The following is a 121,896-nucleotide window of genomic DNA, read 5'->3' on the forward strand; positions in this document are numbered from 1 at the left end:
TAACCATCTTTACTTAGTCAAAAATCCCGATACTGAGTCCCCTGGCTCTTGGAATTGCTGGGTAAGAACTATACCGTCTCAGGATTAGAGGAGGTTTCAGTTTATAATATTCCTTAACTATGTCCATCAATTCTTGAAAGGTTCTAGTATTTGGTGCCTCAGGGAACATTAGGTTCCCAACAATAGAAAAAAGCTCCACAGGCTATCAGGAAGATTATTCAATGCAACAATGTTGTTTGCCTAAGAAAACAGAATGTATTCTTTCCACATACTGGGCCCAGTCCTTGACAGCAGGGTCGATTGAGTCAAGGTTGCCAAACAAAGGCATGGTGTAAGAGCTGCTTACCACAACTCAAAGACAACTACTGCGAGGAACGTGCTTTACTCTCATCGTCACTAAAGTAACTCCAGAGAGGACAGCATCCCATTGCCAAGTCTGTCTCTATTTTCACATGAACAGTCTTTGACTTACTGCCTCTTCAGAGTCAGCTATCAGAGTATCAGTATCTCTAACACTCCTCCACTCCCATTTTATCTGTCAGCCAGGGCTCTCTGATTGGACCAGAGGGAATCAGGGAACTCATATTCTCTGAAGTCCAACTGGCTGACCTCATTACAATCACTACTGAAAATAATGATGTATATGGGTGTGTAGTTAATCATAATAATGAACTGTCACTCAGAAAAAGAACGAGTTTCAAATCTGTCCCATCAAGCAGACTTAAATTATATAGTTCTGATTTTTAATGTGCTTCATTGCAATATAGTGTGAAAGGATCGATAAAGTGACATGTTTGGGGGACTTGTTAAGCTGTGTAAAAATCAAATCTAATAGAATTAGACAGGCACAAAGACTGGGGAAATGTGTAGCATATCACTTCTAAATTTTATACTTGTTGGTTACTACAAACTTATGTTCACATTAATGCTAAATTTAACACAGAATTTGAAAGAATGTATGACAAACCAAGTTTTGGAAAATATATAAAACTTAAGCCTTGGATTCACAGAACATTCATGATTTCAGGCTGTTCTAAAATGCATCACACTTTGTCATCTTTGAGTCAAATGGTTTTGGGTTCAAGTCCAGTAGGAGATTTGATCTCAGATTTGAGGTTGACACATCCAGAGGAGCACTGAGGAAGGGCTACATTGTGTTTAGGATAATACATGAAGTCAGGCTCTCTTTTAGGTGGCCAGAAATTGCCTGAATATAATTACCTGAATTTGAAGAAGAAGGGAATTCTACCTGGTGTCCTGCTTAGTATTGATTGACCAATCAACATTAGTGGAGATCATAAAATGTATGCAAACAGCTGAGCGGAGCAGGCACAAAGTGTAGGCGAAGAGGCTGTGACACGGGGCGTGAAATGTGAGTGATGCAGGTGTGAGTAGAAACCTCTCTGTGACACAGGGAGAATCGGAAAAAAAATCTGAATCTGAAAAACTACTGTCAGCAGAACAGTGGAACCTGAGGAAATAAATGTGTTTAATTGATTATATAATCAAGTTAAATGTTTGGGTCCAGGGGATAACATTAAAAGGGACCAAATAGAGTATACTAATATTAATACTGATAGCAAGGCACATTGCCAAAGCTTTTCATCTTGCAGTCATTGTTGTCCTTGACCTTGTCTTATGATTGTCTTGGTGAATGCTGAAGGAAAGGTTATTGTAACGCATCTCTCAATAATAAGGTATTGTTTTAAAATCTAAGGGTATACTCTTCGATTGCAATAGTTTAGCTAAAACTTGCAGTGTTGTTGAACAGAGAGACCTAGGGGATCAGAATATAATTCTTTGGAAGTTGCATCACAAGCAGACAGCACAGGCCTTCGTTGCTCAGACGATTAAGTATAGGAGTTGGGATGTCATATCAAGGTTGTACAGGATTTTAGTGAGGCCACATTTCAAGTACTGTGTACAGTTCTGGTCACCCTGCTATTGGAAGGATATTACTAAATTAGAGAAGGTTCAGAAAAGATTTACCAGGATATTACCAGGACTGAAGGGTTTGAGTTACGGAGAGAGGCTGGGTATGCTGGGATTTTTTTCATTGAAGCTTAGAAAGTTGAGGGGTGATCTTATAGAGGTTTATAAAATCATGAAGGGCATAGATAAGGTGGATAGGGTGGGGGTGTTCAAAACTAAGGGGCATATTTTGAAGGTGAAAGGAGATAGATTTAAAAGAGATATGGGGACAACTTTTTCACACAGAGGATGGTTCATATGTGGAATGAATTGCCAGGGGAAGTGGTAGATGCAGGAATCAGTTACAACATTTAAAAGTCATTTGGATAGATGCATGAATAGGAAAAGTTCAGAAGGATATGGGGCAAATGCAGGCAAGCGGGATTGGTTTAGTTTGGGAAACATGGTTGGCATAGCTGAGTTGGACCAAAGGGTCTGTTCCACACTGTATGACTCTATGACTCTATAATCTGACACTCCTTGTAAGTACTGTTTACACAGCATCTTGTATAAGCAATAGTAGAAGTCTGGTTAGCGAGTGGGCTATGTATGAATGGAGCTTTGACCTTCAATAAGTAGTTGACTGGTCTGTAAAATGGTGGCTAGTTATCAGTGACAAAGGCCTTTTGCCAGTCAACAACTATCTGTTTGGTTTCCAAGTGGCGGAACAGCTTAGGGGTGAGAATACTTAGACTGAAACCATTGGATTTCTGGAGAAGATGTTGTTTATCCTCTGAAGTAAGGAGCATCTTAAGCCTAAAGAAAGGCAGTTTATTTTTCCCTCAGCAGTTGCTGTAAGCTGTGACTCTTAACTAGTAAACCGGAGACCTTATAAGTGTGAACCAGCCACCCTGTATCTTCTGCCAGTAAGAGAAAGCGAATCAATGAACAACACATCCTGACGATCCATGGACCAAAACCATTGACCTACCTTACCAGTCTTTCCCTCCACCCATGACATTCATTTCTTCTTCCTATCTATATGTGTGTGTATGTGTGTGTTTGGGTAGAGGGGGAGTTTATAATCAGGTTACCGTTCTAACCAGTATACTTATAGTTTGACAGTTCATAATTGTTTATCTGTACAAGAATCTATTATTTATAATAAAAAGTCATTCTTGTTCAGTACAAAATCCTGATCAACATTTTTTTGTCAACTTGCAACTAAAAGACAGATAATTTAGGGAATTCTGCATACTTTATAAAACCTTTAACAATTGTGGTGACCCTGGGAATAGCATGGCTAACCCTGTGAGGTGTAACAAAGAGGATATAGGGGAACTGGAAAAAGTGCAGAAAAATTAGTAGAATTGTACCAGGACTATAAGGAAACATTGAAGAGACTGCAGCACCTTTTCTAGAAAAGAGAAAACATTGGGTTGTCCTGATCAATGTATTTATTATTGTAAAAGGGGGTTCTCACGTGAATGTGGAGAAAGTATTTAAAATTCCGTTGTAGACTAGAATTATAGGCCATAAATACTATAAGCTCAAGCAAATTCAGCAGGGGAAATTTATTTGTAAAGAGAGTTTGTAAAATGTGATACTTGTTACCATAAGGAGTTGTTAAGGTGAGTGCCATAAATGCATTTAAAGGGAAGCTAGAAAAACACAAGGGAGAATGGAATCGAAGATTGGACAGTAACATCCCTCCATCCAAAATGATCTTTGTGATATTTAATGCTATAAGCTTGTTCCAGGCTGCAGAAATCCATCTCCTCCATTGAACTCAGAGAATAAACACTGGAGACTGGCCTTCACTGATCTTTGGTATTTTGTGTTAATCATTCTGCGAGAGAAAAGACAAAATGTTTTTGAATGTATTGTGCTGTGTCTGGGTGATGGGTGATGGGTGTGCCTTTGCTGAATAGCTGGAGATGTTTGGAGATAGCAAGATGTAGGTGGCAGGTTAATATAATTGAAGTTAAAAATCATGCAACACCAGGTTACAGTCCAACAGATTTATTTGGAAGTACAGAGGAACCTCAATTATCTGAACAATATGGGCAGGCACTATTTCATTTGGATAATTGATTATTTGGTTAATTGATTCAATGCTTCTCCTCTAGAACTCGGAGTTTTCTGAAGTTTCATTTCTCCTCTCTCTACCTGCCTTGCTCCTTCTCTCTGTCTCAGGGTTTGTTTCTGAGCAGACACACACTCGTGTGTAAGGGATCTGCAGCATTGGTGAAGCCTCCACCCCACTCCCCCAAACCAGTTCAATGGGATTGACACAGCAAGCACTTGCTAAGTCCACTCCCTGTTCAGGGCACTAGGCAGCAGCACACCGTGCATAAGACCCCGCCCCCAAAACTTGTCCGCCCCCCATCCCCACCCCATGTGCATTACCGCCCCCATGCACCCCTACCTCCACCCACAGCAATCTAAACATATAAACAGAAAGCAGACTTCACCACCAGTGTTTCAGTTGGAGGCTTACTGAAGATGTTACCTAGTAAACCTACAACCAGATCGTTTCAGTTGCATGACACTGTGATCTTTTGCTATAAATTCTGTGTCTTACGATCCTTCTCTATAGCTACCTGATTAAGGAGCAGTGCTCCAAAAGCTCGTGCTTCCAAATAAACCTGTTGAACTATAACCTGGTGTTGTGTGATTTTTAACTTTGTCCACCCCAGTCCAGCACCAGCACTTCCACATCATGAATATAATTGAAAGTCATATGTGAGGATGAGTTGGCCTGAATCTTGATTGAACAAGCCTGAATCTTGATTGCCAGGAAGGATTAATGCTTAAGTGATGAGGGCTGAGGTGCATTGAGCTTGGTGATATGTTGGAGAGAGCGTGTGAAAATGCACTCACTGAGCTTGACCATCTGTGTAAGATTGTTGAATTTCTCTCATTTTGCTGCCAAATCCTTGGAATCAGATTGTGTGAGCTCATTTTCCTGGCCACCTGCTCCCATTCCCTTTGGAAGGTAAACTCCCCACAGAAACATCCTCCTGTTCATCTCCATGACTTGAGTCTCCATCATTACACCTCTGAACCATGGTACCTTCTCTCTGCCCCAGCACTCCATTTCCATTGTCATTATTTGCAACATTTACAGTTAACAGCAGCCTCTTTTGATTCAATGCAGCTTCTTTTTCAGAAGAACAGACTGTATTTACGATCAAGACTTACCAATCCCCTTGCCTGTTGAGCAGACTGGCAGCAGGTCATATTGGGCTGGACTGCACACACATATCATGGAAATAGGGAGGGTGCATTCAGTTTACGTGGTGCTGCCTGAACGGGAATTGATCCCACTCCTGTAAACAGGGTAGAATGAACTTCTCCCCATCTTGTATACTTAGTGCTTTTAGGTTGTGGTTTACAAAGGAAAGAGGAGAGAGATCACAAAGGTATTGTTGATACTGAAAAATTATATTGAAATTGGTCTTTTATAAATTCTTATTCACAATATATATTAATGATTTGGATGAAGGAACTAAATGTAATATCTTCAAGTTTGCAGACAACACAAAGCAGGGTGGAATATTTTATTTTTAGTTCACTCGTGGGGTGTGAGCATCACTGCTGGACCAGCATTTGCTTCCTATTCTTAATTTCCCAGAGGACAGTTGACAATATTGTTGTGGGTCTGGAGTCACATGTAGGCCAGACCAGGTAAGGATGGCAGATTTCCTTTCCTAAGGGTTATTAGTGAACCAGATGGGTGCTTTTCCTGGTATTCAGCAATGGCTTCATGGTCATCATTAAACCCTTACTTCCAGATTATTGTCAAATTCAAATTCTACCATCTGCCATGGGGGGATTTGAACCGGGGTCCACATACCATTACCTGGTCCTCTGGATTAATAGACTAGTGATGATACCATTGGTTCCCCACAGAGTGAGCACTGAGGAGAATGCAGAGATGCTTCGGTGTGACTTGGACAAGCTGGCTGGGCAAACCCATGACAGATGGTGTATAATGTGGATAATTGTGAGGTTACCCACTTTGGTACCAAAAACAGGAAGGCACTTTATCAGCTGAATAGTGATAGATTGGGAAAGGGGGAGACAAAATGAGAACTGGGAGTCTCCATATGCCAGTCACTGAAAGTAAGCGTGCAGGTGCAGCTGGTGGTGAAAAAAGCAATTGGTATACTGGCCTTAATAGCAAGAGGCTTCGCATACAGGAGCAGGGATGTCTTGCTGCAATTGTCCAAAGTCTTAGTGCGACCATATCTGGAGTACAATTTTGGTCTCTTTAATTGAGGAAGGATGTTCTGGTTTTAGAAGGAGTTCAACAAAACCTTACCAGACTAATTCTTAGAGTGGCAGACTGATGCATGAAGAGAGATTGGATTAGCTAAAATTATCATCACCAAAGTTTAGAAGAATGAAGGGAAATGTCATAGAAATCTATAAAATTCTAATAGGCCTGGACAGGGTTAACACTGGAAGAACGTTCCTGAAAACTGGGAAGTCCAGAACCAGGGGCCATAGTTTAAGGGGACTAGGTCGGCCATTGATGAAGAGAATTATTTTCACCCAAAGAGTGGTGAGTCTGTAGAATTCTCTGCTGCAAAAAAAAAGCTATTGAGACCAACACATTGAGTGCTTTCGAGAAGAAGTTAAATATATTTCTTGGGGTTAAAGAGTTCAAAGGGTGGAGAAAGTGCGAACAGGGTTCTGAGTTGAATGATCAGCCATGAGTATATTGAATAGCAGAGCAGACTTGAAGGGCTGAATGGTCTACTCCTGTTCCTGATTCATGTGCTTCTGGGAGGGTTTGTATCATCTTTAGCTAGATTGCAATCTAAAATTTTAGACAGCAGAATTGGATAGATTGAAGAGGCAGGCTTGTGTTTTATATTACACTAATATTGATTAACATGGTACACCCATATTGTATAATTTACATCATTACCCAACTGCCAGTCAGTCCAATTTATTGATAAAGAGAAAGAGACTGGTGCAACTTCTAATACGGATCCAGAATAACATCTTTTTCCTTTCTTTTTTTTCTTGTTTTTTACTTATGCTTTGTTTTTTGTCTGTTCATTTTCCATTAAATTGGAATGTTCAAACTTCATTTTAGTTTATTATAGAAGCTGCAAATCTATTACTTACTGACTGTTCCTTCTTTATTTTGTATCTATGCAAATGTCACCTCATTTAGCATTGGTAATTCACTAATTTATTGGATATATATATATATATAGAACAATGCGGAGCTGGGAATAATTACCAGCTTGCAATCCAATCAAAGTATTCAGATGATTTTATAAGAACCCTCACCTTAGTTCCAAAATTAGATCACATCATGTAACACATTTTGTTTTCCCTTTAGTAAAATTGTAGATTTATTTGTAAGCACATAAAAGTAAATGCTGGGGTTTTTTCAGGTCTTATATGCACTTTGTGCATATCCACAGTTTCTGCAGTCAAAATCCTTGCTAAAATTTGGCACTTTACCTAAAAATAATTTTTAGTATCATTTGAGATTGTCTGTAGTAGATTCTCAGAAAAAAATCTATATTCTGTGTCTTTAAGTTATTAGCTTTCGTGTCCGTAAAAAGATTGATGTAATGCTGTAGAAATCTTTCATCTAATCAAGGACTGCTCCAAAAGCATTAATCAAGAATGGTGAACGTAAATGCCTCATCAATGAGCATCACCACACAAGATAATTTCATACGTAATATCTGTGAAACACTTCTCAGGCTAGAGAGAAGTGCATACTGACAGAACTACATCCCTTTTTCCATTAATGCTGTGTCTTATTCAATTGAAATCATTGTTTTTTTCCTCTGAAACATCACAACTAAATGTCAGCCAAAATAAAACTGGACACCACCTCAAGTAACTCACCACCCTCTTCATCACAAAAAGGCCTTTTGTGTAGGTAGCTGAGTAAAGCTGGAACTGCTGGTTGCACGAATTTAGCACTCCAATTCAGATTCCATTGTAAGGGACATTAATATACCAGGGCATATGGTTTCTGCAACTATTATAGTGCCCACCTTGATGTGAGGGAGTTTCTTTTACTGGGTAGTTGTACGAGCTAAAGTGGCTAGATTTGAGATTGGCCAATTTCTTAATAGAAGTTGATTTCTTTTATACAACTGTACTTCATAGAGTTCTGCAATTAATAAAAGTTTAGTTGTACCCAATGTATGAATTAATTGTTTTGACATCTGCATTGTAAACCAGCCAAAGAAAGGCTAAATAATACACAAAAATATCATTAATGTTATTCATGTGCTAATGGAATTCTACTCGATAACATTTTACCTGGATGTATCTTTATTCAGGTATCCGGAATGTGAAATTTTGTTTCTTCCTTTGAACTTTCTGCCTCTTGATCTTCTTTTCTGGGAATTGGTTGGACTGTAGTTAGCAAAACCACACTGTCTGGCATTAACACAAGTTGGAGAAAGTGAGGACTGCAGATGCTGAGATCAGAGCTGAAAAATGTGTTGCTGGAAAATCGCAGCAGGTCAGGCAGCATCCAAGGAGCAGGAGAATTGACGTTTCGGGCATAAGCCCTTCTCCAGAAATGAGGAAGGTGTGCCAAGCAGGCTAAGATAAAAGTTAGGGAGGAGGGACTTGGGGGAGGGACATTGGGAATGCGATAGGTGGAAGGAGGTTAAGGTGAGGGTGATAAGCCAGAGAGGGGATGGGAGCAGAGAGGTCGGGAAGAAGATTGCAGGTCAAGAAGGCGGTGCTGAGTTTGAGGGTTGGGACTGAGAAAAGGTGGGGGGGAGGGGAAATGAGGAAGCTGGAGAAATCTGCATTCATCCCTTGTGGTTGGAGGGTTCCTAGGTGGAAGATGAGGCACTCTTCCTCCAGGCATTGTGTTGCCATGGTCTGGCAATGGAGGAGGCCAAGGACCTGCATGTCCTTGGCTGAGTGGGAGGGGGAATTAAAGTGTTCAGCCACGGGGCGGTTGGGTTGGTTGGTGCGGGTGTCCCAGAGGTGTTCTCTGAAACGTTCCGCAAGTAGAGGAGGCTACATTGGGTGCAGCGGATGCAGTAAATGATGTGTGTGGAGGTGCAGGTGAATTTGTGACGGATATGGAAGGATTCCTGGGGCCTTGGAGGGAAGTGAGAGGGGGAGGTGTGGGCGCAAGTTTTGCATTTCTTGCGGTTGCAGGGGAGTGGAGGATGGGTTGGTGGGGGGTGTGGACCTGACGAGAGATTTGTGGAGGGAGTGGTCTTTCCGGAATGCTGATAGGGGAGGGGAGGGAAATATATCCCTGGTGGTGGGATCTGTCTGGAGGTGGCGGAAATGACAAAGGATGATACGATGTATCTGGAGGTTGGTGGCGTGGTAGGTGAGGACCAGTGGGGTTCTGTCCTGGTGGCGATTGGAGGGGAGGGGTTCAAGGGCGGAGGAGCGGGAAGTGGAGGAGATGTGGTGCAGAGCATCGTCAATCACGTTTGAGGGGAAATTGCGGTCTTTGAAGAAGGAGGCCATCTGGGTTGTTCGGTAGTGGAACTGGTCCTCCTGGGAGCAGATGCGGCGGAGGCAAAGGAATTGGGAATATGGGATGGCGTTTTTACAGGGGGCAGGGTGGGAGGAGCTGTAGTCTAGGTAGCTGTGGGAGTCGGTCGGTTTATAGTAAATGTCCGTGTTGAGTCGGTCGCCCGAGATAAAAATGGAGAGGTCTAGGAAGGGGAGGGAGGAGTCTAAGACAGTCCAGGTAAATTTGAGGTCGGGGTGGAAGGTGTTAGTAAAATGGATGAACTGTTCAACCTCCTCGTGGGAGCATGAAGTAGTGCCGATACAGTCATCGATGTAGCGGAGAAATGGTGGGGGGTGGTGCCAGTGTAGCTGCGGAAGATGGACTGTTCCACATATCCTACGAAGAGGCAGGCATAGCTGGGGCCCATGCGGGTGCCCAAGGCTACTCCTTTGGTTGAGAGGAAGTGGGAGGATTGGAAAGAGAAGTGGTTCAGAATGAGGGTCAGTTCAGTCAGTCGAAGGAGGGTGTCAGTGGAATGGTACTGGTTGGGTCGGCAGGAAAGGAAGAAGCGGAGGGCTTTGAGGCCTTCATGATGGGGGATGGAGGTGTATAGGGACTGGATGTCCATGGTGAAGATAAGGCGTTGGGACCGGGGAAGCAAAAATCATGGAGAAGGTGGAGAGCGTGGGTGGTGTCCCAAACGTAGGTGGGGAGTTCTTGGACTAAGGGGGGCAGGACTGTGTCGAGGTATGCAGAGATGAGTTCGGTGAGGCAGGAGCAGGCTGAGACAATGGGTTGGCTGGGGCAGTCAGGTTTGTGGATTTTGGGCAGGAGGTAGAAACGGGCGGTGCGGGGTTGTGGGACTATGAGGTTGGAGGCGGTGGATGGGATGATACATCGTATCATCCTTCGTCATTTCCGCCACCTCAAAACAGACCCCATCACCAAGGATATATTTCCCTCCCCTCCCCTATCAGCGTTCTGGAAAGACCACTCCCTCCGTGACTCCCTCGTCAGGTCCACACCCCCCCCCCCCACCAACCCAATCTCCACTCCCGGCACCTTCCCCTGCAACTGCAAGAAATGCAAGACTTGCGCCCACAACTTGCCCCCTCACTTCCCTCCAAGGCCCCTAGGGATCCTTCCATATCCGTCACAAATTCACCTGCACCTCCACACATATCATTTACTGCATCCACTGCACCCGATGTGGCCTCCTCTACATTGGGGAGACAGGCCGCCTACTTGCGGAACATTTCAGAGAACACCTCTGGGATACCTGCACCAACCAACCCAACCGCCCCGTGGCTGAACACTTTAACTCCCCCTCCCACTCCGCCAAGGACATGCAGGCCCTTGGCCTCCTCCATCGCCAGACCATGGCAACACGACGGCTGGAGGAAGAGTGCCTCATCTTCCGCCTAGGAACCCTTCAACCAGGAGGGATGAATGCAGATTTCTCCAGCTTCCTCATTTCCCCTCCCCCCACCTTATCTCAGTCCCAACCCTCAAACTCAGCATCGCCTTCTTGACCTGCAATCTTCTTCCCGACCTCTCTGCCTCCACCCCCTCTCCGGCCTATCACCCTCACCTTAACCTCCTTCCACCTATTGCATTCCCAACGTCCCTCCCCCAAGTCCCTCCTCCCTACCTTTTATCTTAGCCTGATGGACACACTTTCCTCATTCCTGAAGAAGGGCTTATGCCCGAAACGTCGATTCTCCTGCTCCTTGGATGCTGCCTGACCTGCTGCGCTTTTCCAGCAACACATTAACACAAGTTCCCAAATAAATCTCTTTCATCTTCTCCATATAAAATTTGCTAAAGTTTCTTCCTGTGTCTAAACACTTCTCTCCCATAAATGACTGGAGTTGAATCAGCTCTGTGTTCGCCTTGGCTCAACAAACTCCATCAGGTCTACCAGCATTGTCTGGCTTGCCATTTCTTGTGTGACTCTAGGACAATACAATCCAGCCTGTGTATTCCCAGCAGAGAATATCACAGTCTCAACTGCTTCAAAACTTGATCTAATCCAATCAGAACACATCCTTCCTCATTCCATCATACTTGTTTCCTGACCAAAACCCAGCTTTTCCTTTGTATCTTTTTCACAACTCACTTCATTTCATTCTCCCAACTCTGAGACTCCCTACTCATTCGTGCCAATTTCCAATAGTCTAGCCCTGTTTTAGGTTTATGTTACTGATCAATGCAGAGGTGAAGATGCAATGCATTTTCTTGCCAGTGTCAATATTAATATACTATCCACATGACCAGCATGATAAATGACCAGTCATTTGTTGGAGTAACATCTCTTTGGTTTCCTTTCCTCCTTACAATCATTGCCATTCATATTTAATTTAAAAACAGTATTTAAGCCTTAACACCCATTCTTCTCATCTTTTAGTTACATCAAAATACTAACTTCAATATTGCAAACAAATATATTCTCATAGAATGCTAAAATATTTCTGCTGCTTTGTTGGAGTACACGAACAAAGATGAAAATAAGGTCATGTATGGTTTAAATCAGATGGTCAAGCAGTGAAAGATGGAACTGGAGACTATCTTTATATATTCACAAACTGTTACGTACACAGACGTGTTACATTTTGTGCACCTTGGGATCTAGCAACCGGTATTTAACCTGTTCATAATGGGAGCTCAAGTGTTAATACTCCCCGTCTGACTATAGTTAAACTCCTGATTAATACACATTTAACAATGTGTATGTTCAAGTTTCAAAAAAAAAACTTTAATTTACTAACTTCTTTAATGTATATAAATTAAAAGTTACATATTAGATGACTACCACTCACTGAGTGAGATTTTCTTTGTACACGCATTCTTATGCTCCACACAATTGAATTTATCATTAAAGTTTAAAAAAAGAACTGAATAAAATTGTGTGTATTCTAGACAAATTTGGAATACCACTTCTTATAAATGATGTATTTATTATTTTAGTGGATATAAATATTAAATATAGAATCATACATATCTTATTTGCATTTAGATTTTCAAGGCAATATCTTTCTTGTCATTTATATCTAATTCAAGTAATCAGTAATTCTGAAATTTAAGTCATGCACTACTGCATTGATCAAGACAAACTTCTGTTTAATCATATAACAGACAAAACGCTTTGCATTTTAATATAAAATAATATCTTATTATCTGTGCAATGGCTCGCTGTGTAAAGAATGAAGAGCATTCTACTATGACACATGTTCCATTTAGTGCAAATTGGCTATAACATGATTGATGAATTGTGGATGTTGTTTGGATAATGCAAACTTTCTGCTGAACTGGTGTAATGATTTTCTATTAATGATCTTCTACGGCGTGATTTTCTATAGCAGTTTTTCATATTGCAGAGGAACATAACTGTCGTATTATGGCAGAACAACCTGTAATGGCACTAAAAGGATTAATGTTGGAAACTGCATTAATCTTTCCTCAATTTTATGATGGAGGCTTCGGTGGGGATAAGCCTGAACATCCCAGGACCTTGTATAAAGCAGACCTCCTCATAATCTTAACAATAATCTTAATTAGACTAATATTACATGTACCTGATTGCTATTATGCAATGAAGTATATCTTGCTTAAACTCAGTGCCTCATTTCATTCAGACTCAAGATGGTTGCAGCAAATCAGCCCAACCTCTACCCACCAGTGGTTGGTATCCCCAAAACTAAATGCTACACAGGATGTCAAAAGTGTGAATTAGAATTCGACTTAGCCACACAGAACAAATTCCAGCAAACACAAGAATTTTCCACTGACATCTTTAAAGCATTTATGACTTTAAGAACTGCTCACATTACCAGTCAGCGGCTGCAGTGACCAGGAAAAGTGAAACAGCTTGCAGAGAAACTAATGCAAAGGAAAATCAGTATTTAATTATAAAAGCATTTTACTTCAGGCTGAACAAGCTGAGGAGGCTAGAAGTAATGAAAGGAGTACTCACAGCTCACAACAAGCACTGCCACCATAGCCAGCAGTTGGTACAAGGCACATCTAAGGAAGGGAAATCTGGAGCCTAGAAATGATTCAAACTGAGGTTGCGGCACTAATAACATTGTGAATTCCAGAATTAAGGTGACAAGGAGGCAATTTATACTCCTAAACAGACAGAATCTAACAGCAGAAGATAGTAAGATTATTGAGGCTCAGATAGGATCCATTCCTTAATGTGGAGTTCTGGTAGGAAGAATTTATTAAGGGCACAGGCACAAGACTTTATTTGGGAAAGTTGTGGAAGAGAATAATTATTGTTGATTACATTCTGGACGATAGGAAAGTGACCATGTCACCATGAAACTGTGGCAAAACCCCCATTTTGACCTAAATAATACAAAAAAAGCCCCGCTCTGCTTCGATATAGAGTTTTTATATTGCAGCACTTAAAGCTTTAAATTCAAGAAAATAATTCTGTTATGCCATACAGTCTAAAAGCCTTTAAAAGAAGGAATTTGAAACAGCATTGCTATAATGCAGAATTAGAAACGGTCCAGGCAAAGAGAATAAAGAAGCATGTGTACAGGGCAAGATGATATCCTTTAAAGCAAAGAGAATAAAACAGTACTGAGATAGATCCAAAGACTCTCAACCCTCTGATCGAAGAAAGCCTCCACCATCTTAAATAGGAGTCCCTATTCAACTCCTAAATTAGGTCATATAGAAATTGAACTTCCTACACTTGGTGCTAAGTCATGCTTCTTACTTGGTTTGAGGTAGCGTTTGACAATATTTGCTGGTTTCCGTTAGGAAAAAGAAATGTCTGTGAAGTTTATTTATTTACTATGTAGATTTATTCTAGTCCTGGACAATTTTCTGAGTTGAGCCTTGAGAGTGCCAATTAACATGATTTATTCAGATATCACAACCGCGCTGGCATCATTAATTAATAGCATAACATTCACAACACTGCTCAAACCTCATGAAAATGTGAATCTGATCAATGATTGACACCTTATGCAGTTCATATTGATCCCAAACAGTACTGATTTTATATGGATCAAGTTAACAGCCACAAGATAATTATCAATAGATTTGTTTGAATGATAGTAACTAGAATAAATGTTTTATTCCTGTCTGTAATTACAGGAATAAACTCAAGTAACAACTTTAGCGTTTTCCTTGAAAAGCCATGAACAATTCATATCTTCAGGGGATTTGAAAATTGTCTAATTTGGGAGAACTAAGTGGATTACAATAATTAATGTCATTTCATTAAGATGTCGAACAATAAAATTCTAATTTAGAGACTTGAAAATGTCAACACTATATCCCAAAATTGCTTGCTTTGAGGCAAACAGTAGGAAATGTGAGTTGGACCAGTTTAGGGTTTTGCAGGAGTTGTTTCTATAATGATAAAACTGGATATATGCATAGGTTTGTAAAGATGCTGAACAATATGGATGAACAGAGAGGCAGAAGTGGAAATATCTATGAAATGACTCATATTTTACTGATTCTTTTTGCAATCAAATAATAATTGTGAGGAGAGATATACTATTTTAAATGAAATCATGTTATTAAAGTACCAATTTAATCTGACAAAATAAAAGTTAAGAAAAGTATATGGGAATAGTCAAGATGGACTCTTAAACACAGAAATAGTCCTTCGTGTTGAATATTTATGTAAGTATGGTGGACTGTCACTTTAAGAATCTGTCACGTGACGTAGTGGTGGTGTCATTGGCCATTTTGGGCAAGAACTAGCTTAGTCCAACTTTGCCACTGTAGAGTAAACATCTCCATAATAAGCTGTTGAATATTCCGCTTACTGGATTTCTTGGAACAAAACACTTAGCTCAAATTGTCAATGACTTATACCTGTCCTAAAGTGAAGAGTGGAGTTGTTTGCTGATGGCTCCACAATGTTAAGCTCCATTCACATGCTTTCCAATTTTAAAGCAACCAAAGATGAACTTAGAGCTGCAGGCATTGTTCAGGCCTCAAAAATCATACCCACCTCCTCAAACGCTGGCCAACAAACCCTGACCTTGCCAGTGATGCTCTCATCCCATGAAGGAATAAAAAAAAGTCAGGAAATGCCCATCTCAAACAGGAGACAATCCAAACATCTTCCCACAACCCTGAATCGAAAGGCAAGGGGTGAAGGGAATGTGGCAGGGAAAGAGAAAGGATCATAGTCTGGGGATTAATTTACTGTTTTAAAGAAAAATCTAGAGTGTATGGGACAGTGTTGGCTGATCCTAATAACAGGCAGCACTGGTAGGATGGATTGTACAGCATAGTTCTGTGTTGTACACTCCATGAACCATGATTCAATAAACGATCATGAACAAAAATATGCTGGGAATACCATCACCTTCACGCCAATTTCTCAGACATCCATGATTAAAATCTTTGGAAGAGCACCATCACCACAAGATCATCAGCATTTCAGGGAGAATGTAACCATTGCCACCTTTCCAGGCAACTGGAGAAGGGTGATCAATGCACCATGGCAACATCACTCATGTGGTATGAAGTAAACTACAGGTATCATATACATTGACAATCCCCAGAAATCGACAAAATATTACATACTTTAATGGCCCAGATTTTCCAGTCCAGACAGTCAAAAACCAGATGGACGCTTTAAAGATGTGCATTGAGACTTCTCAAAGTACTGACTACATCGTAATTACCAGCAAAGTTGAAGCTTCCAAAGGGCAAGTTCCAAACACCCAAACTGACCCCCATCATACACCTGAATGCATTTCCCCAGCAAGTGACCAACTTTTTCCGCTTACCTGCCAACTTACACTCCCAAACCATCTGGGCATCTGTACCCCACCCATCTGGCACAGGAACCCCATACCCACCTGGAACCTGTTCTTCCCCGTTCACTTGTCACCCTAGCACAGTGACTCAGTGGTTATCACTGATGCCTCACGGTGCCAGGGACCTGGGTTCAATTCCAGCCTCAGGCAACTGTCTGTGTGGAGTTTGCACATTCTCCCCGTGTCTGCGTGGGTTTCCTCCGGGTGCTCCAATTTCGTCCCACAGTCCAAAGATGTGCAGTAAAGTTGGATTAGCCATGCTGAATTAACCATGGTGTTCAGGGATGTTTAGGTTAGGTGCATTAGTCAGGGGTAAATGTAGTGTAATAGGGGAATGGGCCTGGATGGGATACTCTTTGGAGGTCGGTGTGGACGTACTGGGCCGAAGTGCCTGTTTCCACACTATAGGGATTGTTTGATTCTATGGTTGCACTGGATGTGTAGAACTGACTGTGGTTCATTTCCTCGACTGCAGTGTTACTGAACCCCTGACTCTGACTGTTGCAAGCTGCCAACTGACCACGTCCAAGGCCCTGGACTGAGTTTCGATGCTGTCTTTGTCAGACACTGGCAGGACTGCCTGAGTGATGACCCTTGGCTTGGCTGAGGACTAAAATCCTTTAGAATTTGACAGATGGTCACTTGCTTGAAGCACATGCAGTGTGTTTGCTGCATACGCTACTGGCACTACAGCAGGAGTGACAATGAAGTAGCACAGTGTCATACAGCAACATGTCCACGTCTTGGCTGATCATTGCTAACAAAATGACAGGCTGCCCTGACTTTGTATCTGCACTAACAGGCAAGGCAAAACATCTTCTATGAGCCTGTACGTTCTGAATGAGACAGCAAAGCTTAAAAAGGCAAAGCAGGGTTGCCGTGAGCATCCAAGGAGAGGTGAAATGAGTGAGCACTAAAAAAGCAAATGAGAGGACCAGAGGTGCGCCCTGCTCTGATGCATAACATGGATGCCTGTCCCTGCATGCAAAGTGATCTGGCAGCAGCATTACAACACAACATTGCAACATTGAAATATATAGCTATATTCAAAAATGAGTCAGAGATTTGTTATTCATTCACAAGATGTGGGTGTCATAGCTAGGCCAGCATTCATTGCCCATCCCTAGTTGCCCAGAGGGTAATTGAGAGTCAATGACATTGCTGAGGGTTTGGAATCACCACGTAGGCCAGACTAGGTAAGGATGGTGGTTTCCTTGCCTAATGGACATTAGCGAGCCATGGACATGGGTTTTTCCCACAATTGACAATGGTTTTATGGCCATTATTAGACTTTTAATTCCAGATTTTTATTGATTCAAATTTCACCATCTGCTGTGGCAGGATTCAAATTCAGGTCCCCAGAATGATACCTGGGTCTCGAGGTTACCAGTCTAACAATAATACCACTAAACCATCACCTCCCCATATGGATGTGCTATGATGCTGTGGTGAGGCTGATACCAAATCCTGATGATGGCATGAGCAGGCAGTTGCCCTGAGATATTGAGGAGTGCTGACTGGGACAGAGATCTGGAGGATCAAACTGCAAGTTCAAGATGCCAGGTACCCACTCTTGACTTTGTGTGGGGAAGTTTAGCTATCTCCTCTCTCTCCACTGGATGGGAGAATCACAAATGCATATAAATGAGGGAAGAATAGGTAATAATGAGATGTCAATGTATACAAATAGGACCCTCACTGCTCACTTTTGATGTTGTCTTGCCATTCAAACCCTGGGTGCAGAATCAAGCATGTTTCTCTCAATATCAAGAGTCTGATTTCACTGATCTTGCCATATTTTCCCATCTGACTATGCATTGTCCACATTGTTCAGAGGCTGGGAAACTTTCACCCTTAGTTTTCAATTTTCACTTTTATGCAATTATCCCACCTTACCAATGTCTACTTGGATACAAGCCAGTCATGAGACAGCAACCAAGACACATTCCATTGTGGATAGACTTTATTACTTACTCAGCCTTACAGCTTCTTCCACCTCCAGTCCCTCCCTCCCTCCCTCCTTATAAATGTTATCAATACATGGGCTCAAAATGTAGCCATCACCTTGTTGCTTTTTAACCTTAAATAAAGACATTGACAAGAATGCCAATGTACTCAATATGAAAAGACAAAAATAGAATTTTAAGTAATGCAAGGAGTTAAGAATGTGTAAACTAGATAGTATGGGTGAGGGATATGATAAATTAAAGGGCATGGACCAAGCAAAAGAGCAAAGTAGCTCTAAAGGCATTGAAATCCAGACTTTGGCAGGAAGACTGTACAGTCCTCACAGTACACGCACAGATAAGGTTATAGGTTGCAAAAATAATAAAAAGACATGACTAAGAGCCCTGTTTCTGAATGCACAGAACATTCATAATCAATGCTCCTTCTAAGCTAGTCATGCAGCCGCTCGAAGCGTCTACACACATTGATCATGGTCTGGACACACTGGCTTCTGATTCTGTAGTCATCGCTGCACACACGCTGTGGAGTTCTGTGCAGCTTCAGGAAACTGTGGAGAAAATGTAATCCAGAACAAAATGGATTAATTGTCACCTCAGTGGAAATAAATATGTGTGAACTGATGATCATTAAAGAGACGTGGCTGAAAGATGACAAAGGTTGGGTTCTGAATATTCAAGAGATAGTTTGGAAATGTAAGAAATTAGGAAAAGCAGGCAGAGGACCTCTGTTAATTATAGATGACAGTGAGAGATGCCTTTACTTCTCAAGATCAAGAGTTAGAGACAAAGAATAGCAAAGGGAAGAAGTCGCTTTTAGGAGTAGTTTATAATTCCCCTATCGGTAACTACTACCATGTAGGACAGAGTATACAGGAAGAAATAAAAGGGATGGTGAGACCAATATGATGATAATCATGAGTGATTTTAATCTGCATATAGATTGAATTAACTGTTTTGATAATGGTAGCCTGAAAGATGAGTTTGTAAAGTGTTTTTTGAGTCAGTTTCTTGGAGCAGTATGTTCTTGAGTCAAACAGAAAATACATAATTTGAGCACTGATAATGAGTATGAGGTGGGGATAATTAATTGCTTCAAAGTGAAGGTACCTATCAGTACAGTGAAATGTATTTAAGAGATATTTCAAATCACTCAGCAAAAATACATTCCTGTTGAGAAAGAATCGAGAAGAAGGCTGCATCACTTGTAGTTAACTAAGGATATCAAAAATAGTATCAAATTGAAACAAAAATTATGTGACTTAGCAAAGGCTAAAGACAAGTCAGAACACAAGGCAGAACATAGAAACCAGTAAAAAATGACTAAATAAAAGGGAGAAATTAGAATCTAAACGTAAATGTAGAACAGACAGGAGGCAGCATCAGGAGGTGGAGAAGTCAACATTCCGGGTGTAACCCTTGTTCAGGCAAGGGGGTGGGTGTAAGGGGAGCTTCAGATAAACGGGGGGGGGGTGGTGAGGTGGTGATAGGTGAAGACAGGTAGAGGGTTACGTCCTGGTTGTGTTGGGTGATGGAGGAACGAATCCAGTAGGTGGCTAAGAGGAATGGAATAGACGGGAGGGGAGGGGCTGTGAAGAGAGGCTATTTGAAATTGGAGAACTCACTGTTGAGTCCTCCAGGCTGTAGGCTGCCCAAGGGGAAGATGAGGTGCTCTTCCTCCAATTTGCAGTTTGATCCATTGTGGCAATGGAGGAGGCCAAGAATGGTCATGTCAGAAAGGGAACTACACCTCCTTCCACCCAGTACCCTACACGAATTCCATCCCACTCTCCCAATTCCTCTGCCTCCACTACATCTGCTTGGACGAGGAGGCATTCCACTCCCAAGCATCCCAGTATCCCAAGCATGTGCCCTCTACATGTCTTCACCTATCCCCACCTCACCACCCTCCCTCCCCACCCTCTTTATCTGCAAGTCCCCCAACACCCACCCTCAGTCCTGAAGAAGGATTACACCTGAAACATCGACTTCCCCATCTCCTGCTGCTGTCTGACTTGCTGTGTTCTCCCAGCCCCCTGCTTGTCTACCTTGGATTCCACCATCTGCAGTTTTCTTTTGTCTCTAATCAAGTTATAAACATAAAAGCAGATGGTCAGAGTTCCTACTGATATTTAAAATAAGAGTAACTAAGTGTTGGTGCTGTACAGAAAATTCAGGGAATTAATAATGGCAAATAATGAAATGGTAGATGCATCGAACACATTTCTTTTATCAAGGTTTTCATTGTGAAAATACAAAAACATCACAGTAAAAACTGTGCTTCAAGAGCTTAATGGAAGGGAGGAACTCAATCAATTACAATCAGCCAGGAAAAGGTACTGAGAAAGTCTTTAAACCTTTAATCTTTAAATCTTTAGGCTGACAAATTCATTGGGCCAGGTGACACACATCCTAGGGTTTAGATTGGATTAGATTCCCTATAGTGTGGAAACAGGCCCTTTGGCCCAACATGTCCACACCGACCTGAGAAAGTAGATGTTTTGTTTTAATTCTCCAAAATTCCTTAGATTTCCTACTTCACAAATAGATTCTAGAAAAGACCCATCAGATTGGAAAACAGCAACTGTAACTTTTCTATTCGTCAAAGGATGAAAACAGAAAGTGGGAAACTACAAATCTACCAACCTAATAGCTGTCATAGGGAAAAATGTTCTAATTTATTATTAAGGAAGTTATAGCAAGGCATTAGCAAAATTTCTGCAATCAAACAGAGTCAATGCAGTTTTGAGAAAATCAAACTATGTTTAACTAATTTATTAGAATTTTTTAAGGAAGTAACAAGCAACATGGATAAAGGGAAACCTGCAGATACGGTCGGATTTCCATAAGCATTTGACAAGATGCCAATTAAATGTTATGGTGCAGAATAGCACATGGCGTAGAGATAATGATACTAATTTGGATAGAAAATTGGTTAGCTAGCAGGAAACAGAGTGAACTGATAACTGAGTAATTTTCAGATTGCCAAGTGGAGTATCATAGTGATCTTTGCTGGGATCTCAACCACTTACAATCTATATCAATGGCTTAGATGAAGGGATCAAATACATGTTTCTTAAAGTCACTGATGACACAAAGGTAAGTAGGAGAATAATTTGCAAAGAGGGGATAAGGAGTCTGATAAGGAATCCAGGTAGGTTAAGTGAGCAGGAGCAGATGGAGTATATTGTGGAAAAATGTGAACCTGTTCATTTTGGTAGTAAGAATAGAAAAGCAGAACACCATCTAAATGGAGAGTGACTGCAGAATGTTGGGTACAGAGGGATCTGGGTGTCCTGGTGCATGAATCACAACAAATTAGCATGTAGCTGCAGCAAGTGATTAGCAAGACCAATGGAATGTGGCTATTTATTTCAAGGGCCCTGACTTTAAAAGTAAAGACATTTGCCTGAGGGGGCTTGACAGATGTTTCCAATTAGAGATGGGGCTAGAACTAGGCAAACAGATTAAAATAATTTTCAATTTAAAGTTTTCTCTCAGATGGGCTAGTCTGTGAAATTCTCTTCCCAAGAGAGCACTGAAGGCTGCGTCCTTGCATATATTTAATGTTGAGCTGAAAGATATTTGATTGACAAGGGTGTTGAATGGGTTAATGGGGGGAAAGGAGTGACCACAATTAGATCAGACAATATGTCACCAAATGAAGAAGCAGATTCAAAGGGCCAACTGTCCCACTTTTGCTCCCAATTTATATCTTTCTGTATATGTGACCTTTTACCAAAGCTATTTTGTTTGGACAAACTACATTTAATTTTATAGAAATGACCACAGCCAAATAAGTTACAAGCAAGCATTGCATTAGGTTTTACCTTCATTAGATCAAAAGGAACTTCGATCTTAAATCTAACTGTGTACAATCTCTGACACATCTACTGAATACAATAATAAAACCTTATTTTGTATAATCATTGAAAAGAAAAATCTTTCCTTAGATCTGGTTTGACATAAAAATACTTCCACTTAAATTTGATGCTGGTTTATTGAGCTCCTTAACTCCTCATTAATAATGCATTTTTCTCTCTCCTATGCACATTCCTCCTTGAGGGAATCAATTCTCTATATAGGCCTTTTTACATCTCTCATCAAAGCAGACATTTTGTTTCTGAGGAGACTGCTTCTTTGTTCAATTTGTTCACAGAATATATGGCTAATGATCAGTTCTATAACATGAGTTCTGCTGTTGAATATAACTCTCAAAGATTCACGTAACTCATAAAACTAAAAATAAGTCACTATGTATCCTTTGTACACTACATACTGAATCATGTATAGCCTACTATCTTATTAAATCCTCCTGTATGACAGGGCTTGTTATATGCTCTTCAAGTATTCTCCATCTTTTGATAAACATAAGGTGCCTCAACAAAGAACTGCAATAATGGCGAAGTTACTTTTAAATTTTTTGTTAATCACACACCACCAGGTTATAGTCCAACAGGTTTAGTTGGAAGCACTAGCTTTTGGAGCACCGTTCCTTCATCAGGTGGCTGTGGAGCAGCACTCCGAAAGCTAGTGCTTCCAATTAAACCTGTTGGACTATAACCTGGTGTTGTGGGATTCTTAACTATGTCCAATCCAGTGTAACGCCAGCATCTGCAAATCACAATTAAATCTTTTCCAAATTTTCAGCTGATACTGATCAAACAGTTGACAGTTTTTTTCTTTTCAATGATTATACAAAGTAAGGTTTTGGTATTGTACTCACTAGATGTGTCAGAGATTGTACACAGTTAGATTTAAGATCGAAGTTTCTTTTGATCTAATGAAGGTAAAACCTAATGCAGGATGCACAAGCAGTATAGAACCACATGATAAAAGGAAAATTGGGCAATTTCTTTCGGATATTCTAACTGAAATGCAGTTTTGCTCTCTAGAGATAAGTTGAAATTTACCCCAACTTACATTGTTTTCAGCCAAAACTTCCACTGCCTGGCTTTTGAAGCAAAATCATAAAATCTGTTTTTAAGGAATGCGATAAAATTAAAACTTCAAATCTTGAAACACACAACACATTCAGGACCATTTCATCATAACTTTGGATGTTCTCTGATTAAATTGAATTCAATTGCATTTATTTATTCCCAAACATTTAGATAAAAAGAAAATAATGTTGTAGTCGTGTTCCCCGCAGGAAATATGTCTTTTTAGGAAACTTGCAAACATTTGATTGTCCAGTAGAAGAGAACAGGGCAGGTGAGCTAATTTTGGATTGCTGTAGCAAAGAGTTAGCATGAATGTGATGGGCATAATGTCCACTTTCTATGCTATAGCAATTGACAATTGAAAATATATACTATGCTGTAATTTCACCTGTTTATTGTTTAGTCTGGAAAATAAGTCAGTCACCAATTAAGGAATTTCAATAAAACCAAATGTACTAAGTTTTCACTCATTAGTTTACACTTTCCTGATATGTCTCCCCAAAGAGACAAAACTACTTATTACATATTTATCTGAGAGGTATCTCAGCAAAGACTAATGAATTTCTCCACTGACAAGGCACTCTTTTAGTATTCCAGTGAGGAAAACAAAAATTGAATTGCATGTTTAGATGGAATCCCATCTTCTACAAAACTAAACACAATTCTCATTAAGAAAGCAAGTTGGTCAATGTCCCTAAGAGCTGTTTGGTTTAAAAATCAGATTAGTCTGTGCAGATGGTCAGATTGGTTTCAGTCTCCTCTTATCACGATGTTACCACCCCCAAAGTAGTTTGGAAAAGCATTTCAAACTGGTAGCAAAGCTGATATTTTGCAGACTCCTGATTATAGTTCAATTCCATTTTCTTACTGCAGATTCCAAGATGACTTGGCCCCAGAAAGCACAAGATGACCTATCCCTTCTGCAACCATTTTTTTTCCCAAAAAAATTTGGGTTTTTGTCCCCAGCTATCCTAAACTCATCTCAGAGGATACAGACAGGAAGGTGAAAAGGTAGAAAACTATCCATCTAAACTGGATTCATTAGCAGGTTTCAGAGATGGTGGGATATTGCACTTACTTTCTCATAGTTAAATTTTTAAAAAACATTAACGCAGTGCCTATAGTTCAAAACCACATATTATTACTAGCAGTAAGAATTAACATTAATAGTCAAAGACATAACTACTGTTACGTTGTTACTGGAATTACCAAGACAAAAGATAATGGGCTGATTTTCTTGTTTTGCTGTCCTTTAATTTAGTACACACCAGGGACACTGTAATAAGAGAGATGAGGGCAATCATGGCTCTATCACATCATTTATTCCTTCAGTGTTAGAAAGGTATTCATTTCATGAGGTATCCAGATGAATGGCCTCTAAACCCAAACTCTACCTAGCCAGGAAAGAATAGAAAGTGAAGACAACAGGATCAAAAATAGGCCCTGGTTTTCTTCCAAGTACAAGGGTTTCTGATGGAAATCTGTTACCATTTTGGACAACAATCAGAAAACCTTGATGACAGTGGCCATTCACAATGTTTCAGGCTTGAAAGATTTTGAACAGCTCTGAATTTCCTCTCCATTACCTCAGCATTGGTCCACATCAGGTACAAGGTCTTGGAGGAATGGCTGGAAATATAAGCAAAATCAGGTCATTACAGGTGAAGTATTTTTGAAATGCAATCTACCTTCTGAGCAGCAGGGACATGAGAAACAGGAAAATCAGTTGCCCATAGATCTCCATCTTCATTTTATAAGAGATGTGTAATGGATGTATACGGGCTAAATTTATCCAATGCAAGAACATTTTAATGTTTTGAACATATTGGTACAAAAATGACTGTGTAAAACAATCCCAGTTATAAAATTATGCTGAATTAATGTTGGTGAGTTATTCTTCTTCTCAGTCCTGGGAATTATTAAATTCCTTTAATAATGTGATGATGTGAATATGCCAGTGTTAGATTGGGGTGGATAAAATTAAAAATTACACAGCACCAGGTTATAGTCCAACAGGTTTATTTGGAAACATTAGCTTTCAGAGCACTGCTCCTTCATCAGGTAGCTGTGGAGCAGGACATAAGACACAGAATTTCCTAGATTGCTGGTAAGTCTTCCATCTTTTAAAATGGATTGCAGATTTTGATTATTATGTAAATCCCCAAACTTCATTTAAGTCATATTCTTGACATAATTTAAGGTTTTATTTTTAAAAATGACATCTCAGCTCAGCAATGTATTAAAGGTGTGAGTTTAGAGTCTGTTTGTATCCCAGTCTTGAGTCAGATTGGTTCTATTTCCAAAGTAGGAATTTATAAAATGTTACATAGATTGACTGCCTGCAGATTGTGTGCTTTTTGCACAAAATACAATGTGTCTGCAAATGCAAATTCATCCCATAGACTGTGTGTGTGCGTGCGTGCATGAGAGAGGGAGAGTATGAATGTGTGCATGTGAGTGTGAGTGCATGTGAGAGAGTGTGTGTTTGCTTGTGTGCATGCTTGGTGGAGTGTGTGTGTGAGTGTGATAGAGTATAAGGCTGTGAGAGGGTGCGTTCGTGGGTGTTAGTGTAGGGTGTGTATGTATGTGTGTATGAGAGAAAGCATGTGTATGAGAGAGGGTCTGCGTGAGTATGTAAGAGTGTGTGTGCGTAAAACCTTAAGTTATTTCAAGAATGTGAGTTATCTCAACATTGGCCTATTCTGTGCTGTACATTTCTATGTTCTAAAAGGAGTTCCGGGATTTACATATTAATGAACCAAAACCTGCAACCCATTCTAAAAGATGAAAGACTTAACAGCAATCTAGGTTTGTTCAATATATTGTTTCAGTTGCATGACACTGTAATCTTTTGCTATAAATTCTGTGTCTTATGATCCTGCTCCACAGCTACCTGAGCAGAACTCCAAAAACTAGTGTTTCCAAATAAATCTGTTGGACTATAATCTGATGTTGTGTGATTTTTAACTTTAATAAAGTGATAACTGTATTTGTGATTCACTATCAGAAATACTGAGATATACTGTGAGATTTTCAATCTTTTGCCTCAACATCAGTAGCAGCAAATGCAACAGTAACAACAGGCAATGATGGAAAACAAAATCTAAGCAATATAAGATATATTAAGTTGCAAACAATTTTCAGGCAATTAAGCAATCTTAGCATTCAGGTAACAAAGGAATAATTACATATTTGTCTTAATGGTTTACAGCATTATGTAATCGCCCTCAGTTGGATCACCACCATGCATATCACTTATAACCATCCAATTATTTCTGCAGATTCAGCATTCCATTCGTGAATAAAAGCAGTTGTGCATTTTAAATAACTCCACACTTGAACTCCTGCAAAATCAAGGCACTATCACATTATAATACTCTGCAGGCAGATTTAAACAATGTACATTATTTCACATACTTAACACTACATTTACACAAAACACCATTGGAATTCACTAGCTATATTTCCTGGACATAGAAAACGTACCATTTTAAACAAGACCAAGCTGCACAGCAGGCATAATAATGTAATGTCTTACAATGTTTTGAACGTTTAAAACACTTCTAAATACAAGATACATTTACTAGAGAATGCAATTGTGCTGATCTGCTTCCGAGTCAGTTTTACTGCATGTCACCTTGAATTACACTCAATATAAGAGAAGAATGCAGTTTGTAGCCTGCATGAATCAACAATAAAAGATACAATAGCAATATCTTGTGAAATTGGGAGGAAATGAGGGGTAGAATGTACATCAATCAAAATTAATATACCAATGGAAAAAGTATAAATATAGAAAATAAAACACTTTTTTTACAGTTTGATAAAGTACAACATGACAGAGCCCCCACCCCCCAAATAAAATGAGCAATAGTGCACGAATCATAATACAAAAATGCATGAGGTATCATGTCATTAAGTGCCTGCACAAAATTTAATCTACAACTTGCATGAAAGATAAATTTTGTTTATTGTTATGCACCTTGGGTATTGGAATGAATGGAATAAGTTCAAAAGCACAAGTCTGGGTAATCAGACATGGTACATGTTCCACATCAGATACCAGCGTGAACCCAAAAAGTTGTAAAAGTAAGTGGCAACCCATTCAGTGAAGTATCTATCCCTCATTGTAGCTATTCATAATAGATTAAATCTTTTGTGTACTTTTTCATGGCAAATTATTGAATGGTTATTGGTTTTGCATCAAGCAATGAAATACGTTATAATAAAAATTAGTTGTTTCAATTTTGAAGTCTGTTGGTAATTCCACAGTGTGACATTAGAGTCGAGAGTGTGATGTTGGAAAAGCAAAGCAGGTCAGGCAGCATCCAAGGAGCAGGAGGGTCGACATTCGGGCAAAAGCCCATCATCAGGATCATTCCTGAGGTAGGGCTTTTGCCCGAAACAGCGACTCTCCTGCTCCTCGCATGGTGCCTGATCTGCTGTGCTTTTCCAGCACCACACTCTCGACTCTAATCTCCAGCATCTGCAGTCATTATTTTGACTTAGTCTGAGATATGAGTTTGTTCTCCATCTGTCCTTCTTATTTAACATAAAGTATTTTACCTGATTATGTATCACACAAATTATTCAGGATCAGGGATTGGGAGAGGGTTCAGAGTGTCAAAAATTTGCAGTGTGATACATGTTAGTGCACAATTATCTGGCTTATCAAATTAAACTAATAACCCATCAAACCGTGGTTTTAATACTTAAGGAAAAGAGGCCATTTCTTTAGAACATATAGTGTTGGATAATCATTGTTTGCAAAGATCATGCATCACCAGAATTACCAACATTCATCTCAGAGTTGGTTATGAACCTCTTGCTCAGAGATCACCTACTGAGGTGTGAGCAGATGGAGTAACTAAATTGTTCTTCAAAACAACCAGCACACTCACATTGAGCCAATATCTTTCTGCTGCGCCCACACTGAAGAGACTATTTAACAACCTCAAAACCATAAAATGTTTTAAATTTGCATTGAGTAGCTTGGATTTGGAATGTTCTGCCTGATAAAGCAGAGGTCAGATTCTAATTAAAGGACACAATATCTCAATAAGTAAATGGTAAGCACTCAACCATGTGTGGTATTTATAGTTGCTAATTGCTTTTTAATCTACATTGCTTTTCGGTGTACTTTATTGGGCAGTACAACCGAAACAGATGTATTAAAATATAGCAATGGGAGTGGAGATGACATGGTCTTGAAGCATTTCGATCGCTTTGCTCAATAGCTTTCAGTTTGCTCTGTTGCTGTAATCTGAATTAAACACAAATATTCCCAAGTGACTCTTAAAAGGAAAGTAAGCAGAGATTCTCCAAAGGTATGTATTCTCCACTCACCCTGTTGACCCTCTATTTACCTATTATTTTAATGCAATGAAGCTATTTAAAGTTTGTTCAGAATGTCCATGTGAGGTGCATGGAAAAACGTGAGAGACTAATAGGAGATACCAAATTCTTTTAACCATCCTGGTGATGTTCATCAAAATCATGTGCAAACATGAGCAGGAACAAACACTGTGTGTATGCAATTTATGAATGGTGTTTACAGAACTTGATTTGACGCAGGTATAAAGACTATTACACCAAGGTAAATAATAGCAATTACATCCCAGGTTTAAAAGGCTTGGATTTTCACGTAATGGAATGGGGTCATCAGAGTGGTACTCCTTCTTGTCACTTGGACCCAGCTATAATCATGCTATATTTTTCCTAGGATGGAGGTCATTAGAAATGCTATAAGACTACAGCATCTAAAAAGCAGGAGGGTACTTAAAGGGGTCAGAAGAATACAGAAGAAGAAATTCATTATCAATTTCAACCAAGTACAAAGTCTAAGAAGGTAGGTGTTTGTCGCCCAACAGGAAAGACAAGGCCATTAGTAAACCCTCTCCCAGTAATTTACAATTGTTACTGTGACTACACTAGGTATTGCCCCCTACCCTTCTTCTGAGGGTAACATGGATTATTAATTGGTTAGGAGATAGGAACTATGTAGCAAAGTTTAATAAAGTATACTTTGATTGACAGATTGGGTCAGATGGTGTTCACCACGGGTCTGTATCGGAGCTTTAGCTTTTCAGCAGTTACATCAAATTAGAAAATTCTATATTTAAATTTGGAGAGCATGGAGACACAGTAAGTTGTGTGGATGGGAGTAGTAAGTTTCAAAGGGACATAAATAAAGCAAGAATGCAGGGAAATTGTGACAGACAGACTTAACATTGGGAAATACGTTAGGAACTATGAAGGAAAAAAGGGATTTGGTCCCTAGATAGATACTTCACTAAAGGTTAATCTACACACATAAAGAAAAATCATATAAAGTTGAAAGGAATATTGGTGCTCCTCTGTAAGGGTTTGAAATATGAAATGGAGTAAATTATGTTTCTGTTGGAGCCATGGCCATCTGTAGTACTTTGTATAGTTTTGCAAACCCATACCACAGGAAAGGTCGACTGGGTTATAAGGGATTGACTAGAATGATGACAGGTTTTAAAGGGTTAGAATGTGTAGACAGATAGCATAAGAGTTGCTTTTATCTCTTGGATTCTAGAAGGTTGAGTGATGTAGTTGAGTTGTTTGAATGGTAAGTGATGGAGTGAAAGAATCCAAACAAGAGGTACCAACATTTAGGAGTGAAATCAGGATTGTGTCACACAAACAGCAAAGAATTTTAAAACTTTCTCAACCAAAACTTTGTGGATGCTAGGTCATCTGAAATTTTCAAGACAGACTGACAGATTTTTATTAAATAGAACTAGAGGGCATTTGTTTAGGGTGAGAGGGGAAAGATATAAAAGGAACCTAAGGGGCATCTTTTTCACACAGAGGATTGTGCGTGTATGGAATGAGCTGCCAGAGGAAGTGATGGAGGCTAGTACAATTATAGTACTTAAAAGGCATCTTGAGGGTATGAGAGAGATATGGGCCGAGTGCTGGCAAATGTGATTAGATTAGATTAGGATACCTGGTCGGCATGGACAGGTTGGACCGAACGGTATGTCTCCATGCTGCACATCTCTATGATTCAATGACTCTGAGTCTCAAGGCGTAGGGAATAAATGGAAAATGCAGTTGAGATAAAGATCAGCCATAACCTAATTGAATAACAGGACGGTGTACTCCTGTTCCTAGGTCACTGACTGTGAATTCCATAAATACATTACATTGCTACATGAACAAAGAGACCTTGGAGTGCAGATTCATAGCGCTTTGAAAGCAGAGTCGTAGGTAGATAGGATAGCGAAGGAGGTGTTTGGCATGCTTTCCTTCATTGGTCAGAGTATTGAGTACAGGAGTTGGGAGGTCATGTTGCAGCTGTACAGGACATTGGTTAGGCCACTTCTGGAATATTGTGTGCAATTCTCGTATTCCTATCGGAAGGATGTTGTGAAATTTGAACGGGTTCAGAAAAGATTTATAAGGATGTTACCAGGGTTGGAGGATTTGAGCTATAGGGAGAGGTTTAATAGGCTGGCCTATTTTCCCTGGAGTGTCAGAGGCTGAGGAGTGACCTTATAGAGATTTATAAAATCATGAAGAGCATGGTTAGGGTAGACAGACAAGGTTTTTTCCCTGGGGTGGGGAAGTCCATGAATAGAGGGCATAGGTTTAGGGTGAGACGGGATATTAAGAGACCTGAGGGGCAATTTTTTCATGCAGAGGGTGGTGCGTATATGGAATGAGCTGCCAGAGGAAGTGGTGGAGGCTGGTACAATTGCAACATTTAAAGGCATCTGGATGAATATATGAATAGGAAGGGTTTGGAGGGATATGGGCTGGGCACTGGCAAGTGGGTCTAGATTGGGTTGGGATATCTGGTTGGCATGGACGAGTTGGACCGAAGGGTCTGTTTCTGTGCTGTACATCTCTATGACTGTATGACTTGAGTAGAATGTAGCTTTACACAAATATCTTTAATTCATCTGTTGCAGAATGAGCTATCACTGAAATATTTTTATCCCAAGAACACTGCTGCAGAGATCCAAAATATTCAGGGTTTTCTTAAAACCTTTTGACTTTTACATGATGGAACAGGTGAATCCACAACATTCCTTCAGCAGGGTCAGCCCAGTCTTCGCCACAAAAGGTGCTGATGTCTGCTGTGCTCTCGATGTCATCTTCCTTTCCTTTATAGCATCTGTGATGAGATAACAACAACATTAGTGATCTGTTGTAACACAGCATTGTATAGCAATGTTCATACACATTGAATTACCTTGTCTTTTTCACACAAACATATAATGGAGTCTGTTCCAAATAGTCAGAGAAAAGTTTGAATTAAGTCCAAGCTGCAAATACAAGTAACGTTTCAACGACTGAAAACCAGCTGTCCAAAAACCAGACAGTTTTCTCCCAGATGCCTTTCCTAAGGCAAAGTGTACAGAAGAAGGAAGACACTGTTCTGAGCCTGATTCCAGAAAACAAAATTATTGAATTTACTTCATAGAATCCCTACAGTGTGGAAACAGTCCTGAAGAAGGGCTTATGCCCGAAACGTCAATTCTCCTGCTCCTTTGATACTGCCTGACCTGCTGCGCTTTTCTAGCAACACATTTTTAAGCTCTATTTGGCCCACCAAGTCCACTTTGACCCTCCAAACAGCAACCACTCAGACCCATTCCCCCACCTGATTACTGTACTCTACATTTTCTCTGACTTATGCACCTAACTTAGGCATCCCTGAACACTATGGACAATTTAGCATGACCAATTCACATAACTTACACATCTTTTGATTGTGGGAGTAAACTGGAGCATCCAGAGGACGTCCCTGCAGACACAGGGAGAATGTGCAAATTCCACACAGACAGTGTCCCTGGCACTGTGAGGCAGCAGAGCTAACCACTCAGCCACTGTGCCACATTGAGATTTGTTTAACCTTAGGACCAGCTCTGTCTCCCTCTTGCCATCTCCATTCTCTAGCCAAAAAGCTACCTTTTCCATCAGCAAGAATATTCCAATTATAACATTTCTAGCTGCTTTCGAGGGAAGAAGATCTGAAGTCAGCCATTGCTCTCTGTCTCTGTTACTGCAGTTTTTAGATCAGACTGGCGCTGGAAAAGCACAGCAGGTCAGACAGCGTCCTTGGATGCTGCCTGACCTGCTGTGCTTTTCCAGCACCACTCTGATCTAAACTCTGGTTTCCAGCATCTGCGGTCCTCACTTTTGCCTATCTCTGTTACTGCTGTCCAATTGAAGCACTCTATACTTGTAAGAATCACTCCTTTGTTAGATAAGTCAATTTTTTAAAATTTGTACAACCAAAACTTATAAATGTTCAATGTTTCGGCAGATAATGGTTTTGTAGTATTACTCTGATTACCTTTACTGGCACCTTGTGGTTTCCGTCACCTTCGCCAATGTGTGTTTCAGTATTTTATGAAGATGTTTCATATTTTGAATTTTTGTAGTTAAAGCATTGGGGATACTGATACATTTGAAAAGATTAGAGAAACACCCAAACTGTTTCTTTTAGAAAGGGTCTCTGAAAGGAGAACGAAATATATTTTAAAAGATAGTTCTGCGCAGTCACATGCCTTAACATAATAGCTTGAACTAATTAACTGGAAGGCACATGCATAGACTTATAACTGTCAGGAATTAAGAATTATTTGGACTTTGTCTGGAGTTCAGTTGGGATTAAGCCTGTTGACAGGGAGAAGCTACTTAGCTACCTCTGCTGTTCTGAGAAAACCCTTATGGAAAGTGCAGTGTGAAATTTGTAAAACTCAGCTTGTTGTTCTGTTGAAAAGACATTTAGTTCTAACAATTCCTGAACAAATTGCATTTACAAAGGTTGCAGTGACAACTGCTTGTAGTTCATAGAATCCCTCTAGCATGGAAACAGGCCATTTAGCCCAACAACTCCACACTAACCCTCCGAACAGTATCCCATCCAGACCTATTCCCCTATCCTATTATTCTACATTTCCCCTGACAAATGCACCTAACCTACAATCCTTAAACATTACGGTCAATTTACATTGGCCAATTCCCTTAACCTGCATCTTTGGACTGGTGGAGAAAACCCACGCAAATTCAGGGAGAATGTGCAAACTCCACACAGACAATCACCCGAGGCTGGGATCAAACCCAGGTCCCTGCTGCTGTGAGGCAGCAGTGTTAACCACTGGGCCACCGTGCCATATTTAGTCATATCTGTCTCAGCGTGCTAAGATGCTGATTGAAAGCCATCTTGAATATTTCTTACGTTATCCTTTCCCCATCAATAATTATTCCCATTCACAATTATTAGCCAAAATGTAATATTCAAAATTAATCTCTGCATAATAGGTTATTTTCTCTGGTTAATTGGGGTGTGTGTGTGTGTTGTGGGTGTGTTATTTAGATGTGTAATTATTTATACTCCCCTATTTGAAATGATGCATTCATCAGCTTTACATCTTTGTCATGTTTTTCAAAATAAAACAGTAATTTTGGTCTTTATTAAAGAAACCTGATTGATGGTTCTTTTATTCTAACCCTAAGTATATAATTGAGTATGTCAGTAACTAGATAAAGCACTTAAGCTTCTGTTGTGACCAGTGGAGTGGTAGGTCTAGAGACAGACAAAACACAACTCCAACTTTGGTTGTAACAGAAGTAAATACTGCTTCAGGTAGTTTACTAATCCCACTTTTTCTATTTTGTCTAAATCTTGTCTAATGATTGGGGTATAGGATACCATCATAGAGCCTTTAAAGAAGAGGCTTTGTTTTAGCTAACAAGTTGGTATACTGCATGATAGCAATAAGTACAACTTGGAAAACCACTCAGCATAATTACTTGGACTCTTAGGAGCTGTACACACCACATTTTCTCCCTATGAAAACTCATGTAGAGGTCACTGTCTTGACCCACAGGCTATGTGTGATATCAACAGAATAGGAGAGTTCAATGTAACATGAATATTAATTCCTTTAATATTATTTCCTTATACAACAGTTATGAGGGCCTGTGACACTCTGCCATCCTGTGAACTACAAACTAATTTTCTTTTATCATATTAATCAAAGAAAGCCACAAAGAAAGCCATTGGAGAGGAGTTGGTTCCACAATCTGTGAAAATTCCAAATCCAGCACAGTTTTGGTCATGACGGCACTAGATTTGGGCCACTGTATAACTTTCCAATCAAAAACAAACAATGAAAGGTTTCACAAGTTGCCTCTTCTCTAATCTGAAGGATGCTTTCTCAAGTCAAACTTGGCTAATAAAGTCCAAAAGAATAAAATGGAAAGTATTAAAAAATTTCATTTAGATTAGGTCTCAGATGTCTGTCAGAAATGCCAGGTTATTAATAATATGAATTTAAAATCCAAGGGTCTGAATACTGACAACTGAGGAACTCCACTACAAGCTTTCCTCCAGCCTGAAAAATATCCATTGACCATTATTCTCTCTTTCCTATCACTCAGGCAATTTTGTTACCATAGTGATTGTAACAGGGTCAGCCAGGTAGACCTCATAGACTGAGGTGTTAATCTGGTACTATCAGGAAGCCCTGGCTGACAGATAAGAACAGGAGCATCAGGGGTTCGGCCCAAACATGACACTAATTGTTAAAGTTCACTTGATAATGTAACTTTTAAAAAAGGTTTTGCGATTTACATATGAAAGAACTGAAACCAACATGGTCATTCTAACAGATAAGAGACATAGCAAACAATCCAGGTATTTTTCAATATATAATTTCAGTTACATCACACTGTAAACTTTTGCTATAAATTCTCTGTCTTACAATCTTATTCTCCACAACCACTATGGAAAATAAAGAGCATGAATGCATGGGAAGGGTTAAAGCATGAAGACCACTGGCAATCTGTTGCAAGGGGTCTGCGGAATGCTACACTAGTCAAAAGGTCACTGTGGCAGGATGGGATAAGAATAGTGAATGCTCTTACACCAATCAGCAGAGTCAGATTGAGGCTGAAAGGTCACTATGGTGGGATGAAATAACACAGTTAGTAAAGTCAGCCTCGCCTACTAAATATCATTATGGCAGGTTTGGAACAGGTTGTAATAATAAATGTTTGAGACCCTTGACAATAAATATCTAATTAGTAGTTAATAGAGTCAGCCTGCTTGAGACCCTTGACAGTAAAATATCTAATCATGCTGTTAGAATAACATTAAGTAGAATGTAGGAAAAACTATAGTGATGCAACTAAAGAGATAATGGGAACTAACATCACTGGTTTATTGTGTAGCTGGAGTGAGGGAATGTTGATTAACACAGTTGGACATGCTGATAAGCTAACAAAAATAGGATATATAAAAAAATAAAGAACCATGGTCCCTGAGGTTCGTGGGCATTCAAGCATCTGCTTTCTGAATGTCATGGTTTTTGTTTGCAAATAAAAGACCTACTCCTTGAAGAACTCTCCGCGTCTCCTGGTGATTCTCTACATTTTCTCCACGACACTACCTGACGAAGCAGCAGCGCTCTGAAAGCTAGTGCTTCCAAATAAACCTGTTGGACTATAACCTGGTGCTGTGTAATTTTTAACTTTGTACACCCCAGTCCAACACCGGCATCTCCAAACCATTATTTGAGAAGTTTGACTCACTCAATCCTGCCTTCAAAGACTGGACCCAGGATGTGGAAAGAATACATAACTTTTTCCAGGCAAAAGACATTGGAGCAGATGAAAAGCAACAAGCAATCCTGATAGTTTATGGACCTACAGCTTTTTCAATTATGCAGGTAGTGGAATGTCATTTATAAATAAAACAGCTCTTTTGGGATACTGAAAATAATATTGGTGAACTCAATTGCAGGCTGAGAAAACTGGCCAACTGAACAGTTTGTTGGGAATTGGATCAGCTCAGTCAGACAGGTATGCAAACCAGGTAAAAACAATGACTGCAGATGCTGGAAACCGGATTCTGGATCAGTGGTGCTGGAAGAGCACAGCAGTTCAGGCAGCATCCAATAAGCAGCAAAATCGACGTTTCGGGCAAAAGCCCTTCATCAGGAATAAAGGCAGAGAGCCTGAAGCGTGGAGAGATAAGCTAGAGGAGGGTGGGGGTGGGGAGAGAGTGGCATAGAGTACAATAGGTGAGTGGGGGAGGAGATGAAGGTGATAGGTCAGGGAGGAGAGGGTGGAGTGGATAGGTGGAAAAGGAGATAGGCAGGTAGGACAAGTCCGGACAAGTCAAGGGGACTGTACAGAGCTAGAAGCTTGAAACTAGGATGAGGTGGGGGAAGGGGAAATGAGGAAGCTGTTGAAGTACACATTGATGCCCTGGGGTTAAAGTGTTCCGAGGCGGAAGATGAGGCGTTCTTCCTCCAGGCATCTGGTAGTGAGGGAGCGGCGGTGAAGGAGCCCAGGACCTCCATGTCCTCGGCAGAGTGGGAGGGGGAGTTGAAATGTTGGGCCACGGGGCGGTTTGGTTGATTGGTGTGGTTGTCTCGGAGATGTTCCCTAAAGCGCTCTGCTAGGAGGTGCCCAGTCTCCCCAATGTAGAGGAGACCGCATCGGGAGCAAAGGATACAATAAATGATATTAGTGGATGTGCAGGTAAAACTTTGATGGATGTGGAAGGCTCCTTTAGGGCCTTGGATAGAGGTGAGGGAGGAGGTGTGGGCGCAGGTTTTACAGTTCCTGCGGTGGCAGGGGAAAGTGCCAGGATGGGAGGGTGGGTCGTAGGGGGGCGTGGACCTGACCAGGTAGTCACGGAGGGAACGGTCTTTGCGGAAGGCGGAAAGGTGTGGGGAGGGAAATATATCCCTGGTGGTGGGGTCTTTTTGGAGATGGCGGAAATGTCGGCGGATGATTTGGTTTATGCGGAGGTTTGTAGGGTGGAAGGTGAGCACCAGGGGCGTTCTGTCCTTGTTACGGTTGGAGGGGTGGGGTCTGAGGGTGGAGGTGCGGGATGTGGACAAGATGCGTTGGAGGGCATCTTTAACCATGTGGGAAAGGAAATTGCGGTCTCTAAAGAAGGAGGCCATCTGATGTGTTCTATGGTGGAACTGGTCCTCCTGGGAGCAGATACGGCGGAGGCGGAGGAATTGGGAATACGGGATGGCATTTTTGCAAGAGATAGGGTGGGAAGAGGTGTAATCCAGGTAGCTGTGGGAGTGGGTGGGTTTGTAAAAAATGTCAGTGTCAAGTCAGTCGTCACTAATGGAGATGGAGAGGTCCAGGAAGGGGAGGAAGGTGTCAGAGATGGTCCAGGTAAATTTAAGGTCAGGGTGGAATGTGTTGGTGAAGTTGATGAATTGCTCAACCTCCTCGCGGGAGCACGAGGTGGCGCCAATGCAGTCATCAATGTAGTGGAGGAAGAGGTGGGGAGTGGTGCCGGTGTAATTATGGAAGATCAACTGTTCTACGTAGCCAACAAAGAGACAGGCATAGCTGGGGCCCATACGTGTGCCCATGGCTACCCCTTTGGTCTGGAGGAAGTGGGAGGATTCAAAGGAGAAATTGTTAAGGGTGAGGCCAAACGAATGAGAGTGTCGGTGGAAGGGTACTGTTGGGGACGTCTGGAGAGGAAAAAACGGAGGGCTTGGAGGCCCTGGTCATGGCGGATGGCGGTGTAGAGGGATTGGATATCCATGGTGAAGATGAGGCGTTGGGGGCTGGGGAAACGGAAGTCTTGGAGGAGGTGGAGGGCGTGGGTGGTGTCTCGAATGTATGTGGGGAGTTCCTGGACTAGGGGGGATAGGACAGTGTCGAGGTAGGTAGAGATGAGTTCAGTGGGGCAGGAGCATGCTGAGACAATGGGTCGGCCAGGCTTGTGGATCTTAGGAAGGAGGTAGAACCGGGCAGTGCGGGGTTCCCGGACTATGAGGTTGGAAGCTGTGGGTGGGAGATCTCCTGAGGAGATGAGGTTCTGTATGGTCTGGGAGATGATGGTTTGGTGATGGGGGGTGGGATCATGTTCGATGGGGCAGTAGGAAGAGGTGTCCTCGAGTTGGCGTTTGGCTTCAGCGGTGTAGAGGTCAGTGCGCCAGACTACCACTGCGCCCCCTTTATCCGCTGGTTTAATGGTGAGGTTGGGATTAGAGTAGAGGGATTGGAGGGCTGTGCGTTGTGAGGGTGAGAGGTTGGAGTGGGGGAGGGGGTAAACCAGTTACTTTGATTGATTATATAGAATAGGTGCTAATGAGACACTGGAACTGAGATATTAAGCCAGGAAGTTTGCAGCATTCACTGTCAAAAGTGAACCAAACGAGAGACAGAGAGATATACAAGTCCTTCACGTTGATTGACTATTGAATGGGTTGTTGATGACACAATGCTACAAGGTTTCGGGTGGAACAATAGGTCTGAGTTTCAATAGAATTTCTGAGACAGCTCGGCTCCTAAGGTCAGCTCAATCCATAAGAGAAAGTATAATATGCAACACTGTCTTTTGTTATACCCTGCCTGAGGAAGAAACTCAATGTAAATTATGCTAATTACATTGTTATATCAAACTACTGCTAAACCACTGCACTCGGAAATGACCCAGATAACTAGTTAAAGCAGGAAGACAGCTTTGACTCTAGTTCTACCAGCTCTGATCAGGATAGTATACACTTTTTAACATCTTGTGCTCCCAAAGCAGATTTTAAATTGGTGTGTGGGCATAGATATTTAAGAACTGGGAGGTTACTTGGCATGTTAGAGGGAAGACTGGTTTTGTAAAGTTGCGTATGTGTCTGTCTTCTGTTTCAATGATAATAAATCAAGCCTCATGGTAGACCATATCTTACTATTCATGTAAAATGAATCCGACTAAGTAAACAAGTAGATGAGACCTTACCAAAACGAAGCTTACAGTTATTAGGAGCCTATCTTCCCCTGGGGCACCAGATACTAAAAGCTGTCAGGGGTTGATGAATTTAGTTAAAGAATATCACACAACACCAAGCCTCCTCTAATTCTAAGTCACTACTGTTTTTACTCGGCAGTTCAAGAACCAGGGGGATCCGTGTTGGGACTTTTGAGGTTAAGACGACTGGCAGAGACATGTGACTTTCATTTAACCCTTAATGAGATGCTGAGAGAGTGTTTGGTATGTGGGATTAATGATGCAACCATACAAAAGTGCCTACTAGCTGTAGCAAAACTGAAGCAGGAAACATAATGGCTTTAACATTGGAAATGCAGCAAGTGGAGCATATGAGTTACAGGGTATTCCAATGGAAATGGAAACCTTTGTAAGTCTGACTGAACCTGAGGGACACCACATGAGTGAAGGCAATTGTATAGCCTCACTCAGGACATATCCTGAACAGACAGACTCTAGGTCAGCCCACAACAAAACCCTAGAACAAAACCAAGCCTCAATCAAATGGTTAAAATTTTCTTCCGTGTCCAGGCCAGCAAGCCATTGTAGTTGCTGCCGGTATGCAGACTCAAGGCAGCAAAAGAGTCCTAGTAAGTTTAGTGTGAGAACTCATAGGGCAGCATTCAAGAAAGTGTAAAATGTAGAAAGTTCACCTACATCTGGTTTGCAACAGGTAAATTGCCTTGCAATATCCAATTCAGAACCAATCAAAATGTACATCTGGTTAAATGATGGCCGGTTTGAATGGAGGTTGATACTGGCATGGCCTTTTCACTGATTGTAGAACCAGTCTTTAAAACAAAATTCAGTCTGGACTCCAGCCCTTAGGTTTGTAAAAGACCAATACCTGGGAACCTTGACAGATTAAGGGTACAACTTTGGTTTTGGCTTCTTATGGGAAGCAGCTCGTTCAGTTACCGCTGATGATGTGACCATAATTAGTTACCATTGTGAAAGGCTCAGGCCCAAGCCAGATGGGGCAGAATGGGTTGAGAAAGATTCAACTTGATTGGTCCAGCTTTTGTCGATTAAAAACTGGCAGCCTAAGTGAAGTCCTAATTAAAAAGAGTCATAAAGGTGTACAGCATGGAAACAGACCCTTTGGTCCAACCCATCCATGCCAACCAGATATCCCAACCCAATCTAGTCCCACCTGCCAGCAACCCGGCCCATATCCTTCCAAACCCTTCCTATTCATATACCCATCCAAATGCCTCTTAAATGGTGCAATTGTACCCGCCTCTACCACTTCCTCTGGCAGCTCATTCCATACCTGTACCACTCTCTGTGTAAAAAGGTTGGCCCTTAGGTCACTTTTATTTCTTTCCCCTCTCACCCTAAACCTACATCCTCTAGTTCTGGATTCCCTGACCCCAGGGAAAACACTTTGCTTATTTACCCTATCCATGCCCCTCATAATTTTGTAAACCTCTATATGGTCACCCCTCACCTGGTATGACAGGTTGGCGCAACATCAAGGGCCGAAGGGCCTGTACTGCGCTGTAATGTTCTATGTTCTACGTTCAACCTCCAACGCTCCAGAGAAAACAGCCCCAACCTGTTCAGCCTCTCCCTATAGCTCAAATCTTCCAACCCTGGCAACATCCTTGTAAATCTTTTCTGAACCCTCTCAAGTTTCCAATGCAATATTCTAACAGTGGCCTAACCAATGTCCTGTACAGCTGCAACATGACCTCCCAGCTCATGTACACAATACCCTGACCAATAAAAGAAAGCATACCAAATGCCTTCTTCACTATCCTATTTACCTGCGACTCCATTTTCAAGGAGCGATGAACCTGAACTCCAAGATTTCTTTGTTCAGCAACACTCCCGAGGACCTTACCATTAAGTGTATAAGTCCTGCTAAGATTTGCTTTCCCAAAATGCAGCACCTCGCATTTATCTGCCACTTCTCAGCCCATTGGCCCATCTTGTCAAGATCCTGTTGTAATCTGAGGTAACCCTCTTCACTGTCCACTACATCTCGATTTTTCAGGAAGATCTCGGGGCTATCAAAGGAGCCAAGGCTACCTTGCATGTTGACCAGGAAGCATTCCCATGATTCTGAAAGGGTCACCCAGTGCCATTTACTTTATGGGGAATAGTCAAGACAGAAATCAGAAGGCAAGAAAGTGAAGGAAATATCAAACCAGTCCAGTTTGCAAAATGAGCAGCACCCAGTCGAACCAATTGCGAAACCCAATATGCCGGTTCACTTTTGTGGGATCTTAAACAAATGGTAAATTGCTTTTTGTAGCTTGATAAATACCCAATCTTTCACATAGAGGATTTACACATAAAGCTGGCAGGGGGGCTGTACTTCACAAAACTGAACATGAGACACGCATACGGCAGCTGGAAACAGCCTAGAGCTTTACTGAATATCAAATTGCCTAGGACCAACCCTCATGCAACAACAGGGATAGTTCTAACAGAGTCGCAAATGGGGAGAAGACTGCACCAGGTTAAATCAGATCTTCCCGGACCTGGAGGGGCAGATGAAATGGAACGCCATTGCGTGACACAAGGCTCCAATAAGCCTTGTGTTTACTTCTGGGAACAAAATTTGGTGTAGGAACTATGGGAATGGCACTGCATAGGTAAGTAGCATGGTCAACGTGAGGTCAGGTACAAAGGTCATGTAGATGTTTAAGAATCCTGAACAGGCACGTGGATCATATGAAAGCTGCAAACTAGCAAACGGTGTGGGAACATAATGTGCCCGACTCCTCGACAGTCTTTCTGACTGTTCGGGAACTTGTGAATTCTCCCACTCCATCAAGCATTGAAGTTACTTTGGAATCTGAGATGGACATGACAGATATTGCAGCCTTGACGCCATTGCTGCCCGAACAGGAGAATGAATTTGTTCCAAGATGTTTTGGGCACAAGAGGCAAGGTACTGCGGGATACACGGTGCCCGTTTCAGAGTTGGACAAACCTGACCTGGTGCTAAAATGCTCTGGGAGGAGTTACAAAAAAAACAGCCTATGTCCTCAGACTCTGTGGGGGGAAGGATGTAGTGATTGTAACAAGGTCAGCAAGGTGCACCTCGTGAGTTCCCTAATTGGGGCTGTTAATCTGGTCCACTCAGGGACCCCTGTCTCACAGATATAAACAGGAGTGACCGCGCTCACCCCAGCCCGGACGGAATTTCACATTGACCCCAAGTTCCCGTACTTCCCGCGGGAGCCTGTGCCCCACAACCTGAGCCGCCTCCGGAATTTTAATTTTGTTCCCTTCCAGGGGGTAAAAAGAAGGGCCCTGTATAGACTGCTGCTGCACACCGTCCATCTCTTCTCCCTCATCCACCATCCGGACACGTCTTGGCGTGCCCCTTTGCCACCAGGCGGTGGGGATCCCCAGTGGAGGGCTCTCTACGCGGGAGTCCTCCCCCTTTGTCTCGGGGATCTGGGGTGGAGGATGCTGCACGCAGCAGTCCCCTGCAACCGCAGATTGCAGTGGTTCACGGACTCCCAGCCCAACTGCTTGTTCTGTGGCGCTGTGGAGTCTGTGGACCATGTGTATATTGGGTGTGGGCATTTGCACTCCCTTTTTGATTTTCTCAAAAACCTCTTCCTCTGCTTTTGGTTGCACTTCAGTCCCATTCTCCTGATCTTCGGGCACCCGGTACGGAGGAGGTAGGACAGATCTGAAGACCTCCTCGTTGGTCTTCTCCTGGGCCTGGCCAAACTGGCCATCAACAGGTCGAGGCAGCGGGCCGTGGAGGATGTCATTAGGGCCGACTGCCTGCCCCTCTTCCGCAGTTACGTTAGGGCCCGGGTGTCCTTGGAGAAGGAGCACGCGGTGTCGACCAACACCCTGGAGTTGTTCAGGGAGAGGTGGGCGCCGCAGGGAGTGGAGTGCAATTATTTCTCCCTCCAACTCTATTTTGATTTAGTCCCTCCCCTCCCCTTCACTGTTTTGATCACACAGCACTGCCCTTTGATGTGAAGGGCAGTGCTTGTCACTGGCCACTCGGGTGTTTCCTTTCTTCCTAATGGTGGAAACTGAATAAAGATTCGTGCACCTTGTATCTTTCACTGTGTCTCACATCTGCACACACACAACATGGGTGCGGGGGAAAAAATAAGCACTACCGCAGTTAGGCGGGAGTGTGGGGATAATTAACCAAAAAAAATAAACAGGAGTTAAAAAGAAATTTTTTAAATAAGCAGGAGTATCAGAGGTTCTGTTCACTCTGAAAGCTGGCTCTGAGGAAGCTGGACTGGGTCATAAAGTCATACAGCACAGAAACAGACCCTTCAGTCCAACTCGTCCATGCTGACCAGATATCCTACATTTATGTAGTCCCATTTGCCAGCATTTCGCCTACATCACTCTAAAGCCTTCCTATTTATGTACCCATCTAGATGCCTTTTAAATGTTGTAATTATACCAGCTTCCACCACTTCCTCTGGCAGCTCATTCCTTACACACAACACCTACTGCATAGAAAAGTTGCCACTTTGGTCCCATTTATACTTTCCCACTGTCACCTTAAACCTATGCTGTCTAGTTTTCGACTCCCCTACCTGGGGAAAGACCTTGGCTATACACCATCTTCATGACCCTCATGATTTTATAAATCTCTATAAGGTCAGCCCTTAGCCTCCGACAATCCAGTGTATATCAGTGTCAATGACTTTGGGGAAAGGGTAACTTAGTGACAGGTTACCAGCTTCTGTGGAGTTATTTCAGTTACCACATCATATTATCCCTGATATTCTAAAACTTTCCTCACTAATCTGTTCTGTGGTACTCTATCAAACATCTTTTGGAACTCCATGTCATATCAACATTCTTCCCTTCATCAGTCCTCTCAGTTGCCTCTTCAAAAATCTCCAGAAAACTAGTTAGACACGATATTCCCAGAACAATCCCAAAACTCTTCCAAATCAATCCACATTAATTCTATCCAAAATAATTGATTCTAGAGGTTTCACCACTACAAAAGCTAAACTAACTGTTCTATAATTGCTGGGCCTACTTTACAACCATTTATGAACAAGGGTGTAATGTTTGCAATTGTCCACTCATCTGACATACCCTTGAATCCAGGGAAAATTTAAAATTAAATGCCAGTCCCTCTGCAATTTCCTTCAGTATCCTGGGACATATCTGATCGAGTCTAGTGCCTTATCCAAATTAAACACTGACAACTTATTCAATACCTGCAACTGCTCTCCCCACCTCCCACATGCCCCCTCCCCACACCCTCACCCCCACCACCCACCTTACCAACTTTAAACCCTTCTAGTGACTGAGTTTCCTCCTCTGCCACAACAGACTGGACAACAGCTGACTCATGGGTAAACACAGACACAAAATATTCATTTAACACCTCAGTCATGCCTCTTGCCTGTGCTGTAAATGCTCTTATTGGAGTCCTACCGTTCCTTTTGCCACCCTTTTACTATCGGTGTACTTGGACAAAATGTTGGGATTTCCCTTTATGTTAGCTGTCAGTCTTTTTCATAATCCTTCTTTACTTTCACAGTGAGAGTGCCAGAGAAAATGAGAAAATTCATCCCAATATCCCTTAGTTAAATACAACACTGAACTAGAATCAGAAATAGCACTCTCATATTCATCTGTTTGCCACTGAAGGAACTAGCAGCTGTGATCTGGGAATTACAACACAAAACTAAAGCTGGGCAAGATGTTGAAATAAACTTGCTCATATTTTAGATCTAAATTTAGACTAGTATTCCTCAGCAAAAATGATTAAAAATTGATTATTTACACTTGACCCGGTTGAACAAATTGAGCCATTCATCACACTCTCTAAAAACACAGAGCTGCCACCAAGCATCATCGAGCATTGTTTAATGTCACCACCAAAAGGTTAGCTTCAAACTAAAACCAATCAGAAATACAACTTCAGCAATTACTGACAGTAAATATTAATGGGCAAATATTTTGTGGGTTTATTCAACATTGCTGCAGATCTGAGTTCCAGACTGAAAATCCACAAGTCAACGGTGAGTTCCAAATAATGGTAAGAAAATTATTACCAGTTCAGGTTCAACAGTTGGAAGGAATTTACACCTGCCTTGGAATACTTTGAGCAGCCATCACAAAAATGTTACAAATAAAGCCTTGAAATACTTCTCTAGCACACAGGGACTCTCTCATTAAATCTACCTACCAACATGACCACATTTCGTCCCACTATTAACAGACTCCTTAGAATTGACCTCTACAGTCAATCCTACAGCCATTCCTCTCTCTCTCTCTCTCTCACACATCTTGAATGATGCCACATACATGAACATAGAAGAGTACAGCAAAGGAATAGGCCCTTCAGCCCACCATGATGCCATTCTAAACTCATCCCATCTGCCTGCACACAGTTCATATCATTCTATTCCCTGCCTGTTCATTTGTCTGTCTAAAAGCCTCTTAAGCATTGTTATTGCATCTGCTTCCACCACCTCCCTTGGCAGCACATTCCAGGCATCTACCACTCTCCGTGTAAAAGACTTTTTTCTCACATCTCCATTAACCTTTTCCTCTCTCATCTTAAACCTATGCCCCCTTGTATTTGATATTTCTGCCCTGGGAAAAAGGCTCAGAGTATCCACCCTATCATTATTTTATATACTTCTATCAGGTTAGCCCTCAGCCAATGTTTGCAATTGTCCACTCCTCTGATACACCTTTGAATCCAGGGAAGATTTAAAGTTAATTATCATTGCCTCTGCAATTTCCATTCTTATTTATTAGATTAGATTCCCAACAGTGTGGAAACAGGCCCTTCGGCCCAACAAGTCCACAAGGACCCTCCGGAGAGCAATCCACCCAGATCTATTCCCCTACATTTACCCCTGACTAATGTACCTAACACTATGGGCAATTTAGCATGGCCAATTCACCTAACCTGCACATCTTTGGATTGTGGGAGGAAACCGGAGCACCCGGAGGAAACTCACGCAGACACGGGGAGAATGTGCAAACTCCACACAGACAGTCGCCCAAGGCTGGAATCGAACCTGGGTCTCTGGCGCTGTGAGGCAACAGTGCTAACCACTGAGTCACCATGCCACCTACTTATCCATAATCTCCTCTTTATCAACTTTAAACCCTTCCAGTGACTGAGTTTTCTCCTCTGAGACCCCAGACTGGGCAACATCTGCCTCATGAGTAAACAGAGGTACAAAGTATTCATTTAATGCCATGTAAATGCTCTTTTTCATCCATAATCAGCCCTACATCTCCTTTTACCATCCTTTTACTATTGCTGTACTTTTAACAGAATCTTTAGAACTGACTCCCACAATCAATCCTTACATCATTCTTCTCTCTCACACTCATTAATGGTGCCATATAAATGAAAATTGTTGTCCAGTTTTAACTGATATAATGAGGGTGAAAAATTATTTTAACAAAGGGAAATCCATGACCCATACCCTTAATTGCTTCAAAAAACCAATTGTCACATTTGGGAAATTGATTATTTAAATAAATTTCACACATTCTGCATAACAGAATGCTTCATAACATTTTAAGACAAAGTTAAAAATTTAAAAAGGAAAACTGAAGCAGTTGGCTAATGTTAAAAATTACACTGTTTTGAAAGTGTAATGTTGATCTGTTTGGATTTCAAAATGCCAAGAGGACATTTGATTGTTCCAAATTCAAGCAGCTTTTCTCAGTTGGGTGCAATCTCAGTAATCAACTCCACTTCCTCCTCAGAAACAAGATAGTGCACAACAATCAGCTGGGACATCAAGTGGGAATTGGATTCCGTTCCATTCACATCCTTATCTCCATCTATCTTAATTCATCTAAACACAGCTGCTACAGCCTCTTGACTTATCGGTTCAGGAACAGTAGCCTTGGCAGCATAATTCTTCCAATCTCCGAAGGTCGCAAACACAATTTGTGGGACATCAACGAAAGAATTGGCTTTACCTGCGGATTTTGTCACATTTCTGCAGTGTGAATGGCTTCACAGGATTCTAAGTAGTATGTAGTATATGCATGGCATCCAATCAGGTAACCTTTCAGGCAATGTAAATGAACTTTTTTTGTTCTGTGTTCTGGGAGTGTGTTGCATTTTGGTTTCTCTGTTGTAAGGAGGATATACAAAGTTGTCAGATTCCACAGGATATTATCAGGTATACAGTTAGAAATACAAATAGAGAAGAATTAACTGAAGTAGTGTCTAATGGTCTGTGCATTGCTCTTCCTCGTGTATCTACATCTCCTCAACTCCAGCTTACTCACTGCAGGTACAGAAATACCAAACTTTCTACACTTTTACTTATTTGCAACATTGGTCTTCAATGTTATAGAATGTGGAAGGGAAAGAATGAATAATTTAAATCCTCTTGTGGAATCCAATTAACTGATTTTTTTTGACTCATTAATGTACTGTTGCAGAAGTAAAGTTTCAGAACACTTTATTCTTCACTCCACTGGCGTCGCCTGACCCTGCGGAGTGTTTCCAGAATTTGCTGTTTTTATGTTGGCGGACTGAACTGACTGAACAAGTTTGCAAAGCCACCTGTGTGAGACAATAGCAGCCAGGAAAATTAAATGACTCGCACACTTTCACTGATTGGAAACCGGTCTGTTTATTTTTGTTGGTTTTGTCAACTTTGTGAGCTTGGTACTGCAGAATTAATGGCAATTCAGTTGTGTGTTTTCATTCATCTATTCGGAATATTATTCGTTGATGGGTTTACAAGAACTGTGAGTCTGAATTTAATAATTCAATATTCATTATCTGGGGGAAGAGCAGCAAGTATTGAGCAGATTGCATTTTAAAATCTTGAAAATCTAAAGGATTCCCCTCCAACTGCATGAATAGAAATGCCGCCTAGGAACAAGTTCCACTTTCCAAGGCCTTACATTTTTCCCAGTTCTTCTGGAAGGATTGATCAGACAGATCAAACACAAATAAAATTCCTTAACCCCAAACTGTTAATTCTCCTGTTTTACCAGCAAGTGTGTGAATTAAGATATTTTACACTGTGTCACTTCTGCCAAACCTTCAGTTGCTGGGTCCCACTCAGTTGCTGGCACTAAAGTGATACACTCCTTCAGTTTTATGAATCTGGCAAGAAAACAGACCAATTGTTTTCTGCTCACTGGGTAGGGCATTGATTTCAGGCAAAATCAGGAATCTTTTCCCAAAGCTTATCCATCATTTACAAGGCACAAGTCAGGATTGCGATGGAATACACCCCACCTATCCATTAGTGTGGTGCCAAACAACACTCAAGAAGCTCAACACCATCCACAAAGCAGCACACTTGACTGGTACCCCATCCAACAACATTCATTGTCTACACCACCAATGCAACAGACCTTTTGGATGGACCATTGAAAAGATCCACTGCAGCAACTTACCAAGGGTTCTTCATTGCTGCCTCTAAACCTGTGCATCTACCCCCCCCCCTCCCCCCCCCCCCCCGAGAGTGATAAGGGCACCAGACAGATGGGAGTGTCACCACTACCTCTAAGTCTCACATCAAAATGTTCTCCTGTTAGTTAAGAAAAAAGGTGGTTCTTTTAATTGCAGGAGGCAGAGATTCATTGTGTGAGAGGGAGTGATTGACAGCAGTTCCAACAGGAAATGGAGGGACAGGACCTGACTTTAAAAGGCAGCTTGAGCCTTACAAGGATGGCCTGATGGGAAACTAGGTTTCTTCTTCGGATTAAATCCTCAAGGCTAATGGGATGATATCTTTTATTTTGAGAGAGATTGAACATAAAGCAAGACTTCACGTTTCAGTTATACAAAGCATTGGTGAGACCACATCTGGAATGCTATGCGCAATTTTGGTCTTTTAACTTAGTAAAGACTGTAAATCCACTGGAGGCAGTTCAGATGAAGTTTACTAAATTGTCACCTGGAATGGGTGGGTTGTCTTATGAGGATAGGTTGGATAGGCTGGGCTACTTTCCACAGGAATTTAGATGCATAAGAGGGTGACTTGATCGAAGTTAAAGAATGTCTCCTCTTGCGGATCAGTCCAGAACAAGGAGAAACTGTTTAAAAATTATGGCTCACATTTTTTGGATAGAAATGAGGAGAATTGTCTTACTCTTTGAGTTGTGCCACTTTGGAATCTGCCTCAGAAGGTGGTGGAGGCGAAGCCATTAAATATCTTTAATGCAGATGTAGACAGATTGTCGTTAGGCCAGGGAATCAAAGGACATCTTTGGGAACGTGAAATCCAAAACACAAACAGATCAGGCATGATCTTATTGAATGGTGAACCAAGCACAAGGGATAGAATGGTCTTCTTCTGCTCCTATTCTATGTATGTACATTCATCTGGGTTCCCTACATTGAACGCATTGTGTGCTGATCCAGCACACAGAACCACAGCATATTTTCAGATATTCATTGTGTACTACCTGAGCATTTGAGGCCTGGAATCACGCTCTGTTCAGAAATCCATATGAATCTTCATAGATGACCTCCATTCTGTGTGAGTACCTCTGATTGCTCAACATGACAGCTATGCTATAAAACTCCAGTGATCAGCAATTTGGTTGTCCATCGAAAAAGACAAATAAATATTTTTGTAGATCTAATCTTAATCCCAGACAGAACTACTAAATCACTTAAGAATGGTTTAGATGAGCAGAGCATTTAATATAAGAGAATTGTGGTTGCTGGCAAGAGGATCAGTAATACAAACAGTTACTCTGCATGGAGATTCATTCTATCCTGGCATTGGAGTACTAAAGACTACTAAATGTGTATAGCAGTTTTGATTAGTGATGTGCTTGTCATGGTGTGAAATAGCTGGTTTCAAATCCCCTAACAAACAAATCAAACTGAAAGGTCCTCTTAAAACATAGGAGAACGTCAGGACTGTAGATGCTGGAGACCAGAGTCGAAATGTGTGGTGCTGGAAAAGCACAACAGGTCAGGCAGCATCCAGGGAGCAGGAGAGTTGATGTTTCGGGCATAGGCCCTTCATCAGGAATGTGAGGGGGTGAAGGGGACTGAGAGATAAATATGAGATAAGTAAGAGGAAGGTAGTTGGAAAGGCGATAATTAGATGCAGATGGGGGTAGATAGTGATAGGTCGGAGGGCAGGGGGTGCAGATAGGTATGAAGGAAGATGGACAGGTAGAACAGTTCAAGAGGGCGATGCTGAGTTGGGGGGTTAGATCTGGGATTAGGTGGGGGGAAGGGAGATTAGGAAGTCGATGTTGATGTAGTATGGTTGAAAGGTCCCAAGGCGGAAAATGGGGCATTCTTCCTCCAGGCATCGGGTGTCTTTGAATTAGCAGTGGATGAGACCCAGGACTTTTACCTGTCCTTGGCAGAGTGGGAGGGAGTGGCCATAGGGTGGTGCAGTTGTTTAGTGCATTTGTTCCAGAGATGTTCCCTGAAATGTTCCCATGTGTTGGCGTCCTGTCTCTCCAATGTAGAGAAGACCACATTGAGAGCAATAGACACAGTAGATGAGGTGTTTGGATGTACAAGGCTTTGAGGCCTTGGACAGATGTGAGGGGGGAGTTGTGGGCACAAGGTGGTGCAAGGGAAGGTAGAGGATGTGGAAGGTACGTTGTGGACCTAACGAGGGAGTCATAGAACGCAGATAGGAATGGGGAGGGAAATATGTCTCTGGTGGTGGGGTTTGATTGTAGGTGTGGTAATGGTGGGGAATTACGTGCTATATCTGGAGATTAGTGGGGTGGAAAGTGAGGACCGGGGGAGTTCTAACCTTGTTGTGGTTGGAGGGGTGGGGTTCAAGGGCCGAGATGTGAGACATGGAGGAGATGTACTGGAGGGCATTGTTGATCGTGGGAGGGAAAATTGTGGACTTGAAATAGGAGGTCATCTGGGATGTCCTTGGGTCCTGGGAGCAGATATAGCAGAGGCAGAGGAATTGGGAATAAGGGATGATGTTTTTAGAGGAAGGAGGTGTGGGAAAAGATGTAGTCCACGTAGCTGTGGGAGTTGGTAGGTTTGAAGTAGATATCTGTGTTGAGTCGGTTGACAGAGGTGGCTTCAGAGAGGTTGAGGAAGGGGAGGAGGTGTCCAAAATGGTCCAGGTGAACTTAAGGTCAGGGTAGAAGGTTTTAGCGAAGTTGATGAACTGTTCAACCTCCTCGTAGGAGCACGAGGTGGCTTTGATACAGTCATCAATGCAGCGGAGGAAAAGGTGGTGAATGGTGCCAGTGTAACTGCGGAAGAAGGATTGCTCCATGTATCCTATGAAGAGGCATGCATAGCAGCTGCCCATGTGGGTCTCTGCGGAAGGGTGCTGTTTCGGCCAGCGGGAAGGGAAGAAACAGAGGGCTTGGAGGCCTTCGTCATGGCATATGGACATGTATAGGGACTGGATGTCCATAGTGAAGATGAGGCATTGGGGCTGGGGAAATGAAAGTCATGGAGGAAGTGGAGGCCGTGGGTGGTGTCCTGAATGTATGCAGGGAATTCCTGGATCAAAGAGGACAGGATGATGTCGAGATTTGAGGAGAAATGTTCAACGGGCAAGAACAGGCGGAGACGATGGATCAACCGGGGAGTCAGATTTGTGGATTTTGGATCAGAGGCAGGACTGGGCGGTGTGGGATTCCGGGAATGAGTTTGGAGGCTGTAGGTAGGACATTCCCTGAGGTGATGAGATTGTGGATGGTCTGCGAGATGATGGTTTAGTGATGGGAGGTGAGGTAGTAGTCAAGGAGGCAGTAGGACGAGATGCCTGTGAGTTGGCGCCTGGCTTCAGTGGTGTACCAACTACAGCAGCCCCCACAAGTCTTCTCCTTTGAATCCTCCCACTTCCTTTAGACCAAAGGGGTAGCCATGGGCACCCATGTGGACCCCAACTATGCCTGTCTCTCCATAGGATACGTGGAACAGTCCATCTTCCATAGTTACACTGGCACCATCCCCCACCTTTTCCTCCACTACATTGATGACAGTATCTGTGTCACATCATGCTCCCACAAAGAGGTTGAACAGTTCACTAACTTCACAAACACCTTCCATCCTGACCTGAGGTTCACATGAACCATCTCAGACACCTCCCCCCCCTTCCTACACCTCACCATTTCCAACTCCATTGACTGTCTCAAAGGGACATCTATTTCAGGGACTCTCAATTCCTCCGCCTCTGCCGTATCTGCTCCCAAGAGGAGCAATTCCACTCCAGGACATACCAGATGCCCTCCTATTTCAAAGATTACAATTTCCCCTCCCACATGATCAATAATGCCCTCCATCGCATCTCCTCCACTTACCACACCTCCACTCTTGAACCCCATCCCTCCAACCACAACAAGGATTGACCCTTACCTTCCACCCCACTAATCTCCAGATAGAGTGCATTATCCTCCACCATTTCCGCCATCTACCATCAGACCCCACTACCAGAGATATATTTCCCTCCCCACCACTATCTGTGTTCCGCAGTGACCATTCCCTCCATGACTCCCTCATTAGGTCCACGCCCAACACCAACCCACCTTCCTGGCAGCTTCCCTTACCGCTGCAAAGGTAAAACCTGCACCCACACTTTGCCCTCACCTCCGTCCAAGGCCTCAAGGGATCCTTTCACATCTGGCAGAGATTTTCCTGCACCTCCAAACACCTCATCTATTGTGTCCATTGCTCTTGATGTGGTCTACTGTATGTTGGGAGACGGAACACCAACCCGTGGAGTGTTTCAGGGAATATCTCTGGGACACACACACCAAACAACCCCACCGCCCTGTGGCCAACCACTTCAACTCCCCCTCCCACTTTACCAGCGACATGCAAGTCCTGGGCCTCCTCCACTGCCAAATCCACGGCACCCAACACCTGGAGGAAGAATGCCTCATCTTCCACCTTGGTACCTTCCAGCCACACTGCATCAACATTGACTTCACTAGTTTCCTAAACTTCCCTCCCCCCACCTTATCCCAGATCCAACCCTCCAACTCAGCACCACCCTCTTGAACTGTCCTACCTGTCCATCTTCATTCCCACCTTTCCGATCCACCCTCCCATCCCACCTATCACTATCACCCCCCACCTGCATCTGCCTATTGCCTTGCCAGCTACCTTCACCCCACCCCCACCTCCACTGTCCTACTTATCTCTCAGCCCCCTTCCCCCCCTACATTCATGGTGAAGGGCTTATGCCTGAAAACGTCAACTCTCCTGCTCCTCGGATGCTGCCTGACCTGCTGTGTTTTTCCAGTGCCACACCTCTCAAAACATACCCTATTTTCAGCATGTACATGGACTCATTTTGTCATCAATTTACATTAAAGATTGGAACTGAGTGGATATGGGAGAGCCACTTGGCTTGGTTAAGTGGTCCTCTCCAAAGACTGTATCAAAGTTGGAAGTGTCATGCAGCAGACATTCCATTCATCAAAATTCCACTGAAATGGCATAAAACAGAGGCAAGAATATAGTATTAACTCACTCCTTATTCAACTCCTACATTTAAACATCCATAAGCAACAAAACGCTGCTGCCTAGATCTCAACTCATACCAAATGCCAATCCCTATCACCATTTGCTGACCTTCAATGGCTCCCTATCAAGCAATATCTTGTTTCAAAAATTCTCATCTTTGTTTTCAAGTCCCCGCAAAGTATTACCCCTTCCTATATCTGTAATCTCCTTGAGTCCTGCTATCCTCCAAGACTTCTGCACTTCTCCAATTCTAGTGTCTTGTGTATCCTCAATTTTAACCGTTCCCCATTGGCGGTGGTCTCTTCAGTTGCATAAGCTCCAAGCTCTGGAATTCCCTCTGTGAACCTCTCTATCTCCCGACTTCACTCTCCTCCTTTAAGACACTCCTAAATGCTGTTTAACCAGGATTTTGGTCACCTGACTTAATGTCTCTTTATATGGTTGAGTATCATAATAGGTTTTGTAGTGCTCCTGTGAAGCACCATGTGATGTTTCATTAGAACAAAGAACAAAGTACAAGACAGCACTGGAACAGGTCCTTCAGCCCTCCAAGCCCATGCCAACACACGTTGCCCTTCCATGCTAAAACTGTCTTCACTTACAGGATCCATATCCCTCTATTCCCTTCCTATTCATGTATTTGTTCAGGTGCTTATTGAATGCTGTTATTTGTCTGCTTCCACCACCTCCTCTGGCAATGCATTCTGGCCACTCCCCACCCTTTGTGTGAAAGACTTATCTTGCACATCTCCTTTAAACTTTCTCCTCTGCACCTTGAACCTGTGTCCCCTAATAATTGACCCTTCTACCTTGGGAAAAAGCTTCATGCTTTCAATAGATTAAAGGTATAATATTATGTTAGGAAGACTTTTCATATTTATATTTTCTTGGAGAACTTACGTTTTGAAGGATTGCAAAGAAAATATTTATCTCAAGTTTTAGAAAAGAGCATTAAAAGGCCATTATGCACATTGAGATTTGTTAACAAGGTTTCCAAGGAAATCACATGTTTACCGATAACTGCTTGTTCTGCTGTAGACCCTGTTGGACCTGCCTGAATAGTGACTTGATGGAGGCTATCTTGGTATCTGGAATTAGTTGAGGAGCAAGAAACCTGGGAGGAAAGATTACCCAGCTGATCGCTTCTATTTCTCAAAAGAACCGTCTTGTCAAGTTCAGGGGAAAACCTATAGCTTCCCCTGAAAGCGGTTGAAAGACCTTAGATTTAAGATTAGATTAGATTCCCTATGGTGTGGAAACAGGCCCTTCGGCCCAACAAGTCCACACCGACCATCCAAAGAGTAACCCACCCAGACCCAGTTCCTTCTGACTAATGCACCTAACACCACGAGCAATTTAGCATGGCCAATTCACCTGACCAGCACATCTTTGGATTGTGGGAGGAGACTGGAGCACCTGGAGGAAACCCACACAGATAGGGGGAGAATGTGCAAACTCCACACAGACAGACAGTCACCTGGGGTGGGAATCGAACCGAGGTCCCTGGCGCTGTGAGGCAGCAGTGCTAACCACTGTGCCACCGTGCTCTTACTATTGCATTTCCTGAGCAAGCTGTGTCTGTCAAGACTCCATAGGACAATATGCATAATTAGTGACTTGACTATGCATGCCAAAAACCCTAATCACCAGAGAGTGAATCTCTGCAGAGAGAATGTTTTCTCCGTACCTGAAATACGGGGGTGCTTTGGATTTCTTAACGGAATAAATACTTTCATTTCCATATTACTGACTGTATGTTAACCAGTCATTCAGTAAGTTTTACTAAGTTTGTTTTGATAATAAAACAACAATTTTGTGTTTATTAAGAAAATGAATTGATAAATCTTTTTATTTAAAACATGAGATTTTTAAGGCATTTATTGGCCGTGTCTGTAACCCAGAGATATATTTTTATTTTTGTAGTGATTATAATAAGGTCAGCCAGCTAGACTTCATACAATATGAGTTCCCTGATTGGGGTTGTTAATCTGGGAGCCCTGGCTGACATAAGAATAAGAATGTCAAACATCCTGTTCTCTCTGAGAGCTGGTTCTGAGGGAGCTGGATCAGTGTCAAGGACTCTCCACATGTAGATAAAGGGTGACTTGGTGACAGGGTATTGGCCTCTATGCAGTTATTTCAATTTTATGTGTTATCTGTGGAGTAATGAAACTAGAACAATAGGACACTCTTCCAGCCTTGATTGCAACAATAAGTATGCCTTTTTTTGTTTTATTTATATAGCATATGCAACATAACATAGATAATAGTGAAATAATTCACTTTGGCAAGAAAAACAAAATGGCAGAGTATTACTGAAATGGTGATAGATTAGAAAATGTGGTTGTGTAAAGGTGCTCCTGTACATCACCCTTGGCAGCAAACAGTGAGGAAGACAAATCATATGTAGGTCTTCATTACTATGGGACTTCAGCATAGGAGCAAGGATGTCTTATTACAGTTTCACAGGACCTTGGTGGAATAGTGTGCAGTTTTGGTCTCCTTACCTAGGAAGGGATGTATGAGCTAATTAGAGATTGTGGCAACTAAACCTGCGCTCACTAGAGTTTAAAAGCATGAACAGGGATCTCATTGAAATGTATAACCTTCTGTGTTCTGATTGCAGCTGATAGAATTGATAATATTTTAGTCTCTAATTTTGAAACCTGTGCTGTCTTTTCCAGGTTCAGTAGCAAAATCACATGATCATCTCAATTTGAGCACAGAAATGGTTCAGTAATCACAGTTAATAGCGGTCAGTCATTCTGCCTGGTTTTATTCCAAACACTTCTCCATGAGTCACTTCAATCTGAAGTCAGGTGCACTGACTCAGATTTCTCCTCCAGTTACACAATAGGATCACTGCAAAAGCCTGGCTTTATGTCAGGCAGCTACACTGCAATCAAAATTACAACCACTCCTGTGCAACAGGAATTATGTACTTAAAGGGCTAGATTTAAGTTATTGCTGACAAACATGGCCATTCTGAGGGCAGGCTGTGTTTGTCAAACAGGATCTGCACTGCAACATCAGGCAGCATCCGAGGAGCAGGAAAATCGACGCTTCGGGCACAAGCCCTTCATCAGGAATGAGGCTTGTGGGCTGGGGACCTGAGAAGTCAATGGGAGGGGGGGGTGGGACTAGGGGGGAATGTAGCTGGGAATGCAATAGGTAGATGAAGGTGAGAGAGAAGGTGATAGGTCGGAGTGGAGGGTGGAGCAGATAGATGGGAAAGGTGATGGACAGGTCAGGAGGGCGGTGCTGATTTGGAGGCTTGGGACTGGGAATAATGTGGGGGAAGGGGAAATGAGGAAACTTTTGAAATCCACATTGATCTGGTGTGGTTGCAGGGTCCCAAGGCGGAATATGAGGCATTCTTCCTCCAGGCGGTCGGGTGGTTAGGGTTTGGTGATGGAAGAGGCCCAGGACCTGCGTGTCCTTGATGGAGTGGGAGGGGGAGTTGAAGTGTTCAGCCATGGGGCAGTGGGGTTGGTTGGTGCAGGTGTCCCAGAGATGTTCTCTGAAATGATCTGCAGGTAGGCAACCTGTCTCCTCAATGTAGAGGAGACCACATCGGATGTAACAAATACAGTAGATGACATTGTTGGAGGTACAGGTAATTTTCTGTTGGATGTGGAAGGATCCTTTGGGGCCTTGGATGGAGGTGAGGGGAGTGGTGTGGGCACAGGTTTTGCACTTCCAGCGGTGGCAGGGAATTGTGCAGGGAGTGGGGTGTTGTCTGGTGGATCTGATGAGAGAGTCACATAGGGAATAGTCTCTCTAGAATACTGGTAAGGGTGGGAAGGGAAATAGATCTCTTGTGGTGGGGTCTGTTTGTAGGTGGCGGAAGTGGCAGAGGATGATGCGATGTATGCAGAGGTTGGTGCGGTAGAAGGTGAGGACTGAGGGGTTCTGTCCTTGTTGCATTGGGAGGGGTAGGGTTCAAGGGTGGTGATGCGGGATGTGGAGGAGATGCATTGGATGGTATCATCAACCACGTGAGAAGGGAAATTGTGATCTTGGAAGAGGAGGTCACCTGGGATTTTCTAAGATGGAATTGGTCATCCTAGGAACAGATGCAGTGGAGGTGGAATTGGTCATCCTAGGAACAGATGCAGTGGAGGTGGAGGAATTGGGAAGCCTCCAAACTCATTGTCTGTGAACCCCACACCGCCCGTTTCTATCTTCTACCAAAGATTCACAAGCCTGACTTCCCTGGTCGGCCCAGTGTCTCAGCCTGCTCCTGTCCCACTGAACTCAGCTCTGCTTACCTTGACACCATCCTGTCTCCCTTAGTCCAGGAACTCCCCACCAACGTTCAAGACACCACCCAAAGTAACTTGAAGGTTGGCAAGGAAGACCCTGGGAAAAACAGCAGTAACAAAAACCTGAACAAAGATATTAGTGGGAAAAGGTGAATTAGGAGGAGGTGTTGCAGTGTTATGTAGACGTAGGTAGGCAGTCTTTGTCATGAGTATAATGTGGAGTTTGAAGCTCCCTTGAACTAGATATCAAGGTTTTTCAGATTTGTTCAGCATGCATAAGTAACTAGGAGGAGGAGGAGGCCATCTGTGATTTTCTAAGGTAGAATTAGTCATCCTCCAGGACTTTTGTTTCCCCGCCCCCCAAAGCCGCATATTCACTATGGACATCCAGCCCTTGTAGACATCCAACCGCCACACGAAGGCCTCCAAGCCCTCTGTTTCTTCCTCTCACGCTGTCCCAACCAGTGCCCTTCCACCGACACCCTTATTCGCCTGGCTGAACTGATCCTCATCCTTAACAATTTCTCCTTGCAATCTTCTCACTTCCTCCAAACCAAAGGGGTGGCCATGGCACCCGCGTGGGACCCAGCTATGCCTGCCTCTTTGTCAGGTGTGTGGAACAGTCTATCTTCCGCAGTTACACCGGCACCATCGCCCACCTGTTCCTCCACTACATCGATGACTGTATCGGCGCCGCCTCGTACTCCCACAATGAGGTTGAACAGTTCATCAACTTCACCAACACCCCCACCTCAAATTCACCTGGACCATCTCAGACACCTGCTCCCCTTCCTGGACCTCCCCATCTCCATCTCCAGCAACTGACTAACCACGGACATCTACTACAAGCCCACCAATTCCCACAGCTACCTACGCCTCCTCCCACCCTACCTCCTGTAAAAATGCCATCCCTTATTCCCAATTCCTCCACTTCATCCGCATCTATTTCCAGGTTGACCAATTTTACCTTAGAAAGATGGCCTCCTACTTCCAAGATCGCAATTTCCCTTCCCACATGGTTGACGATGCTGTCTAGCACATCTCCTTCCCTAACCGCATCTCTGCCCTTGAACCCCACCCCTCCCAACGCAACAAGGATAGAATCCCCCTGGTCCTCACCTTCCAGCCACCAACCTCCGTATACATGCATCACCTTTGCCACTTCCTCCACATGCAAACAAACCCACCACGAGAGATATATATTCCTCCCCACACCATTCCCTCCGCAACTCGCTTGTCAGGTCCACGTCCCCCACCAGCCCACACCCCACGCCCGGCACTGCAACATCCCTGGAGTAGTTGGCAGTTTGGAAGCTAGCACTACATTTGGTAAGGTTCAGGAGTGGACAGGAGGGGCAACCAAGGAGAGGAGAAGCTTGCGTAGTAGCGACCAACATTACTCAGGTATTATTGTCACCACACCACACAAAGGATTTTCACATTACTCTCGACAACCATCTTCAGTCAAGTTCCTGAACAAAAGCAGACATTCTGCTATAGTGGCAGATTAGGAACTGGGATTTGGATTGGGATTGGGATCCTGTCATGTCATGAGGTTGTAAACAGGAAGACATTCCAGCTAGTCAGATTGGCAATAGTTGCTTGTGATCAGGAACAGGCAGTCAGTCTTCTTTAGTGATTTTCAACATGCTTTATTCTCCACAGCATTGGCAATGGAAGTCTTTCTCAATATTTCCAATTTTTATTTAATCAACTCCACTTCTGGTTCAGTTTGTATTTTCAAGGTATTTTTTTTCTCTGCTTTAATTCCATTAAGAAGTTGGAAAGAGTTTCACAGTTGGAAAGTGGAGTTAGGCTGTGAGCTTATTGAATGGTGCAGCAGGCTCAGGGAGCTGAAATGGCCTCCTCCTGCTCTTAGATTAGATTAGATTACATTACAGTGTGGAAATAGGCCCTTCGGCCCAACAAGTCCACACCGACCCGCCGAAGCGCAACCCACCCATACCCCCACATTTACCCCTTACCTAACACTAGGGGCAATTTAGCATGGCCAATTCACCTGACCTGCACATCTTTGTGACTGTGGGAGGAAACCGGAGCACCCGGAGGAAACCCACGCAGACACGGGGAGAACGTGCAAACTCCACACAGTCAGTCGCCTGAGGTGGGAATTGAACCCGGGTCTCTGACGCGGTGAGGCAGCAGTGCTAACCACTGTGCCACCGTGCTGCCCACGGTGCTTTTATAGAACATAGAACAATACAGCGCAGAACAGGCCCTTCGGCCCTCGATGTTGCGCTGACCTGTGAACTATTCTCAGCTCAGCCCCCTACACTATCCCAAAATCATCCATGTGCTTATCTAAGGATTGTTTAAATCTCCCTAATGTGGCTGAGTTAACTACCTTAGCAGGTAGGGCATTCCACACCCTTACCACTCTCTGCATAAAGAACTTGCCTCTGACATCTGTCTTAAATCTATCACCCCTCAATTCGTAGTTATGCCCTCTTGTACAAGCTGACATCATCATCCTAGGAAAAAGTCTTTCTTTGTCTACCCTATCTAATCCTCTAATCATCTTGTATGTCTCTATCAAATCCCCCCTTAGCCTTCTTATTTCCAATGAAAACAGACCCAAGTCTCTCAGCCTTTTAACATCAATGTTATCATTCCAACATCAACCAACTAAGCTTCATAATTATCTTGGGATGCCCATTATGTGGTACACTGGAAAGTCAAAGCCAATGATTTCAGCTGCTGTAACACATTATTGTTTTTTCCCTATTCCTAGTTACTTATGCATGCTGAACAAATCTGAAAAACCTTTATATCTAGTTCAAGTGAGCTTCAAACTCCACATCACATTCATGACATGCTTATCTACATCTACATAACACTGCAACACCTCCTCTTAATTCACCTTTTCCCACTAATATCTTTGTTCAGGTTTTTGTTACTGCTGTTTCTCCCAGGGTCTTCCTTGCCAACCTCCAAGTTACTTTGGGAGAGCCACATATATCTGATTGGAAGGCTGTAAGAGATCCCATGGTATTATCTGCAAAACAAAAGGGGAATTATCCCCAATCTCTTTAACATATCTACCCCTCAGTTAACATTACAAATACAGATAATCCAGTCATTATCACATTGGATATTGTGAGAATTTGCTGTACACAAATTAGCTCCCACGTTTCCCACATTACGGCAGCGACTTCAATTCAAAGTATGTCAATGGTCACTATGGCTACGTTTTTGTATTCACTCATGGGATGAGGGCATCACTGGTTAGGCCAACATTGATTGCCCATCCCTAATTGTCCAGAGGGCAGTTAAGAGTCAACCACATTGCTGTAGGTCTGGAGTCACATGTAGATCAAACCAGGTAAGGATGTTTGTTTCCTTCCCTAATGGACATGAATCAACCAGATAGGTTTTTCCAATAATAGACAATAGTTTCATTGTTATCATTAGACTTTTAATTCTGGATTTTTATTGAATTCAAATTCCACCATCTGCCATTACAGGATTCATACCTGGGAACCCAGAACATTACGTGGGTCTCTAGATTAACAGTGATAATACCACTAGGTCTTCACCTCTCGATCCTAACGGATTGTTCATACAATCCTCGTCATAGTCTTTAAATATTTTCATGACTTACACTTCATGTTCTCTCTGAAACCTCTTTTAACTCTATATACCAAGCTGTTTTCAACTCTGGCCCTTGATGTGTCACTGGCTCCCCTTATGCTATTGTTTGTGACAGGCATTTCCAGTCTGCTCTTTCAATAATCTTCAATTCTTTCAATAATACCCTCCATTTCTCCTTCAATTTTGAAAACACTTCTCAAAGTCAAGAATAGAATTTCTTGTGATGGCATGTGTTGGGAAGTTATTTCTGAAATGCTCAATTTTGCACCCATTTTCTGATATCAACTTGCACCTAAATTTCCTAAGAATCTCAATAGCAAATGGCAGAACATAAAAATTACCACAAGCAAATTGCAACCAGCAAAACTCAGACCACATATTTTGTTCTTTAAGGATATAAGTTTCAGTTTAAAACTACTTTGCCATTCTTCATACACAGTATTACTAAAACATTTAGTTGTGGAAGCATTTCAATTTCTCATATGACTCACACAGATGCCATAAACCAGCTTTCACAGAAAGAGAAAAATACAGTGCAGGTCCCATTGAGGATATATGCAATTCATTAAAATATCAATTTAATGAAAAAGATATCACAACAAAACACCAGAACAATGAAATTGCTTCCTCCTGTGCCTAAAATTCTGGGCAGAATTGTATAGTCTTGCAAATTTTTATATTCGCAGGAAGTTCACCAGTGCAGCTATTTAACCTGCTGTACAACTATTACAATGAGCCAAGATGAATTCGGAAACAGTGATCAATTAATATATATATATATTAGATGCAACAAACCCGTTAAATGGTACAAAAGTACAAAGGTTCAATGGTGGGGTAGGGATGTGGAAAAACAGAGGAATTGGAGATGTTTAAAGAACGTGTCTTTTGCCACAATGAGGTGAAATGTACAGCAGAGATGGATCAATAGCTTGATAATTAAAAACCTACTTGTTTTTTTGGAGCTGGCCTTTGATAATTTTGCCTGCAGGAAATCAGCCATTTCTTTGTCTTCCTCTCTTTCCCTGTGATAAAAGCAACAAAATTCAGTGGACACCATTTATCAGATATCTGATAGCTGTTTTCTTTTATTCACTTGTAGGAAGTGGGTGTCACTGGCTGGCCAGCATTTATTTCCCATCCTTACTTGCCATTGAGAAGGTGGTGGTGAGCTGCCTTCTTGAACTGCTGCAGTTCACTTGCTGTGGGTTGACCCACAGTGCCACTAAAGAGGGAGTTCCAGGATTTTGACCCAGCAACAGTAAGGAACGACGAAATATTTCCAACTCATGATTGTGAGTGGCTTGAAGGGGAACCTGAAGATGGTGATGTTCCTATATATCTGCTGCCATTGTCCCTCTAGTTGGAATCAGTCATGGTTTGGGAAGTACTGCCTTCGGAGTACTTGGAGAATTTGTGCAGTGTGTCTTGTAGAAGTTACACACTGCTGCTCCTGAGTGATCGGTGATGGACGGAATGGATGCTTCTGGATGTGGTGCCATTCAAGCAGGATGCTTTGTTCTGGATAGTGTCAAAGCTTCCTGAGTATTGTTGGAGCTGCACTCATCCAGACAAGTGGGGAGTATCCGATCACACTCCTGACTTGTGCCTGGTAGATAGTGGACAGACTTTGGGAAGTCAGGAGGTGAGTTACTTGCTGCAGTATTCCGAGCCTCTTACCTGCTCTTGTAGCCACTGTGTTTATACAGTTTCATGTTAATAATAAGCTCCTGGATGTTAATCATGGGAGAGTCAATGTTGGTAATGCCACTGACTATCAAGGGACAGTTGTAGATTGTCTCTTATTGGTGCTAATCATTGTCTGGCATTTGTTTGGCCCAAATGTTACTTGATACTTTTCAGGCTCAGTCTGGAAATTATCCAGGTCTTGCTGCACTTAAAGATGGACTGCTTAGGTATGTAAGGAGTCATGAATGGTGTTGAACAATCATTGGCGAAAATGGCCACTTCTGACCTTATGATGGAGGGAAGGTCATTGATGAAGTAGCTGATGATGGTTAGGGCTAGGACACTACCCTGAGAAACACCTGCAGAGATGACTGACCACCAATAACCACGACCATCTTCTTATATATCAGATATGAATACAAGCAGTGGAGGGTTTTCCTCTGATTCCCACTGACTCCCAGGCAGTGATACTCAATGGTATTACTATCAATGAACCCCCGCGATTTGTTAGAGCCTCTTGATGCTACATTCAGTCAGTTGTGGCCTTGACGTCAAGAGCTGTCACTCTCACCTCGCCTCTTGGATTCTGTTGTTTTGTCCATGTTTGAACTAAGGCTGTAATGAGGTCAGGAGCTGAGTGGCCCTGGCGGAACCCAAACTAGGCATCATTGAGCAGGTTATTGCTCAGCAGGTGCTGCTTGATAGCACTTTTCATGACACTTTCCATCACTTTACAGATAATCGAGAGTACACTGATGGGGTGATAATTAACCGGGTTGGATTTGGCCTGTTTTTTATGTACAGGACATACCTGGGTAATATTCCATATTGTCAGGTATACAGATATGTCAGTATTGTAGCTGTTCTGGAACAATTTGGCTAGTGGTTCACCAAGTTCAGGATTATCAACACATCTACAAAGATATCACATTCAATAATTCAAGCCTCAGATCCTTGATCCTGCATTGGAAGTTATTTCAGAAGCTTGTTGAAGTAAAGATTCTGTACCTCAGTCTTTCAAATTCAACATCATCCACGAGAAAATCCCTTGTCTCGACCAGCTTGTGTATCTGTTGCAACAATTCTTCTTCCTTCTGTTTATCTTCATTTGATTTGTCTTTATCTAGATTTACAAATGAGAATGTCAGTTAAGTCAGTGTTTATAGAAAAAGGTGATATTTTTAAAAATCTCACTGCACTCTTCCAGAAACAGCTGAGTCATACTGACTAGCAATGTCTTCATTTTGATGCCTCACCTGCATGGAATTAACTGCTTTGTGTGTGTTACAATTAACACTATGCCCAAGTTAGGAAGGGGAAGATCAGTGGTGGTTCTGAATGGTCGACTCTTGACTCTGAAATATAAGGTTATGGGTTCATATCTCATTCCAAAGACCTGAGACCAAACAGCTAGCGTGTTGTGCAGTGTAGAATAAAAGGGCTGTTGCATTAGTGGAAGGGCTGTCTTTATGATAAAACATTAAAACTAAAGTCCTGTTTAGTGAATGTCATTATTTTGAAGAAGAGCAGAGGAATTCTCCTGATCAATATTTATCCTCCAATCAACATGAGAAAAACAGATTACGTTCGCTTGACAGTACAGAATTTGAATATTGCTGAAAACAGATACATGTTTCAAAAACATTTTATTTTGCACACATGTCAGGACAAATACAAGAATGCTAAACTTCCAAACAATTTACACTACAGAAGAAAAGAGTGATTACTGGTTTGGCAGTTCAACTCTGATTAACTGAGATATTGCTATGGAAAAAGCAAAAGATACACTGGCCATTGTCATATTGCTGTTTATGGGGAAATTGCTGACAGAAAATTAGCCTTTGTGTTTCACAAATTACAACAATGACTACACTGTGATTCACTTCATGACTGGAGATTGCTTTGGAATATCCTAAGGTTGTGAAACACAATTTCAGGTGGCACAGTGGTTGCCTCACAGCGTCAGGGACCCGGGTTCAATTCCTGCCTCAGATGTCTGTATGGATGATTTGGAGATGCCGGTGTTAGACCGGGGTGTACTCCGGGTTATAGTCCAACAGGTTCAATTGGAGTTCTTCCAATTAAATCTGTTGGACTATAACCTGCATTTGCCTGTGTGGAGTTTGCACATTCTCCCAGTGTCTGCATGGGTTTCCTCCGGGTGCTCCAGTTTCCTCTCACAGTCCAAAGATGTGCAGGCCAGATGAATTGGCCATGATAAATTGACCGTAGTGTTAGGTGCATTAGTCTGGGGTAAAATATACGGAAGGGGAAATGGGTCTGGGTGTGTCACTCTTTGCAGGGTTGGTGTGGACTTGTTGGGTCAAAGGGCCTGTTTCCATATTGTAGGGAATCTAATCTAATCTAAAAAATAACAGTCAGAAGGGGCTTTAAATTAAAGTGACTATCTTGTTACTTCTGTTAAAGTATATTTGAAAACAGAATTGGGATATGCTGTGCTACTTTGAGTTCATTAGCCTGCCAGGGCCCACTTTTGAGTCTTGTATACAATAACTGAGCATCCTCCAATAAACTAAGGGTTACTTTCCTGTATACTGCTGTGAGTAACCCAACAGAAATGTCAGAGGGCATTAAAAACAAGCTTGTAAGTATTTTCTTCGAACACTTTAGTTACAAAAATATTGGAGATGGGAAACAATAGGGTGGCACAATGGCTCAGTGGTTAGCACTGCTGCCTCACAGCACCAGGGTCCCAGGTTTGATTCCAGCCTCGGGCAACTGTCTGTGTGGAGTTTGCACATTCTCCCCGTGTCTGCGTGGGTTTCCTCCGGGTGCTCCGGTTTCCTCCCACAATCCAAAGATGTGCAGGTCTGGTGAATTGGCTGTGCAAAATTGCCCATTGTGTTAGGTGCATTAATCAGAGGGAAGTGGGTCTGGGTGGGTTACTCTTCAGAGAGTCGGTGTGGACTTGTTGGGCCAAAGGGCCTGTTTCCACATTGTAGGGAATCTAATCTAAAAGTCCATTTGACAGATAGAACAATGACATGTAACTAAACCTCAGGCATATGTCTTTTCAGAACTGGAAACCTGATTGACTACTTGAATCAGTTATCAGAGAGCACTTCTGGGAATTTATATAAAAAAGAATCAAGAAAAAGTAAACATTCCAAAGGAGGCTTCCAAATTTCACATGCAGCTCTTGTTCTTTAGAACAAGACATTCACATTAAATAATCACAATCCTAACTCATACAAAAGACTGTGTTGTCCTGAACAACTCAAATATTTTGCATGTAAGCAGAATTAATTTTTTTTCTAAGCTAAGATGTTGACAAATAACTTGGCACTCCATTTTAATCAGTACCCACTGATGCCTGCTAGCTGTGATGAGTTGGCAGGCAGTGTTGGTGAGGACAGTGTTCAGTCCAGTTTTTAGCTTGATAGCAGTTTGAGTTATTTCAGTTGAGTTTCTGAAATCTGATAAAACTATTCATTGATTCAAGACTAGATGGTCCTACAAATGGTTGGGGTGAAAATTGGAAAACAAATCACCCCAGTTGATTGGACACATGTTGAGAAATATCTTGAAAGTAATTGTTATGATCCTGGAACAGACCACCAAATATATCTCACGATCCGGCTAGGGAACCATTAACTTTTATTTTTACAATGGACAAATTGTGAGATCCAGAGGATTGACGAAGAGAATATTCCACAGTTTTGCACAAACTACAATAAGCTTTACTATTCAACTTAGAACAGTAATACAATCTACAACATATGTACAACTTTGTTCTAAAACCCAGATAAACAGGGGAAATAGAACACCCACACTGCACATCAAAGAAATAAATGCAATCAAGTGAGAGTCCATTGATTTCTTCATATTGCCCCAGATGTTAATAACATTGTAAGTCATCAAATCCAAGTAAACTTCATAAGGGATCATTATTCTTCCTTTTTGCTGAACTGGCCTTGAAATTCTATCTCAAGATCCACTGTGTCATGGACCACCTCAACAGTGGCTCTCATTCTGGTCAATTTCCTTCAATTCCTAGGTCTTCACTACATTCCAGTACTCATTTACAAGCATAAACTCCAGCTTTTCACTGGCAGTTTGCTTCACCAAGCAAACCCTACCTATGGATTTTTTTCCTGAGCTTTAATTTTGCTTCGGATGTATCTGGCAAAAACTGCTAATGTGCTTTTTCAAATTCCACAATCAATTGGAATGAACTGTTAATGGACAGCTGCTTCTTTTCTGGCCCTCCTACAGCTCTCAGGACTTTCCAAGAGCCCTCACTATGCAGAGCAAGTCAACTGCTCTAGTATTACCCTGATTTCTCGCTATACAAATCTTGTGCAGATAGATGAAAATAGAGTCAGGGGGTAGGCCATTTGTCCCTTCGAGCCTGTTCTGCCATTCAATATGATCATTCTACTCAGTTTCATGTTCCCGCTTTCACCCAATACCCTTTGGTCCCTTTATCTCTAGGAAAGAGAGGAAGTGGAGGAGGCTAGGACAATTAAAACATTGAAAAGGTATCTGGATGGTTATATGAATAGGAAGGGTTTTGAGGGATATGGGTCAAGTGCTGGCAAATGGGATTAGATTAATTTAGGATATCTGGTCAGCATAGATGAGTTGGACCAAAGGATTTGTTTCCATGCGGTACATCTCTATGATTCTCTATAACCCTATCTATCTCCTTTTTGAAAACATTAAATGTTTTAGCCTCAACTTAACAAGGATGTTGCCATTGTTGGAGAACTTGAGCTGATTAGGGTGAATAGGAAGCTGATCATGGAGAGGCTGGACAGGCTGGGGCTGTATTCCCTGGAGCGTCGGAGGTTGAAATTTATAGAGATTTATAAAATAATGAGAGACATGGATAGAATAAATAAGCAAGGTCTTTTCCCCGAGGTGGAGGAATCCAGAACAAGAGGGCATAGGTTTAGGGTGAGAGGTGAAAGATTTGAAAGGGAGCTAGGGAACAACTTTTTCACGCAGAGGGTGGTGCGTGTCGGGAATGAGCTGCCAGAAGAAGTGGTGGAGGCTGGTACAATTACAGCATTTAAAAGGCATCTGGCTGGGTAAATGAATAGCAAGGGTTTAGAGGGATATGGCCAAGTGGTGGCAAATGGGACTAGATTATCTAGGATAGACTAGGATATCTGGTCGGCATGGACAAGTTGGACCGAAGGGTCTGTTTCTGTGCTATACATCTCTATGCCCCTATGACTCTAACTGTTTTCTGTGGCAGAGAATTCTGTAAGTGCACCACTCTCTTTGTGTAAAGATATTTCTCCTGGTCTCATTCTTAAATGATCTACCCTGTATCCATAGTCTTTGACCCTGGTTCTGCACTCCCTAGTCATCGGGAATGTTCTTCCTGCATTTACCCCATCTAATACATTCAGAATTTTACACGTTTCTGTGAAATGCCCCTCATCCTTCTAAACTCTAATGAATATAGTCCTAACTGATCCAGTCTCTCTTCAATCCTACCAGCCCAGGAATCAGTCTAGGAAACTTTCAATGCACTCTTTCCAAAGCCAGAACATATTCCCTCAGCTAGTGAGAGGAAAACTGTACACAATACTCCGTACTGAGATCTCATTGATGTCCTACACAACTGAAGCAAGACATCCCCGTTCCTGTAATCAAATCATCTTGCTATTAAGGCCAATATATCATTTTCCTTCTTCACCACCTGCTGCACTTGCATGCTTACTTTCAGCGACTTAAGGGTTCCTAGGTCTCGTTGCATTTCCCCCTTTTCCAATCTACGGTCATTCAGACAACTGTTAAAAATATCCTCTGAATGTTGCATTCTCACATAACAGTAATGATTTGGAGATGCCGGTGTTGGACTGGGGTGTACAAAGTTAAAAATCACACAACACCGGGTTATAGCCCAACAGGTTTAATTGGAAGCACACTAGCTTTCGGAGCGACGCTCCTTCATCAGGTGATAGTGGAGCCCTCCACTTTCACCTGATGAAGGAGCGTCGCTCCGAAAGCTAGTGTGCTTCCAATTAAACCTGTTGGACTATAATCTGGTGTTGTGTGATTTTTAACCACATAACAGTAGGAATGGATTTCATCACATAATATAGCTAATTAGTTCATAAACCCTAAAATGATTTTGGGGTTATTAAGTTGATAACCCATTTCAATAAAACTGTTTCATTCCTCTACTAAAACACCAGTTAAGGTTTGCACAAGCTCATGAACCAAGGTGAGCAAACCAAAGTGAAGATTGATTCCCAGGACATTGTTGTGCTGGAGCAAGTAGCTATCCTGCAACTAGCACCATGGTTATCTTATCTGAGAGGATTATATGGAGGGGTTATAAACTTGATATGAAAAAAGTGTTCTAAATGATATAAATCAATAAGAAAAATGTATGTAAAACATGTTTTTTGTCAAAACTTTTATCAACAATTTGCAAGAATTGCAATTCAAGAAAAAAAACTGAAACAACAAATGCTGGTCAGGCAGCATCCATGGAGAGACAGCAAGCTAATGTTTTGGGTCAAGACAATATTAGTAATACTGCATGATAGGAGAGTGTTGATTGCTTGGCAAGTGGATTCTGAGAACCATTCTTCCTCAGCTCAAACAGAAGGACATACAGATATATTCTTGAGAAAGGAAAAGTGTGTCCAGTTGAAACTATAATGCAAATTTATTTTTGGCTGCTGTAAAGAAAACATGACACAGGGATTATCATGTGTGCAAGTATGAAGATTTCTGCTTTGAAAATTTGTAAATTGAATATTTGTTAAAAGGTGAGAAAATGATGGAATATTGGCCTTCAGAGACCTGGGTGCTAATCAATAAGTTGCACCTTAACCTTTATTACAAAGTAGTTGGAGTCTACATGGATAGGGTAAATAGACAAGGCTTTTTCCCTGGGATGGAGGAATTCAGAACTAGAGGGAATAGGTTTAGGGTGAGAGGTGAAAGATTTAAAAGAGAGCTAGGGGGCAACGTTTTCACACAGAAGGTGGTGAATGTATGGAATGAGCTGCCAGAGGAAGCGGTGGAAGCTGGTACAATTACAATATTTAAAAGACATCGGGACGGGTAAATGAAAAGGAAGAATTTAGAGGGAAATGGGTCAAGTGGTGGCAAATGGGACTAGATTAATTTAGGATATCTGGTCGACATGGACGCGTTGGACCGAAGGGTCTGTTTCCGTGCCGTACATTTCAATGAATCTCTGACTCTATGAGAGTAAAGGGGGTTTATCTCTCCACCCTTCAGGCACTCTGCCTGTATTCCTGATGAAAGGCTTTTGCCCGAAACGTCGATTTTCCTGCTCCTCGGATGCTGCCTGAACTGCTGTGCTTTTCCAGTACTACTCTAATCCAGAATCTGGTTTCCAGCATCTGCAGTCATTGTTTTTACTTCTATGAGAGTAAAGGCTATATACAGTTTTAGTGACATCACACTTGGAGTGTTACACACAGTTTTGGTCTCATAGGAAGAATATACTAGCCCTAGAGGGAGAACAACAAAGGTCCATGAAACTAATTCCTCAGGTGAGGGAATAAAAACAGCAATTGCTGGAAAAAAGGGTTCAGTCATTTAGGACTGAGAGTAGGAGAAATTTTTGAGTGTTGTGTATTTTTCGAATTTTCCACTTCAGAAAGCTGTGAATGTTAAAGTCATTGAGTATACCGAAGGAAAAAGTCGAAAAATCTTTGCATAATAATGGAATCACGAGGCTGAATGGTCTGAATGTGTTCTATCTGCTTTTCTTGAATATTACGGTTACGCAGAGGACACTTACAGGTCATTTGTAACCATCACAGACGAAACTGACATCAATCTCTAATTGCTATTCTAAGGAAAATAAATCAACATCAAAGACTGAACCATAGTCTCCATTTATTCCAGCACAGAGACCCTGACTAAACAATGTGAAAGCACACATTAGGGCAATGCAAGTTACTGTTTTACCATTGAAGTTGATAAATGTTAGGTTTTAAACAATAGTTTAATTGACTTGTTCAAGCAGTCAGAGACTCATTGTACTGTGTGTCATAGAATCTGTCCATTCCAGAAACGTGGAAGCTGAAACACTTATTGATGCAATCAATCCACATTTTAAGTGCAGTGGAAATAGCCTTTGCCCATGGGAATAAGAGCATGCTCAATCACTGTACTCTAATTGTTTTGGGTGTGAGCTTTGATTTGCTTTGAAAACATGATTGGTTGACGCATTTATTTTTTTCATGTCAATGGAATTCAAACACTCACCTGGTATTGATACTAGTTTCTGTAGCTCTTTCTTAAGTCGTGTTATCTCCTTACACAGTTGTATATCATCCATCCTAGAAATGAATATCAGAAAAACAATTGCATATGTTTATACATTGATGATATGATGATCCATTGAAATGTATTCAAAAAGCATATTTTGCAATATCACCCCTATATATAGTATAGTATTGGATCTCCGAAATTGTCTTACTGATAGCTTTTTCTTTCAACATAAGTTAGCTAGGAAAATGCAACAATGAACAATAAGACAATTTTATGTGTTGGATATTAACAAATTAGGACTGTAACATATCAATCAGAAAAGTAATCAAAACTGTGGGAAACATCTATTGAAATGTAAACAATCCTTTGTTTTCCTAACTATGGATTAAATGGTCTTATAAACATTCACCCATTCTGTAATTTTTATTACATTATTCTACCTTTCACTTGTGGGTCTCTTCATTAGAAATTATAAATAGAATGTCCTGCTTCACTGCTTATCATTACTTTCACACTGTTTGGCATTATATGACTTAACCATAAGATGTACGTATCTTTACAGAAAGTGAATATTTCAGTGCTAGATATCCAAACGTTGGCACCAATCATCTATGGACTGAACACAATTTAAATTTACTTCATAATAAATCTTAAATTAAAAAGCTATAACCAGTAACAGTGAAATCCATTCTGATTCACGAATGTCCAGTGAAAGAAATCTGTCAGCCCTAACTTGGTCTGACCTCAATGCAAGTTAAGAACCACTCTTAACTCCCATGATTAAATGAAAAGAAATTATTAAAAATGATTGTATAAAGTTCTCTCTTTTTCAGCCCTTATTTTCTAAATACTTTTAGGATATCAGACAAAGAATAAATAATATATCAGCAACATTTAAATAACCAGTAAAAGAATAGATTTTAAAATTTCCCAGGCACATTCTATGAAAGAACTTAATCGAACAGGAAATTATTTAGAAAATTAATTTAGACAAGCTGATTTGTTTAAATAAAACCAGTAGTCAGGTTCTATTCAAAGAAGCCCCATGAACTTGACAATTTTCTAACCTGGTGCCATTACTAAAATTACTCTTCACATCGTATCATTGTTTTTCACACGACATTGGTACCACTTTACTGGAAAATTTACTGGTCTGATGGCAAGAAAAACACAGCATTGGATTTTGCAGTTAGCAGTGAAGTGATGGCCCTTGTCACTGACTTCAAATGAAACTACCGACAATATGGATTTCTCCTTTCCTGACATCAGTATGCTTTCAGCACTAAGCCAAGGGATCCTTCATGCATTCAGCAGCACCAAAGTAATCAAGCAGACTAAGCAGTTAATCACATTGAACAATTTGCACAGACAGCAAGTCAGGAAGTGAAAATGCTCTGAATATCACTCACATTTTATAGAAAGTGAAAGAAAAATTTTGGCATCCATATGGGAATAAGATATAAACCTACATATTAATATTTATTATTAGACAAATGTAACACATTTAGTTTACTGCATCAGAATGGTTTACCAGCAGTACCTATGACTCAGTATAGAGTTAAACGCCCAGTTTTAGTCAATTCACTCATCAAGGTACATCATTTTTCAAATCTTTTTTGTAGCAATATCAAAAAGGGAATGTTGCATCATTTCTAGGACTTGTAAACATTTCTGACTGCAGGATTGCATGTGGAAGATCAGGGAATCACTGACAACACATTCCAGATTTCCTCATTTAACTGCATATGTGGAAGCTAGAAACACTGACAGTTTCACTGCCGGATTGACAGTGACCATTGACAGTTTTGTTGTCAAAGCAACTGCAAAATCTGGGCCAATTTTTCTTTAGATATTTTAAGCTTGAAAAAATACCTATAGGAAAAAGCAGGAAAACGTCAATGTGCTACCCTTCATGACGGGTTAGCCTGCAGAAGTGATTACTGGCCCAGGTTTCTCTCCATGTATGCATTATTCTTTCTCCTCAGGAGAAAAATACTCTGTGCACATAATCATCATTCAATGTCTCTCATGGGTAAATAAAGCACCAAATAAGTGTTTGAATTCAAGCTTTTGATTCAATTCAAACCGCAATTAAAGAGTCTGGACTTCAATAATGAAGCACAGTGGGAAAACAAACAGATCCAAATCACAGAAGGGACACCCGAGAGGTCTTCAATTGTAGTTATTGGAAATGATTCCAAAGCAGTAATCTACGCAAGTTGTGATATCCATTTTATACTTTTCCAATTTCACTCTTGTAGCTTCACATCAGCTCAAAGCCTCTATTAGAATAATGTCTTCCAATTAAACCCAAAAAAATACACAATTTGACAATGGGCTTGATTGTGAAATATAACAGCAAGAGACAAGACAAGAGAAAAAGATTCGAATCTTTGTATAATGTAAAATCACATCAGACTTTTGCTTTTAAGAATTATTTTCTTTGTCAAGCCTTTCAAATGTTTATGTCCTTATGGTATATATAAGATTTAAAGATGATATCAGTGAGCTGGCATTGTGATTCCCAGGTAAAAACAAGATGAAAAAGAATTTCTCTCCTTTTTCAGCTGAAATAAATTGTTTTTTCAGAATTAATGGATGGGATGCTACAGAAGATGCAATTATTTTATATCATCTTCTGTCATATGTCAAAGCAGAAAACCTCTTCGCGAGTTATGAACAAAACAGAAGCTTCTGGCCATGGGAATGTAATTAAAAATACATTTTATCTGTGACCTCTATTGCTGCTGAGCTGGATGTCTCTTCCTTTGACGCTTGCTGGTTGATTCCATCATTTCAGTAAAAAGGGGCAAAATGTCCATTCTAACAAACGTGAGTAATCACTTGTCCTCCTTCACAATTGAACACTAACGAATGAAGTTGGCAATTTTACTTTCATGGAATCTTACCACACAGAAGGAAACTATTTGGCCCATTCTGCTTATACTGACTCATACCAAATTCTCGTAATTTGGAATGCATCTGGTTTAGTCTCCCCACAACACCCCTTATTCCAAGAGCTCACTCAACTTATTCTCATCTCTCTTCTTGTGTGAAGCCACAGAAAAACAAGTATTCTGCAACTGTAGAGAGAACAGGAACTCCCTCATGTTTAAGAAGAATTTGGGGCTAGAATTTCCAGTTACTGCTGAAAAGAAATGCATAAAAATCCTGCTCACTGAACTACTGTGTGGATTAATATTTACATTCTTCACACTGGTCATCAAGCATCTGTGTACTAATCCCATTTTCGAGCACTTCGCCCATAACCTTGTTTGCTATGGTATTTCAAGGGTTCATCTAAATGCTTCTTAAATGTCTTGTGGATTCCTTCCTCCTCCATCTTTTAGCCACTAAGTTCCAGATACCCAGAACCCTCTAGGTGCAAAGGCTTTTTCTCAAATCCTCTCTAAGCCTCCTGCCCCTTACCTTAAATCTGTGCTGCCTGGGTACTGACTCTACTACTAAGGGGAAATGTTTGCTCTCTAGCTATGACTCTCACAACTTTGTTGGACCGAAGGGTCTGTTTCCATGCTGTACATCTCTATGACTACGACTCTGTGACCTCAATCAGATCTAGCCTCAGCTTTCTCTGCTCTAATGGAAACAATGCCAGGCTATCTAATCTCATATCATTGTTTTGAGATGTTTTCTAATCAACCTCTTCGGAAATGTTATGACACACCTCTGAAGCAAGTGCAACTTCACCCAGGCCAGCTGGCTCAGAGGAAGAGATACTACCACTGCATCACAAGAGCTTTTAGTCTCTCCTCAGAGCTTAATCAGCCCATACCCACATGATCCACATCTCTGTCATGCAATCACATCCTGCTGCCTTCAAGCATCCATGTATATGCACACCAAGGTCCCTCAGACTTTCTGTACTTCTGAAGGTCCTACCATTCATGGTGTACTCCCTCACCTCATTAGTCATCCCAATGTGCATGGCCTCAGACCTTTCAGGATTAAATTCAATTTGTGTGTCTGAATCTGACTGGCACATGCAAGTCCTTGCAAGGTTTTCCTCCTCATTACTTAGCATATCACCAATTTTCATGTCATCTGCAAATTACTGATCATATCTCCTACACTCATATCTAGATCATGAATTGATGCAACAACCAGCGAGGAACCAACTCTGAATGCTGTGGTACACTACTGGGCACAGGCTTCCAGTCACCAAAACATTAATCTACAATCACTCTCCACTCTTAGTTTCTTAACCAGTCTGCCAGATGAGACTTTGTCAAAAGCTTCAATTATCTCCTTGAAAAATTCAGTCAAATTTGTCGGGCATGATCTCCCCTTTATAAAGCCATACGAGCTAGATATTTTAATTAACTTGTTTGGAAGATGTAATAAAACACCACTGGATCAGGTAAGACACGAACCCAAGACTTCTATCCCAGAGCTGTGATACTACCACTGTGCCACAACTGCCCTTAGCCATGCTGACTATCCTTGATTAATCCTTGACTCCTGAAATGGAGATTTATTCTGTCTCAGAGCTTTTTCTAATAGTTTCCCCACCACAGATGGTAGATTCACTGGTTGCTGTTTCCTGGTTTATCCCTAGCATCCTTCTTGAGTGGATAGGGAGAATGGACTCAGTCTTTTTCCCAGGCTTGGGGAATCAAGGACCAGAGGGCATCAGTTTAAGGTTAGGGGGAAAGAATGAAAGGTAATCCGAGGGGCAACTTTTTTCACAGAAATGGAATGAGCTGCCAGCAGAACTGGTTGAGGTGGGCACATCAATATCATTTAAAAGGCATTTGGACAAATTCATGGATAGGAAAGGATTAGCAGGATATGGGCCAAGTGCAGGGAAATGGTGTTAGAGTGGATGGACATTTTGGTCGGCATGGACCAGCTTGGGCCAAAGGGCCTGTCTCCATGCTGTAGGACTTTATGACTCTATGAATAATGGTCCAGTCTATGAGCTGACTGTGTCCCTGAGTGGATTGCCATCTTGCAGCAGCATTACAATGATAGTTTTCAGTGTAGTCTGAGATGCAGCATTGAAGTACAGGAGCAGACTGAAAGTCGATCAGAGATGAGGTTCTTAGGAGTCAGTACATTTCAAATGCCAACATCCTGGGATGTGAAGTGCATGTGGCCTATGCCCATGGAGTGTGTTCTGAGATATGGGTTCCCTGTGTCCAAACTGGAAGCTGCTTGCAGCCAATGGTGAGCAGAAGTTGCCAGATACCTGCTCTGAGTTCCATGTCAAAAATTCCCAGCGTCTAGCTTGTTTGATGCATTTGGTAAAATGGGAAGCTGAACATTAATGAGGCAAGTTGCAGCATTGATAAGGCATTTACCAAATTATATACCCCTTAATTGGCAACTCATTGCTACCTAGTGAGAAACGTGCCAAGCCAATTGGTAAAAACATAACAGATGCAGCAACATATTCCCAATGGTGAGGAGGCATCATCAGGCTTCTCAACTGGTCTGTCACAAATTCCACCATCCTCTCTATCACTCAGAGTGCTACCAGATTCCATTTGTAGTAGTTTTTAACAAATTTTCAAAGGAAGTGTTTATATTTCAGCTTCCACCATGATCTTGTGTTTATTCAAACTTTATATTATCATGTGTAAAATGGTTTAAGCTGAAGGATATCAGTGTCATTTACTTATCAATATGCTGTCTGTGAGAATTCTTCAGTAATTAGCTACTCTCTTTATGACATCATCATTGTTGGATGCCAGAAGACTCTTTTAGGTGGTACTAGCATTAAGCTAACATTAGAAACATGAGGTCCCCATGACAAAGGGTGCAAGAATGCTGTTTTGTGGCTTTCTTTAAGATTAGTGGTGAGCATTGTCACTTCATTTTGATTGCAAAATCCAAATCAGTTAATTTTAAAAAACAGTTTGATTTACTTTATGTTAGACTGAAGTAAAGAGGGCAATGAGAACAGGGACAATATAAAACAGGTAATAGGAAGAATGTTTTTCTTGCAATCAAATGCTGTTGCTAATGGAGCGTTGGCATTTAGCCATGGAAGGAAGTGATACTTTAATAACAGAGCCTTGATTTGACACCATCTGGAGTATCATGCTCAGTTTTGGCCACCAAACCTCAGGAAACATATATTGACTTTGGAAAGGGTACAGCACCGTTTAAACAGAGTGATAAACGAGCTTAAAGAAATACATTATGAGGACAAATTGCATAATCTTGACTTGCATTCCCACGACTTTAGTAGCTTGTGGGTGGATCTAATGAGGGCCCTAAAAATGTTGAAAGAATTTGATAGGGCCGATATAGAGTAGCTATTTTTATTACATAGGCAACTGAAACCAAAAAGGCTTCATCTTAAAATTACAGCAAGTCCAATTATGAGTGAAATCAGAATTTGCTTTTTCATTCGAATGGTAGCGGAAATCTGAAACCTACTTTGCTAAATGTCTGTAATGCTAGGTAGATTAAAATTTCAACACTGACATGTCTTTTAGTTAAGATCATTGAGGAACAAGTAATGGCAAAGTTACCATAGTCTGTCAGAGCATAGGGCTGCTCTCTCATTAGAAAGAGATGACTGGTGGTGGTTTAAACCTGAGGGTCACCATGCTTCAGGCGAGGTTGAGAAGGAGAGTTCTTCATAGTAACCTCAGCCGGTGTGGGAATTGAACCCACGCTATTGGGGTCACTCTGCTTTGTGGTCACTGAACTGACCCCCAATCAAGGAATAGCCATCAAAGATGGATACATGGAATTGAAGGACAGATCAGATGTGATTATCAGGAAGAAAAGACCTGAGGTGAGGTGGTTGAGTGGCCCACTCCTCTTGATAGATATTTCTATGTTTCTTTCTACTTTGACCTTTGCACTTACATCTCCCAAACTTGTTGGTTAATTCCTAATCATATCAGATGTGATATCAGAACTGTACAGATGATGGGTACAAAGGATATGTGTTCAATTTCTTTATTCTTAAATTTGTCTTCCGCATGCTAACAAAATATTTAATTGAATGTAATATTTTACATTTCATTAACATTCAAAGCATTTGACCTGTCTGTACATTAACGTTATACTTTCACAACATTATGAATGTGGGTTTCATGCAATTTTTACTATAATTTTAGCAAATATTGTTAATAGCTTTCTTTTCCAAAGAGTCATCCGAGAACAAGATGGACATTCGAGAATTGAACTCAATAATACTAGCTAGGGTTTATGCACATCATGTTCTTTTCAATGAACTTGTATGAAGCAAGGAAATAAGCTCTTCCCTCTCATATTTCTGAAACTAATGTAAATCTTTTTTAACACAGCAGCACATTACAAACAAAACGCAGTAACAATGAGGATCCAATTTATTGAGAAATTGGCTAAGCATCAATTTGGGGAGTTTCATGCAGGGTTTCTCTCTGAACCCTAGTGAAGTTTCACACACTATTCTCCGCAGCTCACCTCATTACACAGACACTATGGCACCAGATTTGTGTTATCGTCCACTGAGCAATGGCAGTAGCACTCGGCAATGCCAGGACCCCCCCCCCCGGGATTCCTTGCGCTGGCACCATTTGTAAAGCCCAGTCATGCACCAGGTCAAGCACCACCAGCCAGGAATTGCCCTTCACAGTGCATGTAATGGGAGGCGAATGGAAAAGATTCTGAGGGCATATGGGTGCCACAGCAGACACTTCATTGCAAGCGCAAATGCATATTCAGAAGTAAATTGTTATTTCACATCATCAGTTTTCAGATCAGTTATCACTGTAACTGCAGCTACAAGAATCAAACTGCACAGGTTAACCATCCCTAATAACATCCTACACTTGCCCTAATGCTCAGAGTAGCCTGATATCTTCACAAAGTTCAATGTGTGAGCACCACACATTGGAAAGCCTTCAAACAGTTGAAGACAAAAAAAATCTGCAGATGCTGGAATTTAAATTGGACAGGCAGGAGGCTGGAAGAACACAGCAAGCCAGGCAGCATCAGGAGGTGGACAAGTCAACGTTTCGGTTGTAACCGACCATTGACCAACCAGTTTGTACCCCCTGTCTTCACCTATCCCCACTTCACCACCCTGACCCTGCCACCCCCTTTATCTGCAGCTCCCCCCATATCCACCCCCAGTCCTGAAGAAGGGTTACACCTGAAACTCCTCCACCTTCTGATGCGGCTTGGGTCGCTCTGTTCTTCCAGCCTCCTGCCCAACTCTTTTAAACTGTTGAAAGCAGTAATTGTTATTCAGCAACAACAAAAGTAAAGAAAAACCAAAGAAAAGTATTCATTTGCTTCCAGGAGTAGACTGCTTGCTTATTGATGGGAAGCAAAGTTAATGAATGATCCCTGTACCCACATCTCATCTACTGGAAGTGGGTCCCAATTCAGTCCTGAAACAGCAAATGATGGAGATCACAGCATCCATGGAGAGAAAGTAAACTAACCTTTTGATTCTTCATCAAAGCTGGGATACCAATATAGTCCTGTCAGGCTTAGTGCACTCGACACTGTAGCACTCTATTGTGCAGAAATGTTTCTCCTGCTCAATCTTCCTCCTTGGAAGACCGCTCCTGCTCTCCCAGATACTCAGCATTCATTGCATCAACTGTTTCAGTTGAGCAGTGTGCAGCATGTGGCATACTTTGTGCAGATTGTATTGCAAGGTCCCAACATCTACCTCCCTTCCATCCCGAGACTGATCCAAGCATCAGCACTTCATCTTTAGGAGACCCACCATCTACTTCACAATGGCTCTGGTGGAAGAATGGGCAGCTTAGTATCTACACCCAACCTCAATCAGGGACTGGGTAATGGAGTCATCAGCCATGGTTGCAGAAGATAGCTCTTGTCTCCCAGTAACATCCTTGTAAGGCATATGATCCTTGAAACAAACAGAAACATGAGAGTTCTTAAAAATATAGACATCATGGCAGCTCCCAGGGTATCTGGTACAGACCCTCAAGATGTGATCACAGATGACTTGCACATTGGTAGAATGGAAGCCTTTTATATTGATCAAGTTAGCTGCTTGATGATATAGTGATCTCACTGCAATGTGTGTACAGTCTATGGTGCCTTGCCCAGAGGGAAGCCAGCTAGGTTGTAAAGCCTGCTGCTGGGGGTGACAACACTGACCTCATCATGGGAAAGTGAGATGGAGAAATGTGATCTGGCATACATTGCACCAACAATAGTCTTAACAGATTTGTGGGTTGAGTATTGAGATATCTCACACAGGTCCCCAGTGGATCCCTGGAAGTAACACTTTGCGTAAAAACTGAGTGCAACTGACACCCTGACGATTACAAGATAAGGGAGCCGCCCACCCCTTCACGTCACAAGTCCCCCTCCAATAGCTGGCATAGTCAGTGACAGTGTCCCAGGACATCCTCTGCCTGTGGTGACACTGTGCATATCTGGAGGAAATAGCAGTGAGGATGACTGACTCCATGCCTCCTCTCTATCCTGAGGGAGCCTTCTGCTGCAACGCCTCCACCTGGAAGCTGTTTGGCAGCCACTGGAGGTTGCTGCTGGTCCTCAGCTCACTGACACATCTATTCCTCCTCAATGCGTCTGCAGCATCATTGCACCAGCTTCGGTGCCAATCCCTGAGCTGAGGCTGGATCCATTGGTCATGGTTCCAAAGAGCCTCTGTGGGGAAGATCAAAAACACAGGAGGTAAGTAGTAATGTGAGCAGTCAGTATTTATAATCACACACAAAGGATGGTTTAGCATGATCTTTGATAGAGTGGGGCATGGAGGACTCTGACTGTGAGGTCCATGGAATGCCTCAACATGCACCTTTGACTGGGGATCGTATTCTGAGGTATACAGCAGAAATATAGTGGAAGATTGTAAGTGTGATAGGGTCACTGATACTCTGTTTCCTTCCCCACAAATCCTCACCCCTCAAAAGCATTCCAAGAACAGCAGCCTTGCATATAAAAGCTTGTTGGAAAACACTTAAAATTCAACTTGAGATGAGATGAACTCCATGCCCTTGTGCAGTTTATGAGATCTTGGATTGTCTTTGTGAAGAGAGGCCAAGATGTGCTTTTTATTTTAGGTTAACTGTGATTATTGCTGATTCACAGAGATAACTCAGATCAATCTGTAATGACCAATGATCATGGTGAAGATTGCTTGTGACTAGGATTTTATCCCACACAGTTGGTCACATGCAGGGCTCTGTGATTACAGAGATCTTTAATCTGTATTGTGTAAGTGCCTGATGAATGCAATTGCCCCTTGCAGGGTATCATATTACTGACGGGTAGAACTGCATTCTCGGACTGACAAACCACTTACTCCACCCTTTTGGTGTGGTGGCAGCCATTCTTTTTTATTTCCATTGCACATTGTGATTCAGATAAGGATGGAAGACAACACAGGTTATGCTTTGCAGATTGAGTCACTGGCCAAGCCTAAAAATCAAGGGCCCATCCTAAAACATTGCTGCTTTCTTCCTTAAACCCATCAGTTCCAAGCCTCCATGTTTTTCCACCAAACTCTTCTAGTTGAGTCTTCATTCACTGCCCTCTTATCGAAGTCAGGGTGGCGATGACTATTTGTATATATATTTATATGCTCTACTATCCCCATCCTTATATGCTGAGCTCCCTCTGTACCAATTATTGCCCCTGTGCATCCTAGCATACTGTCTCCAATCCCATAATTGCTTTCCATAACTTCTCTACCACAGCAATGGTCCCTGGTAATCTAACATGACTTTCAGGGACCAAACCTCCAACTGTGGCCTTCCCCCACTGTCTGACTTGGAAGGACAGTGCCAATAGATGAGTAACCAGATCCCTGACTAATCTGTGTACAGCTCCGCAACTGACTTACTGCTAATCCCAGTACTGGTTTCACTGGACCTGCAGGACTGACCATGGCCCACTTCCTGGATACAGAACCTCTGACCATGACTGAACCAGCGACTGACCACTATCTTCAAGCACTTGGACTGAGGTCAAATCTTGTCCAAGTACCTGGACATAGATCAGACGCTGGCCCTGACTGACTATTGCAACATCCTCTGAGTGGTAACAATCCCCCTTGACTTGATTGCTCCCCCTAGACTTTGAAACATGGCCATTTAGTTGAAGCCTATGCAGTGTGTTTACTGTACAAGGTGTAACATTGGCATAATACGGTGACATACATCAACATGTTCACCCACTTGACTGATCACTGCTAGCAACCATGATAATCTGTCTGACTTTAGGTCTGTGCTGAAAGGAAAGGTAAGACAAAACTACTGAGAGTCTGTTAGCTCTGAATGAGGCAGCACAGTGCAGTAAGGCAAAAGATGCTGTGAGCAACAAGTAGGCATGGATCAAATGAGTGCTAAAAAAGCAAGTGAAGAGCCCTGAGGTGCAACAAATGAGCTGGGTACCTGGCCTTGCACACAAAGTAGCTGGCAGCAGCATGACAATGAAAAGTATTGGTGAGCTCCAAAGTGCAATACTGAAGTAAAGAACCAAATTCTAAGTGATTTGGAGACATGGTGAGGCTGATACATATCCGATGCCAATTTCTGTGAATGGATTGGGAGGGAAGTGGCTGCTACCCGCAGAATGTGCTCTGAGATTTTGGGGACTGCAGTTCAGGATAGAGGCTTAGAAAAATGAAGTGGTGAACCAGGGAGACCAGTTGCCTACTTTGACTTCCATGTTGGCAATTGACACCATCTAGCCTTTCTCTGCCACCTGGGGAATAGCAAACTGCATATAAATGAGATGAAATAAGTAATAATAATGTGTAAATGCATCCAAATAGAGCTCTTGCCACTCGCTAATGAGACATTCATCTCACTGTCTAAACCTTCAGTGCAAAATTGGACTTTGCTTCCTTGGCAATAAGAATCTTATTTTTCCTTACTTTTCAACTCACTTCCCAGTGTGCCCATTGTTCAAGGGCTAAGAAAGTTCTGACCTCAGAGTTGAAAGCACATTGGAAGACCGAGTTACTGCAAGTGGAGAATTCAGAATCAGGACCACTGTCTCCAGTCATTCAGTCATGACTGATCCAATGAGAAACACCAGCATCAGTCTCCCATGAGTGGTGACCTTATAGAGGTTTATAAAATCATCAGAGGCATGGGTAGAGTAAATAGACAAAGCCTTTTCCCTGGAATAGGGGAGTCCAGAACTAGAGGGCATAGGTTTAGGGTGAGAAGGGAAAGATATACAAGGGACTTAAGGGCAATGTTTGCCACGCAGAGGGTGATGCGTGTATAGAATGAGCTGCCAGAGGAAATGATGGAGGCTAGTACAATTGCAACATTTAAAAGGCATCTGAATGGGCATATGAATAGGAAGGGTTTGGAGGGATATGGGCCAAGTACTGGCAAATGGGACTAGATTAGGTTAGGCTCTCTGGTCGGCATGGACAAGTAGGACCAAAGAGTCTGTTTCCGTGCTGTACATCTTTATGATTCTGTGATCCAACTGAAGACTAGAAACTTGAAAATCTGAATGATTCTTTTTCTGGGGCTTGGTCAAAATTCACAACCTGATTCTCCACCCCACCAACCTTCATATACATCGCATCATTCTCTGCTATTTCCACCATCTACAAACAGACCCCACAACCAGAGATATATTTCCATCCCCACCCCTCTCTGCTTTCTGTAAGGACCATTCCCTCCAATGACTACCTGGTCAGGTCCACACCCCATAAAAGCCCACCTTCCCGTCTCGGCACCTTCCCCTGCCACTGCCGGAATTGCAAAACCTACACCTACACCCCCCCTCACCTCCATTCAAGCCTTCCACATCCATTAAAGCTTCACCTGCACTTCCACACGTCATTTACTGCATCCGTTGCTCCTGATGCTGTCTCCTCCACATTGAGGAGACTAGCCGCCTACTCACAGAGCACTTCAGAGAACATCTCAAGGACACCCTCACCAATCAACCCCACCGCCTCGTGGCCAAACATTTCAATTCCCCCTCCAACTCTGCCAGAACATACAGTTCCTGGGCCTCCTCCATTGCCACTCCCTCACCACCTGATGCCTGGAGGAAGAACACCTCATCTTCCGCCTCAGAACCCTTCAACTCCATGGCATCAATGTAGACTTCACCAGTTTCCTCATTTCCCCTTCCCCCACCTTACCCCGGTTCCAACCTTCCAACTCAGCACTGTCCTCATGACCTGTCCTACCTGTCCATCTTCCTTCTCACCTATCCACTCCACCCTCCTCTCCGATTTATCATGTTCACCCCTACCTCCATCCACCTGCTGTCCACTCAGCTACCTTGCCCCCAGCCCCACCCCCATCCCTCCCATTTATCTCTCCACACCAGACGCTTCCTGTCTCATTCCTGATAAACATCGATTTCCTTGCTCCTTAGACCTGCTGTGCTTTTCCAGCACCACTTTAATCTTGACTCTAATCTCCAGTACCCACATTTGCCACTTTGGCTTTTCATCCTTCTGTGTTGGAATTCACCAGAGTGTGGCTTTAGTTCCATTTGGAACTGTTATAGTTTCGGTTGATGGTAACATCGCAAAGGTCAGTTCCTGGAGTGAAACCTGACTTGTCAAATCATTGATTTTGTTTTGCAGTTGGTTACCGTGGGATTAGTCACTGATCTTATTCTTCAATAAAAGAACACAAGTCTATTATGCAAAAGAAAAGAAAATAATCATTCATACAATCTGATAGGACAGGGTGATTGGTTGGCAGTTGGACTCTGACTAGAGAGGTATTGTCTTGGACAGTGCACCAGCTAATTATGACTGACAGTTAATTGTTAAGCTTTGTTTAAATATCACCAGGCAGGTTATCACTGTTTGGTCAAGGAATTGCTCTGAGAAATTAACCAGCAAATGGCTATCACATATTTTATTGAAATGAAACATGTGTGGTCCGTATAAATGTTATTTCTTTCTGCAAAATTCAAGACCCTGTATATTAATATAAGTAACTTTGAATAGAGACAAGTCTGCTTCACTGAGTCTGACTGACAATCCTAAATTTGTTGTCAGCATAATGCTTTGCATATTCGGGATTAGCCAACAAATGTATCCAAATACAAAATCATACCTAATGTTAGACACTGCATTCTGAGTTTTGCAAGCACAGGCTAACTGGGAATCGCCAGTACTTTGCTTATTGCAAACAACCAAAGGGATATGCTGTTTGACACAATCTGTCAGTCTTTAGGATGTGTGGTATCACACCAGCACTGAAAATCGCAAATCTCATTACTCATTTGTGTGAGAGGTAGGGCATCTATTTGGCCTGATGGCAGTATTTTGTTGATAATGATCTGTATGTGTGTGTGTTTAGAAAGACCTTAAAATATAACTTCAACATGTTTCCCAGCAATATCCTTTACTGATACTCCATCTTAGAGAAATGTCACTCCTGTCTTAACTCTTTCATTTCTTACTGAAATGACTTTTCCAGTTTTTTTTCTGAGTGCTGAAATTCTTTGAGTTGTCTTTCCAGTTCCAATAGTCCAGATTCCTTTTCAGTTCGGACATCCAAAAGAAACTCCCAGAAGGTAAAGATTCTACAAACTCAACAAATGGCACTTCTGCAAAGACAAAGCGACTCGTCTAAAAACCATATGTTTCATCTAGGGTGAAACAGAAAACTGATTAGAGTCATAGAGATGGTCCAACTCAACCAGATATCCTAACCTAATCTAGTCCCACCTGCCAGCACCTGGCCTATATCCCTCTAAATCCTTCTTATTTATATACCCATCCAGATGCCTTTTAAAATATTGCAATTGTACCAGCCTCCACCACTTCCTCTGGCAGCTCATTCCATACACATACCACGCTCTGCGTGAAAAGGTTGCCCCTTAGGTGCCTTTTATAACTTTCCCCTCTCACTCTAAACTATGCCCTCTAGTTCTGGATTCCACAACCCCAGGGAAAAGACTTTGTCTATTTACCCTATCCACGCCTTTCATGATTTTATAAACCTCTATAAAGGTCACCCCTCAGCCTCCGATGCTCCAGGGAAAACAGCCCCAGCCTATTCAGCCTCTCCCTATAGCTCAAATCCTCTAGCCCTGGCAACATCCTTGTAAATTCTTTCTGAACCCTTTCAAGTTTCACAACATCCTTCCGATAGGAAGGACACCAGAATTGCACACCGTATTCTTGTGAAGTGAACTTAAACTAAACTAGTAGTCCCAATCATTTGGTTTTCTGTGTGTCATACACTCAGTATTGTAAACATTTAATCAATTAACCTCACAGGTATCTGGTTGGGCACTTACAAAGTCACATGTTTTCTTGGAAATAATGTATTTAGGTCACTTTTCCAAATGATATTCTGATTTCCTAAATAGGAAATTACCTTTGCAGAACCAAAACATATTTGCCTCTATTTTAAAATCAAAATTTTCAATAATAATAATAATAATAATAATAATAATAATAATAAATTATATACCTTTATTGCAGAACTTTACTGTTTAGCCAGGTAAAACTATCAGAGATGGTTGCAACCAGCAAATGAGCTCCCAACCAGGACATATTCAACCACATCAGCATAGCAGTGAAAAATGGAAAGAGGTATCCCCACCAATCACACCTTCTTCATTAAATAAGTTCTTTTGGAATACAGATGATTCAAGGCTGCAGATATCTATCCCCTTCAGGACTTGCCAGCACTAGGTACTTCAACAAGACCTTCTACAACATTGCAGCTGGTGTTGAGGAAGGAGAGATTTTGCACCACTATTAATTCTGAAGGCAGAGCCACTGTTCACACTGCAGTCACAATAGAACTGTGTTTTGACGATTCAGATTCACAACTCCCATATTCTTGTTGATGATGTGTTCACTTTCCTTGTCAGGTACAATGAGGTGGTCAGGGACAGCTCTGAAGCTAAATACCTCTTCAAGATTTAAACCAGCAAATAGAAGGTCAAGGTGACCCTAAAAGCAGACAGCAAGGAACCCACTCACCACCCTCCTTCCAGCTTTGCCGTCTGGGGAATTGTGCTGCCTGTCCCTGTGATAAACCTGTCCACTTTGCACCAACTGCAGTGCTAGTATATGCGTGAACTGTAAACGTCAAGGCCATGGTGAACATATCTAGCATGAAGGAGACCTACAGTCATCTGCTGGCAAAGTGCACAATGAGAAGAAAGGGACGCACAAGCAGTTGCCAAACACTAACATTGATTTAATCTGCTAAGGGGGACAGGACAATGGAGGAGCTAGCAGAAGGCTATCCACCTTAGTGCCACATGTTCGCAGTGAAAAAAAAAGAGGGTCCCAGTGACTTCCCAAATCAGTGCCAAGAAGTGGTCCCACCTGAAATGGTAACTAATATTCGGATGTTGAGGGAAATGGATAACACAAGTAATTGAGGAGAAGGAATTTGTGCTCCAAAATAGTGGAGACAGTGAAGATGCCATCGCAGAAGCCAGTTTGCTCCTTAGCTACTATGTTCAGTTCAAATTATTGAAAGATTGTACTTGCAACAAGTGTCCATACAAAAAAAATCCTTACCTGTGTCAAAACAATCCTCAGTCTATTGTTCCAAATGCCGCGTCTAGGGTCTGTAAACTGTCAGCACAATGTTTTCTTGATGCTACAGTTGGCAACAGTGGTTGACGTATAAAGAAAGAAGCAGGTGGTATGCATCTTCTTCTAATAGGATGTCAGATTGACCAGGATTTTCCCCAGAACATTTTAATTAATCAGGTTCAAAGAGCAAGCATTACCAAAGCCCAGCAGAGTACAGAGCAGTCCATCAGATGATAGAAGTAATATTCTCTTCAGTTACCAGTTCAATTCATTCAAAGCATCCTATTTGATGGAACATACTCTGGTGTCAGACAAATAAGTGACTCACAGGAACTTTAACTCTTTTTCTCAAATTTTAGCAGCTAGCAAGCATGCAAACTATTTAAGAATCTTTAAGACAGTCTATCATTAGGTTTCAGAGATCATTAAAATATAATTCATTCAAAATATTGTTGAAATTCAACTTTTACGGTTGAGGGATAACCTTTGAATTTTTTTATTCTACAAAATAGTGCCTGTGTCATATGCTGCATATGAAAGCACATTTTTTTAATTGTAAAGTCAAAGGAGAATGTCCTTGAACAGAACAAATGATGTCAGCAACACATCAAGGCAACAATCACTCATACACATGAAAGGGATATTGTAAGCATACTTGGTGTTCTTTGTGTAATCCTCCTGTAGGTTGCTAAAAGCTTGAAGGTTTTCTCTGAACTCAGTAGTTTTTAAAATGAAGGCAATAATGGTGCCAAAGTTTAGTAAACCATTGGACACAACTTTCATTTCACTGTAGAAATGTTCTGCACAGGCTGTATCTAAAGATATATTGAGCAAGCATAATAAAATAAACATGTAACTTCCTCAAAACAGGAAAATACTTAATAGATTTGCTAATGCTTTAAAAATAAACCAACAAACATCACAATGTGAGGATGGACATTAGGTTCATACCATTTTTTATTTTTCCACCAAAATTTAATGTCTTCCCATCTTTATCCACCTGCTGCCATTCCCTCTCACATGTTGCTCCCAGGGTCTACTGTCTCAAGGCATCTAGTGAGATTGCATCCACAGGATCGATGAAACTAGGCCTTTGTCAATGATTCCAAGGTGTAATGAAGTTCCTGTTTGAATAATTGATACTTACACACAGCTGATGGAGTCAAGTAGCCCTGTGAGTACACCAGCTACAAACATTTGTTAATGACATAACTGGGCAGAACCAGTCCGACAGATACAATGTTTTAAGTAGTGTGTTTTGCGAAATGTTGTTTAGAAATAGTCAATGAATAGAAAGGGGACTAGTCCTGGTGATAGAGGTAAACTTTTATATATAAAGTTTGGACTTTGAATTAGTGCCATTTTGGGTTTTGGTCAGCGTGTATAAAGGGGTTTAGTGGTTAGTTAGTTCGGTTTTTCGCTAATTTTCTTTTCAAAAAAAGCAGTATGAGAGAAATAATCCCTGCAGTGTTTTGGGAATTTGTTAGCATTGGGAGAGCTTTTACAAGTGAACACAATAAATAGTGAACTACATTAGACTTTCAGTTAGATGAATTGATATTTATTTTTCTTTGAGTCATACCACACAGAAATAGAGCCTTCAGTCTAACTTATCCAGGTTTTCCAAACTAAACTAGTCCCGTTTGCCTGCATTTGTCCATATCCTTCTAAACCTTTCCTATCCATGTACTGTCCAAATGTCTTTTAAATGTTGCACCCGAACCTGCTTCAACACCCACAGTTTGGAAAGACATTTGGCTTCAGTTCACAGAGGTCCGAGGCGAAATTGAATTAAACTGAATTGAATTGAATTTATTGTCACATGTACTGAGGCAAAGTGAAAAGCTTTGTCTTGTGAGCAATACAGGTAGATCACAGAGTTAAATAGATTGATAAGTAAATAATAGGTAAACAGCGACAAAAACAAAAACACAGGTACAGGTGAATGTTAAGAACTTGCGAGTCCATTCAGTATTCTAACAACAGTAGGGTAGAAATTGTTACAAACCGGCTGGTGCTTGTCCTCAGGCTTCTGTACCTTCTCCCCGATGGTAGAGGTTGTAGAAAAGCATCGCCAGGGTGGGATGGATCTTTGAGAATGCTGACTGCCTTTCCTTGACAGCGGGCCTGGTAGATGGGTTCTATAGATGGGAGGTTGTGACTGTCCAGGCCCAGTTCACCACTCTCTGTAACCATATCCGATCTTGAATGGTACAGTTGCCATACCAGGTAGTGGTACATGCAGACAGAATGCTCTCGATGGCACATCTATAAAAGTTGGTGAGGATACGCGCCATCATGCCAAATTTCCTCAGCTGTCTGAGGAAGAGGAGATGTTGTGGGCTCTTTGTTACCAGTGCGTCCACATTAAGAGTCCAAGAAAACTTGTTGCTGATGACCACTCCCAGGAGCGTGACACTCTCCACTTGTTCCGCCATTGTGCTGTATAAGTTACTCCAGAGCAAGGAGTTTAGTTTCAAAGTTGCAGATCAGAAGTGTTTGGTTAGAACCCTGAAGGGGTTACTTGAAGTTGAGAAAACCTAAGCTCAGTTGTTTGAATACTCAAAGAAGAGTCTATCAAACACTCAGGACTGAGAACTGAAAGAAAGTTATGCCAACCTAAAGCTGTAATAGGGAAGGAATCCTGTCTACTGAAGAATTTATTTCCGTGTGGGAAAAGAGCAATAAAATCTAGATTCATCTAACTGAAAGTCTAAAGTAGTTCACTATTTACTGTCTGGTGTTGTTGGGATGGATAGAATATTGTTTTATGCCATTTTTAAAACTTGTGTTTATGTAAATAACCTAATCTTTTCTTTTGCGTAACAAACTTCAGTTTTATTATAAAACTCAATCTACAGCATTTTGTGCTCACATTTTAGTGCAAGGTGCTTCATTACCTTTTTTTTAAATGATCTATTAAGCTGGATTTCAATCTGAGATCTGACTTGTTTAGTATTAACATCAGCTAGGTTCACAACACTCCAAATACTGTAAATATGAAACAATTACAAACGAACATTGGGAGAAACTCTTGCAGCTTACTGAAGCACCAAAACATAATTTATATCATAATGATAAATATTAAAATAAAGGAGAACTCATACTTACATGTACCGGAGTTCAGATTCTCGTCTGACCAGTATATCTCTAATCCTTTCGATTTTAAAAAGTTCATCTTCAATGTCATCCAGTGTTATGGTCGAATCAGCCATTGATATAATATCTGTATCTGTAATATAAACAAAGGCATCAACAGAGTCATTGAATTTTAAATATAGTGACTTATAGAAATAGGTACACCATGAGTCTGAAAGAAATTATCACATAGGAGAGAGGAAAAGGTCTTCAAATTTGCTGATGGAAGGCAAAAATGTGGGATGGAAGACAGCAGCATTTGCTTTCATTGTATCATCCTTTGTATCAAAATACACACCAGAAATGGTAAGCACTAGCTTTAAAATTCACTAATATTGGTAACGCGACAAATGTTTTCAACACATTAAATATTCTTTACAGCTCCACAAAATGAAAAGTTGCCCATTATTTATACTCATGATTCCTGAATATTCAGAACAATAGATGCTGGTCACAATATACTGGTTAAATGAATAAAACAATTAGAAAGAGATCAAATTTTTAGTTGTGGCATTAGTATTAGATCAGACGTGTAGTTCAGTGTCCTAATAAATGGCAGTTGCGTCATTCACTTAATATCATCAGACCCAGTCTAATAATAGCAATAGGATTGAAGTATCCTAAATTGTTCTGGAACTGTTCTGACTCATGGTATACACAAGAATTTGAAATATCAGTCTTGAGGGACTGATGTCCAAATCTGCAGATTCAGCTCCACTCATCTGTGCAGCCTCCTCTAGCTCTCCAGTATCACCCCACCATCCCTAGACATCTCCTTACTTCAGATCCTGGCCTGCATCTCCTCTACTTTCGCTCTACCTTTAGTAGTATCTATGCTTTAGCTGCCCTGACCTCAAGCTCTAGAAATTCCTTCCCAACTCCTACTATTCCTCCACCACTATCTTGCCTCAGTTAAGAGGTTTCTTAAAGTTCATCTTCACTTCTGTGGATCAGTGTCCTGTCTTGCTGAATTATCCATCTGTGAATGACCAGAAACTACTTTTCTACATTAAAAAGCTCTGTTAGCAATATTCAAGTTAATGTTATTAATACCACTTGTGTGGACACTAAACAGCTACATGGATTGGTTACATTATTTACACTTCCCCGCTGAGAGCAGAGCCCAGAGAGCATGGAGTGGCTTTATTATAAAGACAGGACCAAGAGAGGAGGCAGCAAGTTGTAAAAGTATGTGGAGAGCAGGGAGTGGATTCATTGAAACGATAGCACCAAGTGGGGAAAAGGCATAGAGAGAGTGCATTGATCCTGTCCCTCTCCTATTCAGTCCAGTAGAATGCTGAATGATCCACTCCCATCCATGCCAATATGCTATCCCCTGCACCTAAATGGACCAGAAGAATTGAAAAGGAAGCCTATTATCTGAATGGTGAAATATTTTAGAGCTCTTCAATGCTGAAGGATCCAAATGCATAAATTGCAAAGGTTAGTAGGTAGGTACAGGAAATAATTAGGAAAACTGATAGAATGTTATCATTCATTGCTAAAAATATTGAATACATTGTCTCTCCTCATTTGTTCTACTAACATGAATTATTTCATACATCTTTTGCATTGATTTTCAACTGTCATATGTTTACCATTGCACCAGATTCTCTGCAATCCCCTGAATTCTTGTTACTATCCTCCTCATTATTTACTGCATTCCCAAGGTTTCGTCATCTCTGAACATCGAAATTAAGCCCTGCAAGCCCGTGTCCAGGTCTTTAAATAAACTAAGAGTAGTGGTTTCAAAAATATCACATGTTTTCCCCAGTTTGAAAAACAACCTTTTATCACTTTTTTTTGCTTGCTATCATATTGTTAATTTCACATCTACACAACGACTCGCCTTTAATCCTCTGGATATTCTCTGCATACTTTTTCCACTATCCTGTATTTTGTAAACATGCAGGTCCAGCCCCATTGTTCCAAGTTCTATCTAAACAGGCAATACAGTACAAATAATGTTGGGTATTGTCACAAATGATCTTGATTACTTCATGAGTTGGAGTGGTTTCATTCTAAAAATAAACTGTCTTTCCAAATGCAAAGAAGTGTAATGTTTACAAATAAAACTTATGTTTGACTAGCACTTTAATACAATTATACATCCTAAAGACCTTCACAGGAGCTAATAAAACAAAATATGACACGGAGTCACATATGGGGATATTAATTCAGGTAGCCAAAATCTTGGTCAAAGAAGTAGGTTTTAAGGTATGTCTTAAAAGGAGAAAAGTGAGATAGAGGTGGAGGGAAGGAATTTCAGAACCTAGGCCTCGGCAACTAAGTCCCAGCCACCAACTATAATTATAACAGGGAATGAGAAGCCAGAACCAGAGAACTGCAGGTATCTTGAAAGGTATTGAGACTAGAGGAGATTACAAATGTAGGGAGGGCCAAGTACCTGGAGGCATTCTTAAAAAATATAAGAACTTTACAGTCAAGATGTTACTTTATCGGTTGCCAATATAGGTAAGCACAGGGATAACAGGGAATTAGAACTTGTTGCAAGTTAATGCACGGACAAAAAAGTTTTGAATGACCTCAAGCTTATGGATGTTTGAATGTAGGAGACTCACCAGGAGCGTGTCGAATAGTCAAATGTAGAGATAACAAAGGCATGAATGAGAGTTTCAGCTAACATAATATAAAACATCTATTCAGAAACAGCTCAAATTTAACTAAATACCCTGAAACTAGTATTATAAATAAATTACAATAAAGCTGCCAAACTGCCATAAAAATGTGTCTGATTAATTACAAGTTCAAAAAAGTTCTATAAGCAATTGTTGTTTCTTAGACATTGCTCACCATTACTGTGTCAGGCAACTAAGGACATGAGACAAAGATAGCTTGCCAATGCCACCCATACACTGAGAACAAATAAACCTTCATTATTGAATGCTACAAGGGTTGACATGAAAGAGTACATTTTGCACATATGTTGTCGTTTTTTTTCCTGCAAAGCAATTTGCTAAGTCAGGTCGCCATGTACCACAATGAGATGGTAGAAGATTACTTGTGTTTTTCTTCTCAGCCAGTTGATATGCTGTATCAGTTTGATTATTATTATGGGGCCAAGAGCCAAGCTTGATTCCATTGACATCAGATGTTACACCCTATGAGGAACTGCAGGCAAAATGCTAAATAATTGGTAACAGATTGACTTACACAACAAAATGGAATACCATCACACTTTCAATTTTAATAACATGGTCAGTCAAAATCTCACATTAGAATTAAAGTACTATTCATTTTAAACAAGGTAATTCAAATTCCTTCAGTTTATTACAGTATTTTTTCTGTCTGTTCCATGCAGCACATAAATTGGAGATGCTGGCGAAGTGGGCATGGTGAATTAGCTTTACAAGAGAAACAGTTAGTGTCTTTTTTTGACAAAAGTGTACAGGGTATTGGGTTAGAGTAAGGATTTATTGTAATGTTTGGAAGCATTAGTCATTAAAAACAATGCAGGTATCCTACTATCAATGTTTTACTCCCAATGTCTGATGCTTCAGCAGAGACCAGAGGTTAGCACAGTAGCACATCAGCATATACTCTATTAAACATGTGATTAATACTAGTAACTTAATAAAATGTTCATAAGTATGAAACATTACATTTGAAAAATAGCTCCTATGATTTTTAAAGTTGTACACAGGTTTTACTCAACTTTACTTCTGATAATGTTAGATTTGGAAATGAAAGTGCCTTTACTCATTGTGGCAGCCTTCTGCGATAATCTTATAACGATTGTTATATCTTTATGGGCAGCAGCTGTTGTCATCAATTCACTACAGGCTGTAAAACCTGGGCAATGGTGGATTATTTTGATCCCTTAACCAACAAGCTGTAAAAATCAGCGCACATTATTTGTGAAGGTTAAACAGCTCTCATGATGATTGGTCTTGAATGATGCAACTCCACTCTGTGAAATGCTTTTGATGATTTTGTCATGTCAAAAAATGCTGGAAATCACAGCAGGTCAGGCAGCATCCATGGAGAGACAGCAAGTTAACGTTTCCCATAGTGGTGACAGTCTGTTGAACAGGAGGCAGCTGCTTACACTCCAAAACAAACAGCAGGAAAGCAAAAGGCAAGCAGGAACATACCAAAGCAATTTTATTAAATGATCTTCCTACATTCAAAAACCTTTTTTGCTAAGTTCCTGATAATCCATAATTATTCGAAGATGCTCGAGTATTCATGATAATGCGGGTCTTATGTCTCCAGATTAAAATCCATATGAGAGCTTGTCAAAACGGCATAGCAACTATTAGTATTTCTTCCTTGACACCCTGCCCTGGCATGTGGGTACTATCAGGGGACAGTAAGTAACTAAGGTTGGTTTAGGCTGGAGTTGAAACTTAAAGGTCGCAAACAATTTGGTTCAGTGTGAGATTGTTGTTGGAAATGGGGTTGCATTTGTTGATGAGTGCTAAGTTTGTGATAGAGGTCATAAAGATGAGTTCCTGGTACTTAACAGGTAATATTGGCTGCCCATTAGAGTCTAGGATATTGGCCATGTTAACCAATAAAAAGCAAATGAAATTTTAAGAGAAGGCAAGCAAAACTGATAGTGCTGTCTTCTGATGACACAGGTGCAGTAAGAGTGCTCCGATGTGAAGGAACCAAGGATTGCACTTTGGGAGTCCCAAATCCTTGGGATGGGAAAGAGTTTCATTGCTACAAATGTTGTAAGTGTGAAACCAAGTGGAAATAGTCCGGTAGAAATGAACAATTTTGAAAAATAATTGTTGTTGACCGGTGATGTGGTTAACACTGTCAAAGGCTGCAGAAAGTTTGAGGAAAGATAACACACTATTGTCAGTCTTAAAGGTGCCAGCCTATGCAGTCTTAGGGGAACTTTGGGTTATGGCAGCAGTTGAAAGCTGATTGGAGAAAATCAAAATGTGAAATTGGATTTGGGAGATGACTACTATTTTAAGGTCTTCATAAAAGAAAGTAATTACAGATTAAGCATTAACTATCAAGAACAGAAGGTTGAGGATTTTTTTAAAAATATAGAATGAAGCGCCTCAGAGCATGTGAAACTATTGCATTGTGAGTTAAAAGGGGGAAGTAAGGAAAGTTGGCTGGTTGGCAATTTGCTCAGAATGGGAAACCTGAGATGGATCATGCAAGCGGGGAGTGGGAAGAGCATGAGATAAGATAGAGACATTGGTAATGCAAGTACAGGGCTAAGACAGAGTAAATTCAGGTTGGAAGTGGGGGGAAGCATGATGAAGTTTGTCTTAGTGCACAATAGAACTAGTAGGAGCAGCTGATTGGATGATTTCAGTCTTGGTGCAGACATCATCAGCTGGAAGGGTTCCAAGTGAAAAGAATATTTTCTCCCACATTCCAAAAGATGTGCAAGTCAGGTGAATTGGCTATGCTAAATTGCCCATAGTGTTAGGTACATTAATCAGAAATGAGTCTGGGTGTGTTACTCTTTGGAGGGTCGGTGTGGATTTGTTGGGCTGAGGGGCCTATTTCCGCACTGTAGGGAATCTAATCTAATTTAAAAATTGGTGAACTGTTTCTTACCCAGTACTGTTTTGTGTCAAGTTACATAGTTCATTTCTATTTTCTGCAATCATCAATGTGAGTAGTTGGTGCTAGAAACACAAGCCTATTTCACAGTAGCCAATATCAAGCACTCCCTCATTCATTTCATCTACATGTCTATTGTATTCTGCCTCATTTTTCACAGGGCAGATGCTTTTGTATCAGTTATCGTTAATGGTGTTCCCAAACTAGGAAACATTGTGAGGGTCCTGTCACATTCAAACTCTCAGGACCAGGTAATCAGTACCTCTCAGTCTCCTCTTCAGTATAATTTCTAGAATAATTACTGATCTTCCTTCTCTTCCCTCCTTTAAACCCATTATAATATGTTAAACTTCCTTTATGTATCAAAATTTAATCAAAATTGATCCAAATTTAATGTTGCTTTTGTGAAAGCATACACTTTGCTCCAGCATTGACGTGAGAAACTATTCGATATACAACTATATCCAAAGTTATATATTGTCGAAGTGAGAAATGTTACTGAATAAGTTTGATCGGCTGAGGATGTCATGAGCTGGGTTTATCCGACGCTGAGATGTTGAAGACACAGGCTTTTATATCATAGACAATTGTATGGCTTATGTTGATCTGCTTCCCATCCTCACAAACACGTTAACGTGCGGGGGGGAAAGAGGGAAGAGATCCTCTGTCAAACATTAAAAAAAGGAGTGCGACTTTTCAAAAAGAGCAAACTGTTGCGTTTGAAGTGATTTTTAAAATTGACGCAGCCATGAGAATTCGTGACCATTCCGGAGCTCACAACAACCCGCAAGTAGATAGGCAGGAGGCTGGAAGAACACAGCGAGCCAGCATCAGGAGGGAGGAGAAGTCAACGTTTCGGCTGTAACCCTTCTTCAGGACTGGGAGGGCATACGGGGTGAGCTGCAGATAAACGGGGTGGCGTGGACTGGGTGGTGAAGTGGGGATAGGTGAAGACAGGTAGAGGGTGCGACCTGGATGGTCAATGGGAGGAATGAATCCATAACAACCCGCAAGACAGCATTTAGCATCTAGTTAGGTTCAGCATTGAGTTTCCAACGACACGCTTAGGTGCATTTCAAAGCATTTACTTCGTGAAAGTAAACAGAATACATAAATGAATGATGTGACAATGACGAGTGCAGGGGTACACAGCAAGCATTTGAACTTTGCCAGCTAAACAGACCAAGAGCTTGCACATACACCCGGACCAGATGCCACCTTTTCACCACTCTGGAAAAAAAGCGAATGAATAAATACCACGGACATTTTATTTTACCTTTTACATTCTCTGCCTTCCACGTAGTTGATTCAAGAGATCCATAATGTTTTCCGTACGCTTTTTCATTCTCCATCATTTCTAAATTCAATAATAAAACACAGATACTTATTTTTTGTTCAATCCCCAGGCCTCTTGAACGGTTATGTTACAGAACTAGATCCTGACAACACCGAAACGGATTTGTACCCATTATTGAAAGGTGTGCAGGATAGAAATGCAATGAGCACTAGAGAGCAGCAGCAGCATTCCGGACGCTAGCGAAGCCTCTGGGGCTCTGCTCTCTGTTTGTTCAGAGATCAGACTGAGCAGGCGAGTGGCGCAGGGCTCGCCAGAGACACCTGCTGGCTACGTTTGGAAATGCCGCCTCCGGGAGTTTTTGTTGTTATCAGCAACAAATGCTTCATCAGAGGAAAATGCTGTTCTTCCAAAAACAAACTTAAGGGCATCTTTACTGGATTCCAGTTTGGAAATTTGGGGAAGTGCACGCTACGTATCAATTTCTAACACGGGAAAGGCACTTTCTCACACTATTGTGAGAAATTGTCAATTGGAAAAACAAAGCTCACTGTTTGTTGATAGTGGGCTTGCGTTTACCCTTACCTGCATATGCTGGTGATGTCGTCTACTTTCATAATGACAGATAGCCGTGTACACTATCTACAACATTGCAACCTCAAATATCCTGAGAAAATCCAAAGGAGCAAAACGTCTTTTCTCCCATTGCCTTCTTTCAATCCACAATTAATATGGCATTATTGGTGGACCTTCAGTCTCTACAAAACGGACTTTTTAAAAACCGATACCGATCAAACTCCCTTTTTTCAAAAAAGGTTCCATTTGTCGTCGAGTCGGCGGATTTATTTTTTAAAGAGGAATCTGTTGCCGGGTCCACATCGCGCCAATGTTGAATTCCCCTTGTGCACTTTGAGTTGCGTCCCGAGTCACTTGCGCCCGTTCGCATTTTGAGACCGTCCTATACTCGTATTCACACAGCCTCATCAAACTCTTGGTCTTATTTTGCATTCACTCCAGATCCCATTTAGGTCTTCCTTTCTCAATCAATGACAGAATTCCGACTTACAGTTTCCACCTCATCCAGTCAATGGGTTGCTAACGTTTGTTTAGAAACAACAGACTTCCGTGCTGCAATAGCTGCTTGCGTTTATTTAGTGCCTATTCTGTGGGAAAAGATCTCAACATCGTTTCAGAGTAGGGCAGAAGGAAGAGAAGACACTAAGCAAAACGCAGACCAGCAAACAGCCCAGAACATAGGAGTTGGGATGGTATGTTGAGGTTGTACAGACTTTGGCAAGACATATTCGGGCATACCATGTACAATTCTGGTCTCCTTGTTATAGGAAGGATTTTATTAAACGGGAGGGTGTAGACGAGATTTACATTAAATTAGATTCCCTTCAGTGTGGCAACAGGCCCTTCGGCCCAACAAGTGCTCACGGACCCTCCGCAGAGTAACCACCTAGACCCATTTCCCTTTTACTAATACACCTAACACTATGAGCAATTTCCCATGGCCAATTCACCTAAGCTGCACAGCTTTGGACTGAGAGAGAAAATTGGAGCACCACGCAGACACGGGGAGAATGTGCAAACTCCACACAGTTACCCGAGGCTGGAGTCGAACCAGGCATCTTGGTGCTATGATTCTGGATTCGTGGTGCTGGAAGAGCACAGCAGTTTAGGCAGCATCCAAGGAGCAGCGAAAGCGACGTTTCGAGCAAAGGCCCTTCATCAGGAATAAAGGCAGAGAGCCTGAAGCGTGGAGAGATAAGCTAGAGGAGGGCGAGGGTGGGGAGAAAGTAGCATAGAGTACAATAGGTGAGTGGGAGAGGGGATGAAGGTGATAGATCAGGGAGGAGAGGGTGGAGTGGATAGGTGGAAAAGGAGATAGGCAGGTAGGACAAGTCTGGCCAAGTCATGGGGACAGTGCTGAGCTGGAAGTTTGGAACTAGGGGGAGGTGGGGGAAGGGGAAATGAGGAAGCTGTTGAAGTCCACATTGATGCCCTGGGGTTGAAGTGTTCTGAGGTGGAAGATGAGGCGTTCTTCCTCCAGGCGCCTGGTGGTGAGGGAGCGGCGGTGAAGGAGGCCCAGGACCTCCTTGTCCTCGGCAGAGGGGGAGTTGAAGTGTTGGGCCATAGGGCGGTGTAGTTGATTGGTGCAGGTGTCCCGGAGACGTTCCCTAAAGCGCTCTGCTAGGAGGCATCCAGTCTCCCCAATGTAGAGGAGACTGCATCAGGAGCAACGGATACAATAAATGATATTAGTGGATGTGCAGGTAAAACTTTGATGGATGTGGAAGGCTCCTTTAGGGCCTTGGATAGAGGTGAGGGAGGAGGTGTGGGCGCAGGTTTTACAGTTCCTGCGGTGGCAGGGGAAGGTGCCAGGATGGGAGGGTTGGTTGTAGGGGGGCGTGGACCTGACCAGGTAGTCACGGAGGGAACGGTCTTTGCGGAAGGCGGAAAGGGGTGGGGAGGGAAATATATCCTGGGTGGTGGGGTGTTTTTGGAAGTAGCGGAAATTTCGGTGGAGGACTTGGTTTATGCAAAGGTTGGTAGGGTGGAAGGTGAGCACCAGGGGCGTTCTGTCCTTGTTACGGTTGGAGGGGTGGGGTCTGAGGGCGGAGGTGCGGGATGTGGACAAGATGCGTTGGAAGGAATCTTTAACCACGTGGGAAGGGAAATTATGAGGCAGCAGTGCGAACCATTGAGCCACTATGCCACCCCGGATGTTGTTGGCAATGGAGGGTTTTAGTTAAAGGAAATAGGTTAGGACTTTCTTTCACTAGAGCATAGGTTAAGAGATGACTTTATAGATGTTTATAACATAGTGAGAGGTGTGGATAAGGTGAATGGCAGGTGCCTTTTCCTTAGGGTGGGGACTTCAACAGTAGGGGGCATATTTTTAAGGTGAGAGGAGAAAGAATAAAAAAGAAATGCGAGAGGCATTTTTTTTTAAAACAGAGAGTGGTTCCTATGTGGAATCAATTTCCAGAGGATGTGGGTACAGTTACAAAGTTTAAAAGACACTTGGTTAAGTACACAAATAAGGCATGTTTAAAGGGATTTGAGCCAAGTGTATGCAGATGGGACTAGATGAGTTTGGGATCATGTTGGCATGGATTGGTTGGACTGAAGGGCCTGTTTCCTGCTGTACGATTCTATGAGAAGTGAAAGCATGATGAAAGAAGTTTTCGAGGAAAGTGACGGAGACAATATAATCTTGGACAAGAACTCCAAAGAGCAGAGACCGGACTTTGAAGGATTCACATCTTTGATAGAGATTGGGGGAGGACAGGTGCTGCAGCTAGAGAGATTGAAAAATAAGATCAAGACCGTGCAGTGGATAGTCAGCAGTGACAGGCCTAATGCAAATGGGAGAGCAATCAGGCTATGGATTTCTATGCAAAAACAAAATCAAAAGGACTATGGATGCTAGAAATCAGAAACAAAAACAGAAATTACTGGAAAAACTCAGCAGGTCTGTCAGGATCTGTGGAAGGAAAAACAGTTAATATTTTGGGTCCAGTGACCTTTCTTCAGAACTTATTTCTAGATTCGCTGGAGATTGAGGGGAAACCAGCAAATAGCACATCTGAAAAGGGCACTTGACTGTTAAAAGTATATCACTTTCAGTTAAGGTTTGCATTTACGTAATTTAATGCCACTACCAAAGAAATAATTATAAACCAGAGGTGTGACCAAGTCATGAGATTTTGCATTGCACCCCAGGCAGCTGCTGAATATATACATATTCAATGCATCCTGGTAAATCTCATCTGCACCCTCTCCCGTTTATTAAAATCCTTCCTATAATATGGACTATAACACTTGACTGGTTTTAAGTAGGATTACTAGCTGTTTAGAATTCCAAATAGTATATTTGTAAATAGCAGCACTGACATCTAGTGGCCAAAACAAAAGCAGCAACCAATTTATTTTAATTAACCAAATAACTACAAGTTTACATTGCCCTCCACCCACTTTCTCTTCACAATTTCTGTGGAGATAGGAACTTGTAAGTACAGAAAATGGATAGCCAAGTATTACTTGGAGAAGGCTATTTACACTGCACTACCCTATTACACTCCATAAATTTTCCAATATCCTGCTTGCATTTAGGGGAACTCACATAAATCTGATTCAGCCAAATGATCAAATAGAGCAAGGCTTTTTGACATCAGGAGACATAGCTGTGAATTTGTCAAACAATTGACATTTTTACGCATTGAACATCTATATATTCGAAAACTTGAATATTGTACACCTAAACATTTTTTCAAATATAGGTCCTTGTGTGACTAACAATTCCTAAGACAAATTAAATGAGGAAATTACAAGGTATTTTAAATGCAATGTAAGTGAGACATGAAGAAAGGATGTTGTGAAACCTGAAAGGGTTCATAAAAGATTTACAAGGATGTTGCCAGAGTTGGAGGGTTAGAGCTATAGGAAAAGGATGAATTGGCTGGGGCTGGTTTCCCTGGAGTATTGGAGGAGGAGGGGCGATCTTATAGAGGTTTATAAAATTGAGGGGCATGGATAGGGAAATTAGACAAGGTCTTTTCCCTGGGATGGTAGAGTCCAGAACTAGAAGACATCTGCTTAGGATGAGGGGGGGGGGGGGGGGGGAAGATTTGAAAGGGACCAAAGGGGCAACGTTTTCCTCACAGGGTGGTGCATGTATGGAATGAATTGCCAGAGGAAGTGGTGAAGGCTGGTACAATTGCAGGATTTAAAAAGGTATCTGGATAGGTATATGAATAGGAAGGGCTTAGGAGGGATATGGGCCAAGTGCTGGCAAATGGGACTAGATTAACTTAGGCTATCTGGTCAGCATGGACAAGTTGGACCGAAGGGTCTGTTTTCGTGCTGTACGTCTCTATGACTCTATAAACAGATTACAGATTATTTGAATACAACCACACTAATTTGTACACATGCCTCTAATTTACTAAAAGACCGTAATATCACCTTAGAAAATAAATGTTTGCACCAAATATCTGGATTATTGTTAATTTACATTGGTCATTTGATTTGCCTGAAATGTCAATATTAATTATGATGTTAATATGTGCAATGGTCAGAATGGAGATTATAAACTGTCAGAGAAAAATCTGTTTTAGTAATTGCACTTATATTAACAAGTGTCTTTAGTAATAGGCAATACATTTGGGTTTAAAATAAATAGCTCAAAGTAGACAAATGTGATGTAATTGTATTTAATTCCCTATTGACTCTTTGTTACATTTTAATTTAACATATGGTTATGCAACTGTGGAATTTAAATGACCAGATTGTCTAAAATATCCAAATCATTCTAATTCAGTTAATTATAAAAGCATTTTATCTATGCTACCATGACAACAGCATTCCTGTGTGCAGAGAACAATGACTATTCATGAAATCAGAAAATTACTTACATCATGTAACCCTGTGACAACATAGAATTTAGTTTTAAAATCTGCAAATATATTTTGCATGAATTTCAAAACATTTATAAATTGAGGCTTAAAACATTAGTTTGGTGCCAACGAGATATGATATTTAATAATTGTCTTCAATTGATCTGTAGCTTCATAAGTCATTGTTTAAATGGATCTACTTACTGTGCAACTGTTGCAATCTGTCTCACACGGAGGTGTATTTCCATTGTGTAGTAAACATGTTCTCAGTCACTGAATCCATTCAAATTATGTTGGATTGTTGTTCCAGTCAAAAGTTACAACTGTTTCCAATTTAAATGCTATATTGGAATCTATCCATCTACAGGCAGAGATAGATTTTTTTCATTAGAGAAAGTCCACAATTCACACTTTTGAAAGGATATATTCACCTTGTGGACCTTACATTTTGATTAGAATGGGGCTAAAAGCCTCAAATTAAGGAAAATTAGAGTTTACACCTGTGTTCACTCAAGAAGAACAAGTGGTGATATGATTGAAATATTTAAGATAATTAAATGATTTGACAGAAGACAGAACCATTTTTCCCTGATGGGAGAAGACCAGAAAAATTGAACAATCTTAAAAATCAGAACTGGCCACTCAGAGGTGATATCAGGAAGTCTGCATCAAACAACATAATGGGAACTGAAATACAACCTCAAAAATAATTGAGGCAAGGACATTTCAATATTTCAAATGTCTTTGCTAGGCAAGGCTATTAAGTGATATAAAATCAAAGCAGGTTAGTGAAGTTCAAAAGCAGATCAACCATGATCTAATTGAAATGGTAGAACAGGCTCCAGTGGCTAAACAGGTTACTCCTGTTCCTTGTTGCGCAGTCTTTGCTCAGTTTACTCAGTCAAATGAGTTCAACAAACATATTACATTGGAATGGTGGAAAATCTTTCTTCAGATCTAACAGATCAAACAGTTCAGTGCTACTTTGCCCTTGTATGCTCCCAATGCAAGTACTACTCATCCTTTCAAAAACAAATTGCAATTCCAGTGTAGTACTATTCTCAAAAAGGAAAATATGCATCAGGTTCTTTATACAATTCCAACTATTTTCAGGCATATAACCTTTTTGATCAAGTAGCATAACAATTGAAAGAACTACTTCTGCTCAAGCTCCTAACTTGCTCAGTTTGTGGAAGGTATAAAGTTAAATTTAATAATTTTAATTAAGCATTGTGTGAATTAAACAGAAAAGTAATAGGAAATGTTGTGCAGATGAAGACAATAGCACAAAGTCAAGGATTTCACCAGCAATCTTCAATTTCAATCAGTTGCATTAATGAATTTAATACACGTTGTGACATTGAACACTTGTTCCGCTGCCTCCACCTCAGAGCTTACTTTTTCAATCAAGACTCCCGACCACCTTCCAAGGACCTCTTCACCCACCTCCAACACATCCCATCCACCTGGACACCCTTGCAGTCTTATTACCTGCCCTCGATCTCTTCATTTCCAACCGCCGCCAAGACATTAATCACCTCAAGCTGTATACCCCTCTCCCCCACTCCAACCTCTCACCCTCAATGCGCAGCAACCTCTGCTCCAATCCCAACCTCATCATTAAACCATCAGATAAAGGGGGTACAGTGGTAGTTTGGCGCAATGACGTCTACACCACTGAAGCCAGAAGTCAACTCGAAGACACCTCCTCCTACCACCCCCTTGACCATGACCCCACCCCCCATCACCAAGCCATCATGTCCCAGACCCCACACAGCCTCATCACCTCGGGAGATTTCCCACCCACAGCTTCAAACCTCGTGGTCCAGGAACCCCGCATTGCCCGATTCTATCTCCTTCCCAAGATCCACAAGCCTGACCATCCTGGCCGACGCATTATCTCAGCATGCTCCTGCCTCACCAAACTCATTCTCCACCTACCTCAAAACTGTCAATCCCCCCTAGTCCAGGAACTCCACACATACATTCAAGACACCACCCACACCCTCCAAGAAACTTTTGTTTCCCTGGCCCCCAGTGCCTCATCTTCACCACAGATATCCAATCCCTCTACTCCTCCATCCACCATGACCAGGACCTCCATTTCTTCCTCTCCCGATGTCCCCAACAGTATCCTCCCACTGATGCTCTCATTCGTTTGGCTGAACTGATCCTCACCCTTAATTTCTCCTTCAAATCCTCCCACTTCCTCAAGACCAAAGGGGCAGCCATGGGCACCCGTATGGGCCCCAGCTATACCTGTTGCTGTTGGCTACGTAGAACAATCCATCTTCCATAGGTATACCGGCACCATTCCCCACCTCTTCCTCCACTACATTGATGACTACATCGGTACCACCTCGTGCCCCCGCGAGAAGGTTGAGCAATTCATCAACTTCACCAACACATCCCACCCCAACCTTAAAATTCACCTGGACCATCTCTGACACCTCCCTCCCCTTCCTGGTCCTCTCCATCTCCAATGACAATAGACTGGACACTGACATCTTTAAAACCCACCGACTCCCACAGCTACCTGGATTACACCTCTTCCAACCCTGCCACCTGAAAAAGTGCTATTCCGGATTCCCTATTCCTCCACCATATCTGCTCCCAGGAGGACCAGTTCCACCACAGAACACACCAGATGCCCTCCTTCTTTAAAGACCACAACTTCCCCTCCCAAGGGGTTGAAGATGCTCTCCAATGCATCTCATCCACATCTTGCACCTCTGCCCTCAAACCCCACCCCTCCAACTGTAACAAGGACAGAAGGGGTCCCCCCCAAGCTGGTCCTCACCTTCCACCCTACCAACTTTCGCATAAACCGCATCATCCGCCGACATGTCCGCCACCACCAGAGATATATTTCCCTCCCCACCCCTTTCAGCTTTCCACAAAGACCGTTCCCTCCATGACTACCTGGTCAGGTCGATGCTCCCCCCAACAACCCACCCTTCCCTCCTGGCACCTTCCCCTGCCAGAATTGCAAAACCTGCACCCATGCCTTCCCCCCACTCACCTCCATCCAAGGCCCCAAAGGAGCCTTCCACATCCAAAGTTTGACCTGCACATCCACCAATGTCATTTATTATATCCGTTGCTCTCCATATGATCTTATGGAAATGTAAAGACTGAGAGGTGAATTCTCAACATTAAATTTGAAAGGGGAGGAGAGGTTAAAACTAGTGAAAGGAAAATATAGAATTGATAAAATGATGTGTGTTTCAAATAATGTTTAAAAGAATAGACTTCTCTCAGAGCACTTTAGGGAATATCTCTGGGACACCCACACCAATCAACCACACCACCGTGGCCCAACCTTTCAACTCCCCCTCCAACTCTGCCAAGGACATGCAGGTCCTGGGCTGCCTCCACTGCCACTCACTCACCACCCGACGCCTGGAGGAAGAACACATCTTCCGCCACGGAACATTTCAACCCCAGGGCATCAATGTGGACTTCACCAGTTTCCTCATTTCCCCTTCCCCCAGTTCCAACCTTCCAGCTCAGCACCACCCTCATGACCTCTTAGCTGCCAATCTTCCTTCTCACCTATCCACTCCACCCTCCTCTCTGACCTATCACCTTCATCCCCACCCACCATTACTCTTTGCTACCTTCGCCACAGCCACACCCCCACCCAAATCGCTCCACCTTGGCAGCTCCCTGCCTCCATTCCTGAAGAAGGGCTTTTGCCCAAAACATCGATTTTCCTGCTCCTCGGATGCTGCCTGAACTGCTGTGCTTTTCCAGCACCACTCTAACCTAGACTTTGATAGTTGAATACAAGTCAACTGATGTTCCAATCAAATCATAGTGTGTTATGATTAGATTGTACCTTGAGTAATATATTCAACTCTCATTGCCCAATAAATGAAAGAAACCTTCATGTTAAACATAATATTAATTCTCAGACATGAAGATGAGTGTTGGAAACAGAAACTGGAAAAGATGAGCTTCTCAACTTATAAAAAACAAGATATGATCTTATGGAAATGTAAAGACTGAGAGGTGAATTCTCAACATTAAATTTGAAAGGGGAGGAGACGGTTAAAACTCATGAAAGGCAAATATAGAATTGATAAAATGATCTGTTTTTCAAATAATGTTTAAAATAGACTTCTTAATAAGAGTTAAGGTGGCAAAAGCCCTGGAATTTTTAGAGATACTCAAATTGTAAGGGCTGATAAAATGTAGAGCTGGAAAAACACAGCAGGTCAGACACCAGAGGAGCAGGAAAGTTGACATTTTGGATCAGAACTGGGAAAGTGAGTTCAGAGATTATTACAGGGACAGGGCTGGGTTGGGGGAAAAAGGTAGGTGGGATAGTGATTGGTGGATGCAGGAAAGGCAGATGGGATGGTCATAGGTGGATGCAGGTGAGAGGGGTTATTTTGTGATTAATTGGCAATAGTTGTTGGGTATTACTTGATTAGTGAACAAAATAGATTCCTTCATTTGTAATAATTGTGACTTTAACTATGTTAAAGATAAATTAGGAAATACTTTTACATAAAAAAAGTAATTCAACATTACTTTCATTTGTATATGCAGTTTATTTCATTGTTCATCTTCAGTTCCATGGCTTCTGCTTTACTCCTAAGCTTTATACAGGTAAAGGTGATAATGGTCTTTACAGATTCATAGTGATCTACATCATAGACAAAAGACTTTTGGCCCATTGTGTCCCTACCTGTCAAAAACAACCAACCACCTATTCTCATCCCATTTTCCAGCACTTTGTATGCTTTTGCATCACAAGCGTACATCTATATACTTAAATGTTGAGGGTTTCTGCCTCTACTACACCTACATGCAGAGTTCTAGGTTCCCAACAAGCTCTGGATGGAAAAAAAAATACCTTTTCCTCATCTCCTCTAAACTTGCCCCTTACCTTAAATCTATGCCCCCAGTCACTTCATCCCTCCATCAATGGGTAAAGTCTCTTCCTATCTACCCCCCTCACAATTTTATACATCTCAGTCAAGCCCCCTCTCAATCTCTTCTGCTCTTGCAACTCCAGCCTGTCTAATCTCTCTAGGCCAGGTAACATCCTAGTAAAGCTCTATCCCTTCTATAATGTGGATTCCATAACTGCATGCAATACTCCAGCTTTCACCTAATCATCCTTTACACAGTTTCAACATAATTGCCCTGCTCTTAAACTGTGTGCCCTGTATGTGGGTGGCACAGTGGTTAGTGGGCGACACGGTGGCACAGTGGTTAGCACTCCTGCCTCACAGCGCCAGAGACCCGGGGATTCAATTCCCACCTCAGGCGACTGTGTGGAGTTTGCACGTTCTCCCAGTGTCTGCGTGAGTTTCCTCCGGGTGCTCCGGTTTCCTCCCACAGTCCAAAGATGTGCAGGTCAGGTGAATTGGCCATACTAAATTGCCCATAGTGTTAGGTAAGGGGTAAATTTTGGGGTATGGGTGGGTTGCGCTTCGGTGGGTCGGTGTGGACTTGTTGGGCCGAAAGGCCTATTTCCACACTGTAATGTAATCTGTAAATCTGACTAATAACATCAAGTTTACCATATGCCTTCTTAAACACTTTATCCCCCTGTTCTGATAACCGAAGGGACCAGTGTATATGCATACCAAGGTCCTTCAGATCGTAGATGTCGCCCAGGGTTCTACAGTTTCATTATGTTTGTCCTCCCCAAGTACATCACATCAAGTTTATCTGGATTGAATTCCATTTGCCATTGCACAGCCCAAAGATTTCCTCCTGTAATCTAAGGCAATCATCCTCACTATTTACCACCCCACTATTTTTTATATCCTCTGCAAACTGACTAATCATCCCTCCTACATTCAAGTCTAAGTCATTGATATAAACCATAAAGCCACCAACACGGAGCTCTGTAGGACCCATTCAGGGCCATATGGCTTTAAAAGATTCAATCACTGATCCAACTCGAGGACTGCCCTGGAAGTACTGATGCCAAAAACATGATTAGACTGTAATATTAACAGACACAGTATACAATAAAAATGAATGTATATGGAAAACAAATATTGCCTAACATTGGTTTTAAATGAAAATAATTCCAAATACTAAATTTTTCAGAAAATGTTGATAGAAATTGCTATGTAACTGCAATCTCCTTGTCTTATTCAATAGTCTAGTGTTGGACTCATTGAGTTAATGAATTAGCAGGTTGTTTATTCATGATTTTTTTTAAAAGGCTGCCAATGAAAACCATCTTATAGACTGCTCTGTTGCTCTTAAGTTTAAATAGGTTTTGCTTCTGAAAGTAGAGAACTAAATATTCTACATGACAAAATTTTAGAAGCTTGTATAGGATTAATATGAAAAATTAAGTGTTCCCACACAGGCAATGGGCGTTGTCATCAAAATGGAACCTGTGTACTATCTGCATGTGTAAATACACTTACAATGCAACTCAAACACAGAATTCCTCCTAGTTGGAACCTGGTGCTTTTTTTATCCCCCACTGTGAAAAAGGCCAATCTTACAATCAAGCTAAAAACAATTTAAATTCTTTTACTAATCACAGATGACAAGAACATGGGATTAAGAGAAATTAAATTTTACTCTGTACGGATTTTATTTTTCAACATACTGTATAAAGTGAAGATTTAGGTAAGCCAGTCTTGATATCCCCCACACATTCACTAGCTGACTTCTCAGTGTAATCATTGACCAAAGTAAACCTGCCTGGCTAAACCAAGCTTTGCAATTAATTCTCAATCACCATAAACTGCTGGCAACCTTTCTACCAGAGTCCAATTTGTTAATCAAATACAAATTACCTCAATACATAAAATGTTGGTTTTCCGCTTAAATTGGTATTCTTGTGAAATGTTCTGATGAGTGCAAAATAAGTTTCAACAAGTTTTGATTTCTTGCTTGTTTTCTTTCAGCATTACTCAACTTCTGTACTACCAAACAACTAAAATAATTCCCAGGGAAATTGCATGTCCTCATTCTACATTTTAAAAAAAAATGTATTAAAAGTATCCATAACCATTGGGAGTTGACGGATTTTATTGTTTACAAAACAAGTTCCATGTTACTTGATTTAAAATGTTGTGAATTGTCTTAGCTGCTGTAGAAGTGTGTCTCAGCTGTCAAAATGTGAGCAGAGCTTTCAGAGTTGATGCTCTGAAGCTCTCCAGAGAGACTTAAATCCTTAATTAAAAGATTTTTATTTTAGCTTTTATTTCAGAGTATTGATCAGTCAGAAAAAGCTGTGTAATAGTAATAATTTGGAATTAACAGAGTCTAACAGTGCACTCAGTTTATAGATTATATCCTGCATCTTCAACTATTTCCAAAAACTTTGTGTAGTAAATTGAATTAGCAGAAGACTGGCACAACTGGTTAAAGATATTTTATCTGCAATTACACTGCTCATGGCCTACAGAACCTCATAGGTTTACAGTTTTCAGTTATTGGATCTATTCTGAACCTTTCAACACAGTTATAATACCACAATACAATGCAGTGTGTTCCTGTGTAGAAAATGTATTCATAACAACTGTGATGGTCACTTAAACCAACACTGTCATGGATAGATTAGGAGATCAGAGCTGAAAAATGTGTTGCTGGAAAAGTGCAGGGCAGGCAGCATCCAAAGAGCAGGAGAGAAGGGCTTATGCCCGAAACATCGATTCTCCTGCTCCTTGGATGCTGCCTGACCTGCTGTGCTTTTCCAGCAACATTTTTCTGTCATGGATCGATACATGGTAGATTAAAGAGGACAAAGTAAAATAGGTTCTTCCCTCTTATTGGATCTCTCAGCACTTGCAATAAGCCCTGTGTAACAGGTATATCCTTCAAGATTTGGCTATCGAGCCATTCTTGGTGATGGATTTTAACTTCCATATTCAGAGTGCATTCTGCTCTCTTGCCACTACTGCTTCTTCCAAATTGAGTTCAAAATGGAGGATTACTGATCCATTTGCTGAGACAGGATGGTAACTGATCATCAGTTAAAATTTCCTTGTGCATGTTTGATCTGATGCTGAGACTTCATGGAGTCTGGAGTCAATGTTGAGTACTTGCAATAAATAGCACAGCCTCCTGATGGTATATCACTGTATTGCCATCTCTGGTGGGTCTGCTATTCTATTGCAACAAATCACATCTAACGTGGTAATGGAGGAATCTGGGATTTTTGCTGTAAAATATGACTCAGGTGATCTTGATTAGTCTGTGATAGCTCTTGCAATTCTGCCAAACATTTCTTGTTAGTAAGAACTTTGTAGTGTGCCACTGTCATGACTGGGTGCCTAGGCCAATGCGAAAAGACTTATTCAATTTTATTTTCACTTGACTGAGTAGCTTATTGGATCATTTCAGAGGGTAATAGTGAGTCACATTGTATTGAACTGGATTTCCCTCTGAAATCACTTGTTTAAATAGATTTTGAACTTGCGAACATAAATTGGTTGCCTCAATATTTCCTGCTTACATGTTTACTGGTGCTCAACAAGATGACCAAAAAATTTAGAAGTTAGCAGATATTTATAGTAGACGATGGTTGCCGCAGACAAATCTGTCATTTTGCAGATTCCTTTAACAAATAAATTCAGATATCAGTTGGCAATAGCTGAATAAGCTGTTAAACTATTTGGATATATTGAAAACCATCTTGCCTCAACATTAAGTAGTAGACAAATGGAAAAGGTCAATATCTTTGAGAAACTGAATCAAAGCTTGAGCACAGAAATCTCTTACAGAATCAAATATCGACTGTTTTCCTTCTGTTTAAATATACTGTACATAAAACATGGTGCAGGAGTCAGCCAGGGTATAAAACAACTCCACTTTACAGGCCTAAAAAAAAAAATCATGTTTGCGCATATCCTTGGTTTTAAAATCAATACCACCCATCTCCCTATCATCTTCCTCCAACTTCCCCTGCACTCTTCAACTAGAAGATGCTGTACCATGCAGGAGTGAGCTTCAAATTTTTGTCAAAAAAATAAAACATGCATTTCTGTTAAGTTACTTTATAACTGGGCACAAGGGATCAAGCAGGTGATATGGTCTGTACTGCAAAACGTAACAATCATACCCACTTTTTGCATCTGACATCAATTACACTTCAAAATAATAACTACCCACACGAGTGGTTCCCTTCTGTGTACAATTTTGAGAAGCTTCAATGGTCAACAAATGCCGACATTCGCAATCATATTCTTGAAAACCAAATCGAAATAAACTTACACTTATACTCTAATTGACAGCTAAGCAATTGATTTTTAAGCATTTTTAATTTGAAATAATTCAAATATAGTGCAAAACTAATTAGTTTTTCATAACTGAAAACTATTTTCATAATTTCAAATGCCAAAAAAAACTTAAAAACAAAAACAGGAATTGCTAGAGAAATGTACCAGATCTGGCAGCATCTGTGGACAGAAATCAGAGTTAAATGGTTTGGGTCCAGTGACCCTTCTTCAGAAGGTTCTGTATTTCACTGTTCTGTAGAAGGGTCACTGGACCCAAAAAGTTAACTCTGCTTTCTCTTTATAGATGCTGCCACTTCTGCTGAGTTTTCCAACAAGTTCTGTTTTTGTTTCTCATTTTAACATTGACAAAAAAAAAAGAGCCAAAAAAAAACTTGAAGTATATTTGCCATATGTATAATCGGAGCAGATGCCTTTCTATTTTGGCTTCCGATTTGATCAGCATTAGAATTCGCTTGTCTGTATTGAGAAATATATCAATCCATGAGTTAACAATTAAATGAAACCAGGAAAGTGACTACTGACCAGGCTTAGATAAAAACATTTCATAAAAAATATGATTCGGAGATGCCGGTGTTGGACTGGGGTGTATAAAGTTAAAAATCACACAACACCAAGTTATAGTCCAACAGGTTTAATTGGAAGCACACTAGCTTTCGGAGCGACGCTCCTTCATCAGGTGATGACCTCATGAAGAAGCGTCACTCCGAAAGCTAGCGTGCTTCCAATTAAACCTGTTGGACTATAACCTGGTATTGTGAGATTTTTAACTTCATAAAAAATACATCACCACCAGTCAGGTAAATAATTTACCAGTACATTCGCTACTAAAAAGACATTAAATATGTTTTTTCAATATTTAGAGCTCTGGTGTACAACCAAATACACCATTCATAGTTACTCAATAAAGTGCAGTTTCAATTAGCTACTGCACAATTTGTAAAATTACATGGAAGACAGAAATATACTACCTATCCCTGAACAAGGCACATTTCATTTTAACAGTCCAAGAATATAGCACAAATAAGACTTGTATATTAATCTTTTCACCTTTCAATTGTATTTAACTGGTAGAAAACCTCAAACAGTATATTTGAAGTTTTTTTCCCCCCACTGTTCATGGAGCTAATTATTCTTCCTCTTATTAATAAATACAATAGTGGAACAAAACTCACCCAAAAATATGGATAACTTTAAAAACACCACATTTTTAAAAATAAATTAATTCCAGAAAAGAAAGCATTTATCTATTTCTACTCTTGTACTAACTAACATCAATAAAATAAGGAGCCAATTAATTCCAAGAATTAAGAATTTTTTCTTTAATGAAAGATCACTTTTTTTCTGTAAGTGCTTTCCTTTTCCATTTGAATGAAATGTTAATATATACAAACGCAGCCATCTCAAAATGCAAAACATTTTTCCCAAAAAGTGTATTCAGCATTCAAATGAAAAACAACCACAGTGCTGATTTGTAAAAGGGAAACATTTAAACTGAGTTCAGATATTATACACTATTTTGTTTACAACTGCAACTACAACGGTACAGTATATTTCAATGCACTAATGTTGGAATGTTGATTCTTTAAGGAAATTCACCACTCTCCGAACTATGCAATTAGTTTGCATGTTAATAGGCCAAGGCATAAAGCTTTGCGAAGATTCTGTTCCAAGTTGTATGTGAAACTTGTCAAAACAAATCAATTTTGCAAATTAAGAACATTTCTCATCCCTGCGCTCCCTCATAAACAACCAATGTAGAGTTTTATTGTATGGCCTCTTTCAAAAAAGAAACTTTACATTTATTGTTCGTGCAATTGACATGTTTCATTAATGTACTCACATACAGTACTGAAAAATGGAAGATTCTTAGCTGGGGTGTATGAAGCAGAGTTTACTCCTAGTAAAGTTTTGAAGTAATATTGGTCCTTGAAACAGATTAGCTCATTGCCTGACCTAACAGCTGAGAATATTCTGTTCTACTGGATTGGGAAGGCAGTAATAACATCTAGAAAGTTTTACATTAAAAAAACCAAACAAAATATCATAAATTTTAAACCGTTCCCTCACTTCAAGTTCCACAAGTTTGAATGACAAAGGAAGCCAGTGTGAAAACAGAAGAGGTTTTTCTGAAACTGCATACAGCTGGCCTCACTGACACGACAAAGGTCTTAATCATTATGGTGAGGGAAATAGTTCTTTCAAATGTACTTGGAGTTAAATGGCCTCCTATTGTGCTTTTTGATTCTCCGTCAACAGCAATTTCCTGCAAAACTTGCAACTTAAAATATATCGCAGAAGTACTCAGAGAATGTGCATTTACTGAGGTTCTCCATTTCAGTTTTATCTGAAAAATTCCCTGTCTGGAAATCAATGATTCATTATGGCATACCATACAATTAACAATTATATCTTCCTGGAATTTTATTGAAGCAGTCATTCTTCAGGTCAGTCTACTCAAGGCTATCAGGTTATCTCAACAGTGGCATGAAAAAAAGGACCAGTCAATCCTATCCTCATCAAATACTCAATCGTGTTCTTTATAGCAAGGCATTACTGAATCACAGTCAAGAACTGAAATTATCAGGCAGACTTCCTAACAATTCAGACTTTAGTGCAGTTTGATCAACTAACTCAATAAAAGGGCCAGATATTAAAAATGCAAACTTAGTGTTTGTACAGTTGCTTAATACAAGCTTTAAGAACTGAGTCACCACCAACCACCTGTTAAGCAGGTATTCCATGAGAAGAATAAATCTATTTTAAGCTGACAAAATAATCAATCCACACATGCTAAACATACTTATTGACCTGTTGATTACTGACTCAATTGCATCCTTGGTATTACAGAGAAAACACTTGCTGCAGCATAATGTCATTAAATGCTTAACTGATTAGACAGAAAAAAATCACTTGCACTTAAATCATTTCCTGGTTTATGTAAGAAAGGTAATAGCTGCTTGTTTTTAAACTACAGTTGGCAAATTTGTACATGACGTTTATGAATTTTTTCCTTTGTTCACATGGCACCAATTCTGATTGTTTTAAACAAACATCGTCCTTTTGCTTGCAATACCAGTCTGTTAGCATTTGCATCTTCAGCATTTTCCATTTTAATTTAGAATCTAACCTGAGTATAATATCTATTGATCAAAATCCCTAACAAGAAGAAAATCTACCAAGACAAACATGTCATACTGTAATTTCTCCAAGATTTCCAAATATCCAAGTGTAGTTTAAAATATTAATAGCACAAATTATGGAATTTCTCATCTCATTTTTTAAGAAAAAACAAGCTCAACATTTATCTTCCTCCATATCATACCCTTTTTGGTGGGAATTAGTGTAAACAGTGAACTTCAATAAAAATTACTGCTCGAAGCATCTTCCAATAAAATTACAGCAACTATACATTGGCTGTGGATAGCTTCCACTGGCATCCCCAGTATTGGGGAGTGTGGTAGAAAATAAAGAGAATCATGAAAAAGGTGAGACAAAGACTAAGTAAGTAATGAACTGGATAAGTTGCATTCTTGGAATGTGGTGAGGGTGTTATAATAAGAAAAAACAATTAGGATGGTGGAGGAAGAGTTATGAGAGATAGAGCCACATTATAGGACATCAGAGCATATGATGTCAATAAAAAAGCTACAAACCAGAGAAGGCCTGGTCAAAAGACAGTATCTTTTGGATTGATTGTAAATGAGGCAAAGACCAACAGCAGGGTACTAAATGGCAACGAAGTCAAAATTGGAAGTACTGGTTTGCAATAAAAAAAAAGACATTCAAATATATTCACTTAATTATAAACTTCAAAGTTACTTCCAAGAATGAAGTACAGGGTTAGATTAGCTGCAAAAGACAAGACCAGTGATCTAAACTTATGTCTTAAACTCCAAAAACATCAGCACGAATCTGGAAAAACATCTAGTCCACTCACTACTGTAGGGTGTTGCACTATGGATACAAGAGGTAGACTCTGAAGATGGTGAAAGGAGGATAATAAACGAAATGTGGTACAGCAGTGGATGCTCAGAATCAGTTGAACAGAAAGACAAGATTGGTTTAAACTAAAAAAGTAAGTTTATGATTCAAAAGGATCACTAAGTAGTTAGACAACCAAGCAGAAATTGGAAACAAAGATAGACACAGCTTGATCTCCCATAAAATGACAGAAAAATGATAAAAACAGTAGACATTATAAAAAAGATGGGATGGATAACATTGGAGATGTTGACAGAGGCTTTAAGAAAGCCAGAAAGAAACTTGACAATACTTGACAAACAGTAGTCCCACTAAGCCTGCAGTGACAACAAATGAATGAGTGCATGATTAAAATGCTGTATAAAGGTAATTTTCCTATTTCAATTATTTGTACATTAGGTACAGCAGAAATGGGAGCTCTCTATTACCATCCCGTCTCATTTCAAGCATTGGATGAAAAAAAAGTCAATCCAGAGTAATTCTGGCACTGTTGGCATTCACTGTATTTTAATGAGTAGGCATAGAAGTATGTCATACAACAACTTTACATTAAATTTACTGAAGACACCCCTCTAGGCAACATCTAGTCAGTCATTGTAGTTGTTATGACCTGAGAACTACTGAAAGAATGCTTCCATCTCAAAACAAATATTCTCATTTATTCAAAAATCAAATTCCCATAATTTACCTCTTTAAAAATAAATCTCTAACCTATAATTTTGCACCTAAAACAGCCACCTTGAAATAAAACCATGAAAACAGAATTTGTATACTAATCTCAAAGTATAAATTGTTTAACCTTAACTGGATTATTAAATTGTCATCTAAAAATTTAGATTCTAGATGCCCGCTTTGGCTTAGACTTTAAAGAAACAACCAGCGTATGTTCCAAATATAAAGATTCCTTAACAGGCAATGGATTAAAAAAGATAACTTAGTAAGACTTGTTACTTCTGTACAAAGTCACCTTTCAGAGCTGTAACAAGCCAATCTTGCGCATCATCTGAGTCACTCATATCACTGGTATCAGCTGCTAAAAGTCGTGAATAGTTTAATCTCTTTTGCCGTGGAATTTTTGACTGTGCAATGAGGAAGACCACTAACCAAACCAGAGCAGTAGCAGAGCATGCTTGATAGAGTCTTTCTATGCCAAAACTGTTCACAATGAAGCCACTGCAAAAACTGCCAATGCTTGCACCAAGACCAAAGGATAAAATATGGTAGATTTTATGGAGTGTTCTTTCAATACCAGGAGTAGCTATATCATTAGCTTGACCCCAAACAGCCCACCATAAGGCACCATTGCTAAAAGCATTTAGGATTTGAATAGGCAACACTGCCCAAGAGGACCAGAGGAATGAATAGTAGAGCACCTGGGCTGCAAGGCATATTAGTCCAAAGGTTACTGATCCAGAGAATGAAAAAATCTTTAACATTCTGTCCTTGAAAAGATAAAGTAGAACTTCAGCTATAAATCCAATTGCTACAGCAACACCCATAAAGGCCTCGCCGCTCCCATTGTCCTGCATTTGCCAGAACAGGAAGTTATTTATTGTAGATCTAATAGCTCCCATAATAAAGACTGTGATCACGTATAACATAGCCCTTCCATCACCTCCCAGCAGGTGCAATCCTTTGATGGTGTGGTTTATCATGTCATTTTTCCTAGCTGTGTGAATTGGGTAGAACACACCAACAAGTAGTGTCAACGTAATCAATGCTGCATAACCATAAAAGTGCACTGCAATCCTAGAAGTATATGCATTAATAAAACAGTCAAGCCTATCCACAACAATCCCAATACTAAGAGCTGCTCCAGCTGTGCCCAAGTAACCCCAAATCCACTGTTTGCCATAACGGTCAACAGAGTCAACAAAGTCCAGATAGTCATAGAGCCCATCATCTGCAATCCACTCCAAAGCTGATGCCAGAACCTCCCATAAAGACACAGCTAACAAAAGCAGCACAAGTGTCTGATGTTGGTTATCCAGAATTTTAAAACTGTGATCAGACTCCGTGCTGATGCGCTGCTTTTCTAATCGGTTTTCAGAGCCAACCTTCAAAAGAGCATCCCCTTTCATGATGTGACTGTTAACTGAACTAGAATAAACATCTGAAGTGATGTTTTTCTTCTTGTTATCTTCTTTAACAGGAAAATGCGTGGCACTTTCTGCCATGGTTCCTACATGGCCAGAGTCTTTAATCTGTAGGAGTTGGTTCCACTTTGATTGGAGATAATCATCTGTAGTTTGCGTACTACCAATATCTTCTGATGGAGTAGAGACATATGAATGTGTAATATTGCTCAGTTCAGTGTTCTGTGATTGTTTAAGAGAGCTGATTCTATTTGCAATAGCTGTTTCAACAGTGGTCAACACCTGGAGGTCTTCTTTAATTTCAGCTTGGAGTGTTGAACGAGGATGACTAGTTAAAGCAGCATTCACTACTGTTGGAAGAATGGTATGTGCAAATTTATTCATCTTCACATCACCAATACGGTGTTTGTCTTCTGGTCTTGCATTTTGCTTCCAACCGTTTTTTATATACAAACTTTTGTTACAGAATTTGTATCCTATTTCCTTATCTATAGGTGGAATGAGTGTGAATAGAAGGCCTGCTCCTACTGACAACAACAAGGAACCAAGGATAAGAATTCTCCTTTTGTTATGGCGCCCAGCATAGTAAGACCAAAATGGAGTACAAAGCATGAAAATAAAACACTTTGCTCCCATGATAATGCCAACAAATTGTGCAGTCAATCCAAGCTGCCTGAAGTATATAGTAAGGAATGGAACTACACAGGCTGCTGCTGCACTATGAAGAAAATGATAGAGACTGGCAAGGGCCAGCGCTTTGCTGACATTCCACTGTTTATTTCTCTTCATGGCTCTCGAGTTTTTCTACCAAAGCATTCCAGTTAGCAATCTGAAAGAAATAAAATTTAAATTAGGCAACAAATAGATTTTATACAAGATCCATAAATATACCTTTCATATTACACAGTTCCTAATTAAAATGTGAAATGCCGATTTTGCAAAGCAATTAAAGCATTTTTTTTGCATACTATATTTGGGCTGTCTTGGAGAATAATAATAGCTCAGTTTCTTTTCTCCACTACCAGCCACATCCATTAACTCCTGTCCCTGATTCATCCATCGCTAAATCAGAATAAGTCTTTAGCTCTTTTAAAGAACATTCATTCAATTGCTTCTCAAAGCAAAACTTCCTCTAGACTCCTCTTCCATAGCCTTCTGATTTTCTCCAATTCCTCCCACAGTCCAAACAATGTGCAGGTTAGGTGAATTGGCCATGCTAAATTGCCCATATTGTTAGGTGAAGGCGAATGGATCTGGGTGGGTTGCACTTCGGCAGGTTGGTGTGGACTTGTTGGGCCGAAGGGCCTGGTTCCACACTAAAGTAAGTAATCTGCCAGTATTCTCTTTACAAGCTTGTCCATGAGACAACTCAGATTCCCTTGACCCCATTCCAACTAATCTGTAGACCAAAATCCCATTCTGATCCCACAGGATAACTAATCGCATTTCTTTTGGAATATTTTGTTGCCTACTGAACTCAAGCCCATCCCCACCATACAGCACCCCAAACCCTCAAACCAGCCTACTGCATCAAATCTACTGGGATGTTCTCAAGCAAGTTTCTCCCTCTATCACAGCACAAAAATACCACTCAAAGAAGTAATCAGAGACTGTGCTCCATTATATCACCCTTTTGCAACAATCCAAGTCTTTTAACAAAGTTGACCAGTTTTCCTTCAACATCTCTCCCCACCTTTCTTGAAATTCAAATCGAGCTTCCTCTCCATCCAAAGACTCCCAACCTCCATACCTGCAGCATCAGGCCACACACCCTCAACACCGCCCCCCCACCCAAACAATCCCAAGTCTCCATTTACATTGGACTCCCTCCAGATTCAACAACTTCTGTGCTTCACTGGTTAACTTTGCTGTAAATTCAGCTCAGCCAGAAGTCTCCTGCCCAATTCCTATCCAGCACTGCCTTTCCCACTCTGGCTCTCTCTCCTCTCAAAGCCTTGGATTGATTTATTATGTTTTAGCCTTTCGTGGTGTCATCCTACTGTTGCAACCGCCACCAAATCATTCTTTCCTCCTCCACCTTTACCTCCCAACAACAACATGGTTATGACTTTGGCTTCTATGGTTTACCATAGCTTCCAATAAACTAACCTCTGTCCAAACTCTTAATCACTCCTTCCTAACGTTTCTTTTGGTTAGTTGACATTTGAGTGTCTCGGTGAAGCCGTTCCAGGATGTTGGTCGACGATACAGGCACAACACAAATGCAACTTGTTATTTGAACATGAAAGGCAAAGCCTCCCTCCGCCGCCTACCGATTAAAATACGAAATCAGAGATTTGTTTTTGGGCGAGTGTTAGAGCGGGGATAGGTCGTCCATTCCAGCTATGAGGAAACATCAACAGGAAGTAGACTCAGATGTGGCCCCACACCTCAGGAAAGAAAACCAACACAACTTTCAAAAACGGCAGCCTCTTCCCGGCTGTTCCTTCCCACGAGTCATCGATACTGACCAGGCGCGGCTAACACACCGTCACTGAAGTTTCGGGCCGGGACCACCTCACAGACACGTCCAGTTTGGGTGTGTTGGGTAGGAGGAGAGCCGTCTCACACAGAGCGACCTCCCAATGAGCGAGCGGCATGTGGGGCACGTGATGTTACCCCCCCGCCCTGTTATCACGTGACTGTAACCACGTGAATCCTCGCTCGGCGACTTCGCTGCCCCGCACGTGCACTGTCTTCCTTTCAAAACAGATTTCGGTTTGTTTTCCCGCCCAATGGATCACACCTTCATAGACCCGGCGGTGGGCGTCTGGGAGCACAAGCTGCTCCCCCGGCGGAAAGAGACCTCCCTCAGCAGCACCATCTGTCGGCTGCCTAAATCGCAGGCTTGATCTTTTACTATAAATTCTCTACTGTGATCGTAACCCACTAGCCATTTGACCCACTAGCCAAAGGAGCTGTGCTCTGAAAGCTTGTACTTCCAAATAAACCTGTTGGACTATAATCTAGTATTATATAATTTTTAACTATCTCGCAGGATGCATGCAGCAAACAACAGCTTCCAGCTTTATGGAGGGATGGAGTTTTGATTTGTTGCAGCAGAATGTACCAGTTTCTTTTGGGAGATAATAAGATTAAAGAGTTCTGCAATTAGGCGCTATCTAATATGGATTAGTGGTGCTGGAAGAGCACAGCAGTTCAGGCAGCATCCAAGGAGCAGCGAAATCGACGTTTCGGGCAAAAGCCCTTCATAAAGGAATAAAGGCAGAGAGCCTGAAGCGTGGAGAGATAAGCTAGAGGAGGGTGGGGGTGGGAAGAAAGTAGTATAGAATACAATGGGTGAGTGGGGGAGGAGATGAAGGTGATAGGTCAGGGAGGAGAGGGTGGAGTGGATAGGTGAAAAGTGGATAGGTGGAAAAGGAGATAGGCAGATAGGACAAGTCCGGACAAGTCATGGGGACAGTGCTGAGCTGGAAGTTTGGAACTAGGGTGAGGTGGGGGAAAGGGGAAATGAGGAAGCAGTTGAAGTCCACATTGATGCCCTGGGGTTGAAGTGTTCCAAGGAGGAAGATGAGGTTAGGGAGCGGCGATGAAGGAGGCCCAGGACCTCCATGTCCTCGGCAGAGTGGGAGTTGAAGTGTTGGGCCACGGGACGGTGTGGTTGATTGGTGCAA

At 41.4% G+C, this 121,896-nt stretch overlaps 2 protein-coding genes across 6 annotated transcripts; both read right to left on the reverse strand.

Annotated features, from left to right (window-relative positions):
* Nucleotides 1-24,405: 24,405 nt before the first annotated feature.
* Nucleotides 24,406-98,712, reverse strand: LOC122562059 (bMERB domain-containing protein 1-like). 2 transcript variants are annotated; one of them, XM_088000502.1, is made up of 7 exons: nucleotides 98,135-98,712; nucleotides 97,532-97,612; nucleotides 90,670-90,790; nucleotides 71,076-71,149; nucleotides 63,852-63,966; nucleotides 62,106-62,179; nucleotides 24,406-31,247 (listed from the first exon to the last, which is right to left on the reverse strand). In XM_088000502.1, exons 2-7 carry the CDS (start codon nucleotides 97,608-97,610, stop codon nucleotides 31,129-31,131), a joined length of 582 nt encoding a protein of 193 aa, XP_087856628.1. In that variant the 5' UTR covers nucleotides 97,611-97,612; nucleotides 98,135-98,712; the 3' UTR covers nucleotides 24,406-31,128. The 2 variants fall into 2 exon arrangements, with proteins under 2 accessions (XP_087856628.1, XP_043570463.1); XM_043714528.2 differs by lacking the exon at nucleotides 98,135-98,712 and adding an exon at nucleotides 97,721-97,939.
* A 14,776-nt stretch (nucleotides 98,713-113,488) lies between these two features.
* mfsd6l (major facilitator superfamily domain containing 6-like) lies at nucleotides 113,489-120,861 on the reverse strand. Of its 4 annotated transcripts, none has more exons than XM_043714531.2 (2): nucleotides 120,733-120,861; nucleotides 113,489-119,090 (listed from the first exon to the last, which is right to left on the reverse strand). In XM_043714531.2, the coding sequence occupies exon 2, from the start codon at nucleotides 119,048-119,050 to the stop codon at nucleotides 117,113-117,115; it is 1,938 nt and encodes a 645-aa protein (XP_043570466.2). In that variant the 5' UTR covers nucleotides 119,051-119,090; nucleotides 120,733-120,861; the 3' UTR covers nucleotides 113,489-117,112. The 4 variants fall into 4 exon arrangements, with proteins under 4 accessions (XP_043570466.2, XP_043570465.2, XP_043570464.2 ...); XM_043714530.2 differs by having other exon boundaries at nucleotides 120,535-120,833; XM_043714529.2 differs by having other exon boundaries at nucleotides 120,371-120,833.
* Nucleotides 120,862-121,896: the final 1,035 nt, after the last annotated feature.

The sequence above is a fragment of the Chiloscyllium plagiosum genome, unplaced genomic scaffold (assembly GCF_037043375.1).
Source record: "Chiloscyllium plagiosum isolate Xiang-an unplaced genomic scaffold, Cpla_swu_hap1 HiC_scaffold_25, whole genome shotgun sequence".
Classification (NCBI taxonomy): Eukaryota; Metazoa; Chordata; class Chondrichthyes; order Orectolobiformes; family Hemiscylliidae; genus Chiloscyllium; species Chiloscyllium plagiosum.

Coding starts and splice junctions, on each gene's coding strand:
- LOC122562059 (XM_043714528.2), bottom strand. Junction 63,967..71,075: donor GAAACTAGTATCAATACCAG/GTGAGTGTTTGA, acceptor TTGTAAATCTAG/ATAAAGACAAATCAAATGAA. Junction 62,180..63,851: donor GTTGAATTTGAAAGACTGAG/GTACAGAATCTT, acceptor CTTTTATCACAG/GGAAAGAGAGGAAGACAAAG.
- mfsd6l (XM_043714531.2), bottom strand. CDS start 119,050: ATGAAGAGAAATAAACAGTGGAATGTCAGCAAAGCGCTGGCCCTTGCC.